The 144,179-nt window shown below is 44.1% G+C and overlaps 2 protein-coding genes across 2 annotated transcripts; both read right to left on the bottom strand.

The window, feature by feature from the left end:
- Nucleotides 1-42,310: 42,310 nt before the first annotated feature.
- On the bottom strand, nucleotides 42,311-44,676 carry FOXL3 (forkhead box L3). Its single transcript, XM_055806588.1, has 3 exons — nucleotides 44,525-44,676; nucleotides 43,581-43,749; nucleotides 42,311-43,228 (listed from the first exon to the last, which is right to left on the bottom strand). The coding sequence occupies exons 1-3, from the start codon at nucleotides 44,629-44,631 to the stop codon at nucleotides 42,749-42,751; spliced, it is 756 nt and encodes a 251-aa protein (XP_055662563.1). The 5' UTR covers nucleotides 44,632-44,676; the 3' UTR covers nucleotides 42,311-42,748.
- A 32,152-nt stretch (nucleotides 44,677-76,828) lies between these two features.
- FAM20C (FAM20C golgi associated secretory pathway kinase) lies at nucleotides 76,829-137,602 on the bottom strand. Its single transcript, XM_055805386.1, has 10 exons — nucleotides 135,765-137,602; nucleotides 133,870-134,042; nucleotides 124,398-124,476; nucleotides 91,477-91,569; nucleotides 89,594-89,709; nucleotides 81,364-81,544; nucleotides 80,628-80,737; nucleotides 78,964-79,045; nucleotides 78,811-78,870; nucleotides 76,829-77,990 (listed from the first exon to the last, which is right to left on the bottom strand). The coding sequence occupies exons 1-10, from the start codon at nucleotides 136,268-136,270 to the stop codon at nucleotides 77,738-77,740; spliced, it is 1,653 nt and encodes a 550-aa protein (XP_055661361.1). The 5' UTR covers nucleotides 136,271-137,602; the 3' UTR covers nucleotides 76,829-77,737.
- Nucleotides 137,603-144,179: the final 6,577 nt, after the last annotated feature.

The raw sequence follows: 144,179 nt of genomic DNA, 5'->3' as shown, positions 1-144,179 counted from the left end.
CGGCAAGTGCACACTAAGAGGTTTGGTAACCCAATATGAATTCTAAAATGTACAAACACAACTGTGTCAATCCCTAATGAGAATGTGCCTCTGAAGCACTCCAAGAAGACACCTGCAACCTGTATGACTGTTTTATATCACTTTTAGATAATCACATACTGCCTTGTAATAGCTGCCTTGCTGTTTAAGTTGATGTATTTGCAGCTTATAGAGTACAAAAATGAATACTGGTGATATTACTGCTATAAATCCCGATGGCAAAACACATTTCCCTTAAAAAATGAATGTCGCAAGTGGTGGATGAAATCTAGTCGAGTGACGCACTTCCATACACGTTAGCACATACTTAGCCCAAAATAGAACTACATTTCTAAGAAAAACTCTGCAAGGCAAGGGAAGGAAAGACCCTCCTTCCTTTTTGGTGCATTAAGAAGGCTTGAGATTTCCCCACTCTCCCACTTGTTTCTAGAAATTCAGCTCCTTTAATGTCACAGGCAGCACTGAATGTCCATTTCCAGACCTCCTGTATAAAGGGAGATTTCTGTTCAGTGCCCCATTAGATCCCAACAACAAAAGATGACTAAAAAAATAAATGCATTTAATAGCACACAGAGCCCAGAGAACATTTGATGAAGCAGGTCAGCTCTTTTGCTGTTGCTTATTCACCACAGATGTCCCCAGCAAGAGTGTCCAGAGCTACCAGAGAACCCTGTAAAGCAGCTGAGGCCAATTGCCAATATTTAGGCATAACTCAGGTCAAGTCATGCTAAAAAAGAGCCCAGGGTAAACTGCACCAAGTGCTACCTCTCTTCCCTTTGCCCAGCCTCTGCTGGAGCCCCACAACATCGTGCCACTGGAACATGCTCTGTATCACCTCTCCAGGAGATGCTGTGATGCTCCAGAGCTCCTTCTCATCAGCTTCACAGATAGTCCTAGACTCCATTTAATAGATCAAAATAAATAGTCATGATAGAAAATTAATAACTGACTAATTGAGGTTTAGAAAGACCAGCAAAATCATCACAGAGCTAAGAAGATTTCCATAGCTTAGGTTTGAACAAAAGTTCACACGTGAACAATATTTAGCTTCTAATCCTCCTCTACCACCTGCTCAGCCTCAGTGAGAGCAGCAGACCTTTATATCTCTCTTCTCTTTTGTATGTTGCAGTTCTCCTCATTAATCTTGTATTTTTCCTCAGGTGAGTCCAGCTCTGCTCCCATCCAGCCTCAGGGCTGGGCCCTGGAAAATACCTTCTGAATCTTCAGCTGGTATTTGTCTCCCTTGTCACAGTTGTTATTCCTCTCTTCCCTTAGGAAACATAATTCATTAAAGATCAAGAAGAGTTTAATTCAAATATAGGTTTTATTTATAGCATTTCCCTTCCCTTCTATACTGCATTTTTCTCAGTATATTTTATGTTCACTAGTTGGACTGTCCTCTCAAAAACAACTTTCTGCCTGTGGTTCCATCAATGTTAACCGAGTTATCCTACATTCGTAGGGAGAATAAAGTTCCCAGTTTTATACCTTTTTATCACTGAACCAGGAAAAGCTGCAGTTTACAGGTTCTGCTATCCTTCAAGCTTTCCTTAATAAGGAGTACTTATGCTTGTCACAAAAATGTAACTTTAGGACTATACAAGAATAAAACTTCCTTTTGTCTTTTCTTCCAGGTGTCCATATGTCTGCAACAGGGAATCTGGCCAGCTTACAGAAACTGTCTCCTCTCCAAGAACTGCATACTGAGGCAAATTCCCAGCTTATTAAAAAATAGTTCTGTTATTTTGCCATCTTGTTTGTTCTGCAATTCCACCGTGTTTTTTCCCCTCTCCTCTTTTAATTTTGCCTCTGGCTTTTTTGGGGAAAATAAAGGAAATGGAAAATAAAAAAAAAACAAACACAAAACCAAACCACCCAAGAAATTCTTAAATATATATTTATTTGGGGCTTTATGTCACTTCCAAACTTCTGTAGGAATTGATAGGAACATCCTAGTTGATAGGAATACTCAAATGTTATTTGTCTGGTGAAGAGCAGTTTACATGAGGAAGCTCACAGGAGCTTCCAAAAAACCTAGAGACCTTAAGGTACATTATAAATCTTCTCTTCAGCTTATGACAGAAGTGCCTTAACTTCACTGTTGCTTAACTCTTTTCCAAAGTAAATTAAATCAGAGCTGGAATGGCTAACACTTCAGTAACGCTGTCCCAGAGTTTAATGTGGTCCAAACACTCAATTTCAAAATATAAGTTAGTTGTTTTAGTTTTTCTGAGAGGTTCCTGAGACAACTTCTCAATTCAGTGGTGAATTTTTTGTTTTGTTTGCCTCAACTTGTAACTTCCAGGATGTTCTTCTAGATTTTGAAGGTAAAACCCAGTTATGTTGAGATCTGGGAAACTGGTCCTTCAAAATAAATGCAGGTGTTATGGTCTGTGGCTTAGTTCATGAAGAGACTGAGCTGGCCGTGGCAACTTATTACATATTTTTAATTATACTCCATCCTTCCTTATTTGTTTCAAGGCAATGATTAACACAGAGAGAGCAGAATGCTTTATATCCTTTCTTCTTCAAATGTTATAAAATAATGGTAGAATTTATTTTTTTTTCCTAATATAAACTTGTGAAAAAATTGACAAGGCGGTGTAATATTTGATAATGAATCATCAAAATGGCACCCGGACTCCCAGCTCCAACACAACAGACAGTTGCACAGCTGTTTGCAACTTCAGCTAAATGAATCCGGCAATGTAGGTTCACAACGCCACTTTCTATTGCTTCGTCTCTAAGAAGCCAGTTGATTACTCTTTAAAAACCCCAGTTCAGCTTCTGAGAGGCGGCTTTCAGCTCTGCCTGCTCCTGGCTTTTCATAATCTTTCACTGTGCTACCTCTCCTCCCTGCCCCAGGCAAAGATATCTGCACAGCTCATCCAGGGATGTTGTTTGAGTAAGGGAGTTGCACCTCCCAGCCATAACACATTCTTCTCCCTTTACATCATGCAGCAAACCAACAGCCCGATTCAGTCATCGACAGCCTTTGGTGTCTCTTCATTGCGCAATCATTAGGGTTTTGATACAGACTCCGCTTTTTTCCTGCTGTGCCGCAGCAGAGCCACAAAAGCTCCTGTCCTCCAGCGGTAAAACATGCTGTTTTGTTAACTTTTCAACCCTCCCGACATGCCGTAGAGCTGAAGGGTGGGAAGAGCTCGCTACACCTGAACAGCCCGAGTGGATCCGGCGTAGGGCTGGGACTAGGGCTGGTTATGGAAGGAAGCAAAGCAAAAGAAGGGTTTTACGGGGAGGTATGATGTCACCCAGATCACAGCCTATTTCTGGAGCTAAGCTGTGAAACCCATGATACATTTTGACACATAACTGTTGCCAAGTAAAACTGATAATATAATTGTTAATAGGGTCACAGCCAACTGTTTTTCAGATAAGGAGTTAAACTCTTCTATGCAATATAGTATTTGTGGAACGTAGCACCTAGTCGGTTCCATGCTTTCATTGGCTCTGGGATTACTTACTATCATATTTAAATAAAAAGACTAGATTATTATGTACCATAAGAACAATGGATTGCTTATGCTCTTGCAGCATTTATCTTAAGCCAATACAAAAGTTTTGAGCTCCTAAGCCTATGTCAAGGGCAGTGAAACAAGTGCTGCATTCAGTGAACTAGTCATTTGTTTATTTTTTAATGCACGTTTAAGTATCTTATTTTGGGACTCAGATATACTTAGAAGATTCAGTTAAATACAGATTAATTTTCAAAAAAATGTGTCTGTCTGAGGAACAAAATCTGATTGAAAATATTAAAGGTTATTATGTGCAATTTCTTCTAGATAAGAGTAATGATCAAAAAACTTCCTCGTCTCTGCCATAGCGCAAATTCCCCTCTGTTAGAAGTCCATTTTGTATAGCATCCTTCATACAAGCTTTGTTCCTAAAAGCTTGACAGGGCTCCACAATATAATTAGAGTTATTAGGAGTAAGTAATACCAGAAAAGAAGAGATACTCTAGAAGTGTAGATATGGAAGGGAAAGGATAGGTTCAGATATGAGAGAGAGAGAGACTATAGCCCAGAGACACATGAAAACTGCTCAAAGGGGCTCAGGAGACAGAGGCAAGGAATGACATCCAGGACTCAGGGGTGCAGGGAAGAAGTGGAGGGCTGAAGGGTGAAGCCTGGGCTGGAAGAGCAAGCCGAGCATCTCTGCCACCTGCGAAAATGCAGGCAGGCCAGAGTTTAAAAGATATTTAGGTGACCACTTAAGAGTTTCAGAGAACCAGAATTCTCCCTGGGTCTTAGTCTCCTATATGCTTGTCAAAAGCTCATAATGTCCTTTTTTTCTATTTTTACAGACAGACACTTCAAAGTATACAGTTATAAAATCTTAGTGTTGACTTTCTTAAATCAATGGCTTCTACCCCGTAAATTCTGAAATTTCTGATTACAATGAAACAAAATGAGATCTTTGTCCTGGTCTTAAGTGAATTGCTGCAGGACATTTGCAGCTATGGCAAATTTATTCCATTACAGAAAGAAAATTATGTCACTGGTTGAGTGTTTCCTTCAAACTCTATATCTCTTTACAGCTGACCCTTCCCTCTCCAATGGTAAGAATGGAAATAATGATTCTGGCTGTGATCACACTGTGCTTCTGACTTTGGTGGTGTCTGAAGGTCCATGAACAATTCAGCTGGGAGTGATTTGTGTTGGTGTTATTGCCATTTCCTCAGAAACGTTTTCCTGTGGTGTTACGAAGGCAGTGGCACAGTGGTGATGCTGACCACCACTGGGGCGGGGAGCAGGCGCTGTTGGAGGTGGGGCTTTGTGGCTGGACCCACGCAGGAGAAGGATGGAGCTATGGGTGCGTTTTGCCAGCTGCTTGCTTGGCTTCCCGCACCAGCCTGCCGTGTTCGGGTGTCTTTAACACACAGTCTCCCTGCAGTGGAGAGCCATCTGATGGCATGACTGGTGAGATCCATTGGACCACGTTGCATGTAGTTAAGGAAAGGACATGTAAGAGAACCACTTCTACCTCCTTGACGTTCTTTCCCCCAGCCTGTCTCTTCACCTTGCCCAGCAACGCCTGCAGAAAAGCTTGTCTTTCTCCTTTCCCCTGCTTAATATACAATATCACAACAATTTACTAATTTAGCAGATAAGCTTTGACTCTGCTGTCCTTGATTCCCTCCCTGCCTTCAGCCAGAGCTTTGGGTTATGTTTTTACTGTACGCTGATTTATCTTTTGCTTTCTCAAGTAGCAGTTTCCCAAATAACGGGTCAGGGGCTGAATGGGAGCATGGAAGGGGGCTGCCAGAAGACATTTGTATATATTGTTCTTCCTTAAGGCAGAACATGAATTCCAGAGGGTTCAGTATTGCTGCCAACTCAGCATCAGCTCAGGCTGAACCTTCAGTGCGCGTTGAGCAGCCGTTTACCGGCAGGCAGCAGCCCCGGGGCGCAGCCTTGCCTGCCGGCGCTTGGGTTTCTGTGTGACCGGTTCCCATGTTACTGAACTTACAAGGTCAAATTACATCCCCTCGCCTTGGCAAGGCACCTTTCCGTCGGCAGGGTGTCGAGCTGACAGCCATGCCTCTCCCGTTCCGTAAGACCTGGAGGACCAAGCTCATCCACCTGTGATCCTGGGCCTCCCGTCTCCTGCTGGCTGGAGACCTTCAAGCCTAGAAGACTGGCTGCAGGTCTTCAAGTGCTGATCCCATAGGAAATGCTCATTGCAAAGGCCCGGGCAGACGTTAAGCCAGATGAAGGCAGACCTTATTACAGGGAGCAGGTGGTGGTCATTTGGAAAGCTTTATTTGTTGGTTAAGGAGGTTTGTTTGGGGACAACCCAGCTAATGTTGCAAGGCAGAGATGGAAATTTTGCGTTTATACCCTGAATATCAACTGTTTGTGCCAGTTGTGGGAATCGTAACACGTGTGGAAACAGGTGCTTGTTCTCTCCAGCGTTCACTGAATGTCTCTTTTCCCTACAAGAACCTCAGTTTGCAATGAAAAGGCTATTTGTACATAAATAACTGCTACGCATGTTTCAGATTCCTAATGTCTATGAAGTTTCAATTACTCAGTAAAGGAGGGGAAAAAAAAGAAAAAAAAAAGAGTATCATGTGACCGATTCATTTAAGAAATTATATGGCCCCTCAGCACTTGGGGATCTGTGTGTAGCTGGCCCTGCTACGCTTGTTTTCCTCTCATTATTAACCTCTTTGTACAGATGGGGACCTGAGAAGTGAGAAGACGAAATGCCATCTGACAGCCAAGTAGGGAAACTGTGGCCGAGTCGCAGAGACAACTCACATTTCCCGAGGAATAAGCACTCAAACCCATTCCTAGGTGACAGAGGAACTGGGCAGGGAAAACCCTAGCAGACCGCAGAAAGTCAGAGATAAGAGAAACATCTGAAGGACTGGTGTAAAGGTAACATGAACCGTTCTGGTTGTGCGATTGAACGATTCCCATCAGCGGCAGTGTCACAAACAAAAAGCATGTGGGCATTTCTGCCATTCCTCAGCCCTTGGCAGCCGGCTCTCTTCGGTACTTCTCAAGAGTCCCACCTCTTTCTGAGGCACTTGCAAAGTTCACAAAAATCAGCAGGAATTAAGGTTGGTCACGTTTGCCTGGTGAGCACAACAGGTAATAGATGTTGGGGGGAGGGGGGAATAATCAGGAAGGAAATGGTAAGGAAAAAGCAATCCCAAATGTCAGTCCTGCCTCTACCCTTGCTGCCCCATCTCCTGAGAAGCCCCATGACCAGCATGGCAGTCAGCACCATGGTCTCAGCATTCACCACCGCCAGAAGAGTGGGAACTGCTGTTGGCAGCAGAAGCTTTCAGGGTGGGATTTCTCTTTGACGGAGAAAGCATGTGTCTTAGCAGTGGCTGAGCTATATGGCATGGCTCTTCCCCAGCCCCACATTTCTATCCTGCTGCTGTACCACACACCAATTCCACCACTTGTGTGTCCATAGCCTAAAAAAGCAGGTGAAGGCCACAAGCACAGAGAAGATAAGAAGATAGATAAGACTGGTGGGAGATAGGATAGCATCAGGGTGGTTTTAGTGGGATAGAGTTAATTTTCTTCATAGTAGCTAGTGTGGGGCTGTGTTCTGGATTTGTGCTGGAAACAGTGTTGGTCACAGAAGGATGTTTTATTGTTGTCGAACAGTGCTTACACAGAACCAGGGCCTGCTCACCTTCTCACACCACCCCACCAGTGAGTAGGCTGGGGGGACACAAGGAGCTGGGAGGGGACACAGCTGGGACAGCTGACCCCAGCTGACCCAAGGGATATCCCAGACAATATGGCGTCGTGCTCAGCATATAAAGCTGGGGGAAGAAGAAGGAAGGGGAAGACAGTTGAAGTGATGGCGTTTGCCTTCCCAATTCACCCTTATGTGTGATAGAGCCCAGCTTTCCTGGGGATGTCTGAACACCCGTCTGCCCGTGGGAAGTGGTGAACGAATTCCTCGGTTTGCTTGTGTGTGTGCTTAGTTTTTGCTTTACCTGTTAAACTGTTTATCTCAACCCACGAGTTCTCTCACTTTTAACCTTCCAGTTCTCTCCCCCATCCCACTGGGGGGCAGTGAGCGAGCGGCTGTGCAGGTCTGAGTTGCCAGCTGGGGTTAAACCACGACAACTGGTGACCTAAGTAGTGGGGCTAAACTCTTTAGCAATAATAAACTAATTGTCTTTGCCCAAACCATTAGCAAACCAGTTACTGCTGCAGAGCCCCAAAAGGAGGGGGCGACTTCTTTGGGACAGCGTGGCCAGGCCACGTGCTGGCAGGGGACATTGCTGAACTGGGGCCACTTCCCAGGTGTCACCCACAACCTGGGTGCAAATCTCTTCCTCCGGGTGTCAGGGCAGGCTCCAGTGCTCCTGTTCAAAGGCAATGTCAGCCGAGTGCAGGTTTCTATTCCGCAGGACTGTGGTGATCGTACTGCTTTCTTGTGGCTACGGATGGTGAAGGAGAGAATAATTCGATAAGTCTGCAGAATGTTTTTATTGTCATGTCAACAAAATATTTTCTGCCTCCACAGACTGTGGAATTACTTAGCATGCAGCATCCATCCAGTTTTGGAAAACACTTGAAAACCACCGACAGAATCTCACTATTCCTTTTTTTAGCTACATAATGAAAAAGCAAACAAGAAATATGCTGATTCCCAAAACGAACTAATTTTTTTTTTCTGTAGCAATTTAATTTCTTAGCTTTGATCTGATACCAGAACCCAAAGGACTTACTTGCTATTTCTAAATAATGAGTCTAATGTTTATGCTCTGAGCCTGAACTTTTCTGGTTTTGGAAAAAATGTGACTTTACATAAAAGTCCTTTGATTAAGAGATCTGCAGTCAGAGGAGTTTTCGATACAATAATGAAAAGGCCTTTCAGATCGCTAACTCGAACACTGCTCAGCACGATATTACTCAAGAAGGGGAGAAGCCGGCAGAACAATCACACTATTAGTCTTTGCTTTGCCAAGTGTTGTGTTAGTCATATTCCTGTTAAAATCTCCCAGAAGTGGCTAAGAGAAGCCTTACACTGCATGGAGTGATGCATGCCTGATAAAGACACCCTGACCTGGGTGGTCTGTCATGCTGGCTCTCTCCCTTTATTGTTTTTTAACCCTGTTTCACTGAGGCTTTAGGAGGTGTTTGCTGTACAGAGGGAAAATGCTTGGAGGAGAAGCAGAGGCTATTTCCTCTTGCTGTGGTCTAAATTCCCCTGCAGCAGAGATGGTACCTACAGCAGGCTTCAGCAGGCTTTTCCTCCCAACAAGATCACAGCGCTTTCTTACTTGCACAGTGAGGATGCCATTCCCTGCCCCACCAGAGCACGCAGGTGTTGGGCAAAAGGGCTGCTGTGCAGGCACCTCCCCGGGCACCGGGAGCACCCAGCCCCCGAGCTCATCCCAGCTCTCACCAGGCTCATCCCAGCTCTCACCAGGCTCATCCCAGCTCTCACCACCGGGCTGCGAAGGTCACCCAGTCCGTCCCTGCTTTCCTAGACCATGAGATGGAAAGAGTGACTTTCACCCCAGCTAAGTAGGTTGAAGTTTTGAAGCTGAATGCCTGTGTTATTTATGCAGAACTGACACGTCTCTTTGTCCTGAGCCATGTGGCCCAGATTCCAGCCCTTGTATCTACAAAACATTACTCATGTGCGTGCTCCTCTTTCAAGTCCTTGATTCCAATGGGATTACTCACATGTGCATGCATACCGCGACTGTGCGCCTGATCACAGCTCACATCTCTGCAAAGCAGGGGTAAATCCTGCTGCTTTCAGCTGATTTACACCAGTATGCCGGAGATAAAAATCTGAAACAGGAGCAGCTGGGCTTGCTGGGAAAAGAAAGATCAACCTGATACCTATTCCTCTTCCTCTTCCATATTCTCCTTCCACACACCCATCTCCACTGCCACTGGGGCAGCCTGCAGGAAGGTCTGTGCCATCAGGGCACTGATGCATACTAGGGGTTAAAACCAGAAGGTACTTTGGTTCTGGAGATTTATTGCTTTCCTCCTGCTATATTTGTAAAGCTCATCATTACAGTCAGCCATCCCTACCCCTGCAGCTGTCTGTACATTTTTTTTTTCCTCTGGTTCTAGAGTTGTACTTTACCGAAGAAATTATAATTATTAAAACACACAAGGTCACGCTCTAGATGAACTTGGAAACAGTTCAAATATGTTTCAGGTTTGAAACTATTTAGCAACTATGGCCAAGTGGTGAGTTCATAACAAAAGAATGGTTAATTTCACACTTCAGATAACATTTCCCCTGGAAAGCGGTAAAGCGTGTTGGTACAGAAATTATTAAAGGTTGAAAAGACTGGAGACAAATAATCAGTCATTAGTCCTGATAATTAGATATTAAAGGCAGGCTCAGGGAGGGGGCCCTGGTTCTCTCTGAATGAGCCAGTGTCTGCCCCTTACCTTTAAATCACTCTTTTAAACTTTTTCATGTTCAGAAAGGCACGATGACTTTGTGGACTTCTAACGTGGGACATCTCGAGAGGTACCTCACACGTGGCTCTTGCCTCCCTGCCGCAGATGACACAGGTCTGGTCGCACATCACTGGACAACACCATCAGGCCATTGCTAGAATTAAAATTTGCAAACCATACACTGAAATACAGCAAAGAAAACACCATGATATCCCTCTCTCTGAGTTACCCTCCCCTGTGCCTTGGGATGGTGGGAGGAAAGCAGTGGCAGATGTTTGTGGCCTCCCCAGCAATCTGCATCAAAAATAATCACTGCTTTTCCTTTGCAAACGGCAAAAGGGATTTTGACAAAGCAAGTTCTGAAAGATCAAACCTGCTTTGTGCAGGCAGCAGCCTGAAACAGTCCTCTGTGAGCCTGTGTGAGATTTGTGGCTAAAACAGGTTGATCTTTATTGGTTTTCTTCCAAAACTCAGACTCCCCCCTGCAGACCTCCCCTCCTCCATTAACCTGGATTTCAGCGTTGAGGTTTATCAGCAGCCTTTCAAAAAATCACTTAAAGGAATTTTTCTCTTAAATAAAACAAAACAAATCAAAACAAATCAAATTCCCCAAACTACCTCTGCCTCCCTGGGCACTGACATCCAAAAAATGAATGCTAGATGTTACAAAATCTTCCTCAGCAGCTTTCCCCTGGAAACAGCAACAGCCCAGGCAGCCTCAGCCATGCCCCCAGCCCCGAGTCTCATCCTGCACCAGAGGAAAACACACAGTCCATTTGGCTTTTGCAGCCAGGGTTGTGAAAAATCTCAACAGAAAATCAGGAGGTGGCTGACTTCATGAGCACATCTCAGAGGCATGTGCTACCGCCACCTGCATATCCCACTGCTGTGACTGAGGGGTGACATTGGACTCCGGTCTGCGGCTTTGGGGAAATCAGTGACACCACTGGCTGCTGGGGGGGAGGGGAAAGGTGATGCTTTAGCTGGGTTGTTGCCCTAGATGAGGGTCTTTTTATTTTCTCAGCTGTGCACACCTATGGACGTGCCCACAGACTGTCTCTGAATCATGTCCTGGTGCTGGCAACTCAGCTGCACAGCAAAGAGGTCACGAGGCTGAGCCTCACCTCTGAATTTTCCTTCTTTCCTAGGTATCATATTTTATTTATAATTTAGAGAGATCTTGCTCACGTCTTTGTGAAAAAAAAAAAGAAAATAAAAAAAGGGAATGGCAGTGAGCACTCAACGCCAGCTTCATTTTTCATCACCATTATCAAGGTTTGGATTTTAACTTTGGAATGTCCTTATCTAAAATGAAATCAAATAAGAACTTTGTGGCAGGGGGTCCTACACTCCCTCCTTACCTAAGGGAGCTTGTGCAATGTTTAGCGTTTGCCCCGCCGCTGCACGCTTGGATCAGTTCGCTGAAGTTGACACACGTACACATCTACCTACATGTAGTGCCACATGGGTGTACGGCTGCTAACACACGGTATTCGTGCTCGTCAGTTTACACCAGAGCGGTCTTCCTGACCTCCGGGTACAGGTAAGGATGGCTGGGGGGGCAGTTAGGCTCATGTACACATACACAAGCAAAGTGAAATGCGTGTAAAACTCAAAGCATGTGTTTAATGACCCTGGTGTGGCACATGGCAGGACACAAGCAGGACCCCCTCCTCCTGATTGACACAAAGGCAAGCTCTGCGGAACAGCAAACTTGGCTCTCACAACTCTGAGGACCTGTGAGGACCTGGGAAGGGGTTTTGATTCATCCAGCCTCATGACCCATGTGCTTCTACAGCACGTTACCAAATTTAGCTTCTCTCAAAAGCCCGCCACAGGAAGAAAAGGGTGCAATGGCCTGAAGATGGACTGAACCCACCACGTGAGCAGACCTTCCAGATGAGCTGTGTGTTTGGGTGCCCATGGTGTGGATGGCTGTCAAGTTGGAACTGGAAAGCAGCCCTGGGCCTGGCTTAGTCACAAATAGGGATGCAGACACCTAGTTTTCTCCTGACCCCTTCCATATTGTGAAAGCTTGCAAACAAAAGCAAGCTGATTCCTGCCTCTGCTTCTAGCACTTGGGGGATGGACAGAATGAGCCCAAGTGTTATGTCATCTGCTTTCCATGGGGTGGGGAGAGCTCAGCTGAGTCCCACGCTCAGATTTGGGAGGGCTGGCAGCCCTCTGGTTTCTCAGCAGCTTCCAGGCTTTCTTTTCATCCTGAACCTAATGGGTGAATGGCAGCAAGAGTTCATGAGGATTTTCAAATGAGCTCAGAGGAGCTTGTTCATGAGAATTTGAATCCTTGGCAAACAGCCCACAATAGCTGATATTTTTCCACTTTATGGGGGAGAGTGTTTTCCAGCTATGCCTATTTTTTTAACTCCCATAACCAACACATTATTTTAATGCTAATTCCTCTGCATACCCCTTGGAACCATGTGCATTCTTTGGAAGGACACATGGCCCTGTCTGATAGATTTCGCATGGGTGTCCTCTCACTCACTCCCACGTATGAAGTGTGGCTCCTGGGTAACCTAACTGGGTTGCAGGGGAAGCAGAGCTGCCACTAGTTGGCAAAATGGAAGGGTGAAACCTCTAAGACATGGGTTAATGACACATTGCAATTAATAGTTGAAGGACCTGACATACCAAACGCACAAAAATAAGAAAAGAAGTGAGAGGAGGCAGAGGAAGAAAAAGACAGGTCTTTATCAGGCATGTGATGACGTTGCTCTCCTGACCAGCTGGCTGTGGAGTGCAGTGAACCTACCACCCATCTGCCTCCACACCTCAGTGTCGCCCGGGCTGCATGGTGTTGTCTGAATAAATCCTGCTTATTTTGTCTTTTATAAACATCAGGGCTATTATCTACCATGTTCTACCCTCATGTCATTGAAGAAGAATGTTCTGAAAATGAACCACTGAAGACTATAGGCTTTATAAATACCAAGAGCCAAGAGTCAGCTCTTGTGTAAATCTATTGCCTTGGATAGGGTTACTGCAAGGGTGATGCTGCACCCCCCCCACCCCCACCCCCCTTAATCAGTACCATTTCACTCTAATTTCTGTAATAGTTTGGAAGTAGCTCTGGGAAAAGCTTTAGCTGCTTTTTTTTCCCCTCTTTTTTTTTTTTTCTTTTTTTTTGGCAAAACGGTGAATTCAGCAACATGAAAAACGTTTTGTGTATTCGCCTCATTTCTGCTGAATTGTTCCTGCTGAGGCAAACAAACAAACATTCAGAAAAAGCACCCTTCAAAACAGAATGTTTTGATTTTCCACTCAGAACAAATATCTTAACACTTGCCACCATCCTTAATGCTAATTAAAAAAATAAAATTTTAATAAAATTTCTCAAACTTGAAGGGATACGTGATATTTTATCCCAGACAAGCTATTCTGTTGGCCTCAGAGTTAACTGTAAAAATTATTTGCTTTTTCAGCTTGCTAAAATATGTAAATCTTTGTTTTCTGGGTTGATCCGTTAATTTCAATATTGTTTTATAACATTGTCAGAGGCACAAACCAAGAAATAATAATAAGCAAACAAACAGTGATCTCATCTGGCTTAACAAGGAAGGCTATAAGGAAAGAGCACGAACAAGTAAGCTGTGTCGAGGTGTTGACTTACACCGCTACAGACTGCACAAATGAGATGGGAAGATGAGACCATGTGGTCCAAAGACCTTCAGCAACAGGCTGCCTTCAGGATGCTGCTTCAGCTTTCAGAATTTTCCGCATGTGACAGGGATCAGAATTCACCTGTGCTATTTCAATATATTGATTTTATATCTTCTCAGTTCGTGAAAGTTGCATCCAATCTGCTGTGTCGTTTTTTTCAGCATAAGCCACAAACAGAGATTGGTCGGTACAGTGTTTCAGCAAGCCTTGGTCTCATCTCACTTTTACCAGCCTGAATGGTAAGCTAATTGCTGTAGTCGGGGTAGCTACATAAAATAACCCTGGGGCAGTCATCTCTCTTCCAAAATCAAGGCTGGAAATTCAGCAGCAATACCCTGATTTGGGAAAGGCTGCTTTTTTCTTGGATTTCCTTGCATGCCAGGAACCGAGTTGAAAGCCAAGACCTCACCCTGCCTCACACACAGGTTACTTTGTTAAACAACGTAAAAGTTTCACTCTATTGCTTCTTCTTCCGGAAGCAATGAACCGACTACTTGAGGATGAAAAGTTGTACAAACTTGTACCAACAACACAATTTACGGCACAATGTACAATGCTTTTGTTCAAAACCAAGGATTTCCCCTCTGCCTTGCACCAGGGCTCCTCTAGCATGTCTCCTTTGCGCCATATCCTTGGCCATTCCCACCAGTATACCTCGACGGTGATTTTCAGCTGGTGGATCACAAGACTTTTCTTTTTTTTCTTTTTTTTTTTTTTTTCTTCATATCTGCATATCTTTTGACATCTCATGTTCACAAACTGCTCTGTTGCAAATGTCAACTTGTGTTACATGGTCACCTTCGGTGGATTATTTCAGGAGACTCCGAACACCAAGAAAAGGGGAAAAGTGGAAAGATCTGGAGAGAAGCACGGTACAGATCTGAAGGGGAACACTGGCTCACTGCCAGACATCAAACCTGCCATCACTGCATGTCCTTTATGCAGCTCTGCCCTCTTCAAAAAATATCCCAGCCCCTTTCCAGCATAAATTAACAAGTGTACCTTGACCTGCAAAAATTATGTGGACACAAATCTGATCATGTTTACATGTTTACATTGCTGAGAGGCAAGACCCTCCATCCATTGAAATTAAACCATTATAAAAATAGTGTAGATGAAAAGGCACCCTAGCCCTATGTATTTTGGGTTGAAAATGAAAGTACAAGGGCTGAAAATACCATTAGTCTGTAAAATGATGGGCTGCCATCTGCTTTTAGAAGAACACCTGGGTTTCCAGTTGGGCAGGTAAAATATCAGTCAAGTTGGAAGGACAACACACTCCCATGGCAGCTTCTTCTGGGGTTTCCTAGTTTCACATTCACTAGAAGACCATGGCAAAGAGAAAGCATCTTTGGAGTCCATAGTCCAATGTAAGTTGATGTAGCTCTACCATTTCTCTATGGTCAGTTTTGCATCAGAACAAAATGAGTCAGTTTAATTCATTGGAAAGCTGCTTATTTATGTGTGGGACTAATGCAGAAGCCAAGGGAGGGAGCTACTTGCTTGCTGTGAGAAAATAAAACTCCATCCAAGTTAATGGAGTTACGCTAATTCACTTCCATGGGGATTTGCTCCTGTTCTCAGAAGCAGCAGCTCACAGTAGTTAATGGGCGCTTTGGCATGGGCTTAGGCAAGTCAGAGTATTGTCCCTGTTAGTAGGTGGTGATATTAAAAATAAAACCAGATAACATTGAACAGGTAAGCCATGATTTTAGTATTATTCAAGACATGTAATATGCTAGATAATTAGTTTATTAAAAACATATTAGAACTGGGTATTCCAGGTACAGTCTGTGTTATGTCAGCCTGATGACATCTGAGTAGGTTACGCACTTCATGACTTGACAATCCATAGTTATTCTGTTGTTATAAAGCTCTAAAATTGATCCAGTTAACTTTATCATTATTTAAAGCGAGCACTTGAGTGGCTGAACAAAGTGCTCTGAACTCCATGGCTCCATCCATCATCTTGTCCTAAGGACCTTGCTGTCTTGCTTTCTTGGAACTGGCTCCTGTTCAGAAAGAGATTAAGAAGCAGGTCTTCAGAGGCAAGATAAAAAGCAGAACTATGGGCTGTGCTTGGCTTGGTTCAGCAGCTTCTACCTCCCTTTGGAGCAAGGAGGGTCAGCTGGAGAAGCCAGGCTCTGCAGCTGAGCAAGGCATGGGGTAGAAGGAATCGCAGCGCTGGAGGGAACAGTACGCGCTGGCACACACTCAGCTACAGCGGTGTGAACAAGCGGATGTTGTTCAGGGGAAACACTGCAGTCAGGTTTATCTGCACGCTATCCCTGTTTAGGTTTCACAGCCATGTTCCTTGTCCCTGCAGGAACTGGCTGAGACACCAGCTACTAACAATGGGAGTAACTGGGCACCGTGTGCTCCTGGTGCAGCCTGACACACCGTCACTCTTTTATCACTGCGTTAACCAAACATATTTACTGTAAGGAAGTTCTAATACATCTAAACATTTCCTGCTGCCTGAAATACTTTCTGGCAAACACAGCTGGTCCGAGAGCAAAACCTAGAGAAATGCCCAAAGGAATGAGGGATTCCTAATGCCCTATGTGATGGCCAGGCAGAGGAGGTGTTTGTTAAGGTCTTGCATGCTGGAAGGGATGTAACACTGAAGACTGGACAACACTGATGTATGACAAGGGAAATCTTTTGGAAAGGACCACTTCTGCCTACCGAAAGACCATCAGTAACATTTTTAAAGTAGGCTAACAGCACAGCTAATGATATACATACACGAACAAATCATATGATGGGCCTGATTTAAATAACACTCAACAGTGCTGCTTAGGACAGCCCAGATGTGGGCAGCATGAAGTTGTGTGACCCCCATTGTCTTTCTGTCAGGACGCAGAAACTGGGTGCACATTGCTGACTCACAGCACTGGTGGGTGCTGGAAGGACTGTAAAGGCAAATATTCCAGACATATAAAGGCACTGCCACTCCTACAAGCATCCATTTGAGACATAATATACTTCAATGCATTAAAAAGAAAAAAAAAAAAAAAAAAAAGGTAAGCACAGCAGCTGAACCCTTGCTTCCTCCTTGCTATCCAGTTTTTGGGAGCTGAATTTTATCTAACCCTCCCTGGGAAAGGGTGAGGCAGCTCCTACCTTGTCCATGTCTGCCTAGTAAGCTACTCCTTATGTGGTTTGGGTTGCGACTGTTGACTAGTTTTCTCCTTGATGGATGTATATAGGCTCCTACAGTAATGATTAAGGTGTTTAAGGAGGAAATGATGATGAGGTCTATGACATCTTTGGATGTGTTGTTCAGTTAGCTAAATGGCAAAGGCACCTGTTAAAATGTGATCTAAAGCAGTAGCCCACTAAATTGCCTTACCAATTTCTTCTGCTATTTGAACATCATCCATAGCCTATCCAGGATATTCACAGCCCATGAAGAAAGAAAGGGTTCATTTAAAAGCACAAATACTAGACCAAGGGCACACAGAAAAGATGTGCCTGAGGGATTTGTTGTGCCCTGAGCAAGGAGGAAAGATTCCAAAACGCTGAAACAAAGGATGTCTCCAGGGATGCCCAAGCCCAGTAGGATCCTGCCTCTCCTTATTCAAAAAGCAACTATAAAATCCTGAAGTCGTACCCCAGAGTTACAGTTCTTACATATTATTTTCATGTGTGATAACTGTTAACCTGGTTAGATGAAAGAGTTTCAGTAAGAGATTCCAGCACTGTTTCTTTCTGGTCCTTCCTGAGTGATTTATATTAATTGCTCAGGAAAACCAATATAAAAATACTGGTCCCTTGAGGCTGCAGGCTTTGTGGCAGTCTCAAGCAGAGTACAAATGACTAGTTGTATAGGGCTTAGCAGTGGGCATGCACTCTTATGCAATTCAAGTGGCCAGGAGTGGAGTATTTTACTTCTTCAGTTTAGGGCATCTGTCCAGGAATTACATGTTAAAGGGTTGAGAAATGAAATCCACTGGAGTAACTGATGTGCTGTTGTTGTTGGACTCACAGGGAAAGATTTCAGCCAAGATTCCTCCTCAGACAGAGAGATCAATTTTACTGATGGCTTCTTTCTTGGAATCATGTTGCATCAAACATCTGAATTGCAAACAATTTTGTTTCTATAACAGATCCACGGCATGGCCTGAGCAGCAGACACAGGCACAGCTACTGCAAGGAAGGCTCTGCCTTGTGCATGACACAGCTGCGGATGCTCGGACTAAGTGCTCAGTCGAGGTAGACTGGCACAGTCCTACTCGCTTCAGTCATATTATCACAGTTTTCAGTGGCTGTTTGATACCTTCAGGGCTGCCAGGATAAGGAAGAGCAATCACACGGTTGGGGACAGAAGTGGTGGATGGTCAGGGTGATGTGCTCTGTTGCCCCAGATGGTGCAGTCCGGACTGGTGGTTCCTGTGTTTGCCTCTAACATAGGCAGCACTGTGTTAGCACTGATAGACCGTCTTGCACTGGTGCCAGTTTTTATTCAAGGGCCACTTTTAAAAGCCTGGCTCAGGTGACATCTCATTACACCCAAGCGTCTCGGTTACCCCCTGAAGGTGATGGCCATAAGAGGTGTGACAACAATATTATGCCAGCCAGGATGCAAGTGGCCACCACCAAATCAGTGGCAAAAGAGACTGGGCAGCTGCCAGGTGGTCCTGAGTGACACGGTGGAGTGTGTGACCCTCCCTGTTAACATGAATGTGTGCCAGCAGGGTTAAAGTACTTTACTGGGGGTTTTCCTGCTAAAACTGCACCTGCCTACTTGCACATATCTACACAGTAGATTGAGTGCCTGGGACATATAAAAAACCTGCTTCCTGGCAGGTCATTCGAGATGGTGTAGGATGGTATGTTTTTATATCATTTCTTCCAGTCCTGGAGATATGAGCTGATCTAATCACTGAAGATAAGCAACATCAGGTCTGGTCAGTAGGGAGATGAGAGACCTCCAAGAAAAACACAGGTGCTCCAGGAAACGCCACCGCAGACAACACTGCATGGGGCTTCTGGAGCATGGCTGCAACAGCAGCAAATCCCCTGGGAAAGCCATAAATGCCTGGCACTTCTCATGGGAATGGGGTGTTAACTCCTGTGTGTGCTCTGTCTTGTTGTAATTCCTGCATGAGAGAGCTCCTGCTCTGTGCTTCTTCTCATGCAACAAATGACATGCCAGTGCAGCTGCGACCAGCACTCCAGAAGCCCTTCATCATGGTTGTAGGGTGGTTTTAAGGGGCACAAGTTTCCCAGGTGAACCAAAATATGCATAATTGTTTGACTACCTAAAATACGACAGGCACCCTGTTGTTCTTCATGGCTTGTTTCTCCTCCTGCAAAAGGTGCACATGGTGCCTGGGGCAAACCAGCTCCCCTGCTCCACCCTGGAAGCAGGTGAACGTCAGCACTGAATTTGTATTTCTGCAGAATGAAAGATGATAGGAGTTTATTATTACCTCTAGAAATGATGTTGCAACATTGGTCAGTCACCACTAGCAACTGACTTGGATTTATTCTTCTTTCTTCTTTTGGGAGGAATGGATGGCAAAGCAGCACTAGAGATGAAGTCATACTTCATCTTGGCAGTGCTGGTTTCTTCATACTGTTTGGTCATTGGGTTTGGGGTTTGGTTTTGTTTTGTTGGGGTTTTTTTGTTTGGTTTGTGTTGTGTTTTTCTGGGTCGTTTGGTTTTGGTTTTGGGTTTTTTTTTTTCTTCTTTTTTCTTTTTCTTCTGCTGGCAATTAAACTGTTAGACAAATATCTGATCTTACTGGAAGATTTAGGCAACTTCTGTGTTTTGAAGTCTCCCTCATTTGCTAAAGAAAACTTTAATGTTGCAATTTTCCCAATTCTGAGAATACAACCTTCTGTGAATTAACATTTCACAGAAGCTGCAATTATGTGTTTTGGAGGAGGAACAGGTGGGAGGGAAAAAAAGAAGTGAAGAAGATATTCAAAGAAATCTCGGAATTGTCTGTAGTCCTCACCAGACGTGTGAGAATGAGAAGTGTACACAATTTCTAATAAGGGAGCTGTGACAGTTGATTGCTCCACATGGAAAAATAGAGCTATATTATGCAAAAGGTAGACTGATCAGCAGCTCAGTTTATAGTTTAAATGACTTGGGAGCTTCCAGAAAAATCTTTTGCAGCAAACCTTTACTACTATTGCCACCATGTGGTGAAATCCGACAGAAAGCTCCTTTAGCTGCCACAAAATTTATTTGCTCATTATGATTTGTCCCATATCAACTGTATTCAAGAGAGATTTAGAGACCACTATTTTTTTCACTAATGACAGGAATTGCAATCTTTATTTTGCCCTCTCAGGGAAAGCCTTGCACTGGATGCAGCAAGCTGTGCTGTGTTTTAATTCACAGCATCTGTAGTAAAATGCCCCAAAAGGAGTTGGCATTTTCAGCCGGACCTGAGCTCTGGGGATATATATCTGGGGACAAGGGACCCTCCAGCTTTCCTGCAACATTCCCAGCCTCTTCCTCAGTTCTCAGGCTGTCAGCAATCCCCCTCTAACCAGCAATGTCATGGGTACTGCAAGAAAAGGATGCATTTCCATGCGGGAGAACTCCCCTAACCTCTTGCCCTGAAGACACAGATGGACGCAGTTCCCCTGCAAGCCCCTCGCACCCTGTGGGGATTGTAACCAGCCTGGAGAGTTTCAGTTGATGCAAAAACCCCATCACAAGCAATGCCGTGTTGTGCTGCTTGGATGAAAAGATACTGGATGAAAGGTAACCTGATGGGACTGAAACCACAGGGCAATTGTGGGAGCTGTCTGCGGAGCTCTACTGCACTTCCCCTTAAAATATGTCTAACAGATTTTTCAGACAGCCAGATGCCTTCCTACTAATGCAAAACTACAGGCCCTTTTTTTTTTTTTTTTTCCTAAGGTCACAAAGCCTGTATTTTGGTTATTTCAGCAGTTTGCCTAATTTTTTTGCCAGTGGGTTAGGGAATCCTCCTACAATATGTCCCAGTTGGACTATCATGCCCATTTCCCCTCAGATCTTGCTCCTCCTCTGCTATTAAGTACATTTTAGCAGATAAAGCAGCTACCAAGCATTTGTTCCATACCTATCCCCATGCCATTTTCCTTCCAGTTAATCCTGGCCTCTCTCCTGGCTTTTTTTCCCCCATAGTCATTTAAACCAGACTGGTTTCCAACATTAAAACTGGGGTCCAGGTTTTGCCTTTCTCCCTTTGTGGGGCTGAGGGCTTGTCCTGAGAGCAAGGGGGAGAGCTGGACTTGTGGCCAGTGTCAGTATTTTCCTGTGCTCTGGGTTAGGTCTGAGAATAAAACAGTCACCTAACATGTCTGATGCCCCTGCCCCTCCAAGTGGTCTCTACTTTTGTCCCAGTCGCAAGGGACTAGTGACAAGGGAAAAGGGACAAAAAAACCCAGGCAGATTTATTGAAGCCTGCTTCTGATTCAGGCTCTGTTCAATGGTTCCTTAGGGTTGTGTTTTGTTGTTGGGGTTTTTTTTTTGGTTTTGTTTTTTTTTGTGGAGCTGAGTTCATCCGTTTAATGCCTACTGTTAGTCACCCTATGTCTCCTGTCACGGTCTACTTATGGCACCGTTGAGAAAGCTGCATCAACAGACACAAGTCATGGTTAGACAGCAATGAGTATCTGGATTACATCTTGGTGGCAGCAAAGAAAACCCAAAGGGCAATCTTGTATGTAGGCACCATACAGATGCAGGTATCATTCCCTATTTGTCTACCTGCATGCAGCACACTGCAATGAGCCCCATCTTCAGCCAGCCTTCTGCTCCCCTCCTTTGCAAGGGATGTCAGTGGAAATCTTGGCTGCTTCAATTTTGGCTTAACTCAGACCAGACCATGCTGAAGCTGCCTGTCCCTCTCCTGAACAAAGAGCTCCTCCAGGCATCAGCCAAGGATGGCTCCTGGGCTGCCACGTTCCTGCCCACCGTGGGAACAGCCTGTCCCCCTCGTTGCCAGACAGCTTCAGTGGCTGCCCTCCTCCCTCTTCAAAAGTCCCACATGTGGGAGAAGAGTCCCACATTGACAGACGTGGGGCATGAAGGACCTGTGGTGGTTCTGAGGCCAAACTGGGAAAAAAACCCAGCAAAGCTAGGGGAGAAGTTGGTTGAAGTGAAAGAGGCTTGTGGAAATTTTTGAATGAAACGAAGCAGAATACCCTCCACCCCACCCCAATTTTTCATTTTAGTTAGCCAGGCATGGTTTTCTTTGACTGAAAACACAGTGTTGTCTTTAATTTTCAGGCTGTTTATCCTTCTCAAAGCTTGTGAAGTGATTTTTATGAAAAGAAAACCACCGCTTGCAAAACAAGAAGTCAAAGAGTTTAGCTTGGGGAAGCATCAAAATACAAACTGCAAAAGTTTTCAGAATAAAACTTTTCATATAAGAAACATTAAAACAATCTGTTTTGAAATTCATCAGAATTATTCCCTTGCCTCTATTACTACTTTTTTTTTTTATTGAAAAAACTTCAGAACAGTTTTTGTCCCATAATTTATGTTTTACTTGTTGAAAAAATAGTAAATGACTTGTTTGAAAAATGACCAGATGGGGTTTGTCTAAACCCTCCCATCTCTCAAGCAGGCAGATGTCTGTGTTATAGCCAGTTATAGGTGCAGATGAGCAAAAGGATAGGTTGGGAAAATAAAACCTCTCTACCAACCTGTGTTTACCTGTCTACAGATGTGTGCTGTCGTCCATGCATCATTGCCGCCCTAACAACCTTGTGCTGTGCTGGCTTGTTCCTCCGTGTCAGAGCTGCTGGTCAGTGCTTAGCCAAAGCAGGTGGCCACCCACACCCGAAGGCACAGCCATTCGGCCAAAACCATGTGTTACTGCCCTCACCTTCCTCTTGCCTGATGACTCCAGTGGTGTCTTTTTTTTATGACACATGTTACTGCTTCTGCCAACCAGCAGCTGCGCTTCTGCCTGAATCAGCTCCCCACCCCCAAAGCTTGGGGTGGAAGCTGAATGTTTTTCCTTTTATTTTATCGTATGTATCCATGGAACCCTCTGAGTACTTATAACAACCACAAAACCCCATCAATTTACTAAGAAAGGCTGCCACAAGTCTTGTCAAACGATAATAGGGCTTTAATCACAGCAAGACTCACCCTTTTGAACTGTGCTCTTCAGCAAAAAAGTATGAGGCAAACACAGTCCTTGGCACATCTACATGGAAAAACTTCACAGTGCTCCACGGCTTGGCCTCCTAAGCGCGAGCCTGAGCTCTTCCTCTGTCAGTCTGATGAGATTTTTACTACAAGTTGGTTTTATTATTTATTTTTGGTTGCCAGATACCAAACTGTGCATGAGCTTAGCGAGCAGTCAATTAATAAACGTATTTCCCTTTCTATACATGGTAACAAGAGGAGCTGTTGCTTTCTCTGGGCATCACTCTTCTTCAGGCTAGATGTCAGGTAGGTTGCAATGACAGTCCTTGATGTTCATGATAGAAACTCTGGTCCGGATTTTCAGTTGGAAAAAAGTTTCTTGCAATTAATGACAGCGTTATCCCAGGATCTCAGAAGCGTCAACCAGGCTAACATTACTGTTCTCAGCAAAGAAAGCTGCTAGTAGTGAATTTAGCAGCTAATCCAGCTGAAATAACATTAGGATCTGCTTTTTCCTCTTTATGAGCTGAACTTCAGCAGTGTGATTCCAGCATCTTCCCTTCCAGCGTAATTTGCCATGTTTTTTCTGTAAATATCTGTACATATTAATATTAGAGACAAAAAGTATGTTAAACCAACATTAGGAGTTCAATGCCAGTAACAAAACAAAACAAAACAGAAAAAAAAAAAAAAGAAAAAAGAAAAAAAAAGGCATTGAAACAATTACTTGACTTTAAACTCCGCTTGTTTCTGGCAGGGTGCCAAAGCATATGATTACCAAGGTCACGCACTTTGAAGTTCCCTGGCACAGTGGGAGAGTTAAAATAATGTATCGTAGTTCCTTTTGCTGTGGGGTAATATGACAAACTCTGCTTATTTGGTATCTCTCCTGCCTCCAGCCATCCCCACTTCATATAGGAAGGAATCAGCTCACATGAGGTAAACAGGGTCAAAGCTGGTGAGGTGTTGGGATGTGAACTGGGTGCATGTTTGTGGCCAAATATTTTATTAGCAAGAAAGAAAAAAATATGGATGTGAGCCCCTCTGACAGGCTTGTAAATTAAACCAAATGTCTCAGGTGCTTCAGCCAAGAGAAGATCATAGCTCACAGTAATTCAAAATAATAATTCATAATGCTCTAGTCTTTGCTTTGCAACATTCTCAAGATGAAATTTTGCTTTGCTTTGATTCCAACATTTTGGTTGGAACTTTCATGTAGAGATGGAACTAAGCATGCTTGTGCTTCAAGGAGCAAGGAATAATGGAAATTAAATATTTCATGGTCGATTTTAACCTGGATATTTTGTTTGAGTGAAATGTAAGGGGTTTTTTTCAGCTCCTGATTACATATGTTAAAAAATCGGGTGGAATAACAGGTTGCAAGACTGGTCAAACCCTGATGTCCCTTCCTATAGCTTTGTATGGCAGCCATACTGCCCAGATGGAATAGTCCTGGAGGTCTGGTGGGTGGACGCTTTCTCTTAATGATGTTGAGTCACTGCTTTGGGAAGTCACTGCTTGATACCTGCTGTTCAAAGCTAAAAATGAGGTGTTCTTCACTTGTAGATGTTCATCCCCTGGTACTCTTTGAGATAGCATGGTTGCTAACCAAGGAGCAGTGCATGGGGCTTCATGATATATGTCCAGTATCCCACTTGGTTGTGGCAACCTCAGACCTTCCAGCTCTTGGATCTCAATGCCAATCTCATTGTATTTGATGTATAAAAACACCCCAGCTCCAGCAGGTGAGTCATCATGTGACAGTTTCAGCTTTTCATTATAAGAACATCATCTTCAACCCTCTGGATTTATGGGGGACAAAACGTGTTAACACACATCCCGAGCCACACCTCATTCTCAAAAGCCAGATGTCAAATGAAGAAAACCCGAAATGCAGAGAAGCTGTCGACCTGGGCAAGCTCAAGGGTTTGAACAAAATTGCAGGTGTTGTAACTAGTTTTTGGGTTTGATTCCTGAAGTGTTGGATACTGTAAGGCAGGCAACGCTCCATCCTTCCCCTGGCTGTTCCCTGAATGTTGCTCACTACACTTAACGAGGGGCTGGTTGCTTGCCTTTCAGCAAGTGCCTTTCAGCAGCCTTTCCTGGTTTTCTAGTTCGTTGAAAGGTGCTAGGATGTACCTGAGTGCAGTTAATTTATAATTGTTGCTGTCTGTCATGGTAACTTTATTTATAGCTGGTTAAAGCTCTTGGTTAGGGAGGCTGAATTCATGCAAGCAGCCCTTGGCTGCTCTACATTAAAGCGAGGCCAATATTTATGGAAAACAGAATATGGCAGAAAACTTGGGGTTTTGCCGTTACTACGGAATGTCCCCATTGTTTTCTTTTCTGGTGTGCTTCCCCCACCCCTTGCCTTCAATGGCCAGGTTTGCTTTTGTTTCTTGACAGAATGGCTTGCCAAAACCATTGTTTTCTGATTAATACCACAGTCTGACAGTGCTTTGGATGGATAGATGGAGATCTTGTCTCTGCTTCTTAAAAAGAATACTGCCCTGAAACCCCCACGCTGATTCCTTTCAGGTGAACGGGGCTGCACAGCAGCCGCTTTGCACCCAGTCAAAATCGAACCCAAAAGCCTGGGAGGAGTAAAGAGTTTTCAGCCTCTCCAAGGGAAAAAGATAACACCCTCAAACCTAAATTTTTCCTGTCTGGAGTGTTGCCTTTGCTTTTTGCTTTGCAGAGCTGTGGAGGAGCTGGAAATGGTGTCCCAGATCCAGGAGGATTGTGGAGGAGATGGGTGCCCGTGATGCATCCCTGGCTCTGTGGGGGCTTCAGGTGGGGCATGTGGCTTTTGCCACTTCTCCACGTGTGAGTAAAGGACCTAGTGGATGTCCCAAGTGGCCCTCTCTGGAGACAGGCTCCTTTGAGGACTGTGATGGGGTTTGTCCGGTTTCTGTTCATTCAAGTTTGGGATTTACCACAGGCTCATGAGAGCAGTTGGCTGTGCTCATCCATCACACAGAGCACGCTAACAGCGGTGTCCCCTTCCTCCAGCCTGCTCCCACCAGTTGCCCCCTGCTCTGGCACCCCATTCTGCCCCACACCCCCCACCAGTCTGGCTCAAACCCCAAACCCAGCAGATGCAAACCATGTGGAGTGACCCTGAGAGCCCAAACTGGGAGCCCTGCTTTTAATCCGAGAACTAGTCTGAAGGAGGAGGACAGATCCTTGCAGCTCTCCTAATTTTAACCATAGTTAGAGCCTAATTAATTAAACATTTAATTTGTATGGGACATGGGCTTGTGGGGGGGAGAGATACCCCAAGCCAATCAGCACTGATGCATTCTGTTTCTCTTGCACTGAGGCAGAGCATTTCTAAGTGATGTGTGTGTGATTGCTTCCAGATTTACGATTACTTCCATCTTTTTAATGCTGGATTAAAAAAAACACCAAAAAAACAACAACCCAATACTCCAGAGAAGTTGGTTTGGCATAATCTAATTTTCTCATGTGAAACAGTTTGTAGACCAGATGACCCCAAACAATGGGAGAGTTTGTCTCAGCCTGGCTGTTCTTGCTGCAGGCAACTCCTCTCTGCTGCCCTCCTGTAACCACATGTGACAACTGTCCCTTATTTATATGTGTCAGTTCTGCTCAGGGATTGCAGCACTGCTGCCTTAACCAGGTTGCGGTGCTGGCGAGTGATGAGCACATTACAACAGATGAGACTGGATATGTCTCCTGCCAAGGAGACGACCAAGATCAAACTGAGTCAGAATTTTTTCCCCACTAAGCAGATGATTTTGGAAGTTCTCTGTGAGGCTAGCCAGGGGTTAAGGGACATGACCTTGGATGGGTTAAGATACAGATGAACTTTAAAACTCATTTAATTGAATTGTATCTTAAATATCTCAGTTCAGATAGCTTCCCTTAGCTGGAAAACAGCATTTCACCCAAGGAGTGAAGACAGGCTTCTATGAGGACTTCTTGGCTGGCAAGAAAAGAAAGGTCTTCAGTGCTTTAGGCTTGCATATGGGAAAAGAGTGAACCTGAGGTGTGGGAAGGCTCCAGTAAGCTCTGCTCACAGCAAAGACAAGCACCTCTGCCAGGATGTGACCCTATCTATTAGTATATGGGAATTAGTTTAAAATGAAAACTAAAACATCTATAAGGCTAAAGGACTGAGTACCTGCTCAGCCCCTCCCTTGAAGTCATTCCACATATTTATTGAGTATTCCTTGGGCTTCATGTGGTAGCTGTGACATATGAAAGCGGGAAGGGACCCTGCTCCCTGCATGGAATTTGGACATGGAGAAAGGGGCTGGACCTCAGCATTTTGGTGCCCTCTCACACCTGGTCTGGCTTTGGCCTTTGGTGCTGCAGATGGCATCAGTAGTGGACAGGAAACAATAGCTCAGAGAAAAGAATTAGCAAACAGAAAAAAAAAAAAAAAGATCCAAGTTGTTTTTAACTCCTAATAATTACTTAGATCCAGTTCAACCCTTCTGTAATCAGGGTATAAAAAAGAAATGAGAAATCAGTGGTCCTCCCGCTCCTAGCTTCTGTATCTGTGTGTTCTGTTCTCTTTCCTGTGTGGGGTTTTTGTGGCTTTTTTTCTTTGCTCATTTATTTATTTAATACAGAAAATAATTCAGCTAGACAGAGGAATGCATGGTTTGCTCTAAAGGGAAGATGTTCTGGATATTTGTATTCAAGCATCCCAAGATGACAGCAGTAGGGCAAAAGCCAGTGCTTTATCTTCACACACCGCTGATGCTGATTTTGCCACACCACATAAAACTTCGGATGGGGAGCTCTGCACAAAATTAAACGAGGTCACAGCAGACCAGGTTCAGCAAACTAGACGGTATCACTCTTGGTGTCTGGCGTGAGATTGATAGCAGGACTAGTTCATGGATGACTGTGTAGTCTGTGGTACAGTTCCTTTTTGAGTGGCCAAATGTAAGCAATGTATAGGGTGTGTATATATATATAAATATATATATATACACGCACATAGATATATCTCCTTACAGAAGGAATCTACTTTCTACTAGTCCTGAGCTAGAAAATCCAACTTTGAATCAGTGACAGAGAAATCAAGGAAACAGTTTCCCCAAAACAAAAAAAAAGAAAACAAAGAAAAGAAAACAAAGAAAAGAAAACACCCAGTGGCATTTAACTTGGAAAGCCTCAGCAAAACATTGTAGTGATCAAAATGCTTCACCTGCGGTAATCCAGGCCTGAAGATCAAGAGGGACAGAATTTTTCATTATCTTGAACTGACTGCTATGAAAGTCTGATAACACCTGCCTGTGGCCTGTCAAACCCATGGTGATGGGGTAGGGATGCAGCGCAGTTCCCATGGGGTGCTCTGCTTCCCACCTATAAAGGGACTTCAGCTTCTGCAGACCTCCTTGCCCTGTTCATGTTATTCTTGCCACTTGCACTGGCCCACAAAACAAGAACATGGCTGTAATAACTAGTGAGAATGCTGACCACTGCATTTCATCTGTGTGGCAGTTGGATTGTAGGAAGATTTCTCAGAAGTTGGTGTTTTCAGAGGTCCTTCTCCACCCAACACTTTAATATTCATGTCTTTGAGATTTCCCCTAGCCACATGTCTTTCTGTGTTTGTCTTTGTAGTTTATTTTGCAATTTCCCCAATTAGCACAGGAGTGAATGACATTGTGAATATTAATATGATTTTCATTTATTTCCAGAGACAATAGCCATGTGAATCAGCAGGGCTCCACTAATCTACACAGAAGATTTCAGAGTTGTCGACGCTAGTTTAAAAGGCATGGGAACATAGTGGCTGTGGAGTAGCTCATTATACACTCATTACGATTCCATCCTTGAAGGTGAGGAGCATTGAACATTTGATTAGAGTGCTGCATATAAATAGGACAAATGTAGCTGAAAATTCTGCAAATTGTAACTTTACATTAAGTGAAAAAGCCAGTAATAAAAGAAAGCTCCAGACAGAGCGTGGACAGAGAGACGGATTTATGTTAGCGTAGAGATTTGCTCTTCCCAGCAAAACGCAGGGCAATGTTTATCAGAATTCCTGCACCGGGATCTGTGGTGCCTGTTTGGCTGCATCGCTTCACATTACAAAGACATTTGCTGCTTCCTTCTGAGGACCAAACGCAGAGCCATGGGAGTTGGTTGGAGGTCAGGGTGGTCTTAATCTCCTTCCGCATCTTTCCTTCTCTGCCCTCTCCTGAGGACCCGATGTAGACAGGCGCAGCAGGCTGTCCCCAGGGCTGAGCAGCCTGCAGATCTCCCACCCGCCTGCAGAGCCCCAGCACGATGTCGGAGCACACCACCCTTCATCCCCATGCTTTCTGCTGTTCCCCCAGCTCTTTCAGCCTCCACAGGAAGCTGCCATGGAAGGGCAGAAGCAGAAGATGCAGCCAGCGGAGCGTGAGGATTTCGCCTTTATTTGCTGCCCTTTAACCCAGGCGTCTGATCCGTGCCCATCACAGCCTATGCACCGCTGCAAAGGGCAGCGGGAGTTGCAAAGGGGGATTCACATGTGTCCTGGAATTTCCCACCTAAAATTTTATATATAGGTCAAGATCTGCTGGAAGTAAGGGAAATTTTAGTGAACATCTCATTACATTCATGAAGGATTTGAAAGCAAATACGAAAACTAGGTAAGGAAGGAACGTGTTTTCTCTCATTGTCACTTGTGTGCACAGAGGGAGACAGACCAGATCTCCTTTTTAATGTTGACCAGGCAGTGGCTCGGAGCTCAAAGCTGTATGAAGGTACCTGGTGCATCCACGTGGGAAGGTGCTGCCCAGCCCACCCCCACTGCTGAAGCACTCGGCTGCCACTGCCGGGCTCCACAGCACCCTGTTACTGCAGAATGAGGAACTTTTGGGGCATTTTTAAATTGACCGACTCTTGTGTCCTTACACATCTTAATCTCACTGGCAGTGATCTGGGTACCTGTTTGGATCGATGCCCTTCAGGAATTTGGGAGAAAACATTCCCACTGTTGGCTCTGCTGAATTAATCAGAAGAAAATGACTGTGATCTTCTACCTGACTGCCTTTAAAGTGCTGCTCCCACGGACTTCTTGCAGTGATTACCCTGTTAAACTGTACCATTTCTGATTCTCTCTAAGAAGAAGCAGGATGGGAGACTTGGCGGTTTTGGGAAGCGCAGAGAGCTCCCAGCTCTGGCTCCCTTCAGCACACCGCCCGCCCCAGCAGCAGCTAGGGAAAAAGCTCAGCAGCTTCTATTTGTGGCTAACAGCCACCCGGGAGTGATGCTTCTGTCCTTGAGGACTTTCTTTTGCAATTTCCTTGGATAGATAAAGCTAGAAAGGTATTTTACATTCTGAAGTCTGGTGACCTGATTCTCATTTGTGCCGAGTGAAGAATCCCCTGGCCTCACGGTTTTTTCATGTAGAATAGTGGAAAAAAGCATTTCTATGAATGACAGTACTGTTCTTTTCCTTGCTGCTTTAGCGTCAGTTACTGTATTCCGTTCTGATCTAATTTGTGGCATTTCTTCCTCATATTTGTTGTTTTGTATTTTATATTCAAATATGATGTACCCATAATATAGAAAATATGTTCTATACTTCAGAGTACATTTATACAAAGGCTAATTCTTACGCTGTAATTTGAAAAACATGAATCAAAACCAAAAATTAAAAGGAACAACTGCCTTAAATACACTTAAGGTAATGGTACAGTTTCAGCAAAAGGATCAGTGTATTCAATTTCACAGCAAGTCAAATGTACCCTGGAAGAAGATCTGGATATTAATATTCACTTGTTTTAAAATTGGTGATATATCATAACCTAAACAGAATGAGGTAATCAATCTTTATATGGTTATATAAATAAAACAACCTACTTAATTTGTTTAAGTTTCAAAGACCTGGACTCCTAACAGGAATTGAGTGCATTTGTGAATTTATGTAACAAACATATCACTACCAACACCAAATTACATCTCAATCAATGTTAAAAGGCATCTGACATTTCCCTTTGATTTATGGATTAACCTTTACAGTTAATACAGTCTAGCATTTATTGTTTTCATCAGGTCGTGGTTTGGTAGCAACCCCAGAGCTCATTGCAGGGAACTGACTAAATTAATAGCTTTTCCCACCATGATCAAACAACTAATGAAAAAGGTCTGTTTTGCACAGCTGTGGATGCTAATATTTAAACAAACAAAACAAACCTTTATGAAGGACAAATGAGTCTTGGGTCCTGATTCTGCTCAGTAAAGTTATTTATCTCAGGAAACCAAGGTGCAGCTATTGACTGATGTTAAACCTAGCTAAAATGTAATGTATTAAAACCAAAGTGACATAAAAGCAGTATCAAAGTGGCAGCCAGAGGAATGCATTTTATTTCAGGATCAATTTGCAGGCAAAAAAAGAAGAAAGTTTGCATATCTCATTGTCTGAGATGTTCTCTCTTTGGCATGGAAAAGATTGGGGGAGGGGGTTGTGGGAAATTACAGGTAGTTTTGCCAAGTTCTATTCCCATTAATACTGTTCAGATGCCGAGGGATTATCTATTAGAATGACAAAGCATTAAGCAATTATCTGCATCACTTTTTGGAAGTATTACAAACACAAAAGAGCCTTCTTGAATAAAGCATAACACTGATTTAAAATAACCCAGCTAGTCCTCCAAATTAACCTGACTGAGGACTAATTATTTTAACAAGAAAAACATTATGCAACTTAAAACTGATTTTAGTGATGAAAAGTCAGTTAACTGGGGAGTTTTCATTTCAAGCATCATTTTACACATATTTAATCAACATGAAATTCCCATTAACTTTTGTATTGCAAGCAAAAGGGGATTAGCACCTGGCTGACTATAACACAGTCTGGCTCCACGTAAGCCACGGAGAAGGTATGACAGCCCTGCTGGATTGCCTGATACACTTGCCTTCCACTTTGTCATGATCAAAGACAGACTGAGATGGAAATCTTTGAGAAAACTGACAGATTTGGTTACATTTGTTCAACTTTTCTGAATGTCTCTTATTTTTGCCCTAGAAACCTCATGGTAGCAGTGGAATTTCCACTCTGTCCCACTTGGAGGAAGGAAAAGTTAACTAAGAAACATCACTGTCATCCTATTTTGTCATGCTTGCTTCCTCACTCTCTTAAATATTCATTTTTTTTAAGGTTCACAGAAGGTTTCCAAGCCTTAAAAGTCAGCGTTCATTATAGCAAAGCTTTTGTTTGAATTGCAAACATCTGGCATTGCAGAGACCCAGTCCTGTGCTGCAGCCTTATCACGGCTTATGGTAGCCCCAACAGATGCTACCTTACACCTTCAGCAGCGCTTGCAGGTGGAAGATCTCTGTAATTACAGTTCAGTTTTATCTGTTTTATTCACACTCACAGCCAGTTTTTGGTGCGGCTTAGTCATACATGCAAAGCCCTGGGGACTTCTGAAGGACAGAGGAGGGCAGAGCTCATTAATAAAAGCTCTTTTCTCACAAGTCACACAGGCAAGTTAAAAAAAAAAACAACAAACACACCCAAACAACTTTTCCACTTCTGCTGAACTTCTCTTCTGAAAAGGTTGGCCTGTCGAGAAACCACGATCCATGACAATCCACTCTTTCTCAGCCTCTGCATAACGGACGGCCATGGATCATTACTTCAGGATGGCACCAAGACTAGGTTTGTAGCAAATGCTAAATAATGAGCTGGTTTCAGCCTGGGAAATTTCTCTGAAGGCAAAATCAAAGCGTTCTTCTTGTTGAGCCTGTATAATTAGGATATGGTATACTACCCTCACTGCCCTGAAAAGGTTCGGAATATCACAAAAAGAGACAAGCTGGGTTCTCCAGGAGATTTTGCATCCAGGGTGGATCCACCGTGTCAAAATCATTTTAAGCTCCTGCATGGACTCCTTGGATTTGAATGAATATCCTGCCATTATAGAGATCCTTTGAAGAGAGTGGTTCAACAACCCTTTGCAATATCATCATCACTGATGCTAGAGATTCCTCTTGAAGTTACAGGGGTTCTCTTCTTGTTTTTATTGCCAGCAGAAGTGGGGTTTTGGGGAAGGTTTTTGAAAAGAACTGGCTGTAAAATGCTTCTGCTTGCTATAGTGGCACACGTTTGCTAATGCAAGTGGCAGCATGAGTTAGTATGTGGTGCAAGACGGAAAGTTTCTGGTATGTAGCTGGAGACAAGGGTATGCTTCGCCTCATCTTGAAAATGAGGAACAAGAAGATTATTTTAAAAAGGTAACAAAATTTCCAACTCTTGTAACCTGATCCCAGTTCTCTTTGTATTTTTTTGTTTTTCTTAAAATTCCCACTTCTGGAGTCATGTGAAAGTGGGAGAGATGGTAGTTTTTATACATTTATGCACGACTCGGTCCTCTGCAAAAGTGATCTGTGGCAACTGGTCAGTGTCAGGATGGATGAAATGTTCAAGCACTAGAGAACATTAAACCAGAGACAGGAAAGGTGACAGCAAATGAAGAGAATGTAGAAGGTCAATAACATAAACTTGCTGATATAGCGTGTTTCTGACACAATGCTTTGCAAAGGTGAACTCTCTGCACTGCCTTGCAAATGGGGCTGTGGAGACACAGAGACATAAATTTACTTGCCCCAAGGCATTGCCAATGCTGGAGACAAAATAAACCTGAATCTCTAGAACCAGGAGGTTTTTCTTCTTAGGCTGTTCCAGAGAAAATGCTGAAATACAGAAGCAAACAAAAATGTTTTCCTGGCTGTAGTTTAAAAAAGAAATATAGAATTTCCTGCTATCTCGAACGAGTGCATTATAAGCGCAGTATGGTTAAATCTAATATAGAAGTCCATGTGCCACCACCAGCAATACTCCTTTTGTAATTGCCTCCAGCTATTGCTACTAGTATTTCAGATTGCAATTTCCTTGTACTGAGTGTCAATATTACTGGATCACAAGCAAGGAAACAGGAAGCCTGATAATCAATTTTGATAGCTATACAGTCATTTAGCTTGTGAGTTTGGCAGTTGGAAAAATTTTAAACTTCAGCTCCAGTAATTGCAACCCAGAATTAAGACAGAGATATCAATTTCATATGTGCTGTACACATGCCCACGTGCCTGTAGAGCCCAGTACACAGAAAACTCACTTGCTAATAGGAGTATTCCTTACAGGAATAAATTGCAGTTGGGTTTGCAGCTTAAGTATAGTCTTTGCTCTCCAAATTCAGCTTATGCTGTTGTCATGGTATAAATGGTACAGATTCAGTCAGGCTTAGGGGTAAAGAAAAAAGTTCCTATACATCAAGGTATATTCATTTCTTCTTTCTGAAATGGATGTCTGGTGTTAAGTAGCAAGCTACAGCTTTATGATGCTGTAGTACAGACCTGCCATGGTTATTCATTTTGCCTTACAAAACATCCTCTAAAAGAACTAAGCCTCCTCTCAAACACGCATCCATCAAACAAGGAGTGTTTCAGGTGAGAGTGCTTTGCTACAGAACCTCCTCTGCCAGTGTCGGTGGACATCCTGGTGGTACCCACATCCAGCACTACTGCCTGTCCCCATCACGGGTGGCGATGGTGTGTGGACTGCACAGCACGTGGGCAGCAAATGTCTCCCGAGGAGAAGATCCTGTGCTGTTTTCAACCATGCAAAATGTGTTGCTATTTTTCCCCGAGGCACTCAGAACCAGGCATGAATTAGGCAGTGTTCTCCAGAGATGGAGTGGTCTGCTCCTCACATGGCTTCCCCAGCAGCCCTGCGTCCCTTCTGCTGTCACCTGATGGGAGGGGACATTGGAGAAAGCAGGCTGCTGGTGGTGGGGATTGCCTAGGGCTTGTTTCATGTTTTCATCATGTTTTCATTCAGGGGGCTTGTTCCCTCCATCCACTACTGGGAGAGAAGTCAGGTGAGACTGGGCTAAGGGATGGTCTTCAGGGTATACGTGCCTTGGGTGGCGAAGTTTGTCCTAAGTGTCCTTCTGAAACAAGACAGGAGACCATGCCTGTCGAAAATGTATGTTTCCCACCCCAGATATAAGGTTGCCTTAAAGGCAAGGGGGATCTTTTCTAGAAAATAGCTCCACCTCTGCCATGTCAAGATAAGTGTGCATCGGCAGAGGATAGAGGTACTTTGACATCTGTCCTTCAAGTAGCTGAAGCTGGAAATCAGGCAGGTTCCCCAAGCAATCTGCTGCCCTGGGGGGCATCTCAGCTCTACCCCAGCTGATCACCCAAGCTTGGGTGAGGACCAGCAGTGAGGAAGCTCTGGAAGGACTGAACTGGGCCCCCTCCTCTCTTCGCCTGACCCACCCATCCTGGTCCGGCACGGGAGCAGGCTGCTACTGCCTTTGGGTCAGTTCTTCTCTGGCTGACAAGAAACCTGTCTTCTCTTCTCCCACCTCAGCAAACCTGCTTGGAAGTCCATGCCTGGCTGTGTGCTTTCCACCCGGTCTAGGTTTGTTTGGTTTCATGCATTGGGAAGCAGAAAGAGCCAAGCTGCCTCTTGACTTCAGGATCAGAACCTAAACTGGATTAAAATTTTGCTGCTTGAATTTTAAAATGTTGTTTTCCATGACATGATTATGTGACCCACCTTTGTTTATTATAAATCTAATACCACAAGTTACAGTTCAATGAATTCACATTTTATTTGAAATTTTTTGTCTGAGGTAGCCTAAAGCTCTTCAAGAAACAATTGCACAAAACCATATGAGAGCTGCTAATTTATAATCTGCAGCATCACAGCACCACCAGCTTTTCATTTGGTTAAAAGGAAATGGTTACTTAGAACAACAAAGCAAACCATGTGTCCATAGTTTATATTAAATGCCCTTGGTATTTATTAGGGATACACAATGTATCATCTTGAAAATATTTATTTTCCTGTAATTTCAACAACAGCAAAACAAAATAGGAAGTAATGCAGTGTCATCCCTTTGCCAAACTGCAGCAGATCTCGGGACTGATTCCTGTTGAAAGAAAATTTGAGATCCCAAGTCTGGGTATTCACTTAGTGTAACTTGTTTATCCGAGTGTGTACACCAGCCCCAGAACAGAGGTGCTCTCAAAGAACATACAGACATCTTTGCACCAGGAATCTCACCCCAGATGCCAACATCTGGTTCTGCTGTGTACAGCCCTTGGGCTTCGGGGAACTTCTTCCCTATTTGGACATGTTTCCCACTGAATTCAGGAAGTATTTTGTCTGGCTGAAAGACAGAGCCAAAGAAACCTGTGGAAACAAGCTGCTATTTTGTCTTGAGGATACAGCAAGTAACTGCTAGAAGGTATTTAATTTTCTCTGCAGTCCACATGTCCTTTAATCTGATTAAGCTCTGGTCCTGGCAACAGAAGATGAAGTTTTGGTCCCTTGAACCCAATGGCAAAATTTCCATTCATTTCATGAGAGTCAGGATTCAACCCATGGAGCCAGTTATGGGCTGATTAGTACTGAAATGCCTCCCAGTGCCTGGTAATTGCTCGTATAGCCCTCAGCCTCAGAAAAACTCGAGACAGATTAATCAGAAAACACATCTCATTGCACCTGTTATTTTCCACATTCACTTTTAGGGGAAGTGCTGCTTCTTTTTCCCAGTCTTGGAGAGGCTGTGCTGGAAGGAGAGGATGGCAGCAGAGGATGCTGCTTGCAGTCAATACTAGTACAGTGTAGCGCCTCAAGGCAGAGTGGGGAAGACAGGGAGCAATTTTGTTGTAGGAATAAATATCTGTGGCATGAAACTGCAAAAAGGATTTTCAGCTAGAGCAGATCTTGCTTGGGACAGATGGCTAATGGTCAGCAGAGCCTTTGGGCTCAAAGGGAAAGTTGATTCCATCCTAATTTTTTTCCTGGACAAAGGAAAACATGGCAGTGTTTCACAGTTAGCAGCTATGGAAACTGCAGTTTCAGGGGGGCAATTAGACCTGCATATACGGGGCTGTAAGGCCAAGTGCTACTACTAATGAAAGGTTTTAATCACTGAGGGTAAGAGTAGCATTCTTGTAGCTGTGGAAATTTCAGGAAGCCTAATTTTTTTTAATTAGAACCACTGATATCACTATGAAAATTGAGCAAGCTTCCAAGCCTATTGAGTCTTTACCATGTCTTCAACAAAGACCGAAGAGGCAGCAGCTTCGGTGCAGAACAGTTTTTAGTTTGTGGAGCTGCAGCAACAAGGAATCTGCACCGAGCTGCACCGTCCAGGCTGACAAGTCAAAGAGCATTTCAGTGTCTCATTTCCAACCTGCTCAGAGCAAGACAAGACAGTATGTGCCTAATGTAAATGCTGATGGTGGAGATCAGGAGGTCAGTTCTGAAGCACAAAAACTTCTTTCTGAAATACCCCAGCAGAACAACAGCCCCTGAAAGATGAAAGGTTGCTCCTGCTGCTGACCACTGCCGAGCCCTGCTATGATGAACACACAGAGAAACACTCATGACAAAAGGAAAGTTGGCTGGGCTTACTGCAACTTTTAGTTTTCTTCTCTGACAGTACTCTGCAAGTGCTATTTTCAGTTTCATAGTTATGGTGAGAAACATGGTCTATTTTGATTCCTAATTTAGCCTGTTTATCCTGAGAGATTCCAGGATCTTCATGTGAAAGATAAATGCAAACCTTGTTTTTCCTTTGCAGCCCACATTCCGTAACAAAAACATTGCATGCCATACTTCGGTACAGGGCTTGGAAGACCTTCACGACCATAAATTTAGGAACTTGTGGAACACAATGGACTTCAGGATGGAAACAAGCCAGTTGGCCTATCTGGTCAGGTCCATCCCTTCTGTTTGAATTAACAGCTGGATTTCACAGTGGGAGAAATCCGGCAGTTCTTTCTCAGGCAAAATTCTCACAGTTGGATTTGCCTCCAACCATTGCAGCTAGGGTGGGAGGGAGCACAATTTACTTTGTTATTTTATGTTAGCTCTCTGGGTAAAAAAATTCCAGTGCAAGTTCCATAGGACTTGGACCTACCCTGTTCTTTAATTTAATGACCCTAAGTGCAATAAGCAAGACATTCCCAGAGACAGACAGAGGGTATGTACTAGGTTCTTTGTGCATTGCAGTGCATATGGTGCCCATGTTCTGGAGAAAGGAATTACAAGCTGGATGCCAAGGCACAAAAAAGAGGCAGGACAATCTGTTGCTCTGAGAATGCTATCTAGGAGATGAGCTGCTGGCACAGTTTGGTAGAATATGTGAGTAGAGGCATTGGGTATAATATGCAAAGTTCAGTTTCACACGTGGTATTTCATTTCCAAAAGTAATTGTACCAAAGTTAATGGATTTGCAAGGATTTACACCCTCACAGTAGGAAGGAGAACATGCCCCAGAGGAGACGGAGAGGGGAGAGGCCAGCTGGAATGAACAGCACAGCATTGCCATGTCTGGGGTTTGGGGTCTGAAATGCTGATCATGGACAGGGATTTCTGTTACGCTGCCAGAGGTGAAGATCAAAGCCCTGTTTGCTTAGGGGCATGTGGGCTAGGTTCCCTCTTTTGCCTGAGCGTGGTGGGATGATGGGAAGATGCCGCCTTCAATTTAGAGTACACAGACCTGACACACAACCCCAGGGGCCCTTGCACTGTACCATTCACACAGTCCCAGCCAGCTCTCTACTACTGGAAGCCGCAGAGATTGTCCCCCAAGGCTTGTCCCTCCAGCCCCCTTGGAAGAGACACACAAGATTTGGACTTGAACAGGCAATTGCTACCCAAAAGGACCCCCCCCTGTGACCAGAAAATGGTGCAAAAATCTTGATTTAGCTTCAAGGGAGCATGCAGATCACTCTGCAAGGTAGCTGAGGAGCAACCTGCTGTGTGGCTGAGGAAGGCTGTTGCAGTCCAAACAAGATGGAGCACAAAAGGCAAAGGCACGGGGAGAGTCAGCTCCCCAGCATGGTGTGACCTTCAAATGCTCCTTGAACACAGCTTCTGTTTATAAGGGGAGTTAATGGGTCTCACCTAATAAGATCTATCTGATTGGCAGAAAAATAGGGGAACTTGGCTTTCCTGACAAAGAAAAGGTTGTTTTCAGCTCTCCTGATTTGCATGAACACTCCCATGATGAGGAGGAGGTTCAGCTGAGGGAGAGCTTCCCATAGGTGAGGTCAGCCACTGGCCTGTGTTGGATGTTATCTGACCTCTCTTTGCTGGTGGTGGGGAAAAAATTTGCTGCATTGTAGCCCAAGTACTTTGAATTTCATTCTAAGGCAGAGTATCACCTTGCTGTGCGAAAAAACACTTCCATGACACCAACGACAAAAGCCTAAGAAAATAAATCATTAGAAGTCAAATCACTGCAGAATAACCTGGCGTAGCTCCATCAAAATCTTTGTTTCATCATAGGAAGCCTTCCTTTAAAGGGTAAATAAACAAAACACCCCAGGATCCCTTAGTGAGGCCGAGCCTAGCTTCTCCCCAGAAAGGAACCTTTCATCTTTCCTTTGCAAAGGTATTTATGATCCTGAACGGGAGAGGACAAAAGGCTTGTTCTCCCCCTGCCTTGTCCACCAGCCTGGCAGGGAGGAGCTGCTCCCGGCGCCTGCCTCACCCCAGGCTTGGGACAGGCAGTGTCAGCCCCCCGGGGGAAGCACCTCTTTTGGGGTTAGGAACTCCATGGCTCATTCTGGGTCTCTCTTTGAAGTCAGAAAGACCCCTCGAGAGGAGGGACTGAGCCAAACACCAAGACTTTTTCTCACTTTGGCTGCTGCGCACTGCCTAACCAGCCCGGTGATGGCCGTGGTGGCACGCAGACCCCTGCCCTGCCCGGCTCAGCCCTGGCTTCAGCTCAGCTTTTAACCCATGTACCAAACCAGCTACGTCTGGAGAATATTCACCTGCTTCAACACAGGGCAAGGAGGGACGTTCCTGTGAGATTTTCTTTTTTCTTTCATTATGGCTTTATGTAAGTGGCTGACAGGCTGTGATGGAGCTGAAGAAATAGCTCTAGACTCAGAGTGCAGGGATAAAAAGAGAAAAAAAACCCTAGATTTTTCTCCCCCTTCCCTGAGAAAAGGTAATTTACGTAAATTTATCCACGACCAGCATACGGCAATAGCTCACAACTTCTTTAATGGAAACCTGGTGATCCATAACGCTTGTGTGGGAGACATTTGCTCGGGGGTAATACAATATTAATGTTAATATCAATGATCGATCAGAGGATTTGCAAGAAAGGCATAAAGTATTTAATTATAATTACATTGGGAATGGCTTTGTAATGGCTACGACATTTGAATAAGGTCACGTCTAGCCCTCACCCCTGTTATGTTGTTCTATATTAAATGCCATTCACTTTAACTGCTGGAAACCTTTCTGGAGTCGTCAGAATATAATATACTGGGTAAATTGAAATATGTCCCTTCATTTTTTGAAATATGATTGATATCCTTTGCAAAACAAATGTTAACACCTATTTGTACACAAATTTCTTTGATTATATGTTAGGGAAACTCAAGTATGACAGTCTCTCCTAGCAGGCACTTTACTGTGAGCAAAGGACATGGCTATTTGTGAATATTAATTCATCTTGCTGCAAATGGTTTTGAATCTCTGCTGTAAATCCACCTGGGTGTATTTCTGCCTTTACTAATGCATTAATCCTATATTGCTTAGTAGCCACAACTGTATCTCCAGTGGTCTCAGCAGCCCACTGTGTTCACCTGGGTGAGGTGTTGCTTAGTAGGAACTTTGGCTGTCACTGAGTTACCGTTTGCTAACACCATTAACAAAGAACACATAGTAATAATGATGTTCATGCATTTCACAGCAAAAAATATATATTTCAAATATACTGCAGATGTGTACTATAACTATCGGGCTAACAGCAGCATTGCCATGTTTAAAACAATCAAGAAAAAAATCTGCATATAAGGCATGAATATATAAATGCAGGTAGGATCCTAGAGGTGCACACATACCAACCCACATGTGAGTGCATGCATACATTGAAGCACTAAATGAGGACATGCTCTTCCCATACCTATTTACTACCGAGCATAAATACTAAAGGAGCAAATTCTCGTCTCTCTTCAAATGAGAATCCATCTGTCCAGTGACCCCAGGGCTTTTCTTCTTTTTCTAACGTCAATGTAAACAGCAGATCAATCAGGTTTAATAAGTCAAATTTTGCTTTCAGATAATCACCGAGAATAACCATCGATTCACAGAGAATTGAACGCTCCCATTTGAAGGCAGAATTTGGTCACAAGAAATCATCTCTTCAAAGTCTGGAAGACATGCGGTGATATAACTGACATAATTTTCCATTTTGTCTCTTCTGAAGAAGAAGCAAAGACTTTTGCATGCTGTGGAAATGCCTGAAGATAGAAAGTTTTATAGTTTTCCAAAAAATGGGCATTTATTACCAATCAGTGTGAAATACCACTGATGGTAAATTTTAAGTATATGGCAGGAGTTTCAGCATCATGACAACATACATCACGCATTTTTACAACATATAAGTGCAGTGATATTGCTCCCTTTCTCAATAACAATATATAAGAATATATAGTATAAATGTACAGTATATATTAGACACAATGTAAAATAACTTAGTGAAATGTCAAAGCTTCTGCATAAAAATTCAAGTCATGCCTGAGCATACCTCTAGCACAATTTTGCTTAATCTTATCTCATATACCTTCATTTACCTTTAGTTCATGTTGCAAAGATAATTTTATCTCTCTGTATATAATTGCTTAAAACCACCAGAATCCCTGTCTTTTTTATCTGCAGTAGGTGAAGACTGTAGTAGCCAAGCCAAAACCAAGATTTTGTGGAGTCTTTACTAATGCTGCCGTTAGGTACTGGGAAGCAATTCATTGGGAACAGGCTGCATAAAAGCAAGTTCTTAAATGCTCGTTACAGTTCATCATTGTCCATCAGGTTTTGTTCTGAAATATCCCACCGCATGTAAATGGTAGTGAAATGGCTTGCTTTAGAAATGGAGCTGATGTTCTAACATTGCTATCTGGAAATTATAAATCTCACCAGCTTTGCTGAAATTGTATCAAGTACCACTTTGGTAATTGCTTGCAAGAGGGATCAATAAAAATCTATTTAATTGGATTATGCAACTTGTCTCAAAGCAGGTAGGTGGAATTCCAGCTTTGGTCAACACTGGATACAGCTTCTTGCAAAGCTGGGTCTCCCTCCATGCTTGTTAAATGAAATATGTTCAAGGACTTTCCTGCAGCATCTCAGGAAGCTTTCTGATAGTACAAGGGGAGAAGTTGTTAATTTTTTTAAAAAACCAAGGCATTAAGTGGCCCTGTGCCTCTGTCACACTACCCGTCAAAGTCTACCAGACTTTAACAGCCCTGCAATTAGCTTGCTTAAAATTATTCTGGACACAACTTTACTTCAACAGTTTAAACAACTCTGCCCTGAATATCAATAAAAAATATACTTTTAACACTTACTGATAACTGCATTTTCTAATTAATGATGAATTAAAGCTGCAAAACAGTTTGAAACATGATGTTAAAAAAAAAAGGGAAGACAGAGTGATTTTCTTTGATTACTTTTAAGCAAACAAAGCCCACCCCCCCCCACCCCACCCCCCTGCCCCTTACATTCTCAGCCAGTGTAAATTGACAGAATTACACTGTTTTAGATCAGCTTAACTCCTGACCTATATACTTCAGTGGAATTAATCCCAATTTCCACCAATGAAAGTGGAATCAAATTCACTTTGTCTTTAATAAAGCCAAGGGTGATAAGCAAGTCTCTTCTGTCGGATTCTGCTTGAGAAAGGAAATTCTTTGTGATGTTCAATGATGTCCACGACAGTTTAGAAAACAAAGCTAGAATTTCATGAATTTCAGCACAGTGAAAACTGGTATTGGTAACTCATTCGTGCTTTAACCTCAGCAAAGTTCTTTGGGCACAGAGAGAGTATCAGCTGTTGAACCGGTAACCCTTTCTGAGTGCTGCTCGGGAAGAAAACGAGGAGGCAGGTGGCTGATTTTCAGTGACACAAGGCTACTGGATACGCTGCAACTCAGACTTTGTCACCACGAATAAGTAACATCACATTGTCCAGAACTGTAGATTAATTTGCTGGGCCTCCAGTAGATGATACTTGTTTTCATGCATGTTATACTGAGATCTCAGGACAGGCAAAGGGTCGGGGGCTGAAAGGATGTAATCAATGCTGAACTTAATTTCAGAATCCGATTTTGCTAAGGTGGAATTGCTTAGGCTCTGCCTGTTGGTCACGCTGTTTGGAGCAAACCCACGAGGCTCCAGTAGCCTTGGGCCCGATTCAATTCTTTCGTGTTTACTTTCAGAAGAGGAAATGTTTAAAGCAGAGTCCGTAGAAGGCATATTGGGGGATGAAGGACTTTTCCCTCTGCTTGACCTCTGCTCCTTATGTTCCCTCTTCACGTTCCTCCTCCTTCGCCTTCGCCTGTAATTCCCATTTTCAAAGAGATCCAGCATGGATTCGCATCCCGTTGCAAAGCTCCAATAGTTTCCTTTCCCCTTCTCATTCCCTTCTGTTCTGGGAACCTGTATTTATTTAAAGGCAGTTCAGTATTTGTATGTGTTACAGATGCTGCTGCTTAACATCTGCATTCGTTTACATTCAAGATGGTGTAAACACATATGACAAGACTTTTAAGCCTATTCTTTTTCATTACATGAATTGGATGTAAACTCCATCCTCTTCAATTTGTTATCTATTAGCATGCATCAGACACAGATATACTCTTCATCTCTATAATTGACAACTCAGAGAGATTTTAAGTGATTCGCAGCTCAGCTGTTTGTTTCTCTTCTTTTCTAGTGATGAGATTATTTCTGCACATATTTTTTTTAGCCATGCACAGTGCGTATGTAAATACACAGTAACTGATCTTACCTTTACAAAACAACTGTTAAGTGATAAGTTATGTCGGATGGAGTTCTGCCAGGCTCTTTGATTTGATCTGTAGTAAGGAAATTTCTTCATTATAAAGTCATAAATGCCAGAGAGGGTGACTTTATTTGAAGGACTTTGCTGGATGGCCATTGCAATTAAGGCAATGTAGCTGAAAAAAGGAAAATTTGCTGTTACACCGTCGCCTTACATACTCAGTTTTTAGGATCACATGGATACATGTGTGCTTATATCTTGCTTCCATAAGTTCTCCCAGTGGATCTGCACCCTGGCCAGAGATGTCGCAGAGGTAAGCCCCACATGGGGCCACTGCCCCAACGCCCCCAGCCCCCGGGACAAATGCAGGCGTTACTTCCAGGCAATTGAGTCCCGGCGGGGATGTCTGCCCTGGCACTCCGTGCAAAGTGCTTGGATACAGGAGGGTTACAGCAAGATTACCCACCTCTCCAATCCCATCAGAAAAGTTTCCCTGAGCTGGCAGGCTGCAGTGAGACAGCCCAGGCTCAGCGCCAGTGCCAGTGGAGACCTTGCCTGCTTGTGGGAAGGAGCTCAAGTGCCCTGTGAGCACCTACACTGCGCGTCCTCCCACCGCACCGGGGACCATCTGCACCCCATTCGCCCATGGGCACACCGCACATCTAATTCCCCTTCTCCCAGAGCTCCTGGGGGTCAGAGGAGACCACCTGAGATCTGGTGGCTCAGCGGCATGCCAGAGTTGCTGTGACCTCGCATGGGAAGAAATAAATCATGAGCACCTCAAACACGGAGAGGGGGGAAAATCTGCAGGCTGGGGTGCCTGCACCAGGGCCAGACCCACCGTGTACACCTGGGGAGAGGTCCCAGGCTCTCCCAGGAGCTGTGATCCCACTGTCCCAGAGCTCAGAAACCTCCCCAGAGACGGGGGACTTGGAAAAACTTCATCTTACCTGTATGCTGGTCTGGTGAATTTTTTCTCTTCGTCAGAACTACAGGTAGGATAATCATCCCCGTCATAATTAAAGCAGTTATAGGGGTACTGCGTGTTGTCAAACATCGTCCTGCTCCTTGCTCAGCTCCTGTGTAGTGAGAGAGATGGAGTGATGTTTCTCAGAGCTTGGACTCCCTCCTCCCTTCTTCCCTCCCCTCTGTCTGTCTCGTTCCCTCTCTCCCCCCTCCTCACGCTCCCTCTCCTCTGTGCTCACATACTCTCCGTGATGGGGTGGGGATTGTTTTTGCAATTCTTGCATCCCAAGCAGCCCGTCCGTTATGATTTTTTTTTTTTTTGGAGGGGGGGGTGGTGTTATTGTTGTTATTGCTGTTGCCTCCAATGGGGTGGTGGAGCCAGGCGGCTGGTGACTGATGGAGCTGGTGAATTGGGGGTGAACCTTTGAACCGGGGTGTGCAGTGCCGGTAGCTGCGCTCAACTCGCTGGGTGGTCCAGGCTGGAGAGGGGCCAGCGCTCCCCCCACCGCATCCACAACGTGACAAAAGCAAACAGCATGATGTTAATAAATCATGCTTCAAGGTCTCTACTTGGAAATTAAACTTTGAGAATGGAGTGTAGTTCCCCCCAGCCCCCGAGTCCTCCCCCTTCGTATTTTTCTCTCCCCATCGAAGCAGGGTGGCTTTCTTATTTATTTATTTTTAGAAACCCGACGTACAATAAACAGACGTTCCAGGCAGTAATGCATGCTTGTCCTGATCTGCAATCTATAATACAGTATAATAGACATAAATTATATTTCCATGACTAAAGGAAAATGTGTATGTTCAAAGAAAGTAGAACAGAGGGATATGAGGGACTACTGTCAAGCAGGAAAGTAAAAGGAAAATAGCTGTAGGCAGGAGAGCTGCCTGTGTGGGCTTTGATCTGAAGGATGAATTAGACTAATAGCCCTGTGTGTTGGCATCCAATACTGTAACAATTTAATAGTTTTTCAATGCTTTGGAGTGTTTTCCAACAAGTGATGTAAACCAAAGGCATCACACACCATTTCATGGGGGGGACTAAAAAGGTGTGTGCCACATGATAATTAAATTATTTGAAGACAGCTCTGTCCCAGGAACTAGCCCCAGGAGAAAATGAGTATTGGAAAAGAGAAAGCAAATTGGTGTGCAGAGAGTTAGCATCTTTCATACAAAGTATGTCCCCAAACCCCTCTTGGAGTTAAAGGATACAATTAAGGGAAAATGCATCCGAGTGATAAAGAGCCCTTTAAAGTGATGCTTAAGTGGCTCTGGAGTTTTAACAAAGATGGACAGAAGAGAGATTTTTCTGTGGAATATAACAGTACATTATAGTAAGGAGTAGGGGAAATATACGTCATGAAGAGATAGATATAAGAGGTGTTTTCTTGAAAATATGAAGCCAAAGCCAGTACCCAAAATAAAAATTATCTCCACTCTAAAATACATCAATAGACATATGTATGAGGAATCCACTGCAGAGGAGGTCTTAATACAAAGGGTCAGCTACTGCTGCCTAAGGCATTAGCAGGGCTTTAATACTGGGTAAGATAGAGCAGATTCAGTGGTGGAGAATGAAATATGTAATGTCTGATCTTCATACTCTGTCCAGCTGGACTAGAAGGTTGAAAGCAAAGGAGAAGCTGGGCTGCAGACTTGGGAAGATTTTCCCTCGCTAAACCCACGATCCTTGAGGCACAACTAAATGTCCACTTCGGCTTTTAGCAGTGGTCCTTCCCTTTGGAGGTGTTTGACCTCACTGAAATTCCAATAGTTCAAACAGTCTCGCTTCTGCTTTATAACAAATTTTAAAAAGCAGAACTGCTTTAGTTGACTCTGATTTTACACCACCTGTTGGTGCCCTTTTTTCAGTTTTTCATATTCTATTTATGAAAATTGCCCTGCTGAGGAAGTCAGACGATACACTTTCACCAAAATCCTCACATATTTACTGACAGTACATGATAGGTAAAGTTTTCTGTAACGGGAATTAGAAAAAATGATTGTAAATGTAAAATACCATTTAGCAATGTTATTTACCTCAATTCCTGTATTTTCTTGCTGTGGTGAGTGCAATCAGCTCACCCATGTCCAGCATATCTGTGACATGCATTACCACTGGTGGCTGGGTCTACTATCGGTGCAAGAGCTCATGGTCACTGTTCTCCTCACCCATGTCATTGGAAAATAACGCTGAGATTAAATTTCTGCCTCAGTGGCTAGTTTGTGAGACTAAATTCAGCAAAGGGAGGTAGGTCGTAATACCCAGTGCTGGTGTCCTTGAGCAGCATCTCAGGAGTGAGTGGGACCATAGGTGGGTGCTGGGGCAGCTTGGCATGACACGTAGCAAACCCCTGCCGCCCCTGTTTGTGTAACACATAATCTGTGGATAAATATTATTTCCTCATAGCCAGCAGTGGGCTGGAGGATTTGGTTTCTGGCTTTGTAAATATCAATAAATTCACCTCCGGCAAATTCATATAAACTATAATAAGAACACAGACCATTTCTGAGTCCTGCAAGATCAGAAACACATTACGTATTACCTCTCATAAACTTGCTTCTGAAATCCAGGTATGCAAAACTGGATGAGTATTGCTCAAGGTATTTTTTAAAGCCTGAATACCCATATTTTATCCCCAGGTGAATGTTTATGGTCCGATTATATTCTTTGAGGATAATATTCATAGAGAAATGTTATCGTGCTGTATATGTACCATGGTGGAGCTAGCAGGTGCCATGCTTATGGTAGCAAACCATGTTGTACAATAGCTTTTTCCTAGCATCTGTGCAGCCATTATAGTTTAACTAGAGTAACTATAACTCATCCCTGTCATTATCATAAAAGCATAATTTTGCCAGGCTAGTGTTTTCTTATGCTGTATATTTTCAGAACACAAAGTTGTAAACCATTTGATTTGAGATTGTAAATAGGCAATAAAAATGCTGTGAAGGATCTGCCTATCTTTTTTAACATTGATATTAAAAACTTATTTGCGATTTTTGTAATTATGACACAGATTATGAAAATTGTACATGAAATTCAGACTGGTCATAAATCCAAACAGGGCTGAATTACTGATCATTATAGCTCCTTGGAATAACAGTGAATATTGCTGTCTGGGACTGCATGCTGACACCCCAGTCCATCTTACTGGTGCAGACAGGTGTCTCAGCAGCATGGCTTCTCCTGCTCTCCACTGACTGGGAGCCAGAGCTGGTTGTGGTTTAGGACTTTATCCCAAACCTTGAAAATTTATCATAGAATCATAGAATTATTTGAGTTGGAGGGGACCTCTTAAAGATCATGTAGTCCAAGCCCCTGCCACAGACAGGGACATGTTTCACTAGATCAGGCTGCTCACAGCCGCATCCAACCTGGCCTTGAACATTTCCAGTGACCGGGCATCCAGAGCTTCTGGGCAGCCTGTCCCAGTACCTCACCACCTTCACGGTAAAAAATTCCTTCCTTATATTCAATCTAAATCTACCCTCTTCTGGCTTAAATCAGTGGAAACAAGTGGTGGCCTTCAGCAGGCATTGGATCACTCAGCAGTAGTCTATACCACCAGTAAACTGCTTGTTTTGTAGTACAAGGTCTGTAGCTCTGGCAGACAAAGGAGTGGGGAAATGGAGGTGGTGGTACTTACTTTCCTAGTTGCTTTGCTATGGGATAAGAAGGAGAGTTCCCCAGACTTGGATGGGTACGTGGCAGTGGTGGCACCTGAGACCCTGTGTCACGGATCTTCTGACATTCAACTCAGTGACCCTCAGATGAGTCTCTGCATCACCCATGTCCATCGGTTGACTTGCTTTCCCTTTTGCTTCTTTTTTTTTTGTGTTTATATGTAGAACTTCATAGAAACACAATTTGTACCACAATTTGTGGTTTTCTGCTGGAGCTTAGTGAGCATTGTTTATATTTCCTAGGTAGGGGGTAATTTGGAGAGGCTTTCCTCATCTGCATGCCTTCTAGCTGTAGCAGTGTAAAACTCATGCATAAAACACAGCATGGGTTTCTACAAAGCAGGAACATGGATAAGAAAACTTCAATAACAGTTCATCACATTAGAGGTGGTAAATAATAAAGCAACTATATAAACTAGCTCCAACATATTCTCCCTTCCCCTAGCTAGATACGTAGAGTCACAAGGCATATGTGACAATCCATTTCTGGAGGTGTTCAGTGTGCTTTGTTAGTGAAAAACAGGAAAAAGGGTTTTCAGGGTTAAAAGCCATTTCTCCTACCTACTCTTGGGTTGTGACTATCGGTCAAAGGAAACTTTTTTCAGAAATTCCAGCAGGCCAAGCTGAGGGTTTTCCACAGTCTTGTAAAGCCCTGTGACCACACTGTCACCAGGATGGACTGTATTGCCCTTTGGGCCAGGGAGTTTAGATGGCACTTTCTTACCTGCTTGGTGTGCACACCTGGTACCCCACTCCATCACTCCTCAATGTAATGGACTGTTCTTTTTCTAACATTATCTACCTTTCCAAGAGAAAAGCAAATCCTTTTCTAGTGAGAAGCTCTCAAACAAGTGAAGTGACAACCACTGAGTGGGCAAGAAGCTAAAAGCCGTGGAGAGATCTTGCAGGTCTGTAGGACCAGCTCTGGGCAGTGCTGGGTTTGCTGGTGGAAATGTTCAAGCTGGTTTCAGGTTTGACTGTGAGTAATATCACCCAAATTATCACTCTGATACATTATATCTCCTTTGTTCCCGTGAGGTCATGGCTTCAAAGGCAGTGGAAGGAGAACATGGATAGATCTCTAGCTTTTAGCCATTTATTAAGTGAAATTTTTGAATTTGTTTTTACTCTTTTGCTATAAAATCAAAAGTGATGGAAAGAGATTTTGGAAGCTTTACAAAGAATTAAGAAAAAAAAAATCAGTTCAGGTTGGACAAAATGGCTTGGGTTCACCTAAAAGCATTTTCAAATTTTCACATTGTGTCTCTGGTTTGCACAGAACCTTTCTACCAGAAGGATACTGGTGGTTGGAAGGACACGTCCCTGTTTCGTTATTTAATATGGATGCATGAGGCAGAGGTTCAGAGTTTGCCTTATTGTGGTTTGGTATTCTTTGTCTTCTCAGTGGCACAAAATTAAATCCTCCTCTTGGACATCGCAGATAGATGGGATAAAACACAGCAGGGATGTGCAAGGTTGCACAGGAGACCTGTCCTTTATGTTGGTGAGATTGTTCCTCCCCCAGCTGTGAAAGTCACCAGAACCACTGATCTGTGAGGCTTTTGGAGACAAGTGGGAAGGGTTGGAGGATTTGAAGAGAGGGTAAATCAAGAGGTGATGCCTATTCCTTGCCACGTAGTGCACCTCTTGGACCAACACAACAATCATGCCTTGACTCAGTCTACACTTGTTTACCAAAAATGGACATTATCTTGGCGCAGCTGCCATGCCTCATCCATCTTTGGTCATTTCTCATTTCAGCTATGTAAAAAATCATTTGGCTATAGGCCTCACTTCATACATTGTCTGAATTCTGCACCAGACAGCTAATAACTCCAGCCAGAAAACTTGTTCCAGATGTTAATTAACTCCCTCTGCATTAACTGGAATCACACAATTAAGGCCTGATTATTTATAAAACCATTTTGTCAAGAGAATTAGGAGAATGAACACAAACATCCTGGCTCACACTTTCACACAAATGTCCGTGTGCTGTTAAATTGTGGAAACTGGCACAAGTCATCCCACACATTTATTTTCAGCTGTCATTATTATTCCAGAGGAGGAAGGACAACAGTCAGCCCGGCATGGAGGAGCAAGGCTGAAGCAAAGAAGCTAATTCCCAGCCAGGCTAAGTCCTACTGTTGTGGCACCAGCAGGCCTCAGAGATGCCTATCAAATATCCCATAGGCAATGTGGCTCCTCCACTGCCATAGAGCTAATGACAGAGCAGCCTCATGTCACCCAGTCACAAATTGTGATGTTTAAGGAGTTTGGTAGGTACTCAGGGGCTGGAGGGCCTGGCCAGTGCCTGTGGTGCTTTGTCTGCTCTCTACCACGCGTTCCTTGGTTTAAGAGATATTTTTGGGGGGAGGGTGGTGGTGCGGGGGGAGGGGGTCACACAAGCACTTGACAGATCCACAATGCAGCAGATGTGAACTAATCCAAACCTGTCTCTCCCATCTGCCTTGCACACAGCTCAACGCTAGTGAATCAAGGGACATTTTATAATCTAATATTGCAAAATGGACCAACACAAGGCAAGCAGATACAAGGTGCAAGCGAGCTTTCCCCAAGGTGACTGAAGGCACGTGGTCGAGTAAGTGCAAAGGTAAGTGCCCCATGGTGATGCAGGTCACCAGCTGCTTGATGGATGGGGAGGATTCTGAGCTGTGGGAGCACGTGCATGGCTTGTCTGTGTTTCCAGCTGCTAGAGGTGGTCACTGTGAAAAGCTGTGACCATCCAGGGACTGTTGGAATCAAGTCTGAATCCAGGGGCCATTTGAATCAAGAATCCCAACTGCTGATGCTTCCCTTGGACAAGGCTGGGACGATTGGTGGGGTGTTTTGAGCCGGGACCCTCAGCTGTAGGGCACAGGCAGGCTGAGCAGCTCATGGTCATTTACTGCCTCTTTCTGCACCATTGGCACCTTTAGCATTACAAATCCTGCACGCTGGGGAACAGAAGGGATAGGGAGAGGCAACGCTGTTATGTTTTGCTGATTTTATTTTCATTTGAAAGTAGTAATTCATTCCAGTTCACTTACTCATAACTCTCACCCACACAGAAGATTTCTGAAAGCCGCCTGAACAATTCCAGACCAACGCAGATGAATCCGGCAGGACAGAGGGGACTGGAAGCTGGCCCCTACGCCAGGGCTGTTACTGAAGAAGGTGATGGTAGCAGGGACTCCAACCTCATTTGTAACTGAGCTGCAAGATTACCTCTCTCTGGGTTTTCTATCTACCAGTTTCCCTTCAGACATAATACCTTCTAATTTATCAGTAAGGTGCAACTTGTGGCTGCATAAACCTCCTAAGATATTCCAGTTTTCCACAATACCCATTTTTAAATAGGATCACACTCTGTAAAATTTTTCTCGCCTCTTAGTTACCAAGTGGTAATAATATTTCCCCATTACCATTATGGTTTCTTTTTTATATAACCCACCTCTCCTGACTCATAGGTCTGATCTGATGAATTTCTCCCCATAACTAAGTTCAATTGTCAAGGCTTTTCTTGATTCTGAAAAAAAATATTCATGTTTTGATAATACCAGTTAAACTACCTGACTTCATCCCAGGATAAACACTTGATGGTTAAAGCGCCAGGGACATCTGATTACATTTTCCTCAATGCCAGACATAAGCCTTCTTCTCTTCTTCTGAATTAGAATAATCATTCACAATTCATTATTTATCATCCTTCAAGTATTTGGCTATCTATCACATGAAAGCAACTCTCAGCAGACAACTTGTCAGCTAACATTGTGTTTTGAGGTTTCTGCTGATAGCTCCTTAAAGAGGTGTAAGCTCCCTTCTTGCTTTTCCTTCCTTTTCATCTTATGAGAGGCTTTTCAGCGCACACAGCTGAGTCTAAAGTGAAATCAGCTTTGATCTCTGCCACCTGAAGTGCATTCTCACCATTAGTAGTTTCAGGTGAAAGTATTTGTAGCATAATGTTAGTCCTCGGTTCTGCTGTCTTCACGAAGGCTGGGAGCTTTGCTGCATGTCTCTGTGAAGTCACACTTTATGTTTGAACTGGGTAAGTGTGATAAAAAGAATATATATGTAAATACGAACCAGCTTTGTTTCTGCTTCTTCTCATTAAGTTTTGACCTTAGATTACTTTTCTTTGTTAGCATTTCAGTTTGATCAGTTTGAAATATCTTTGGGATTTAGAAGTATCTGAAACCAACTTGTAGTGCTAAAAGTTTTTCACTTTCCTTATGCTCAGCATGTAGCTGCCTGCCTTTAGACAGCTGAATTTAATAAAATGAAACGTTTCAGAAGCTGAGTATTCTAATGGAAGCTCCGCTTCTTTCCATTCATCTGGTATGCGGTGCTTTCAGGTATATAGAGGTAAGTTCTCAGTAAACAATGTTTCTTGATTAAGAATTGAAGATTCCCTTGTTTGAGAATCAAATTCTGTGTATTTTTCAGCTAAATGATTTTTGCAGTGGCTTGTTAGACTGGGTGTGTAAGCCAAGGGGTGGATATTTACAAGCATACATCTCAGTTAATGAGCATTTCTGAGAGTAGTTTATTTTCTATGTATCTTCCTCAGTTTCCAAGCTGGTCATCAAGTCCTGCAAATAATTTTCAGGACTTCAGAATTTAGTAATATTGGTTCTAATTCTTGAGCTCTGGATAGAACACTTTTAGGGAAATACTAGAAGATACCTTACGTGTATTTAACTACTGGTGTGACTTCCTAGGCAAACAGTAATTTATGAAACTTCAAGGATTCAGGGACTCTGTATTTGCTCAAAAGCTAACAAATAGGATCTTGAAAATCACAGGGGAGCAAAGGCAGTGCTTTAACTGTGCATAGGCTATTTCTAAATCCAACTGTCTATGTACTCATCTGCTCTAAAACTGGTGAAGAGTCCCTAAAGCGAACAAAGCACATCTCTCCTTAGAGCTGCAACCGAGCCGTACAGTGAAAATGGTATTGTACAAGGTATTGTGCAGCTTGAAGCTTCCCAAGCAACAGAGCTAGGCTTGAGCTCTGTTTGCTGCCCACACAACAGTCTGCAACTCCAAGGGCGCCCAAATAACCCAGCATTGTACTTGTGAAACAGAGCCACAAGCAAAGGACTTGGATCAATTGACACCACAGCAGCTGCTCGGGGTGAATGGGAGCAGAGAAGGAGTTATGTGGGTGGTGACAAAGGTAGTGACATGACCCAGGAAACAACAAGGAATGTGTCTATATTTAATTGCAGATCCCGTCGTTAATGATAGCCTTAAGTAGGAACTTCAGTGTTATTGTTTGTAGACTGATCCATCAAGGGGTGATTGGTGGGTGGAGGTGACATGCAGGGATGACTTTGGCCATTCTGTCTTTATAGCTGCCTGGGAGTCTTGACAAATGGCTTTTCTTTTTTTCTTTTATTTTTTCTTCAACACCAGTCAATTTGGAAAAAAAGATAGGCATAATCACAAAAAGGAAGTTTAAATGTTCTGAGACTAATGAGGAATGAGCTGACCCTTCAAAACACGTCCTGCCACTGCCCAGCACACAGCATTGGTCTGTAAGGAAGCAATGATACAAGACAATCTTGGATGTTTTGCTTCATGTCTCTAGTTTTATCCCAACCAAACAGCACTGTGATGGTGCTAAAATAAGCAGCAATGATCTGTGGTAGAAGTCACCCCTCTATGTGAGCTGCCTTTCGGTGTCTGACAGCAGGAGAGTAAGTGTGGCTCTTTGCTGACTTAGCTGGGCTCGGTGGAGCTCGGTGTTAGTTATTCAGCACATTTGGGAAGGACTTGAAGCAACCTCTTACCTGATGTGGGGCTGTGGGCTGCTAAAGGTCATTTATACTTGCAGAAGCAGCTTATGCACAAACAATGGTGCAAATTGCTCAGATGTGGAGAGATGCATTGGTATTGACAAAGGACATTGGGGCAGAATTAGGATTTCTAGGAAACCAGATGCAAAGCAGCCAAATTATTGCTTAAAATAATCAGAGAATCCTATTCTGGCACATACTGCAGAGCTATCTGCTGGCAATGCATCACTGTGCACTGGCGGTTGAGAAAACTGGAGCAGGCAAGTTTTACAGGTCATGCAACGCACTTTTGAGCTACCCTGCAAGAACTAAACTTGGGAGAGAACGCTTTTGTTCATTATTTTTGCTAAGTAAAAATCAGACACCAGGATGAGAAGGTCGTAGAAAGACTGTCTGAATCATGAGCTGTTATTTGCATTTTGAAATAGAACTAAATAGAAATCACGGATGCCAGTAACTCCAAATTTGGAGCTCGCACAATTCATCTCAGTCTTTTAGTGGTTAATGGCCTATATATCTCTTGCTAGCTTTTGTGGGGAAAACTTCTAAAAAAAGGCATCAGAAGTATTTATGTTTGTTTGTTTGGTATGGGGTTGAACAGCATCAAGCAGAGAGCCAGAGATGTATTTAGATTCATACCCCTGGCATATGGGTGGGGATGGACATGTTCTTCATTAAAACTTGGAGTTTAGAAGATTGTTTCCCAAGGTTATTTTTGGTTGCTGGAGCCTGGATCTGAAGCTTGTTGCCTGGCCCCAACCCCAATGCATTCATATCTGATCTGGGCAATTTCGAACTTAATCTTTATTTGGAAGCAATGAAGAGCAACTGTTCACAGATTTCAAGGGATGTCCCTAGTTTTCCTTAGGACAGCATAAAGCTGTTGGAGCAACGTGAGTCTTAGGAAAGCATCCATCTCGCAGCTTGTCAGTGTATGTTGTTACCAGGCGAGGGGCAGATTGAGAAACCTCTGAATGCCCTTGGGGTGTCTAAGGAAAGGATGCCTTTGTATAAGGGCACTTGGCTTAAAAGTTTTCTCATCCCATTGCCCCACCCTGGCATTGGCTCCCTCGGGCAATGGTGGGCAACAGCATCAGCTGTGCTATGGTGGGAGAAGTGATGGAGGGGGAAATGGTGACCTGTTGGAATAGGAACCAGGGATCGTGGGGACAGATCCAGCAGCTCCACATCAAGAAGCTCCTGCTCCCCTCCATCTGCAATGGGAAGGGCAATCCACAGATCCCACAGAAAGCAAAATGTGACATGTCTGAGTGATTATCCTTTCAGGGGTTATTAGACATGATTCAAAGGGGCTGAACTGCTGAAAATGCTCAATATTCAGGATAAATAACTAACATCCATTCTGAGAAACTAATTAAGTGAAATAGATCATAGTGAAATCATTGTAGGACCTGCATTACATAGGTTGTCAACAGCAGTTTGGCTTCAAGTTGTCAAAGTGCATTCAGAAACTGGCAGTATGGTGATGCTGGAGCAGATTGTCACCACAAAAACGTCCCCAGAAAATGTTCAGCAGTGCCCTGGCCCATGGCATCAGGATGCTCTCAGTGGAGCAGCAGGATCTGGCAGGATGTGGGGACCCAACAAGGGAGCACAGAGCCTGCTGCCCCCCATGCAGGGCAGGGCTGCCCACCAGCTTGGACGCTCGGTGCCTATCTGGGTGACCCAACCAGGCTTCTGTGGGTTTGACTAAGGGTAGAGCACAGGGTAGTCCAGGCTGAGCAAGAGCGGAGGCTCCCTCGCTGTATATTTCTTCAGGGTCAGCTGCTGTTCACTGCTCAGGATCAAATCCCCCTTAATCCGTTGGAGGGAAAGACCCCAGATGCTGCCTGCTTGGTTTCATTACACAGGGTCAGAGCTGAAACCATTAGAGAGACCATGTCCAAACACAGCTGCCTAAAAAACTTCATGGTGCGTTTTCACGCCTTTTCCCCCCCAGACAGGCGAGCAGCAAGGACTTTTTGTGCAAAACCCGTGTAAAGATTTAACTCGGCTTTTGTGCTGTGCTCCCTGAGGAGAGGAGGAAGGTCAAGGTCCTGCAGAAATGAGGGTGAGGCTAAAAATTGTTAAAGTGCAAAACGAGGGTGACCACCACTGTCCTGGCCATTTAGTTTGTACATTTTTTTCCTATTCCACCAAACTCTCGCTGTTAGGCTGGTTGCATTGGAAATAAGAATTATGTGAAGGTATTGTCTATGTACAGGTATTTGTGGATCAGGTGGTTTCTTGCGTCAGTCTCTAGGTCTATTTCAAACAGCTCTTCTAGTAGTTCAGAAATTTTTTTAGTTAATTTTATTAATGATTTATTTATCATCTGGTGGGGAAGCTGGGCCTGGAGACATCTCTTGCTGGATGCCTGAGACGTCATGTGGACTTGCACTCTGGAGGCAGAAACTGGTGGCTCCACCAAGCTTTGCTGCTCCCTGAATCATCCCTGCCATTTGTAGCAGCGTTCCAATCCTCCCCTGGCTGTGTAGCACCTCAAGGCCATTGACTGATAATGCAACAAGCAATAAGAAAAATATTTTCCTTCTGCACCACTAGATGCCCACCTTTCTAGCTAAGTGGTCCAGGTACTGGAAACAGGTTTTTCCTCTTTCAAAGACAGATATTCTCTAGCTGTCAAGAGTGGGTTTTTTGCTTCACAGATGACCTCGGTTCTAGCTAAGATTCCATGTATGGCTATGTAACCTGGCAAAAACATTCACCCTCCTCTGAACAGTGTCACATCTACAGTTCTTTTAAATACCTCCAGGGACTGTGACTCCACCACCTCCCCGGGCAGCCCGCTCCAGTACTTGACAGCTCCTTTGGGGAAGAAGTTTTTCCCAATTTCCAACCTAAACCTCCCCTCGCGCAGCCCGAGGCCGTTTGCTCTTGCCCCATCGCTTGTTCCCTGGGCACAGAGACCGACCCCCCCCTGCCCACAGCCCCTGTCAGGCAGCTGGAGGGAGCGATCAGGTCCCCCCCGAGCCCCCTGCTCTCCAGGCTGACCCCCCCCAGCTCCCCCAGCCGCTCCCCACAGGGCTTGTGCCCCAGCCCCTTCCCCAGCCCCTGCCCGGCTCTGGACACGCTCCAGCCCCTCCACGTCCCCCTGGCAGTGAGGGGCCACAGCTGAGCCCAGGGTTCGAGGGGCGGCCGCACCAGTGCCCCCAGTGCAGGGGGACGGGCACTGCCCTGGCCCTGCTGGCCACGCTGGTTCGGGTACCAGCCAGGATGCTGCTGGCCACCTTGGCCACCCGGGCACACGGCCGGCTCCTGCCCAGTGGCTGTTGGCCAGCCCCCCCCAGGCCCTTTCCCTCTGGGCAGTTCCCAGCCCCCTGCCCCAGCCCGCAGCGCAGCGGGGGCTGCTGTGACCCACGGGCAGGAGCTGGTACTTGGCTGTAGTAGTATGTGCTAATAACCTAATAATCAGCTGATTAATGGTAATACTTCTCTTGCCAAAGAAGAGGTGACTATCAAGCTTAGTGTGATTTTAATAAGAGCACACATACAGCTGGTGGCTCTGGGTGGTGGCCTTTGTCTGCAGGGCATGCTCGAGCACACCGGACTTTCGAGCTGAGATGGTGATGATGGGTATTTAAAAGATGTAAGGAGAAGAAGTGAAAGCGGTCTGTGTACACACATTGTATAAAGGCTTCTTACTGGTTAGAGGCTGACCATAAGCAGAAAGGGTCAAAGGAAGAGCCTGATGGTGGAGAGGTGGGCCAGGGTCAGGTACACGCAGCCCCCTGACTTCGCACATCTTGACAGCAATTCCCACAGAGTCAGGAAAATCTTTTCAATAGCATCCGTTCCTGCAGAGCTGCACCGACCGTGGCAAGGAGGCCGTGGGGATACAGAAGTATTTTCTGTACAGGGGGGTAGAGCAATACCTTTGCAGCCCTGGTGCCCCCCCAGGTCCGAGCTGGAGCCGAGTGATGCTGCTGCCGCCGCCCTCTAGATGGTGCAGTCTGATAAAAAATTTGAGAAAAGACTAATTTGCTTTGGTTGGGGTCTCTCTTTTTCTGGGCAGAGATTTTTTTAATTGCATTTACAGGAGGGCATACTGCCAATGACTGGGAACTGGAACGCTGCACCGCTGGTAACTCCCTTAAGTGTTGAGATGAGAGCTAGATCCATATGGTATATGCGTATCGCCTAAAACCTGCTGGTGCTGGATTGTATCGATATATTTTGCACATTATGTTTCTACCTGAACATTCTTTTTTATTTGTTATTATTTTTCTTTTAATCGGGGAGTCTGTGTCATGAAATACAGGGTTTCAGATGTCAGACTGGGAAATACAGAGCTAGAGTAAGGGACCTGGTTTAATGGTTTTAGGTATTTATAGCTCAGAACCACAGGTTGCTGACTGCAAATTTTTAGTGAACAAATCCAGTAGTGTATATGCCGTGCTGCAAAGGGGGTATTTCACAAAGCTGATCACTGTCAAGTGGAACTGATTGAAAAAGAAAGAAGGAAAGAAAATGGGAATAAAACAGAGTAAATTCTTCAAATGAAAAAACTCATGCAAAAAATCCACTTGAGACAGGAGACAGCAATTTGAGGTGAAGGCCCGCTTTCAATTCGCTGATGAAATAAATGCACCAGCTAGAGTGAAAAAAGCAGCATACACCATATGAGAAAGAGTGTGTGTATGAATGGGCAGCAGCCCAGACAAACCGGAGATCATCTGGTCCAGACAATGAATGCGAAGGGGAGACAGACATCCAAAAATTCAGACCAGGAAAGGTTAAGGAAAATAAAAGAGAGGTTTGTTTTTCAGCAAAAGCATATCTTAGCAACATCACAGTCCTAATATTAGGTGGAGGTACTGAAGCTGACACAGCCATGGGAAAGGGTGAGGTATCCAACGGATACCTTCTGTATTTGGAAAGCAGCTCTCTTCCCACATGATCTTGGCTGGTACTTCCTGGTCCATCCAGCTAGGAAAATGTTAGGCATCATCTACTAGTGAAAAAATCAGACTTTATTATTCTTGCTACTAAGCTTAGAGGAATTGGCCGAGGAAGTCTCTGCCACATGAGAATTCATTTTTGGGTAGCTTGAATGCAGTAACGTCCGGGACAAGAAGGATGTTACTGCTACATCAGTACTTGAACGGAGCCAGTCATTCCCACTGGTAGGGCATCTTGTCATCCAAGAGGTTGATAGTGAATCCCATGACGATAAAATCCATGGACAGGACTATAATCAATGCTAAACAAAGAGAAAACAGATTTTTCTAGATAAGGCATAAGTTCACAAAGTTGGTAATTGCCTAGATGTGGTCTGATTGCTGGACTGGAGAGTAGGTAGATAGGTAGGGGTCATTTTGCTTCTGACCAAGCACCTGTGAAAACAGTGATGGGACTGTTCAAGTGTTGAAGGGTTTGGGGAGTGCTAATAGGAGCTCAGAAGAGACTGGCACTGTCAAATTAAAAGCTTAGCTGAAAGGAAGGTTGCAAGGGAACGTGACTGCTGGATATATATAATGGAAAAAGCACATAGCAAAAAGGTGACACACTCAGACTGGAGAGAAGGCACCTATGTTGAACGGAGGGTGTCAGAAGCTGCCAAGGGAAGCAAGTCCCTTTGCTGTTCCCTTGTGGCTTCAAAACAGCTGTAGTTGCCTTTCAGGTAACTGCTTTGGTCGGATAATTCTGGGCTTGGTCTGGGGATACCTGGTGAAATGCTGATGTAAGGAAGATCAGGTTTAGATCAGGTCTGAGGTCTCCTTCTGGCCTCTAACTCCACAGTAATGAAAACTGTCTCTGAAGAAAGATGGATAGAGACAATGTGTGAGAAGAGGGGATAAGCTTGGGATTTTGTTCTCCCTGCCTTGCTCGTGTAACTTGAATTTAGTTGCTGCTTCTCTCAAGCCTGGTAGGTGTCTCACTCTGCAGAAGAAAATAACGTTGGCAAAGGAGAGCCTTGAGAGGGTTTTAAGGACACTCAGCACCTATGAGTGTTTGAGGACACCCAGCGTGGCTCTGCCCCAGCTGCCATGCGGGTGGATACAGCTGTGCTGGCACAGCCTTACACCTGAGCTCAGTGGCCATGCTGGAGGGCTGGTTCACACATGTTTTAGCAACTCATTGTGTCCTCCAAGGTAACACGTCCCCTGCAACACCTAGCAGGTCAGTGTGCTGCTGCTGGGGATGGAGCCGTCAGATCTGCGTCTGTGCCCAGATCTGGAGAGCTGGAGAAACCGACTGCCTGTGGATGTCCCATAGTGGGGCTGGGACACCTCCACACCAGCGACCATCCTGCCCAGCAGAACATCAAAACAAGAGCTCTTCTGCTGGGAATTTGTCTGAGTGAATTGTTCTGGGGTTTTATTATTTTATTCTTTAATTTTTACTTTTTTTTTTTTTTTTGCATTCTTCCTCTCCTGCCCTTTGAAGTGACCTTTGCTCAGACCTGCTGGCCTCTTCTCCAGGTTGCAAGGCAGACAGTAGGACTGGAGCAGCTGGGACTTCTTCAGGTCAGGGAACGTGGTGGCAAAGAATATGGCTGGTTTTTGCAACAGACTGTAAGCTCTAGTCCAGTGGGTTTTTAAAAGTATTGTCAGAAGTGAAAGGCTACATTTAAAAATGTATAAGCAGGGACTTTCAGCACTGTATGCCTTCATTCATAATTCACCAGCGCTCATTTCTAAAGAAGATTTGATATTTTTACAAGGTAAATGTACTTTAAAACCTTTCTTTTCTTTGCAGTGAATGTGTGATTAAGTGAACTTACTGAAAAGGAGGAGAGGGAAGCAAGGTTTAGAATAGGGTTGCCCACATTGCCTTGAATTGATTGTAATATTCGTGTAATTCAGCTGTGATTGGGAAATGTTGTTGCATTCCTGTTCATAGCACAGCCATGGGTTTGGTGCTGGTAGAGCAACTTTTCTGAAAGGTTCTCCAGATTCTTGGCTGGTGACTATTATCTTCTGCACCTTTATGCCTGAAGCAAAGAAGCTGCTTGGTAGAGAGGACCTCATTCTCATCTCTCCCTGACGTGCCAGAGTCATTGCTGAAACCAGTTCAGCAGACTGGTTCTGGCCTGGAAGTTGCATCAGCATGTCCTAATACCTAAACCAACCCTAAAGACCTCTTGATATGTAGGTACAACAGACAGCTCTGTAGATGTTAAACTAGACTTGGCATGGAGCAAATTGTCCACTGAACAGAAGACAATTTTCTCAGCAGACCAAACAAAAAGGTGACTGCAGGTCCCTGCCTCCTGCCCACAACCACCAGGTCTCACTTTGCTCAGCCCTGGTGGTGTGGCTGAGCCTGAGCTTGCTGATTCTTGCAGGCTACGAGAGGTTCACTTGAGTCACTCGTGTTCCTCCCATGGAGCAAGGATGCAGGCTGAAGTTGTTCAAGATTTCAATGATCTTCCAATACATTCCCTTGGAAGGAGAGACAAGGTCCTCCTATTACTCCCTGGGGAAGAGTTATAGCACATTGCAGGTAAGCCAGAAGCTCAGGGGACAACCTTTTGAGAAGTCGGGGCAGACATCAAGGTGCAGCAGTTTAGGTCCAGTTGTGCAACAGTTGTGCTGTTCACACTCAGCTAAGCTACCCCAAGACACAGGTATGTACATACTTGATTTAGCTGTTGCAAAGGCACTATAAATTAATTTGTCCAAAGTCACTGTCTGTGGCAGAAAAGAGAATGGGGCTACAGTTCAGCCACAAGCTGGGTCTGATGTGTTACTATGTTGTAAGTGCTGATGCCTAAGCACCCACACATAGCAGCTCTGTCTCTGGGAAGGTTTGTGGTGGCATGACAGGTCAAAGCTGTTGTACCTTGAGGATCAGCTCCAGAAGAGCTGGACTCTGGTCCATGAAGGCAGAAAGACTGGTGCAGGGCGTGAAGTCCCTTGAAGTAGGGATGCTTAGTGCTGATAGAAGCACATAACTTTACTCAAGTCCAGCATGCTCAGGCTCCTGCTGGCAGCAGCCAACTGGTACGTGCTCTGCTCCCACCTGGATGCAGTCTGCTCGCCCAGGCCCAGTGCTGGCACTTGCATAGATGTGAGCTGGAGGAAGGATGGAGAAGATGTTTACTCTAACAAGAGATACCCAGTGTTTCAGTCTCCACAATAATTAGGAGCAAAGCACTTTTAAAGCACCTTCTCTGCACCTATTATATAGGCACAGTGTGAGGTGTAGCCATTAATCAGACAAGCTGCTGGAGATAACTGCTAATTGAGACTAGTCTGACTCCCTGAAGCTTCCCTCCCTCTTTCTACTCATGCTGAAATATATAATTTGTTCTGTACGCTGGTGTTCAAGAGCAGGTTGTGGCAGGTTGTGGTTTTACTCTTCTGCTGTGCTGGGGACTGGAGGAAGGGATAAGCTGTGTTTATACAGCAATAAAGTGTGTGTGTGCTGCATGCCTCTGTCCGCATCTCGGCAATCGTGGGGATGCTGTGAGTTCATATTCCAGTTCTGCGGGAATAGGTAAGAGTGGGTGGCTGGTAGGAAGCAACTGGAGAATTTCCATGGACATCTGATTTTGAATGTCCAAATCACTGGCCACCAGCTCACCAAAGCAGCACCAGTATGTAGAGTGTTTCCAGCTGGTGTTGGAAAATTCAGCATGCTCATTCTCTTAATGCAAGATTGTGTTGCAATATCCAGTACTTCAACATAAGGAAGACTTTCCTTGCAGTAGTAATCCTCTTAAAGCCAGAAAGCCACTTGTGGGTGAAAGTGCCACCCACCAGCAGAGCTCCAGAGCAGGACTAGCTGTGAAATGAAGGACTAGAGAAATTAAGAAAAAAATGTTATCTCATGTATGGCTGGATAAATCAGGTGGTAAATTAATGGAAAATACTGGAGTTGCAGGACAGTGAAACCAGCATAAAAAGAATCAGTGAGGCTCCATATCCCAGATGTGCTACACCACACTCAGCAACCTCCGGACAAGGTTGCTGCTACCTTGAACACTGCAAATCAGCACCTGCTGCTTTATTTTCTAGCCAAAATCAGCATTTTCATCCTCACTTTAATTTTCTGCCAATAGATGCTTTTTTTCCCATCATGATGATGCGCAACGGGTGCTATTAAAAAGTGCACTAAATTGCAATTAACTGTGAGAGACTTCTGACATGGCATAGCCACCTTAGGTGCTCCTGTCCTTCCTTCCTCTCTGCTGTGGGCTCAGGTGGGTGAAGAGAGGCAGCAGCAGTTGGGGCTCCCTTGGTCAAAGGTGGAGGGACAGTGGCAGTCCCCCACGATGTGTCTCGGTGGGGGTGGGGAATCGTTGCTGGTTGGACCCAAGACAAGTCTTTGTGTGGGCTGTTCCTGCTTGGCTCTGTTCCCAGCACAGTTTATCCAAAGGGAAGTCTTGCTGGGGAAAAAGTAAGCAAAAAAGCCTCCCTCTGTCTCTGCCTAAGCTTATTCCCATGTAATCCTCAACTGGATCTGGCTTTTTTTCCCTTTGCTGCTCAGTTCTTCGTCCTTTAGGAGCTGCCTAGGACTTAGCGAAGAAAGCCTGCCTCATTCCCTCAAAGGATCAAATCCATTTGGCCTGTTTTCCAGCCTGATTGATGTTTATATGTATTAATTGTTCCCCCTCTTGTTTTCTGATTTCCTACTGATATCATGGAAAGCCCTGAGGAAAACAATGTTTGATGGAGAATAACATGTTTCAGAAGACAACTTCCCATCTCCAGTGTTTGTGGATAATTAGAACATAGAATATAAATGGCTTGCAAAGCTGTTTATTAATTTTTTTCCTTCCATTACCTAAAATAGTTAATTTCTCTGTGTATTTTAAACATCCCAGGCTGTTTTCCATGCAAAAGACAGAGGTGACCACCTCTATGCCTGTTGTCCTTGTCCTGCCAACTCTGATTTAAGCAATATCAAATTTTTAGCATCTACTGCAATGATGACTCCTGGTGTTTACGTACTGCTTGATCATCCACATGCATTGGCAAGTGAGAGCAGATTAACCCACACGCTTCCCAAGGCAGGTCCTGCAAATTTCCATAGATGGACAAACTGAGGCAAAAAAAAAAAAAAAAATAAATGCAGGGATGTCATGAGATCACAGGAGGAATAGAGATTAATTCTGGAACTGGAGATTCTCCTACCCGGTAACTTTTGGCTTCAGATGACGGTACACATTAATCACAGGATGTGACCTTATCTGGGTCAGGTTAAGGGTTTTGACTTTTAACAAAGCCCGAGCTAGGAATTCAGTGGAAAAAGACTTTTAAGTCACAATGTATGTCAAACTCATATTCAGGACAGATGGTATTTTCTAAAAGTAGGTGTTTACTCCTAGAATTACCCTTCTTCCTTCCTGTAGCCTTTCTTCCTCATTCTGTGGTGCTTCTGCCCACAAACATCTCTTTTCCAGCATATTTCTGGCGGCAATTTTAACAATTAAAAAAAAACCCCAAAAAACAACAACCAGCTATAAAAACCCTCTCTCCCTGTCTTTGTCTCCTTACCTTCATGTTCCTCTTTGGCAATATTCTGGCCTAATTATGGATAAATGTACAACATTTAGTTTTGGAAAATGTCTTTTGTCTTCATATAGGAGGTGTAATTAGGGGTTTAGTTCATCTTGCTTTTTGTTCAGCTAAATGTCACACACTCTGTTTGTGGTGTTGCCTTTTTTTTCCATCCAAGTAGGGAAACCAAGAATAGATTGCAGAAATAAATGTATCTTATTTCATTTTCTTTTAGAAAACTGCTTTCAGAGCCACTCTCCTCTCCTCCTTTCACCTTGTGCAAAGGACGGCAGACTGCTTCAGATGTCTGCCACCATAGCCTCTCCCTTCTGACAAATCCCACCTGGGTTTATGCCAGTGTGCAAATCGAGGGGGATCAGGATTTGGCCCAGCAGACCCAACAGGAACCGTACAGAGGGCTTGACTCAAATCATTAGGCACCTTATGGGGCAGAACCAGACCCAATTAAAAACCTTGAAGGTGCCATTCTGGGTCAGCCTCGTAGTCCTGTGACAAGACTCGGCTCTTGCATTCCTCAGTCACAATCGTGAAGATCAGATTTTCTGTTATTTAAGCCATATTTTCTTTCAGTTTGGATGACAGCAACTTTCCACTGGCACCATATTCATTAAACTGCCTCTAAGTCCACAGCCATATTCAAAAGTGCTGCTCATTAAATCTTGGAAAGCAGACAACCTTTCCTCTTGTATGTTGGAGAGGATAAAGGCACTTGCAAAAGTCGTCTTTATAGGAATAAAAATAGTCCCAGAAGACAGTGAGTTTTTCTTTCCAATTTCACACAAGTTACTCTGCTAACAATTGCCACTAATATTGTCTTATGTTATTTCTGGATATATTTACGATAAACCCAGAATAATTTCACAGAGATTCTTCTCTTCGTATAATTAACTGCCATGCCTGCTGCAGTGACTTATTGGTACCCATCACCCTGGTTTTAACACTCATTTCAGAAATAAAATTAGAGAGACAGATGCTGATTTTTGCATTATTCACAATGCTAAATTTTGTTTTGTCTGCTTTTATCATTTACCTTTACACTTCTTATAAAAGTAAAGACATTTTAACTCTCAAATTATGGAGTTGCACTTATCTTAGGGATAATGGAACAGAAAATGTAGTTATGAAATTGTTTGCTTGAAAGAGAGGAAAAAAGTAAAAAAATTATTATTAGTACTGCAGAAGAAATATGGAAAAAGTGCTGGCTTCAGGTTTACGTGTAATGTGTGATTGAAAAAAACAGAGCCAAGTGGGAACCTGCAGTGCCAAACTGCAATTAGTCCCAGCTCACCAAAGCTTGAAAAGCAGATTTGCAGCTGATATATATTACATAGCACTCTGGAACAGGCAGGCAGCGGCTCCAATCCTCTGGCACAATGGCTGTAAGAGAAGAATTGGCCAGAGCTGGAGCGTTCGAGGTGATGCACCATGCTCCTGCAGGAGGCAGGTGCTGGAGAAACGCAGCCGCTGGCTGCTTGGATCCTGAAGTGGAACTGCTTTGCCTTCACCTGTGGAATCAGAGTAACAGGATCAGTTAGAAGAGGGGAAAAATAATCCCCAGACAAAATACGCAGTTTGCCATGTGTGTGCTGCGTCGGCTGAGCCAAGCCGCCCGTGCAAGTGTCAGCCATGCAGGGCAGTGCTGCGGAGTGCCCAGGTCCCCTACCAGTGGTAGTAGTATCACTACTACAGCCTCACTGCTGAGCAGGAATACACAAGAACTGATGAATAACGGTCTTTGGTTAAAATGTTGCAAGGCCGCTTTTTAGGAAATAATTGTGTTTATGAATATTTTTGTTATTTTCTTCTTGTTAATTTTTCCCCTGTGAAAGAAAACTCTTTTCCTTACTATTCATTTGACTTTTGGTCTTTGGAGTGCTGTTTCTCATAACTACTTTGTTTAATTTTTCAAAAAATGGTTGCGCTTTCCCAGATGGTGCAGGGAATGGGATTTTGGGAGAACACAAATCCTACTCTTCCTGTTAATTTAAAAAAAAAAAATAGTTTTGAATATATTGTAGGATACTGTTGCTGCTGAATTTCCAGTGCAAGACTTTGTCCACCTTCTTTGCCCGGGTGGGACCATTCTCCAGGTCTCTTCCCAATGTCCCTGTCCTTGTTTGGGTTTAGTCTTCTATCTCCACCTCTATCTTATGTGCTGAAGTGAAAGCGTATAAATCCTCTATTGAAGTAGTTTCCTGAGACCTAGTCAGGTTTTCACCATCACAGCCTTTTAATAAACCTGGCATGCAGAGCTCCAACACTCTTTAGTGTTACTCTAAGGGTAGGAAAGAGCAGCTTCTTTCATTCACAAGCACCAAGCATATTACTGCAGTCAGGCACCGACCGATGGTCTCATGCGCAACAATTATTTCCACTATTGCTCATGCCAAAGATTAATTTCTTTGCCCACTGCAGACTTCTTGTCTGCTTTATTTCTGCATGTGGAGGGTACTCTACCCGGGGCTCTGGCTCTGTGCAGTTGTTGCAAGGACATCCAATTACCAGTTCAGCATTTTAGTTTGATTAAATGATAGTTATAATGGACAGCCCCACTTGCATTGTGGCCTCTGCACTTTTGTGTTGCTATTAACACAGGCTATGCAAGAAACCAGCCCTTGCCTGAATGCAAAGCCAGCTGGACTCAAAAAAGACCTTTTTAATGACTTCAGGGGACCTTGGATCCAGTCTCTGACACAAAGTATCATAGGCTGGTAGTCATAATAATTTGCTTTTTCAATCACAGGAAACTCCATGATTCTAGATACAACCAGCTCGAACAAATACATATTAAAATGAGAGTGCACCATAGGTGGGAAGATAAATATAATTGCACCCAATTTTGCACTTGCACTTGTCCTCTAGGAGCTAAAATGAGATTTTTAATATACTTATTATGAATATGTGCATCTGCTCTGCCATTTTTGCATAATGAGCACATTCCTGATACTTAAAGAATTAGTTTCCTCTCTCTCTAAGAGATAGGCAAAATGAGGCATGCTGTTATTCATGTATTTATTTATTCATTCATTATTTTTTTGCCTGAAGCATACTGGGCAATCCATCTTGTTCCCAGGAAAACCCCGGGGGATATGGAGAAGGCTCAGCATTCATCTCTGAACTCAATTATAACAAATTTCATTCTATAAATTAGAACATGTTGCAGAGAAAGAAGAAAATGCAGCTCCCCGTTGTACATTCCCTGAAAGAGAGAGAGAAAAAAATGCTTTTGGACAGTTGCCTTGAGAAATGCAGCGAAGGGAGATTTTCCAGCCTCCCCCAGATCCATGCTGCAGGAGGAAAGGGGCTGCTAGCTGTACTTCCAAATACGTTTTGCCACATCATGGTTTCATACACTGAGCAAAGTCCAAAGCAGCAGCAATAAACGTGGACAACACGCATCAGCCTTGACTCAAGTATCTGGAACTCAGACATGATCCTTCTGTGAAAGGAAAGCAACTTCTCTTGCTTGAGCGAACCAAATCATGGGCTTTTATTTTCCCCCTCAATGACTCAGAGGATAGTTTTAAAAATAAATATTATCTAAAATAATACATTATTTTCCAAAGTAATTCACATGCCAGAAAGCCATCAGGAGAGCATCTATAGGGTGTATCCCTGCAGAATGACTTAGATCTGTTGTAAGTGACATGCATCACTTCCACAGGCTGCCAAAACTGGCTCCAAAACTGCACGATGTGCACCAACATCCCTGAACACTGCAATGAAGACTCCCCAGTTGCTAACAGATTGATATAGCCAGTATTTTCATACAATGATTTAGGCTGGAAAAGACCCTTAAGATCACCAAGTCCAACCGTTAAACTGACACTGCCAAACCCACCACTAAACCATGTCCCTAAGCACCACATCTACATGTTTTTCAAACACCTCCAGGTATGACAACTCTACCACTGCCCTGGGAAGCCTCTTCCAATGCTTGACAACCCTTTCAGTGAAGAAATGTTTCCTAATACCCAGTCTAAACCTCCCTGGCACAACTTGAGGCTATTCCTTCTTGTCCTGTCATTCGTCTGGGAGAAGAGACCGACCCCCCTGCCTACAGCCCCCTGTCAGGTAGGTGCAGGGAGCAGCAAGATCCCCGCTGGGCGTCCTCTTCTTCCCATCCTTCAAGTGATGTTTGTAAGCAAATGTGATTCATAACCAGAGTGATTGTTGTAGTCCTCTTAATGACTTCATTTGCAGCAAAAACCAGATACCCACGTGCACCTGGTAGCAATGGACCAGGGTGTGCAGGTTGTGCCCATGCAGCACAAGAGCTGTGGAAGTAGCTGTTCTTGAAAACTAACTGGAATTGGTGCATTGCTGACCTCTTAACGCCTTTACTGTGTTTAAATAGTGGTCCTATTTAGCCATGTTTCCTTGTTTTAGATATCTTTTTAAATCTACTTGGGTTCTGACTCAATCTGGACAACTGCAGTGGTTTCTGTTGCAGTGAGAAAATGCTGCTACTGGTATCTCTGCAGCTTTGCACCGAAGGCTGAAAACTGAGCAATGAGTTGTCAGAGCAAAGAAACCAAAGAGCACGGACAACCCACAACCCTGTGTTGCGCTGGTTCAGGTGAATCGCTACAAAGGGGTTTGAAGGCTGACGAATGAAGCAGCAGCTTGATGCCTGGCCAAAGCAGTGCCTAAGCAGCCAGTTCACCACAATTCCCAGCGACACAAGGGAATGCAGGAGGCATGGGCTCTCAGGCTGCTGTGGGATGCTCTTAGACAGGCAACATACCTGCAAGCCACTGGCACTCAACACCTGAATCTGAGTCTCAGGTGCAAAGTGTGGGGACTGGGTAAGTAAGTGTCTGAAACTGTCAACATGCTAATCAAGCACGGCAGGCTTGAGGTAGGATGCTCTAATAAAGGTGAGGATGTGTGAGATGTTCTCATAAATATGCAGCAGTCTGCCAGCTGGTTTGTCCCCTCTTTGCAGACTGCACAGGACCGTATAGTTTATATCTATTTCTTCTGATTTCTTAGCCTGCCCCCTTGGTAGGTAACATTAACTTTCATCTGTTGCAAAACTGAGTCCCATGTAAGCAGCTAAGGGGTTACTCTTTAACCAGGAACCTCGTACACCACCGCCAGGTCAAATAAAACACTGGCAAAACCATTAAGCTCTTTTAATTTTTAACATCCTTATTTCCAGGGTGCCTCTCAGAAGCTCAGGCAGGCAGCTCTGTACCGCTGGCCCTCTGCAGCAGCTTGGGCTGCATCCAAAGGAACGTGAAACCACTGGGAAGGTTTCCATTAACTTCGCTAGGTTAGATCCTCTGGCAGGAAAATACTTGTTATTTCAGGCTCCGTGGGATGGCCCTACCGCTGCCTATTTCAAAGGTTAAAAAAAATCAGCTGTGAGGAGCACACATCCTGAACATGACAAACTCCATTTTTCTGCTGGAGTTATCATTCCAATGTGAGTCATGACACAGGTTTTCTTACCTTACCTGGGCTTCTTTAGGGAAGAGCTTCGTTCTACTTCCCCCACCAAACCTGAAGATAGCCACTGTGGTCCTTTTGCTTACCTGGCTCTTAACAGCTGTTAAGAGCCTTTAGGGCAGCAAGGAACTGGGGGGAGTCAGACAGCTGAACTTCTAATTATTTTGTTGTTGTTTTTTTTTTTTTTTTTACTTCATTTGCTGCCAACACACAGAGGAAAAAGAGCATAAGAGCTAACGTGGCAGAACCACCCCCTCCAAACACTTCAGTGTTAGAGCAATGCTGAAGGACCAAAACACCAGTTCCAGTGCAGCTTTAGGGTAACAGCTGGAGCCAGGAGGATCTGTAGGTACTGAATCAATAATTGGTTTTTTCTTACATCAGACAAGTGGGTTGCTTGAGCCAACACCACTTGCAGTCCCTCCTGATGAAGAAAAGAAGGGGTTTGCTGTACTGAACTTCAGGAGCAAAGTTCAGCCAGGCTTTTCTACACCTACAGAGGCAGGGTCTTCATCTGCACAGGTACAGATAGTGCAGAAGATGTCCTCAAAGATAGCCCTCAGATGGACAATGAGGGTAAAGCACTTGGTCAGGCTCTTATGAATGGGGTCTGGAGGAATAAAGAATTTCACAGGAATGATCACACAAGCTCCTATAGAAGCCTACTGGATGTATCACAAAGAGAGGGCTCTGTAGGCAAGACCAACGTAAGGAACCCTACTGCAAACTGTTGAGTCTGAAGACCACTGCCAGCATTAAAATGAAGCTCCAATTACAATGCAAAGACTTGGCTATAGATGCTGCTATTTATAAATAATGAATTTTGGAGTTTATTCAGGCTAAAAAAGCATCCATTAAAAATGGAAATCCAGTGCAAATCGGTGAAGCAGACAGCTAGAAATATAAAAAAAAAGATAATAATAATAAATTATTTAAGCTTATCGCTAAGAAAGCCATGAGAAAGTCAGAGAGACTATTCATCTGTAAATGGAGCAGCGGAAGAAGATAACGGGCCTAAATTCTGCTGCTGCAAAGCTCTCACTGACTTCACTGATTAAGAAGGAGTTGCTTAAAAATCAGGAGAAAGGGTTCTGATTTCATCTGGAAAACAATGTGAACTTCGCTCAATGGACTAACCAGAAAAGCCTTTTATCGTCACTATTTATAAAGTGCTGCCTGTGGCAAAGATTCCTGGTGCTGCTCTAAGAGGTTGCACAAATTCTTATGGTGAAGGACTAAGGAGGATATGCTAGAAGGAAAGCTGCTTGCAATTTTGGACAGCCTGATTTGCTTAGTTTACAAGTCGGAAGAGGATTTGTCCTCCATTTCCAAAGCTCAGCCTGAGAGCAGAGCAGTAAGTGTTGCTCCTTGCTTATGTATCAGTGTCTGCAAGAAAGTATTTGACTGTCAACTTGCCTTTGTCATTTGGGGTTTGTCACCCCGTCGTCCGTTCGTGTCCTGTCCCCCCCTCCCTGGGCTTCCTCCGCTGCATTGCTTACATTTTGCTGACAGCTTTAACTTTCATTTGTCATTTAGCTGTGCATGAGGATTCAGAAGATGCATGCAGATTGTACTCCTCACTTGATTTATGGCACCTTCTGCAGGCATCCAGGTGCTCCAGTGAGCAACGCGGACGTACAGGGATCACTATATTTCAGCAGACTCCAACAACCACCTCTGGAGTGACACATGGCTGGCACAAGAACAGCAGCAGGAGGGATGAGATTTTAAATTGTCTGTCTTCTGGGTAGGATCTATCTTAAGTCGCCCTGGGATGTATTTTGAAGTTATGACACGGTCAACTAAAGCACGTAGGTAGCTTTGTACATATGTCTATCAATCGGTCAGCACCTTTCTAGAAGAAGTGGCAAGGCATTTAGGGAGGCACATTGGGTCTGGCTGAGCCCCGTGGCAGCCCTCACGGTGCTGTGCTCTGTACCCGCAGCCAGAGAGGTGCTGAATACACACCGGTGCTCCGGCTCCTGCTGAGCAGGGCTGGCACAGCACCAGGGCTGGCACAGCACCAGGGCTGGCACAGCACCAGGGCTGGCTCTGCCACATTCCCCCTCACCAGCACGCTGGGGGTGGGCAGGATCTTGGGAGGGGGCACAGCCAGGACAGCTGACCCACACTGACCAAAGGGATATTCCATGGCATATGTCTCAGATATAAAAACTAAGAGAAAGGAGGAGGGAGGGGTGTTCGTTATTTATGACATTTGCCTTCTGAAGCAACTGCTACGCACACTGAAGCCCAGCTGTCCGGGAAATGGCCGAACATCGCCTGCTGATGGGAAGTAGGGAATAACATCCTTCCACACATCCAACTTTTACTTTTGCTTCATTAAACTGCCTTTATCTTGACCTCCAAGTTTTTTCATCTTATTCCCCCCACCCCCCACCTTGCTGAGAAGGGGAGTGACAGAGCAGCTTGGTGGGCACCTGGCATCCAGCCAACCTCAACCCACCACAGCAGGGATCCCAACGCCATTCATTACTGTGGCCAAGGCACGATGTGACCCAGATTCCCATATTCATAGAAGTGGAGAGTACTCTGGTCTGACACCTCCAACTCTGAGATAGTCTGCTTTAGTTCAAGCTGCCAATTCCATCTGCAAGCTGCTGGGTTTGGCCTGTATCTGAGCAAGATTCAAGGCATAACACATGCTACCTGTGACAGGGGAAAGGGGCTGATGGTGTATGAAGGTCATTTGAAAGAGAGGAGCTGATCTCCCAGCAAATAAGTAAGTCTTTATATAGTGGCAGTCCTCCTATCCTGCTCAAAATCCCCTTGTTTCATGTTAACTACATCAAAGTTGCATAAATGGAAAACCTCAGAAAGTGTTTAATATCTCTAAAAATATAGAGCAGCAGACAGCACGTATTCCAGCAGCCCTGGAAGACGATCTCTAGACACACACTTTTGCTCTGACCTTGCATTAGAGGCAGAGGTACTGGTACTGCCAAATCAATAGCCTCCTTCTTGCTTATGCTTCATTTTTACCCATGACCAAAGCTGGTATGACCTCAGTTCTCAGGTCTTTTGCCCCACCAAATTGAATTGCTTTCGATCTTTTTCCTAGACAGCCCCCAAAAGCATTGGATTAGTACTTTACTGATGCAAATGTAGAAGCTAGCAGATAATTCAGTTTGATCTGGTCACAGACTGAGTTATGGCTCGAGGCTACCTATGAATCACTTTTAACATAAAAAAATGTATTCTTAAGAAATCCAGCAGCTTCTAACTGGTAATAACTTGAAATTCCATGTGAAAACTTGTCCCAGGCAACTCAGTATTTCCCTTAAACACTCCATTTACAAAGAAACTTCCTTGTGCATGCTGATTTTTGTATGTTGAGCCCAAATACTTTAATAAACAACTACTGGCAAGAAAGACCATAGAAACAACCAATATCTGGAATAATTTCCGGAAAATTAATTTTGCGGTCATACATTCAGTACTAGAAGAAAGTTTGTTCCATCAGGGTACCAATTATCAAGGCTTTCCTATATGCCCAGCTCCAAGCACTTGTAGGCTGGGGCCACTAAAGCCTTGGGGCAGGGGCAGCCGTCAGGTGGGCTTTGGATGTGTTAACGGGACAGTGCTGTCGCTGCAATGGAATCGAGCAGGAATTCCCCCTTGGACAGGTACCACACACAGACCCACTCTCAGGAACTAGAATGCTCTTTGGACACTCCTCCCTTTCTCGCCCACATAGGACAAGTTCATTTTCAGTTCAGCACCCACAGGCAACAGTCAGGCTGAAATTCCAGGTTCCCTCCTCCTACATAACGCTCCTTGCTGTGGCTTACATTGCCTTCTCCTTCAGGCTTCCAGCCTGCCTATACCTCACGGGCTCTGCCTGGTACTGCTGATCACAACAGTGGTATCTTATTCAAATAATGAGAGCTTTTTTCTTTAGTTTGTGTGAATTTCCTTTGATGCTGAAATAACAGAAAAACAGCAAAACAAAACGAGGCTTTCATCGAATTACTCAGGAGAATACAGTAAGCTATTCTAGGCTGTCAGATACAGTTGTAATTAGGTGCATTTAGAAGTACATTATCTATTTTTAGCTGTTATTTATTGTGCATACTATATTTACTGAGCGCTTCTTGGTACATTATTGTTTAAGTGCTGTTGCTACGCCAGTTTTTGAGATCTGGAGACAAATAAATGTCAGAATCCAATTGGTTTGTTTTCTCGGAGTGAATCTTTTTTTCTGGTAAATATGTAGGACTCCTAAAGAGACATTACACCACGTCAGGCTAATCCTGCTTAGTTCATGGATTACTGACCTAATGCACAATGACAGCCCTTTCAGAGCCACCATCTTGCACCGCAGTAATCTGCTGTCACACGTGCGTGCTGAAGTGCACAACCCCTGCGCACCAAAACCACTGACCCCTCCCCATGGGAACCCCCAAGAACGAGCTGTCCCTGTGCAAAGGTACCTCAGATTGTACCCACTGCTGAGAGAGCTGGGAGAGCTCTCACCACCCGTAGAGGGATGCGTTTCACCTCAGGACAGGAGAGCAAATCCCTTTGCTTAAAGGCTCTCAAAACCCCAGGAGGCTTTCAGGAGAAGAAATTCAGGCCAGCTGCTAGCTCTGCCTTGGGGCAGTGGAGATGCACCCCAAAAGAGTGGTTTGCCCCTCCCTGGGCTGTACGGAGCTATTCTCCAGCCTGCATTAGCCCCAAGAGCTGAGAGCTCAAAGGCAGAGCCACAAGGTCACTCCTCGGTTCCAGTTTCCCGTCTCTCATGCCCACTCACCCCTGCCCACGCAGGAAAGAAATAACAGAACAAGGCAGTAATTCTTTTCCCTTCCCAAATACCTGAAGAATTAATATGAGTCAAAACTCTCGTTACCTGGCAGCATGAATGCAAACACTCCAGAGCTTCCTGGTAGATACTGAGAAGCAACTCCACAGCTTGTTTTAATTAATCAGCCCTTCTACTTCTGGCAATATCCTCCAGATCAGTCCCATGTGCTCAGCTCCCTGGCCACACAAAGGGCCTGAACTCAGCTCTTGCTACTCACTGCCTGAGCACCCTGCAGTGTATTTAGGCTTGCACGGCTCAGGTGTGGTTAATTCACCCCAATTTCCCATTGGAGGCACAGAGGAAAGGAAAACTCTGTCTGTACCTTAGTTATTTATCTCCCTTCTTCCAAGATGCTTACACGTGTCATGCCAAAGAAAAGCCTCCCCTTCAGCTTTTCTGTATGTCTAATTTAGGACTGGAAACAAGAAGAACCTTTAGAGGACTAGAAAGCTTTAGCACAGAGCTTGCAAGGGGAAGCGTCAAAGTGCAGGAAAGGAAAGAAACTGGAGGCTCTACAGAGCCGGTTACAATACAGCAAGGATGAGTGACCTTTAGTTAACTATTCTACAGAAACATTACTAATTCTGCTTATAGAAATTCAGAACCAGGTTCATAACAGTACATTTATATCCCTGACAGCACCAGGCAGTCTTCTGCAAAGACCTTCAGCTTGAACCACCCAGCCAGGAGCACCTGACCTACAACCCAGCTTCTAAAGAACAAAGACCTTTGATACATCTGCTCTTCTCTGAGCTAAGAGGCTGCCAAGTACTGCTTCCCAAAAGAAGACGAGGTCTGCAGACCCAGAGCCCTTGGCTGACCTGACCCTAGAAGCAGAAAGCAGGGCTGGAATGGGAAGGCGATTTTACATCCCCGTCTGCTGTCCTGGCACAATCTCACAGTGATAAAAAGCTGCACCTGCATGAAAACCACAGCCAGGCATTGAGGATAAAGGAAGGATAATATCCCTTGTTTTGTCTTTTTGATAAACCTATGTTCGGGGTCTTTTTGGCTAACAGGGACAGTGAGATTGTAGTGCAAGTGCTATGCTACAGAGAACATCTTTGCTACTGTAGGTGGGTTTTGGAAAGTGGAGAAAAAAAAAAAGCTATGGAGTAAGAGAAATTTTCTAAGTTTGTAGACAGTTGTATAATCTGAGATGTTCTGTTCTCTTTGTATGCTATGTATGTGAGGGTCATGAGAATTTGAAATGGACAGTAATATAGTAAAATACTTTTTTTTTTTTTTCTTACTGATAATATACCAATCTAAGAAGTGAATGAGACTATATGGTAGCTCTTTCTTGCATTCATAATTTTAATATGCTGAAGTGCCTACATTTTTGTGTATCTGGCTACAACCTTTTAAAGTACATGCTTACAAATCCCTGAGAAGAAAGACATAAAATAAATGACAGCTTTGAATTATAGTTGCGATGAACATTGTCATAATAAATTCTTTCCTCATCCAAAAGAGCAATGAGGGATTCCTTCTGTACCACACCATGTTTTCACAAGTCAAATACAGCCACTTGTTCAATTAATAGCTTCCTTTTGGGCTGAAAGTCTGCACACCTATTACGTAAACTCGGCTGAATGTGATTCAAAACCATTTGGTTAAGAAAACCATGCTTCTAGGTAATTTAGGGTGAGATTTTGGGGGTTGTGCAAGGGCTTTTGCTACCTACATCAGAGGCACGGCTGTACCTAAATCCTCTGAGCAGCGTGTCAAGCCATAATCTTTTAGAGGTGTTGCTCTACAGCTTGTTTCTACAGCTGTAACTGCAAGAGGAAGGGATGCTGAAATACTAGTCAATGCTTCCATATAAAGATTAGCCATTTTCAACACCATGGTCCTTATCGAGTTGTAATGTATATTAGTCATCAGTTCCCTACTTAAACTTAATTTGCAGTTGCTACAATAGGGATGACAACTAAAACACCTACTTCTGGAATACTCAGCTGCTGTGTACAGCTCTGCACTGAACGAGACTTCCAGTGAAAAACGAATCCATTTAGACACGATGGCTACACATTTTGCCATATCTTTATTGCACTTTTACCACGTTGCAAACAATTCCACAAAAATGCTGCAAAAGTAAGCCTAGAGCTGCTGAAAGCAGCTTTTTACCCATATATGTATATATTTACACAAAACTATCAAAAGCGAAGTTGAAAAGTAGCAGCTCAGCTATGATAGTCTAGAAAGATAAGAGCTGCCACCTCCTTATGGACAAATAGTACAACTTGTCATTTTACATCACTTTGTAAAACCAACATTCAAGTATTCCTGTCAATGCACAATTAGTGAAATTCCCTTCTGGTAACCACTGTATTTATTATTATTATTATAATTATTATTTTTGCCTTTAAAAGTTCATAATGCCTTAACCCTTTAAATGCTGAGTAGCCAGGGGAAAAAAAGCATTCAATTTAAATAAGATACAGTGGATTAGAGCACTTAAAGGGTTAACACAATACTAAGTGGACTGTCACCACAAATAAAGTGTGAGTCACAAAACTATGTCGCCCCTCTTAGTTAAATTTGGTAGGTAGGTCTGGGGTTTCATAGATATACCATATATAAATACAAAATATTAAGTAAAGGCCTCCTTTCTATACAAAAAGGACAGGAGGTGTTTTGCTATCAGACTGTTGTCTGTCAATGATCTGAGTATTTTCTGAATCTTTTCATAATCTCTCTTTAGGAACTAATGAAAAGCATCACATTAGGCTTATTTTTCTTAATTCTTAATGAACTAATCCTTTGCAGAGTCTACACTTTACCTACTTTGGGAACAATTATATCTCATTTCTGAATTCACTGAATTCACAAAGTGGCATACACAGTCTTTTGCAAGACTTTTTTTTTTTTTTTTTCTTTTTCCTCTTTGAATCTTCTTTACTTGGCTGGTAAAAACGTAGTCTTGCGATTTCACTACCTCTCGGTCGTAACAGTGTTAACATCAGTGTTAAAGTCATTTTCAACCACATTGTCATAACCATCCTTTTCTATACAGTCACTAACAGCCTTGAGGACAATCCGCAGCCGCCTGTCCATTGCCTCCAAGTGAGGCTGGTAAAGAATGGGAGCTATTTTATCTTTTAGTAAAGATTCCTTCATCAAGAGACTGAGTTTGTATTCCTCCTTGGCTAACAGCTGTAATCGCAGATAGGTAGACTTCCTTATTCTAAAAGAAAAAGGAGAAAAAAAAATGCAAATCAGTGTTTTCATCACTATTGATCCTGAGAGGGCTAAAAGGCTTATAGTCAGCATAGCAATAATAGTGTCAAAACCTGATGTGATGTGAAACGATGAGAACCAGGCAGTGCCACAGTCCTAACGAGCCACTGGCATGGTCCCCTGGCCAGCGATCTCTGGGAGCCCTTAGACATGGAGAGGTTTTGGAGCACAGCTCTGCAGTCAAGTGCAGACAGCCTTCGTGCTCCTCGGCTGGGTAAGGCACCAGCTGGATCTGGTGCAGCATTCCTAGGGCCACGTCCATCTTGGCAATGACAAGCGTGACGCACGTGGCACTGAGCTGGGCATGGGCAATGGCAGTGGGGGCTCCTGGCAGCTCACCCTGCAGGGACACCCAGCACTGCCACAGACACACAGCTCACCCTGCGTCCCAGCCATGCGAAGCTGAAACTCTAAATGTCACCTGCCCTCTCTGACAATCCTGGCCACGGGCGCCAAGGAAAGCCGTTGAGAAGCTCTTTAACAAGCTGGGCTATGTTTTGCCACTTGAGTTCCATGGGACATGTATTTTGTCTTAATAAAGCCTCCCACAACAGCTCGCAGCCACGCGCCTGCAAGGTCCTGATCTCAACAAAGCACTTAACGCGTTCGTGCCAACGCGCAGGGCTAGCTCGGGACAGGCTCCCTCGGCGGGATCATAACATCTCCTCCCCTCTGCGGTATGCAATAAAAGATTCACTTGAACATTTCAGTCCTGTTAGTGGAAACAACTGTATAAAATGGGAAACAACTCCAGAAGTGAAACGTACCTGCAGCACTGGTTTAAAGGCACCAATATGGAAAGTTCATCATGGGAATATTTTCCAAACCTATTTAAAGATAGAGCAACAACATCACAAAGGCTGTTTTAAGGACTAACTTTTTTCTTTTTTTTCCCTAGAAAGATTATTAAAGGTATTTACCCTCTTCCATTATCTAAGTGGATAATAAATGTTTCATTTCCGAACTTCTCAAAGGTCTCGTAGTGATGTCGATCCATGTTACCTACAGGATAAGGAAGAAAAAAAGACTGTTCTCGCTCTGGCTGCTGCTGAGCCTGCAGGTCAGGGCAGTACAAAATCCATGGTTCAGTGAGAAGCCCAGTGCTCCCCAAACACGACAGCTGTGTAGGGCAGAGAAACCAGTGGGCCTACTGAACTCATTTGCTTCTACTGCTGGAGACCCCAGCGTGCCATACTGGAAAATGGACTGTTATGCCTCAGGGCAGTTTTCAAGCTCTGTGTAACTTTTATACTTAAGCTCTAGCAGACTCAGCAGGAGACAAAGCCAACCTTCCCACCCTCCAGCAACCCCTCCTGGGGTACACCAAGGAAATACCTCTCAAGTATGATGACATCTCAGCTGTTTGGGGAGCCTTGTCACCTGTGAGGTAGCTATGTCTTAAGCCAGCAGAGCTCCATCAATGAAAATGAGCCTGGCTGCTCTACCCTGGGTCACTACCGTACGTAAAGCAGCCATGGGCACATGTGCCAGGTGTGAGGCTTAGTTAAGGGAGGGGAAAATGCATTCGTCAAGCAGGGAAGTTAATCCATCTGACTTTGCTAATATTGTATTAAACTTTGTGAACCATGACCAAACATCTTGGTTTTCCTCTAATAAGAACTTTGTCTAAATTTCTAGATGCCTGGAAACAAAAACAATATTATGGCTCTAACATATAGAGCAGGATGCTCCCGCAGTGGTACAGCTGAGCAGATCTCTTTGGGCACCCATGGCAGGCAGAGGCATGTTCTGCTTTTTAAGGTCAAGGTGCAGAGTACCGGTGCCAAGCTATGAATTTTGTCTTCATGGCAGGGGTCTTGAGCCACTTATAGATGCCACATATGGCTCCAGAGCTGTGATTTGGCCTCTCCTGCTGCAGCCCATTGCAGAAATCTCAGCAGTGGCAATGGCAGAGGATATTTCCATGCTGGCTTGTGTCCAAGGACCAAGCATGTATGTTGGCACCTTACAGGTACATTAGCTGCAGCAGAACAGGTTTGACATGAGAATGTCTCAGTGTTAACCACTGAGTACGCTTGGAATAGGTTGCTGTTACCTGCTTGTTAATAACTGTTTTATTCCAATAAGGTTACATGAACAGAAAAAAACCCCTTCCGGATACATATCACAGTTGCCTTTGTGACAAAGCAACGTTTCTTTTTTTTTTTTTTCCCCCTCTCTGGCAGTTTATAGAGCAAGCAGCAGTGAATACTACTGCAGGCTGAAAACAATGTGCCAATAATGAACCGTCTTTGCATGTGCATCCAGGAGCCGTATGTTACAATGCTAAAGCACTCACTAAAGCAAACTGTGAAGCCCTTAACTGTTGTGAAGGAGACTAGCCTGACCTGTGTTCATCTTCACTCTGCATTTTTGAACATCTTTGTTCCTTTAATCTGCACTGATGGGAATATACAACCATGTAAATCTGCATTTTCTCATCATCATCTAGCACTGCACATACAGTAAATGCAACTTCAACCATGCTTTAGCAAACTGCTGAGCTATGCATAGCAGTGTAGAAAGAAATGGTTCTTATTCTAATTAAGTGTTGCATTTAATTTTTGAAAAAGATGAAACATACCCATTAGGAAATCAAAAACTGTCATATCCATTACATCCAGAATTCTGGTCCCACTGTCATATGGGGGTGTTTGTTTAACCTCTTCACAATAATCTGGATCAACTTCCCATCTGGAAAAGCCAACATTTTGATATTTTATGTGACATGCAAAACTTACTAAGTATTGCAAAAAAAAAAAAAAAAAAAAAAGTGATTTTGCAAATATCTCTAGTTGCATCATGTTCAACTGAGGGCAGGGTCAGGCAGAGGCAGCAAATTCTTCAGGCTGCTTCCAGTAATGCAGGCAACTGATAAAGATTGTGAATGAGGAAAAAGGAAGAAGACCACAAGACTGAAAACTATCTGGTTAATAACTTCACGATTTAGGAGACCAGCTGCACCATCAGTCATATGATGAAAACATCTGAGACTTGTTCAGGGCTGCTGATAGCAGTGAATCTTTCTCCCTCTGACAGGACTTAAGACAGGTCCTGTTGCAGCCTGTCAAAGCCACTGGAGGTATCTGTCCCACAAGGGAATTACGCCATTGAAGGTCCTTTCAGGTTCAGGACCATAAGCTGGAGCTCCTTGCAAGTGTAAGAACTCTGTCCCTTCCCAGGAGCTGGACCCACTGAAGAAATGCAGGTGTTCTCCTAAGCCTTAATGCTTTAGATCAGTCGAGGGCAGTAATTGCAGTACCGTTTTATTTTCCTATTGCCCTTGGCAGCTGGCAAACCCTTTGCTCACCACTACTCACTCTGCTTTCTTTCGCTTGTGGTAGGAACGTCTCCAAGGGTTTCTCCAGGTTTTCCTTTTCGCTAAAGACAAATCTGGTAGGAAAGCAGCCAGAGAACCTTCAATCTGATCTGGTTTTCCACACAGGGCGTGCTCTGTTGAGCAGTAGTAGGAGCATTCCCCATAGAAGCAGATGTTGTTGGCTGGCAAATAAAGGAAAAGAGTTTTAAAACCTACCCTTCAATTAGCGTTCAAGAATTCATAAAAGCACTGATGCATGTATGAGTGGAAATAAATCTCAGACCCAAAACCCCGTTACCACACAGTTTTCTTCTACTGAAACCACCAGAAAGACATTCATTTCAGTGACTGGGATCACGCCCTATGCTGAGCTCTCTGTGAATACTTCCAGTCTATTTATATTAAAAAAATAAAATAAATATATTTTAATCCTTTCCCTTCTCCTTTCATTTTCGCAGACTGATACATCCTTTGGGATATATTTGTTACCCCAGGCTGGAACCTGAAATCCCAGAGCTGAACAAGTGGCACATGTTCAAAATTAAGTCACCTTTCAAAATCTTGGCTCGTTTAAGAACAGACGTCACTGTCTCATTCATTTACTTGCTGGTAGGAGAAGAACTGGCAGTTTTACTAAGGAGAATTATTTACCATGAAGACTCACGTGGGGGTGTGTATGGAAGGTGGAGATAGCACAGATGTAACTGTGCCAGCACACATCCCAAACGCAAATGTCTTCCTCCACACATCATGTTACTCCAACAACCACAGAAAAAGAACCTGCAGCAGCTTTTGGAGCATGTGTTATCTTAAAACGTCCCCGAAGCTGCCACCACATATTTCTGTACAACAGGAACACCCACCTGTTTACAAAAACTCCCTTCCCACGTGAACTCACTGGAGGTGGGAGAGAGCTGCTCACCCCCAAACTGCACCAACGTCGGACTATGAACAGAACACTGCTGATCTTGTCGGTGTGCTACAACTCTTCTGACGATGCCTTATGCACATAAAATGACATTAGAGGAAGACTGTGCCCTTTCCTTATGGTAATGCATGAAGCTGAGAAGTCACATTGCTTCCTAATTCCCCACAAGGTCTCTAAATTCAAATATGACTTCTGAGCTACTCTCCCTTTGGCCAAGCTCGGTATAAAGGCAGCAGGAAGAGCTGGTCAATAGAGGGAGGTGGTTTTCTGCTTGCCACAGAAGACCCCGTGGCTCGGAAAGGTAAGCTGGTGGGGTTTCATCGCAGCGATGCCCTGCAGCACACCGTCTCACACATCATCGTGATGTCCCCCTGGTCCAGACATAACCCATGGCCGGCAAAGAGCCTGGCAGAGACGGTACACCACCGGTGGGCAGTGCCAGGGAGACAATGAGCCAAGCAGACAGGCAGCAATACTGACCCCACTGCTATGGAGAGAGGAGGAGGGACAAACAGAGCAAGGAGCTGCAGTTGGGGAAGAATCAGTAGGAGAACAGGGAAGAACAATAAGGTCTCGTGATGTTTTCCATTGTATTAATTAGCTGCATTACCTGGGACTGACTGCTAACCACGGAATGACACCAAATAATTGGATGATAAGGCTGATGTGTTACTATTTGACAGTGTCTCAGCTCTTCATTTCCAGGTCTCTGTGCATGGCCATCAGATTTGTCTGTTAAGTTGTAAGTGTTTTACTCTGGAGACAGCCTTTTCGCATCCCTCTGTTGTGACTGATGCCTAAGGACCACTCATCTACCTGTGCTCAGGAACAACTCCAACCCAAACCTGTGTATTTACTTTCACAGGGTTGGCTCATACCAGTTAAATATATCCTGACTGAGTCCAGAAATATTTACCCTGTGGTCAAAAACCTTGCTGACAATTACTAAAAGAGAAGTACTTCAGGGAAAGGAAAATGAAGAACAGAAATTAAAAAAGGAAGCAAGGGAGCACTCAACACGTCTATACTTTGAATTTAGTAATTTAAAGTGTTTTACCATGTAGAATATCCTTTCTTAAAAATTATTCTAAGAATTTTTCCTTACGCGTAAGTCATACTTAGTCCCTTAACATCTTAGTTAAAGGAACAGTAGTTTGGGACTTCCAATGGGCTATGAAGTGCCCGTGTCCCTGGCCAACAGGCCACTCTGCTACTTGCTATAAACCACAGCACAAGTCTCGGTGCTGCCCATCACACAATACGCCTATTTTTCCTTGTAAGCAAGTCACTATCATAACTCCTATCTCTGAGAGTGAAGTTTTGAAAACCTTTTTACAAAATGTATGGGAAAAGAGCGGTCGCAGTTAGGGAAACTTGGGTTGGAACGGACACCAGAGGCCTCTGGGCCAAGCTACAGCTTTGGGCCAGCTTCTCCAGGTTAAAACCCTCCGAAACCCTCAGCTTCTCCTTGTACACCAGATGCACCAGCTCCAGGACCATCTCAGTGGTCTCCAGGACCATCTCCTTCAGACTCACTCTCTTCATTAGTCTAAATTAAGTGTAAAGTCAACATCTAGCCAAGCCCAACCGAACGCAGCCCGGGGCGTGCTGCCCTGCAGTCTCTAACCTCTCATAGGTTTCCTTCTCAAAAATGCTGTGGCATCATGGACTTGGCGTAGCTTTCGCACGGTTGACGCAGGTGCCTCAACTTTGCCTTTGATCATCCTGGCAAAACCAGGAGGGCTTCATGCCTCCCTGCGAACCTCGTCCATAATTCAGGATGGAAGTCAACAGTTGTCCAAGCACCTGTGGGCAGCACTGCCAGCTGCAGATGGCCTGCAAACGGCAGGATCATGCTGGGCCCTTAGGAAGGGTGGGATATGCTCAGCCAAGAAAAACCAGGGAAAAACATCTGTGATTTATACCCTTAAAAGAAATTATTGCAGACAAAACATTTCAAGGGGTTCCAGGCCGCCACAAGGGATGATTTGCAAGAAATCACAGACAGATGCTGCTCTCTGCAGGCCAGCACAGAAGAGCTAGGAGATAGAAAGAGATCCCTCATTCCTGGGCACCTGCTGCCTCGGTGGGATGGTGGCTCTCGGCTGCGCTGCAGCAAAGGTTTACGCTTGTACCGATCTGAAGCTGCAGCAGGGCTTGTGCTTCAGTTCAGCTGTGTCAGCATCACCTGCTTGTCTATGGAGGGAGGGATCCCATGCAGATTTATCTTGATTGCCTGAGACAATTTACCTTCCAGGGTTTCTATGACCTGACTTCCACCTGGAAGCGGGAAGCCGATGCTCGGTTATCTGCTGCCATAACTGTTTTGTAAAGAGCAAAAGGCCCAGCAATGCCCCTCCCGTGCTATCGCAGCCTCTGCTGCTCACTATGTAAATCTGACCTTTCAAAGAAGGAATTATATTAAACACAGCATTTTGCACAGTGGGAAGATAAATGCTGTGTTTAATAGTTTGCTTCTGACTTTAACTTTGGGAACAATGAAACCCTGCTCCGTATTGTCAACGAAAGCAACCGGGACTAATCATTTGACAGTAATCACACATTCGTATCCAGATAAATCTTCAGGAAAGCTTGGGGGCTACGGCAGCAATGGCATTCACTGCTGCAGAGTGACACAGCTAGCACGTGTGCTGCCTGTGCTGTGCTGGTCTGCCCATCCCCACACTGGCTGGGCTCCTTCAGCTATTGATCTTCCCACAGACCCCCACCACCTGCAACGGGAGTCCAGTCCTCCCAGCAAAGGATGTGTCCGGTCATTAAGACAGCAAACTCGCAGTAAAACTACATAAGTACTTCTTGGTGAGATGTTACTTTCGATGGCAAAGCTTTTTTTTTGCCAGCTGTTACTCTCCCTGTTGGCTCAGACCAGTGGTACTTACTCTCCACAGCTCCTGTCTGATTTCTGGGGGTAGTGGAGGTGAAAAGATGCTGTATCTCAAGTTACTATTAATGAAATTAAGTGCTTTGATTGATACAGAATGGACATCTTGGAATGTCTACCCAAGTTCTTATATACAAGCGGTGAGATGAAGCAGCCTGAATTATCTAGGGAAACATTAATTTTTAAGGTTTCTTAAAAATGTAGGGAAGAAAAGAGGTACCAAATATAGAAAAGCACAGTTCTCATTTAAGACTTCAAGGTGCAGTAGCAAGCCTCTTTGAAACCTAAGTAGGTGACCCACATTCTGCACAGCAGGCTGAGGGTGAAATTCCAGCTAGAGACACAAGCCCAGTGTTCACCAGCAATCCCATGCTAAGAGCAGGGTTTGGCCTTTCGAAGGCAAAACTAAGAGGGAAGGGGAGATGAGGTCTATTGGATTGCAGTCCTCCTCCCATTAAACTCGCCCAGCCCATACGTTCCTCAGTCATTCCATACAGGTGTTTCTGTACAGACCCCTGTCATAGGTAAAAAACCACCAGGAATTTATGCTCCTGCAGAGTGGGTAGAAATGGCAACAGCAGCAGCACTGGCAAACCAGAAAGGAAGGGATGCTTATACATGCTGAAATGTTAAAATGCTAAGAATTTGCTACATGCAAACTCCTTTGTTAAAAAACCAAAATTGTTTCCCCAAAGCACTAGAGAGGCAAAAGAATCTCAAGCAGTGCCACAAATGTCTGACTTTCATTATCTGAGGAGGAACGGATACAATACATAATGAAATCCACGCACAAATAATTGTCTGGTGACCGAAACTCCAGCTAATTATAACAATTAAGAACCGGAGTGTCTGTGTACTCATCTGCATACTTCCTGTGTGTCATCCTGATAGCCGGACAATGATTTTTCTCAGGAAGAAAAGGAACAAGTGGAGATACCTTGAAGCAAATTGTTTGGCAGAGCAATTCTTTTATTGAGATTTGCACGAGCATTAATAGAGGACATTTAGCAAGCCTGTACAATTGGAGTACTGGAAAGAATTCTGAATATTTACTAAAGCAATGCATGAAAAGATCTTTCTTTCACCTGCTCAAAATAATAAGTAATTCAGAATTTCTATTGTTTGCTGAGAGGGAGAAAAAAAATCCATAATCCCTTGGAATTGGTTAATATGAACAAAACCATAGTGCTTACTAGCTGTGTAACATTGATTTCTTTAAGCTGCTGCCTCAATTACTTCCAAAATGAAGGCTGACATCATTAATATGCCTCTTTTTTCCTAGCAAATTACCATTCATTTGTAAGACTAGCAGGCTACTGCAGTCTGCCCTACTGCAAAGGATGTAAAATTAATTTAAATAATTACTGACCTAATTCCATTTCTCATGTTTAGTCCAAACTGCCTGGAAGTGCACTTTTCCGCAATCTGCTTTCTCTCTGAATGCAGCCTAATGCATCGACTGACCTGTCTGCTCGCAGCCATTTCCACTTTCTGATGGAAGAAGGGATGCTGCTCCGCAGCGCGCTCCAAAACTACAACTGCCTGCAGCTTCCTGGCCCTGATTTCCATGCCTGAGGGGACAAGTGAGATGGCCCAGGCGTGGAAATGCAGTGAGGTTTCTTCCAACACATCTCTGCACTGGTCCAGGGAATAACACAGTATACTGATGAGTATCATCAATATTTACCCTCTGAGTGTTTCCACTGCAAACAGTGGTCTCCTAGCCAGAGGGGAAGACCTTTCCATAAAATCAATTACATTTAGCACTCATTTCAAGAGATGTATGTGGGTGCATGGAGAGGGATACATTGCCAGCAGATAGCACATGTCCCCATGACCATTAATTATCTCTGAGCACCCGTGGGGATGGAGATGCAGAGACACAGCCACCTGAAATGCTGTCCCAGAGGGGCCTCAATAGCTCAGGGTGGCTGCACAGGCTGCTTCTTGCAAGTATCTATGTGTAATGCCTCAATTTCTTGGGTTTGTGACCAGTTCTCCCTCAAAACAAACCAACTTTGCCACACCTCATCTGCCAGAGTGGCCAAGTCAGCCTCTTCCAGCCTTCCCCAGGCTTCCCATTCCCTCTCCATCCTCACCTCCCCAGGCCACGGGGTTCATCTCAGCACCCTTCTCTTTTCCCTTCTCTGCCCTCAATCTGCTGCTTGAGCTGCCTGCTAGGTTTCTGAATTTGTTTCTAAATGCTTAATTTAGGACATTTATTACTTTTTCATTAAGCATTAATTAATGCCTACCTTTTAAGGTCAGTATGAAATACAAGACGGAGGTTGGGAATATGTTAATGAGAATCTGACTAATTAAACTGGGGACTTGTAGGGAAGAACTCTGACAAGTAACCAACATGATTTAAGCAAAGTATATTGATTTATGAAATGTAAAATTGAAAGAAAAATTAATTGCTTAAGCGTTTTATTCTCCAGAAAAGCCTGATTCATAGTTAATCAAATATTTTAATTGAATTTATCAGTGGCCTCTAAATAAATTTGAATAAAGGATTATGTTTGGATCATCCCTTGGATGTCTAGAATTTCATAACGACAAGATAAAGATCTTCATCCAAACCGGCAGCTTTAACTCTGCATTGCTGTGCTGTGGCTGCTGTAAGCTGCTCGGTACTTGAGTACAGTTTGGTAATTCTCAGAAATCACTCAAGTTCACCCCTAAGCCTTGATACATAAACTGGGAAGCTAAAAAGCAAGCAAACCTACTAATCCGTGTCTTACTTGCTAAAACGGGAATAGAATGGTTTATATTTCAAATGAGCCAAAGAACCTTGTGCACATAAACAGTCACAAGATTTTTTTGCCGTCTTTTGTGATTGTTTGCCCACATAAACTCAAGCAAAAAAAAAAAAAAAGAAAAGTAGACCAAGAAAGACAGACAAGGAAGGGGGAGAGAAAGTGACTGAGGCACAAGTGCCTAGCTGGAGCATACAGAAGTGTCTGCACATCAGGTTTGGTGAACACTGTGGCCATGTACTGTCACCATGCACTGTCACCACTGTCACTGTGATTGTACATGTAGAATTGGAGCACTCATAACACAGGGTAGGATGAAACCTTTTGTAATTATGTAATGTATTTTACAAGTGAAGTTACTGGAATAAATAAGTGTCTGCTCAACTGTGTCCTGCAGAGCTGAACATAAATATGAAGCTCAAAGTAACAGCTGTAACAATGACTTCATTGGTGATCATGAAAGTGTGATAAACATTTTAAGACAGAAAGCTTGGCAATGACAGGGTTCTGTTTTTTAGCTAACAGCAACAAATTACAGTTCCAGCAGGAGAAACTGTAATTAAGTCTTTGGATCTTGGCTTTGGGGATCTGGGATACACAGCTTCTGGCCAATCACACACTGAGCAAGAGAGAGATCTCTGCAGATTTCTGCTCCAGATTGCCTGTTACACAAGTCACAGCCTGAGTTGAGCAAAGCGCATTTGCATGCAGCTGAAATAATACGAGTTAAGCTCACTGGAACGTAGCTACATGTTTTGGATTGAACGTTTCCCTATATATTATTTCTCTAAGAACGTGGTTATGCAGTTATTTTTGTGCCTTAAATCAGAGCCTTAATTTCTCCATCTCAGCATCCCAGATACTAAACATAGATGATACCACTTTCTTCCACCCTTTGCCCATCTTTACCTATCCCAGCTATACATTCTGGTGAGCAGGGCATGGCTTTACCCTGTGTTTGTAAAATTCCCACCCTGTGGAACTCAATCTTTGGCTGAGGCCACCAGATGTGAAAGAGTGAAGAGTAATAGAGAGTGGTATCTGTTCCTAGGGTCAGCCCTCAAAGCAAGAACGAGGACTGGGAACAATTCAGGTCACTTCTACTCTGGCCTCTGCCTAGCGGAGAATTTGAGCTGGAAGCAGGATACGTTACATCTATTTGCTTGATTTTTTTCAAACTCCTGTTGTAATAAAAACTGAAGTACATGACTCTGAGAAAATTAGGTTTTGGTCCTCCAGTCAAAACCGAGAAATAAATGGAGAGACCAACAGAAGTGACGGATCCCATTGCAGTAGAAAAAAAAAGTCTAAATAACTAATGGGCTAAGTAATAAGGTTTTGGGTAAACTGAGAGCAACAGAAGAAATTGCTTTCGAAATTGCTCTACATAAAGCATTTGTTGAATACATTGCTTTTGTTAACATAAAAGCCTGTCTCTGCAGATAATTTGTCAAGGGGAAAAGGCACTCAATTCAAAACAATAAAGTCTTCTTTGTAGGCTGTGTCTCCACATTTATTTTTATTCAAAGGTCTAGAAGACAGTTCTATTGGAAATATCTGAGCAATTAAGCAATCTACACATTGTTCCCTTAAGTAAGTGTTTGGCGGGACAGAAAGAGTATAGTGTTATTTCCAAGACTACCTGGTGAGATGAAAAACGTTCTCCACAGCTTTTTGTCACGAGTAACATCTCGTATTTCTCTTGTCATGTTAACCAGTCTACCTGCAACCGGTGGCACACGACGGAAATCCAGGATCCTGGAAGAGAATGACAACAGATAGTTTATGTAAAGGATTAAAATATAATGATAGTGATAGGTTTTAGGAAGGTTCATCCTGCTCTGAAGGCACATCTATCTGTGGTCTTTAAGGAGTAAAAAGACCAGAAACTTTTAACTGGATAGTCCTTCATGTCCATCACAAAGTATGTCCCGAATATGATCAGCTCTGTCTTGCCTACATCGTATGAAGCAGATATAAAATACAGAAGAGTATGGGGATAAATTGTTCCAAGAAAAAATTAAGATATGTAGAATTCAAGAAATAAGAAACAGTAGAAACCACTTTTTTACTTTGTGCTACTTCAGGATTGTTAAAACATGCATGTAGCTCACAAGTTTTTTAAGAAGTGACTTGAGGAATGGGATTTCAGCCTCTTTCTTCCATAAACACCATCTAATAGTAATTTTTTTTCTGACAGCCTAAGTACTTGTTTGATTTATTTGCTTCTGCTCCTCTCTGCTTTGATACCCTTATACCAACCTAAGCAATCTCCCTGAGACTAAAAATTTTCCCATGGGCAACAGCTGGGTGAAGAGCCTGTCTCTACCTAGAACTCCCCCACTTTACTAGATCATTAAAAATTCCATACAAAGTATGGCTATTAGATGCAGTAAAAGAGCGAAGTCCCCATACAAAGCCTCCCCATAGGTGGGATTTTTATGTCCACTGTCTGCTGGTGAGATTGACTACACTGGGTAGTAATTGCTTTTTCTGCTTAGTGTGTGATATGTAACATACCTCCCTGTAGGAACTCCATTCATTTTTTTTCCTACAGCATCATCTGCTTAAAACGGCAATATAAAATATAAAGCAGAAGGGACCAACACCTAGGTCAACAACAATAAAATACAGGAGATCCTTGAAGGATCTGAGCAAGATGGCTCTTCATGGCAAATCCACCCTGTACCATTCGCTGATCGGTTCCCTTCTCCTAACCATCGGACCAGGAGGCAGCAATACTACATGTATCCCCAGAAAATGTGCGGTCCCAAAGCTTCAGGCTTTTGGAAGGATGTTTCCTGGCACTTTGGGGTGCAAAAGATGCTTCAGTTCTAACAGCCTGTGAAATGTCATGGTTTCTAACCATACTGTTAATAATTTGTCACTGATTATTAATTCCCACTCCTCATCTGGGCAGGCTGAGAGGGCTGCAGTCCCTTGCCAGTCTTAGGTATCCACAGTACCCTGCACTTACTCTGCCCGGGGGGACGTTTTCAGCTAACCGGCGCACAGCAGGACCACCACTGCCTTCTCCCTCCCACCAACTTGGGGCCTAAATACGCTCCTGATGTGGGAGCGCCCCAGATTTTTGCTGAGAAACCAGAACTCCCTGCCCATCTCCACTGTTCCACTCTGCATCCTCGCACTGCTGCCCACGTGCCCTGGAGCTTGCTGGGGTGAGCCAGGCTCCTGTCACACTTACACAACATATTCCCCAGGAGATGGGTCCTCTCCACCTGCACTTCAAGATCACAGGGGAAATTCATTTCTCAGCATCTCTTCAATATAATGCCTCTTTCTTTTTGAGAATTACTTATTGCCAAGTTTCTCGTTCCCAGAGCAGGTTGTATTTCCTAATTATTAATCTACCCTTTCATCACCTGCCATTTCATTTATTCATGGGGTTTGCCCACCTTTGTTCCGTTTCCCTCTTTTAAAAAAGTAATTCAGTTACGGAGCTGGCCAAGTGAAGAAACCTATCACAATATTTCCACTTTTTTAATGTAAATCCATTTTACTTGCCTGTCCAAATGAAATGCTGCTATTTCTGCATTATGTCTTTCATAGTCTGAGAAATAAAAAAAATCAGGTGGGGTTTCTTGTTCTCTGGTTTGCCTGCAAAGAAAAACAAGGAGAATGTTTTAATGAAGGGTTAATATTTCTAAGGAGCAGTAATCAGCCATCAGCACCTTATTCAGGAGTTCAGTATTGTTTGCTTAATGGAAGGCCTTTAGACACTTTACATGTGCATTATTTGCCATGTAGCCTTCATTTTCTCTTCTTTTTTAAACTACTGTAACAAAAAATAGGAATTCAAGACTTGTGCATGCAGGCTGCTGTCAGAAAGCTATTCCACTCAAGACTCTTGTTCTATTTAACAAGATCTGTTTTATCACTCTCAAACATTTCATTAGTGATAGCAGTGAAGACAATGTCATTTCATTAAATTATCATTAACTATAATTATGAAATTTCCAAAAGTAATAACATTTTTCTTTCATCTTTGGCAGCCATGCAGCTCCTATCTAAAATATGACTCTCCCTTTGTATTACTTAGAGCCAAAAGTGACATGTTTTTCTCACTTCAGAAGAAATGGGATCATTGCAGTTTGACGGCCACGACACATGTCACGTTTCAAAGAACATTAACAAGACCGTGCTCCTGAGAGGATGCAGAATTTGTTTTCTCTTCGGTTTAAGAACCAATAAAAAATGTCATTCTGATGGAAATAGAAAGGCTAAAGCTTCAACACTGAACTCCACGGAAAATACAAAGCTCAATATAACACAGGAGCAAATCTCTGTCTGGCTTTAGGCCATTTCCAGTCCCGATGGCTTTTGAGTGGAGCACAACTCAAGCAGTTGAACAGTGCGATGTCTGGGCCCCACCTCAACCTGCATCATGTCCTATTTTGAAGTCTTAAATGAGAGATAAGCACTACAAAGCTGTTGTTCTTCAGAGCATCTGCAAGGGAGGACACTTCCCCAGAAGAGGAAAACAAAGCTTTTCCTCATTCCCTGCTGTCACAGGTGGCCAGCTGACAGCTCGTGCGTCACCCATGCTACACACTGGCAATTAAAGTACAGCTTCTGCACCAGCACCTTGTCACATGAAAGGCTTTGGGTGGTGCTGGTGCAGAGCTCAAACCTCCAGAGAATTTGCGGTAAGTCCTAATTAGCGGGCTTGCTGGGAGCCTGAAGCTGTGTCCACCCACCACCATGACTACTGGGACCGGTATCTGCCCACAAGCCCTCCTGTATCTCCATTGCTGGAGAAACCAGCTGAGTCTCATGGGTTTGGGCTATACGAAGACTTTGCTATGCAACCAGCAGGGTTTGAAAAGCTGATATCCTTTCTCCAACATTCTTGTTTATATGAATATGTTGGTAAGGTACTCTATCTTGCCCTACATGACGAACAATTGCCATCATAGAGACAGCATCACGATATTTGACTTGTGTCCAATATAACTCAAGGTCAGAGGGGCCTCCAACACCCCAGTGATGCTCTGGCCAAAACAGCACTGACCACTGTCACAGTGGTGGTCACAAAGGCAGCCAACACTTTGCAGGAGTCCTGCTAGGGTGCTGCTGTGGTTGCAAAGGGTTCACATGGAGACAAGCTAAAAGTGAGCCTGGCATAAAATAAAATTAATAGTTTGTTTTGTCTCCATAATCAATGCGCAAAAGGGGAGGGAGCATGCCCACAAAGAGGAACACAGGACAGCCAGAACCTATGGCATGTCACCCAATACACCATGCTATCCAGGCAAGGATCAGGAGAGCTGCAACCCTGCTGTGCACGTTCCCCTCAAAAATGAGGAAATGAGCCCTGAATATAAATTAAAAGATTAACATATTTCTGTTGGGCAGAAAATTACACATTTGTATATAACTTTCCCTCCCCTCCAGACTTTAAAATAGTCAATTTCTTCAACAAATCAAAGAGAGGAAGATTCATCCCAAGCTTTTGCAAACTTTACACATATCAGCACAGCTGATAAGTTGCAAAAAATGTTACTAATTAGCTAATCAATGCCATCTGCTTTTTATCTCCCAAAGACTTTAAACAAATCACGGCTGTTCCTTTACAAGAAAATCTTGCTCCAGAAAATCAGAGTTAAACAAGAGCTAGATCACAATCTTGCAAGCACAGCACTACCCCTGGCCCTGCTCCCTTGCACTGCCTGCCTGACATGCCGGGCAGTCAGTCTGTCACCGCCGGGACAGTCTGGTCTCTCTAATTTCACTTGTCTAGTTGCTCCCTGCCACCCCCGGCAACGGCTGGGGATATTATTCATTTGGGAGTAAGTACAGCTGTCCTGCAGGCTTAAGCTTGTTTCGTACATATTTCTCTCCTGTCATAATGTATTATTAAGTGGTAGCACACCCTCCTAGAAAATCATGAACTTGATTGTCCTAAAACCTTCAGACACCATATCTACAGTGCAATCCAGACAATGGAAATACCGATATTTCTTGAACCTGACTATACGTCATGAAACAAACTCCCAAGTTCCTTTGGTGCTTCAGGTGCTTCGTACTTATCCACAGACAACCACTCTCCAGCCACAGTCCCCATGTCAAACAAGCGTTTGGTGCCCACTTTTCTGTCTCTTGGAGATATTGGGTTCTTTTGAATGTAGACCAGAAGGAGTATTCATCAAACTCCCAAGCTGCTTTACAGTTCTTATGTTCCTTTGCAAAGTTCTGCAGAACCAAGGTGTAGCAGATTCAAATGTGAAACCCTCTCCCAACATGACCTTGAAAAATCCTTCCTGCTGACTTATTCCGATATCCCATAGATAGAACAGGAATCTGGTTCCTCAGACCTGACTTCAGTTGGCAAGATTTTATTCAAACATACATTTATTGTTAATTTGATGTCTGCAGCAGCACCTGAAGAGATTTGCTGGCAATTTCTCTGACACAGTAAGCTGCTGTACCACCAGCAAATGCTAATATGTGTGATGATCATAGCCTAAGGTACGCAACAATTTAAAAAGCCACATGAGCCGAACACAGGTTTGAATCAATGGAATCAATGGGCTGTTATGAGAATGGCTTTAACATTGTTAAAAGGACTCCTGCATCATAATCTATATTTTCTACTTTACTCAAACGTGTTTATACACATTTTATTTTATCCATGTTAAAAAAGTTGCTATTTTTTCAGTGCGCACAATCTAATCAATGCATTTCTGGGTTTGGTGCTAATTCCTCTGATGATCTATTCTGATGTACATGTATAAAGAGGCGGAAGGCGAAACTCTGCTCTCAGCAACGTGGATGCACAGTCAGCAGTTACTCCAGCTTCAGATCGTGGTAACTGGCCCTCCACCTCCAAGTGATGGGCTGGGAAAGGGGCATGCACTCTGAGTCACCTCCAGGTCAAGTCAAGTATCTTATAAATCGACACTGGAACCTATCCATCCCACAGCATGTTTTAAATCAGAATTGCATTTTAAAGGGGAAAAAAAACCCCAACCCACAAGTTATTTTGGTTTTATTACCTGCTGGCTATTGAAGGTTATTTTCTAATAACACGACACACGCAATGAGATATTTGAGCAAACAGAGCAATATGCTGAAACCCCTGCAGAAGTGTACACTTCCGAGGGGCAATAAATTAAAGCAGTGGTTGGAGCTCCTCAGTGCCGCTTGCCAGCAGCACCATCTCACAACGTGCAGGACACAGGTTCTGCACAGGTTGCAGATGATGGAAGAGGACTTCTGGTGGCAGCTCTTATTTTGCAAACAGTTGGAATCTAGTGATCCTCTCTTTGAAGAAGGATTTGGCAGATATTTATAACAGCAGGCTGGGAAGCTCTGGAGGAGAGACAGATGGAGGTCTGTTGATACTGCACACAGTTAAAAATTACACGGTGGCACCAGACCAATTACAGCATGAGAAAAAGCCAAATCAGCATGGTAACACTAGTAGAGGAGAAATAAGAACTAAAGGAAGTCAAAGCCCATGAAAATTTCCCCACCATGGCGTAACTCAGAGAAAACATGGGCTGTAAAGAATGATTTTAAACAGGACAGGGACTTGTTTGTGTTGACACAAGACGAGATGCAACTGTCATCTGATCTTGTGGCTAGAAAGTGAGCCATGCCTACAAATAGAAGCAATAAAGCTACTCTAATAAATGAACAGTCATGAATAAATCTGGTGAGTCAGCTCCATTCTAGCTACGGTTGGGACCTGTTTTGGTGTTCAGTGGTATTTGGATAAACCAACATACTGATTTGTGCGCAGAAATAATTGCAAAGCCTCAAGCTTTTCTTAAATGTTTCTGTAAATATTTTTGGCCAATTACTTGATGCCCCAAACCCAACATTTGTAATCTCTTGGGGTTTTTTTCCTGTCGTTCATGAACATCACCACCACAGTGAGACTGCAGGCTCTGCAGACTCTCTGGCATTTCAGAAAACACCGTTAGAGAAACTAAAACTTTAACATAGAAATGTGTATTTAGTTTCCAGGATCACTCACATTCACCTGCCTCAATTACCAGGATTAATACCCACCAGGGCTGTGTATTACTCGAAAGAATCCTGCCTCGGTGCCAGACTTCCTCTGCTCTGGAGGGGTCCTATTATCTGTACCGCAGCCAAAAAGCTAGAAAATGGGGCAAACAGCCCAATCTGAGTCAAGTGTTATCCTGACAGACACATGCTGTCTTCCTATGCTGCAGTCCAGAGACATTTCAGAGACACCTTTTGTGTCAAACCCACGTACCTTAACTAATGAAAGGACGTGGCACTGATTTGAAAAGAGCTTTTAAATAGGTTGCACTGCTGTTCTGACACATAATCAGGAGAATCAGCCACAGGGATCAGGGATGATTACAGATCACAACGAGCTTTGCCGCAGCAGGGAGCGGGTTTGCTTAGGTTAGACCATTCTGCAGACAAAGACCCTGACCCTCTCCGGCCAGGGAAATTTGGCAGCAGCAAAATCACAAAGACATGTAACAGGCCAACGAGGCATGGTAATTGCATTGGCAGGGACATGACAAACATTGCTAAGAGCATAATTTGGCTATTGGAACAGATAACTGGAGATTATCTGGGTCTACCCAATGCTATAGGTCACCATTCTCCTTTGGAAAGCAGCTTTCCTCTCTTCCTGTGGAGTATTTAAGGTGTTTAATACCTGTCCTGGAGCCCACTTGCAGGCTCAATAGTTAATACACAGTGTTACCAAAATGACAAAATATAGTTGATACAAGACTAAAAGGCTGCCACTTAGTAGTTTGGTGCTGTTTCAATTACTCTGTAGCCTGGGAGGGACTTGGGGACTTCTTGCATTTGGAAGCACCATGGCAGGGCTTTGCAGGCAGCCCCTTGCTCCAGCATGCAACCGAAACACAGATGCTCCATCAGGTCTGGAGAGCCTTTCTTCCAACAGAGCCAGGCATGAAATCTCCCCAACCCTTGCCTGTGATCTTCTTCTTTGTACTAGTGGAAAACTCAGACTGAAAGTCCGGTGCCTGCTTGCAAGATTTCCCCCACCACCACCCCTGCAACACTTATGTCAAATTGGATTGTGCAGCAGGGGGATCTAGAGTGCCCTGAGATAATCTAAAGCTTATTATTCTAAGTGAAGGAGGCAGCCCGTGGAAAAAAAATGATGTCTCTGAGGCAGCTGCAGTCCTTCAGAGGGTACTTAGATTTTGCATACCAAGTCATATCATCTGAGAGGGCTTTCTGTGTATTTGGCACCAGTTCGAACAGGTGGAAAAAATGTCACTTAATTTTATAATACATTTTAGTGGTTTAGGAAGTCCTTAGGAAGACAAATGATATTGCTAATGCAGCTACACCTACAGTAGCGAAGATATCTGGTGCTTATTTCTGACTCCTTATGGAGTCTTGGCAGCTGATGGCTTTGGCTTTATTGAAGCATTCTGCTACAAAAAGCACTCCCAGGAATGATACGAGCTGTTTACAAGAGCAGAATACTGTCCAGAAAATGAGCAGCCAATCCAGGAATGCAAAGACATGCAATTTAAGTGGTACAGAAAGGATGTTTGGCCCATTTCATCACTATCATCCAAATAACAATATGGGCCTCTGCAGGATATTCAGGCTTCTCCCGTTTAAGTAGCAGTTCTGCAGCTAGAAAAAATGAGAGAATATTTACTGTGGCAGAAAGACAGAAATTCGCACAGGGGTGTGATAGAAATAGGAATAATTAGCAAACTGCCAAAAGGATAAATACCGAGATCATGCTATTGCATGCCAGCCCCGGAGTGCTTTTCTCCCGAGCAGATGAAGAGAGCTTGACAACAGCACATGCTCAAGGACCAGCTAGCTTAATATAAATCATAAACTTCTGATGCAGAGAATCACAATAAGCTTCCCAAAGAGCATTTGTATATATAAATATCTTGATACCTGGCACAGAAGGATGGTGGTGGGAAGAGGGGGAGAAAATCCACAGGGCAACAGTATATTAAAAGTGGGTTTTCTTTCCATTTCCAGTTGCAGAGTCAAAGAAAAAAAGGCTCAGGAGGTCACCTAAGCCATCCCCTGGCCCCAGGGCGAGATCAGCTAGACCTAAACCATTCTTGACAGACGTCGCTATAACGTGATCTTCAAAACGTCCTTTCACAATCCCATGGCTACAGCCTGCTCCTCCTTGTCCTTTCTCTTCTGCTAATTTCCAGTCTTGCTTTTCCCCCTTGCTCCATGATCAAGGCAAAACCATCACAGTACAACTTGCTGCAGCTAACCTGAGTGCCTTGCTAAGGAAGGAATACGTGTGTTAGATGTGCCAGAACAACTGGCTCCCATTCCTGAAAAGAGCATTCCCAAGGCAAGACCTGGGAATTAAGCCTTAACGCCTTTAGATTGCAGATCCCTCAGCGCAGAGGCCCCTTCTTTACCAAGCACAATTAATTGATTTTTATTTCATTAAAAACCCAACACACCCAAAGCCTTGAAAGCCTACTTTAGGCCTTCCCATTAAAACTAGCACTGTTTCTAGAAGACAATGAAGCAACCTCTGATTCCTCTACGTAGATCAGCGTGTTTGTGAAAAACTTGTGCAAAACGGAGTGCCCTGCTCCCCAGCACCAGTGCTGTTCCATGTACGAGATATAGATCGATAGATAGATAGACAGACATATAGACAGATACATACATACATAGATAAAGCAGATTTTCACCTGAGCAAAACAGGAGTTACCCCTCCTGACTACACAAGCAGATGTGATATGAAGGGATGAATAATCAGGGTTAAGTAATATGACCCGAGAATATGAAAGACTCACTTCATTTTCCACTAAAATATAAAAATAATAATTAACCAGACATTTTCCTCTTCTTTGGGGCTTTTCTGTTCCTTCTAGTAATCTGGATTTGGTATCTATCTCAAAATGTACCCTCCCTGTACTGTTGCCTTCACTGACATTGTGCTGACAGTAAAGTCAAGGCATAATCTCACCAATCATCATTTCATTGTCTACCAGCAAATAAGAATATCTTTTTTTTTTTTCATTCATTCTTTTGTGCTTTCAGATACATAAGAGAAGAAGAGAATCTTTGATCAGCACAGAACACAAACGAGTTTGATCAACTGGGAAAATTTCCTTCAGCAATTCAGAATATTACTTCCAGCTCTGCCCAGTAAGTAGCTGCCTGTCACCATGGGAAAAGCAAGTGGAAAAAAAATATCAGCGTAAGCACATTTGTCAGGATGCTTTGCCCACTTGCACTTTTTGGGTGACAGGCAGCGGTCCTCTTCCTGCTCGCAGGGAACGTGGCTAAAGAGAGAGGGTCCCTGTGCTGGGGGCTGCACTCCCAGCCTGGTCAGATCTCAGATTCACAGGTTGTTTTTTATTATTGTTATTATTGTTACTGTTGTTTTTATTATTATCATTGCTGTTATTGTTATTATTATTGTTACGTTGTTGTTGTTATTGTTTAGAAGATGGCTGAAAAGAAAGCAAAACGCAATGCTGTTCCAAAGCAGGTAAGCTATACAAAACCAGAGGGGTGAGCTCCAGAGCTACCCAACTCTGGATGGCTGTACACAGCTGCACCTGATGTATAATCCAACACACACAACATCTAACGCTGCCTGCTGTGGTACTGAACATGTTATGACCAGACAAGTACGATCATTCTTTAAATATATGCCTGTATTTCCCCTGCACCCCGCAAACATCTCAAATTTAAGAGGCAGGCACAGCGTTAGAAAGCATGCAAGTTTAAAATACTTGAGGTAAGATGAGGTTTTCCAACATTATGGAATAGTGGCAGATCTCAGTTGTTACTGAAGAGCAGCACCACTGAATGCTGGGGCAAGTGAAATAAATATGCTTTTCACGACCGCTTTTGTGAGCTGTGTACAGGGCTGCTTCTGTTGTAATGACACGCATGGCTGCTTTTTGGCCAGTAGCGGGGATTGAAGTGTGTATTCCCAAAATTAGAAGCTCAGGTCTTCATACCTTGATTGAAAGAAGCCTACCCTCTGCACAGGCTGCTCAGTGGGAGCTATATAACCCATACTGCTGTGGTGATTGCACAAGAGGTGGCACACGCATGCAGAAATTGCAAGTGTGCAGAGGTGTGGGTCTTCCTGCAAATTAATCTTCATCTCCCTCTTTTGGGATGCTGGTGGGATGTTGGACAGAGAATAGATGAGCACTGATGCTGTGGTGGCTAAATGGCAGTGCCTGTTGGCTAGCTATGTTTTTCTATCATCCAGAAAAAAGCAGGGCTTGTACAGAAAAACAAATGAGTCACAGTATGAAGAGAAAGGCAAACTCTGGGAAGCTCCTGTCACTAATTTACTTGGCAGATAAAAAAATTCTTAACTCAGAAATAAGGTTTGGTTCATCTCTGAGATAGAAACCTGACCTGACATACAGGAATTGAAAGATTAAGTACTTGACAGCACAACAAAAAAGTTCCCAGTGCCAATGTTAACATGGTCAATGCCGTGCCACAGCAGGGAGAAAAAAGCCTCACAGCAATTAAATAAGCAGGAGACAACATTAATGAGGTGCTACAATGATATTTTGTGCCTTTCTTTAAGGTATCTTCATTAAGAAATTGTATCACTATCAATATTTTCTGCCCCTGTGTATTGCTTGGATTCCTTTGTGCTCTTAAATGGTGTAAGCATTTTTGCCATGCCAAGCCCGTGATATCTGTCATCTTTCCCCTTGATTTATCCCTTTGAGGCTCTGTTGTACATTGTCTGCTAGCCATAAATTGCAAACATGAAAAATGATACAGCTGCAAACACTATTTTTGAAAAACAGGCAGTGCAAACAGAGCTCCATGTGAGCCCAGGTACCTTCAGCCCTTCTTTGGGAAAAAGGCTGCAGAGTATTTTCTACAGCGGTTTTTCAATATATAGAGCTCTGAGAGCATGAGAGGAAAAGTATGTGTAAAATTAGAAGTCTGAAGCATTTCTTCAGCCCTGAGAATGTTATTTAATATGTCTGGGGTCATTAAGGGTAGGGATTTAACGGAACAATAACATTAAACATATTAGAAGCCTAGCAGGGCTCAAATTTCTTCCAGCTTGTTGGATTTTTTCTTTTCACTGTACGTGATGTATGTGCTATTGAAATTCTAGGGTTCACAATAGGCTCCGGTTCAAAATAGGTTGGAAACAGTAATTACTGTGAATCTGATATATTGATACATCACTTCTTCCTTTTTATTCATGAGTTTCCTTGCCATCATTACAAGAACCATGCACACTAGTAAGCCTGTCCTCAAAAATCTCCCAGGAAGCAGGAAAATATTAGCCCCGTTTTTCAGCAAAAGCTGCAAAACATGGAGCTATTAAGGGTTCAGCTCTGCCCTAAGCGAAGCACTCTAGCCTCATTAAGCACATGCTTAACTTTGGGCACACATATAGCCAGTGAACTATGTGTGTCCTTGACAGTCAAGCAGAGACTTAATACTTCCTTGGAGCTCTTTTGTGCTCAGCACTTGGCAAGAACAAGCCAGTGATAAGCACCAGATCCCCACAGCAGCTCTGGCCACTCACCCCGTCCACTTCCAGACTTGCAGTTGTTTTTTTTTTCTTCTTCCACCCTCGACAGCAACCACTTTGGGCAAAAATGTGTAATTCTGCCAAAAGTACAAGTCAGTTTGCCCATGGGCTTTGGTGTCACCAAACCCAGATGTCACCTTTCAGGTTGACTCTGAGGTTTGCACCTCCTAGATGTGCTCAGGACTCCTTGTACCCCAATAACTGCACCACGCAAAGCACTGCAGCTCTAAACAAAAAAAAAATATTTACATTTCTTACTTATATTGCCAGGCTAACCAGAAATAAGACTCAAATATTGGCTTTCAATGTGTCTCCTGCCCTGCACAAATGGATTTAGAAAAGCTCAGACAACTTCTATGAGCTCTCGTGTTCAGCAAAGTTTGAGCTGTGCAAGCACAGGAACGGGCTGGAAGGCCACAGACACTATGTATGAGCAATGCAGGCCCAATGTTTTCCTCTCCAGCCCAAGTGGCACAAGTCGCTTCAACTGAATATTGACACAACTAGAAGAACCACGGTGTTTGCACTCTGCCTTCAGCCCATTTGGTAACAGGCTCCTTCTCTCAGTTTGTAGTTCAGGGTTTGAATTTCTCCTCTCTCTTGCTCTCAGATAACACGTTTGCAGATCTTAAGTTTGTATAATAGGGATAAAACCTAATGCAATCACACCTCTCTATTGCCCATACAATGAGATTGTCATTTTATTGTGGCTTATGCTCAGGATCCAGCTAAAAAAGTGAAAAATCCTTTGAAATTTCACTGGTTTGTGTCACATGGGTGACCCATACATCTTCATTTGTATAGGGGAGCTCCACTTTCCCAAGGACCCCAAAGGAGTAACAACGCAAACTTATGGCTTGCTTCCTTCTCCCTTCCCACCTAACCATGCAGAAGTCAAACACTTTTGGCTTTCTATTTACAGTTCACTATTCAAGAGCTACTGGATACTGAATTGCACTGAGTTAAGTGCCCAAGATTTTGCAGATAGATAATTACTGTCAAAAGCATTAATGGCACAGAGCCTACATGGTGTGCATGTGCAGACCAATACATAAAAAAAGAGCATGAAATTCTCATTTGTGCAGTAAGCTGTTTTTACCAGTTACGGATCTCTAAGTCTGGATACCGTACCCACATCCAGTATAAAATAAGAAACAGGGGACCAGAACAGCAAAGCATCTTGTGCCATTTCCTCCAGCAAACCCTAGATCCACCGAGTGCCAGCGGAGCTCAGCTCAAGCCAGTACACATCAGTCCTCCCAGGGAGTGCCCTGCATAAGGGTACAGAGGATGTGCTGGTGCCCAGTCCTGCTGCTCACGGGAGGGCATTCACCAGGAGAACTGCAAGTTTGGCTTTTCAAGCTTGTTTCGATCCCAAATCCTGAGACTCTTCCATAATTATGCCACTGAGGACAGCAGGCATGTGGTTACTGCGAGATAATCGCTCCCCAGGGCCGAGTGTTTCTAATTCCTCCGAGGTGTGATTTCCCAGCAAAGCGCACGCACCCCTGAACTCGCCTTACCGCTGCTATTAACATTCCTTAATGTGTGGCAAAGGGTTACGCGCCTCTCTGAGCTGGAAAGAAGGTGTAATTGCCTGTTTCAGACTACTTTGTGGTTACAAAAGAAATGGGGATTGCTTTGATATGCTGTGGTATTTCATGGCTCTAATAAAGTGAACTATGCAGCTTCACTCTTTTTTAATTTATTTTATTTTTACTCCTATCTTGTTACTACTCCTCCTGTCAGCAAACACGATCTCCCTGAATGTGTCTAACTTACTCTTTGCCCTAAGCTGGTTCTGGAGTTTGTCGGTAAACTTCCTTTTTTTAATGTGTTTACTTCCCAATCAGAATTTTGCCTAAGCAAGGAACACCAAACAGCATTTGTTCTTGCCATTCCCCAGCTGTGCACAGGCACTGGCCCCATCCCACTGCAAAAACCAGCAGCTGATCAACACACCACAGAGGCTGATCTCCCCTGACAGACACGTGTCCCACCTGGGTTATTTGCTACCTGTTTGGGAACATGCTGACATCACCACTTTGCCACTGTGAGCATTTCTGAGGTAGTCACTTTCTGACCTGTGGCTGCCAAGATGATCTACAAGCACAAATACTCCAGGGTGCTCCTAAACCTCGTGAGTGCTCAGGAACAGCATTTCTCAGCCTTGGTCAGAGGATGCCCCAACTTTTCAGGAAAAAAGAATCCACGGACCATCTTAGTATTAACCCACATGTTTCACTCCTTGGCTCAGTTTGAATTAACTCGCTGTATCTTTCTCAACAGTTTTTATCTATTTATCCATTTTCTTTCTTTTTCATTTATTGCATGAGTAACAGTGCACTGGGTTGGGAGCCCTTTTCTGTAGCCATTTCACGGATTAATTGTGCGGCTTTACAATGCTATAAAAAACTTTACTTTCTCTCTAAACTTCTCCTCTTCCAGACTGGAAACCCCCACTGATAATCTGCGCTTTATATTAAGGGCACCACATGAGTCACAAATTACATTGGGAATTACACATCAGGGTCCTTTTAGCTTGCAGTCGGCTGGATAAAGGGTGGGTTAACACTCCGCAGCCCACAGGGAGTCACTGCGGTTACTCCCAGGAGAAAATCAAGCCGTATTAGCATCTCCTTCTGCATCTCCACCGAGAGGAGGATTCTAACCTTGCAGCCTCCATGTGAGCCCTGCTGCTGGGGCTGCAAGCGCAGTCCCCACTCTCCACACAGCATTATCCCTCTCTGCCTTTAATCCTCGTCAGAGACACAGCATTTTAGGAAGAAAACTGAGCTGGAGGCTTTGAGGAGCGTCACTTAAAAGAACAGTAGAGAAGGGCTCAGCATTAGCCTAACCCACTCCATCTTAAGTAAAAAAAGACCTACTGAAATCTCTGAAATATGCCCCAAATGAAAAACCAAAGAGCAGAAGGGTGTTAGGGGAGCTGCTCCACAGCACTACAAGGGAAGAAACTCTCGCTGGCATGGCTGCTCAGGGCAATTACTGTTTTACAGAGACATCTCCCATCAAGAGCAATGCGTTCAGTGAACTCCCATGCTCAAGGTGCAGAGAAATATTCACGCTTGGTGGATCATAAAAGTGCATCCACTCAAATGTGTGGGGGAGAGAAAAAGGGTGTGTGTATGTGTGTGTTTTTGCATGTGTGTGTGCATTTAGTCAAACAGAGGGGAATGCTTTCCACCAGCAAGATTCAGCTGAGTTAGTGTTCAATGTGAAACAGTGGGCTCCTCTTCACAAAACAGGAATTAGTTTTGGCTAATTTAAACTTAAAAGCCTGCCTATGTTGAGGTTGCTTGGTAAGATAAGGGGAGATTACAACAAAGCGTGAGAGGGCTGATAATAAAAGCAGAGCTTCAAAAAAACAGCACAAGAAAAAAAAGAGACGAGGGTAGAGGACAAAAGAAGAGAGGAAAAATGTGCAAAAGATGTGCAGTAAAACCTTTAGTGAAATGACATTGTTGCCAAATTATTTTTTTTATGGAGCTGATTTATGACATGCAGCTGCTTTTCTCTAACAGTGCATGTCTGGTTACCTCTCCTTGAAATTTTAACTGCATTTAAATGTCTACAAAATATGAAGCTTATCTACCGTACAGCACAATAGATACATGTGTGCTTAGCCCACGGGAGTTTTGTGAGAGTCTGGTTTCAAAGAAAGGCCTATGTTTTTCCTAAAGCCAAGGATGCTTGTGTTTCAGTTTTCCTACCTTTTAATATGAACTGTGAGGATAAGTATAAGCAAAGCGATTGCATGGTTTAATCATTCGACTTCACCATCTCATTCCTTTAGCATTTACTGTTTGTTTCTGGGTCTCATCCAACTTTCCTTTGACTCAGTGAAAGGTCTCCCACTGCGTTCAAGGTGAACTGGATCAGGAAGGGCAGAACCAGTTCACAGACTGGGACCCAATGTGCCCACACTTGAATGTGAAGGCCAGCAAAGTCATGGGAAAAGCCTCCCAGTGACTTCAGTGGAGCGCGGAGCAGATGCTGATTAACATGAATAACTAGACAAGCCGTCTGTGCCAGCAAACACCCCGTTCTTGTCCACACCTGTATGTGGGGGACAGGAGACATGACCTCTGTTTTTAGTGTTTAGTTTGAATATGCCCATGACATCTTCCACAGATCTTGCTAGTATCAAGAGTAGAAGAGTCGTAAATTAACATTGGAATTCCAGCTCTGTCCAAGCACATTGTCTGCCTCACACTTTCAGAACTAAGATGTTGGATGAAAAAGAACACACAAGACATCTTGTGTTTTATTACTGGTCCTTCGAGTTCCCTCCTTAGCAATCACCAGTAGGCTGCTATGATCAAATGTCTGAGTAAAGTCCAACAAAGCTGAGCGAAGATCTTCATTTTATCACAAATATTGATAAGATGAAACCTGTTTTGTTTGTTGGTTGCTTTCTGCATCCCCTCCCTCCTCCCCCCCCCCCCCCAGCCCCTTCCCCCATCCACTGTTTTCCATGCAGCTCACAGGCAATGATTGTATTGACACAAGTGCTCAACAGCAATATGAACGTCAAGAAAGTATTACAGGCTTAGTTACAGACAGGCAGACTACTTTCTGACTCAGTCAGCTTATTGGTTGGAACAGGTAGAAGAGGAAAACAAATGAAACAAAATAGTGGGTTCATTGCTTGCCTGCAGGAATACCTGCAAAATGACCCAAAGATGCTAAGCAGGATTAAATTTGCCATTCTATTTTCTACACATATATAGATCTTTTTAGTCACACCTTTTAAAATACCAGCTTCACCTTTTGATTTCCAGCATTGCATACACTGCTGCAACGCCATCACATCAATCGCATTCCTTAAATTAGGGATCTCACCTACATAACTACTGCACAGTCCGAGAGCGTGAGGTGGTGATGCCTCAGGGACCTGGGGGTATCGCCACCTCCCGCTTCCGCCTCCCAGCTCTGTTCCAGCTCTGCTAACAGGGAGCAGAGGACAGAGCAGTGTAAACATCAAAACCCAAACAAAACCCCCTTCCGTAAAGTCCTGTAAAAATTAAACACTCAATCATTCTTAATCTTTTGTACCCAGAGGAGAAAAAAAGAGGAAAAGAGAACAAGCCACACCTGGCAGGTAAGCCTCCTGGCTCAGTGTTATTGGAAGGCACTGGAAAAACCTGTACAGAGTAGACCTGGCTAAAGCTGTCTCAGGCAGGGCTGGAAAAAGCTCTGCACTAGTACAAGTTGCTTCATAGCTTGCTGGAAAGGATGGGGGAGCGATGGAGCGAGTCAGTCTCTAAGAAAGTGCATTCAGTACAGCATTCATCCTCGCTAAAAACCCAGTTCATCCCCACTAAAGACTCTTTATTTGATACCGCCTGTGAAGTCAAGTCTTTTAGGAAGTATTTCCAGATACATCTTTTCCTCCGCCAACATACAATAAGTCTTTAAACGACATCCTAAATCAGATTGCCCTTGTAGCTGGCCAGTAAGCACTGTTGCCAAATAGCAGATCTATTTTTGATATGACCTTAATAGTTAAATCCTGCCATTAGGTACATGCACACAGCTCCTGGGGACATAGCAAGACTTCCCTTGCATCTTGCAGTCTGGTTTTGCTAATGATTAATATTCAGTTTTCTAAGTTTAATGAAGACATTGTTTCCACTTATCTACAGGTCAGATGGCAATTGCAAAACAACTTACTTGTTAGATGGCTGCAGATTCCCTGCTGATACATCTGATTATTTATGCACGATGTGCATTTCCAGATAGACGACCATATTAAATCATATGCTTTTGCCTTATTATTTCATGAGTTTTAATAGTTTTCCATTACTTTTTTATTAGAAAGAAGGAATAGTCACTCATGCTAATGATGTGCTGTAGCTATGTTTTACATCTGCACCTTTAAAGTTACTGGAACTTCTTTCCAAAGGCATACCAAAGAGCAAATGCCAGAAATTGTTGACTTCTATCATGAAAATAAAGACAAGAAATTGGATTGAGGCTTTTTCTTCAAAGACTGTGAGATTTTTTGGCTTTTTGAACTATTCTGAGAGATCCAGCAAAAACTTTTCACACACGAGCCTCATGCTCAGCTGAATTCGGTCCTGCACAAAGTCCCTTTGTACCCGTTACACCTAACTCTAACTCTGAAAACTAATCTCTTCCAAGCTTACCAGGCAAACACATGCGCTCCACGTGGGTACCGCCTTTGAGGGATGGGAAACCCTAACCTGGGTTGCCAAAGAGCAGACATGGTCCACTTCCAAACCAGAGCAGGTGGCTCCAAGTTGGCAAAACCCACTCGAGTGCTCTGCATGCAGCTGGGAGGCTGGAAGGAAAGGCACAAAGACACACAAAGCTGCTTTGGGGGAGTTGCAAGTCTCTCTGAACTGCAACTCTGCAAGAAAGGCAAAGACCCAGCAAGAAAGGTCTGTGAACTGCAGGAGAATTTTCTTGCTTTTTTATAAACATAACTACTACTGTAATGGTAATCAACTAAAAATAACCAAGTGAGTTCTAGCTCAAAATGTGATCAGCCCATAAATAGTTAGAAAAACTCCTTCCACGCACATCATGTACTTAATTTTCATTTGCAACACGTACTAAAGCTCTGCTTGTGCATAAGTAATGCCTACGAATAGTAAATGGTAAATTTTCCATCTTAAACATACAGAACAGTCTTACCTTACTGAGCAAAGGGACACGACTGTGAGTTCAGACACCGGATAATTTTTTGCTGTCTGAACACCGCAAAAGTGATTGCTGTTTTTGCAGAGGAGATATTTTAACATCTGAATCGCAGATTTCAAATAGCAAAATGTGCTCACATACAAAAGCAAGTCTGTGGGAAGTTACAGGGACCTTTTACTTCCAAAACTGCTCACACGAAGTTTCATTTTTGTTACACTTATCGACTGCGAATTTGGGGTGGCAGGGGATTCTCCGGAGCTCTTCATTTCACTTCACTTTATTTGGCACCACCAAATCCTAACTGTGGGTTACAAATTCAGAGCCCACTTTGATGGATCATAGTTTGACTGCCATGATGTTAAACAACAGTCTTATTCCACACTGTAATTACTGCAAACAATTTCATCATCTGAGGTGTGCTTTGCAGGGTTACGTATTATCTGATGCTGCTTCTTGTCACCATTCATCACATGAATATTCTCTTTACCTGCTGTGTTTCTGTGTGCCTGATAGAACCGTGGCATTTTTAATGGCATAATTTCCTGGGATGAACTGAAAAGCAGCACAGCATGGCCTGCATTATTTATATGCTGAATCCTACAAATGGCAAGGAAAATACTGTAGATTTCCTGGAAATAAATATATTCATTATACTGAAGCCTTCTGCAGAGTAGACTGTATGTCACCAAAAGAATTTAATTACTACCTCAAAAGTATCTTTATTTTGCTAGATTTGTAACAAAAAAAGACTGTCTAGACACATTTTAATTCAAAGACAAAAGACTCCTTTCCAACCCAAAAATACCCTGTTGATAGATCTAGAAATGTGCCCTACTGTTGCTGCTAATCAGTAAAAAATTCTTAGCATTTTTACAGCATGAAATAAATTGTAGATTGAGCCAATTGGGAATACTAATGACAGAAGCCATAAAATATTTTGTAACATCAATTACAACTAAAGGAAGAGGACTTGCACCATAGATGAGCACAATATTTTGCAGCCCTGCTTCATTTAAGACTATGATTCCTGAACATGATTTGGAAGTTGATTTGCCAAGAAGGATGTTCAGGAATATGTAATTGGCACCTATGCAACTGTGGTGCTCCTGCAATTCAGCTGCAGCTGCAGAATTAGCTTAGATGGGAGGATGTGATTCTATTGAACCTACCTGACAAATCTCCAGACTCAGGCTGAGTTTTCCAAATCGTATTGTTATCAATAATAAACCCCCCTTGATTTTGGTTAAAGCCTTAAAATGGTGTGTTAGGTTCAATCCAGAACGAAAAAGCGATCTGAAAACTAACAGAATCCTCTTAGTAAAGCTCAGATTTGTTTTCACGTGTTCCTTACTGTTATGCACAGACTACCTCCCTGACCACACTCAACAGCTGGACTCCAGGGAAACAACTATTTCTGCCTTCTGACATGCAGGATTTATCAGAGGCAGCCGCTATTTTCTGCTTTACACACGATCACATGCAGTAAAATTTATTTTAAGTCATCATTGTAATGTCACCAGCTTGTTTTTAAAAAACTGTTTATAAGGGTCTTTCCATCCTGATGGAATTGCCATTTAAAAAACAGAGATGGTAACCAGAGGAAGAAATTGAAACTGGGACTGCGACAAGGAGAAAAGTTACACAGAAAAAAAGCAAAAACCAGGCTTGTTTTTCCCTCCTTTCCCTCTTCCCCATCATAGGAAAATTATCTCCTTGCCCCAAAATAAATGAATCAGTAGATTCTGAAGCAACATATTTGAAAGAGCCTGTTTTCAACCTGATGCAGAATACATTTCCACTAGCTATGCACCACAGGAAAATAACGTCCTACCCAGATACAGCTCCTATTCCTCACACTAGACCCGCTGCGGCTCCACACTCGAGACAGGCAATATTTGGTCACAAGGTGGTTAAATTAAATCTCTCCTAACACAGAGGAGTTACCCATGTTCAGCCTACAATGTTCCAGCCAAATAATGCTTTGATAATGATGTCTGCAGTTAGATGACAAATCAGGCTATTTAAATTGCTTCAGCACATACATCCTTTACAGGCAGGGTATCCAGGTAACCATTCTAGCATGGATTCGAGGTGGGAGGGAGAAAGCAATAGCTAATTTCTTCAGCTAGGTGGAAAATTAATCCTGAAGAGATTTGTCCAGTATGTTATGGTCAATTTGAAGAAAAACCATCTAAAGTTAATTATTTTAAAGTATATTTTTAAATGTGTAGCTATGCAAGAAAGGATAAAATAATTGTCCTTCAAAAATACAATGGCTAGGCTTATTTCTGGAAATAATTAAAAATATTTTAAAGCCTTCAATAGGAAGGGTTTCTCTACTTTAATACATGTTAGTATCAACATGCTTGAAATGAGAGGAAAAATACCAGTGGAGAATTTCAGATGCTGCAACCAGCCATCTTTTTGCAAGTTTAATGCTAACTGAAATATAAAATTCTATATTGCCTTTTTTTTTCCTCCCTAAAACAAGCTCAACAATAATTTTAATACCTGGTTAAATAAACGTTGTTACTGACCAGTATTAAATGCTATTATGGCTCCACTTGAGAGATGCCTGGTAATGTCCTTGAGAGCCTTGGAAAGGTTTAGCCACATCAGTAATGTTGGTTTGGGTAGAGATGGGGGATACGGGGACTTTTTCATGCCCTGGCCTGAGGTTTTTTCAGGTTTCAGAAAGGTTTTGTCCATCGAGGAGCCACGTGGAGAGGCAGAAGATGGGACAGGCTCCCCATCTCCACTGTGGTCTCCAGTTTAGGAGCCCTGAATATCTTTTCTGTGATTCCTGCCTTGGGCATCCTCAATATTTTAGGTCCAGCTGATTCACAAACAGAAATGCTGAGGTAAGATGAGAGGTGAGATCTGGTTCCCCCTGAAACCAAGGAGAGTCCTTCCACTGCACCCGCAGAGATCTGACAGCCCCAGACCCCCAAAGGTCAATGTGATCCCTCTTACAGTCCACCCAGGGGGTGAACAACTGGGGGAAAGCTTTCTGCTCTGCCTGCAAACCTGCAAGGGCAGGGGACATGCTGCTCTCTACCACCCTTCACACCAGGAGGATGCTGACTCCATCCCCACATCAGCCCAAGGCAGAGCCAAGTGACCCCCCCACAACAGAGGGCTGGGACAGGGAAGGGACCTGGGCAGGCTCAGCCACGTACTCTTCCTTGGCTCGTGCCAGCCGTAAAGGCATTTGCCAAGATGATAGAAATATTCACATTCTGGTAGCGCTTCTCTTGTGATGCTGATCATTTGTAAGTATTCACCAGATCTATTAAACAGGAAAATACAAACAACTTCTGATATTCCTTTCCTTGAAAACTATTTTGGAAAATATGACTCGTTTACTTCTCTTCTAAACAGGAGAAGTAATATTTTCCAGCACTCCCTGAGGATGCATTTAACCAGAAGCTAAGCCAGATGTAGAAACGTCTGCAGAGGTTTTTGTTCCTTTCATAAAAAGGGAGAGGAAAGAAGAAAAAAAAAAAAAGACAAGAAAACTGTAAAGCAAGAGTCAAGGTACTACTGGGTTTTCAAGCAATGTTGGTCATTTGATTACCCTTAAAATCAGATCTGATCACAGAGAAAACACAGCATATGACCAGCTAGAGAAGGTCACATTGCAGAAGAAAGCAGGTGGTCTCATTTTTTAACAGCTAACGCAACAGAAGCACAAATCTTCCAGTCACCAAAGAGCCTCTCCTGGTTTGGCAATTGCCACGTATAATATCTGATGAACTCTGATGTCTCACTGCTCAAGGATAAAATCCCAGCAGGCAGGGGCTGAAGGAACAGCTACACAGTCAGTGGGAAAAAATCTTGTATTATTACAGCAGCCACTTATTTTATTCGCCAGAATTAAAACCTCTTCACAGATAAAAGTGGGGATTTTTTTTTTCATCCCACAAAGCAATTTTAGATTTCTATAGAATCATTCAAAAGCAATTAAAATCCTGCTACTGTTGATGGATTTGTATTCCTTGCTCGCAGTGATGTCAGGCTTTGAAATTCAGGGCTGCTGAGTGTAATTCTTTGGGGCTTCAGTGTCATTGCGGAGTGCCAGAAAATACCTTCCCTATGTTCACAGATATTAAATGCCTTTGGTAACACCAAAATAGTTTCAAGGCCTGTTGCTATTAAAATCCAGAAGATACTGCAATAAAGAATAAGTGCAATATCAGGCAATTCAATACACTGCAATTTCACCCTTTTAGTGTGAATTTTTAGGGGAAGGGAGAAAAGAGAGAATCCAATAATCTAATACTGGTACAGTTAGGTAAGAGGGACCAGAAAGCTTTTCCAAATTGTCCTACTGCATCAGAAGTCATAGACTTACGTTGCGGGGGGGGGGGGCGGGAAGGAACAAAATCCTTCACAAGCGAGCAAGTAAAAAATCCAAAACCAGTATCTACACAAAAATGATTCATAGTCCTCATCCATTTAAAGGTCTGTGTTAATTAAGCCAGAAAGTGAGCCTCCAATACCAGTGTTTGTTTTGGCTTCATTTTATATAACAAAGGAAATTGTTGTTAAAAATGTAATTCAGATGTCAGCAATGTGAGGCCGTTCCCAGTTGCAGAGATGCAAAATGGCAGGATTAACACTGTTGCGCCTGAAATTGCATGGGAGGGATGAACCCTGATACGCAGCCCTGAATAAAAGGGACAAGCTGTGCCAAACAAAGAGCTTTAGGCACCTCCTGCAATATAGGTACCATTCTAATCCCCAAGAAGGTCCTTCTCCTGCCAAAGGATGCAGCACATAATAGAAAAAGCACAGGGTCAACAACACTGGATGCAAAACCTTGCCAAAACATCAGCAAAACACTGATCAGTGATTATGACTATTGGCTTCTCGGCACCGCGGATGTCTTATTGAGATTGGCATCACCCCAAGAAACTGTTGTTTGTGGATAAACAGGACAATTTCTTTTCTTAGGCCACATTTAGTCTACAGAATTGCTGCATTGTTGCTCCTTGAAAGGCAAATGTAGACAAAGTAAGTTAAATAAAGCTATAATCATGCTGCTGTCTGACATACAAGATCATTAGAGGCCACCAGGCAGAACTGGCAGAAGATATGGGCTGGCTCAAAACAATTGGAGCAAAATTAAGTCTTCAAGGACACCAGCGAAGCCCAGCTGAAGTCAGCATGGGAAGAATTTGTCCCTTCTGCTGCTGCTCTGGGTGCAGCCGGGCACTTCAGCACAGCTCGGGCTATGGAGTGCAACAGAGAGGTCATCACGCCAGGGCCAAAATGGAGAAGCAAGAAGGGTTTTCTGTCTTAACTTGGGGCTTTCATAGCACAGCCAGCCTAAAAGAAGCTATGTGACCATCCACACGCAGAGCTAGTGTTATATTACAGACGAATCCTGCATCCTTTACAGCATCATATCCTACACAGCAGGGAACAAGGGGAGCTTGAAAGGCAAACAACCGATATTTTTTTTTTTTCCACATTTCTCTTCCTTTAAACTCAGAGTAACAGATACAAATAGCCTTGCTCCTGCAAATCATGTTTGAACTGCGGCTGGCAGGAAATGAAGGTGGTTGAAGGGGGGGGCTATAAAAGGTTGTTCATTAGTCCTGCCTTCTTTATGAGCTTCTTCAGTCCCAAAGACAGATGGGTTTGGGAGTACAGCAGAACAGGGGACTTGCACATTCAAAGAAATGACAGGATCCAGGCCTGCAAGGAATTCCTCCTCCCATCCCTTCAGATTATGGGGTTAATTAATAACAGTTAATTAATGATGTGTCAATCATCATGAAATGCATGCCTGTGTGAGAAAAGCTGCCCCTCAGGGCAGTAAGCATTAAGGCCCCGCAGTTATGTTTTAAAGAAAGCCCCCACGACAATTTCTGTGAAGCCTTGAAAAGGACTTTTTAATCCTTTTATCTCAGGATTCACTCCTGGCAAGAGCCAGCCTCCCACAGGAAACCACCTAGCAGAGGTAGTTAAAAATTGCTGTGCTGTTGCCTTCAAGGTGAGGCTCTGGAGGTGGCAGGACAGTGCCAGGTGCTGGCTGTCCCCAGCTGAACTCAGGCTGAAAGCACCTCAGAAACCACCTTGTCCTGGGCAATGGAGCAGCAGGAACCAGGGAGAAGAATGTGGGGGTATCACCTCTGTTGTGAAACACCCCATGCCCAAACCAGACACCCCATCACTGTGCCCACCCTTCCCATGGTAACTTCAGGAGGGACGGGCATTTGGGCATGAGCACGGAGGAGCTCTGCTCTCGCTCCCCTCTGCCAGATGAGCATCCCAGGCTCTTGGCTGCCAGGACATTCATGCCCATCTGCTCACATGGCACAATGCCCGCTCACAAGTTGTCAGACAATTTCACAGGTGCCAAAAGAGCCTGGATTTGAATAGGTGGCCTGGATATGCTGCAAACCCCATCTCTTCCGCACGGCCTCGCCGGCTGCTAACAGAGCAGGACCCGGCTGTGCCTCACACCGCCCAGAGCCACCGACTCACTGAGGACTGGCACTGCCCCACGGTACCACAGCACGAAAGCAGAGGCTTCACTGCTGCTTCAGGCAAAGCATTAGTGCCCCGAGTGCTACAAAAGCACATGAAAAGCAGCTTCTGTACCAAAATATCCAGCGCACGCCGAGATAACTTCAAGGCACCGTGATACAATCGGCAGCACAAAAGCCCAACTCTCCAAAGCAAAGGCACAAGAGGAGCAGAAACCCCCGCGGCTCCCCACGGGCAGCAACAAACTAGGTCAGGCAGAGAAAAAAAAGGGCATGTTTTGGGCTAAATTCCCAGCTACCCGGCTCTTGTACCTAGGGTCAAAAGGCTGGAAAAAAAAATAATGGTTTAACTCTGAGCTGGCTCTGGGAATAGGAAAATGAGGCAGGCAATGAGGAAAGCAGCCTGTGCCCTCCTTGGGCACCCTGTTTTGCTGGTGTCAGAGCCCTGAGATGTCAGGTTGGCTGCTGCTGTGACTGGGGGGAGACACGGAGGCTCGCAGTGGCACTAGGTCCATGCCAAAGGGGACAGCTGCCATCCCCACACTGCCCAGGGCTGGCATGAACCCTCCTCACTGCACCCCATCCTTCTGCTGTCAACAACCCCCAGCCCCACATCTCAATCTTATGGAGAAAAACAGGATTTTGCTTTAAGTTGTCGCTGCCATCATCAGCCCCAGGAGGCAGAGCTGGCATTCGCAGCACAGCATCCCTCTCCCCTCCTCCTCGCTGAGGCTCACTCAGAGCCCTGACACAAAACCTGGGCTTGCAACATGAAAGGCTGAAAAACCTCTGGGTTTTATGCCCCAGGAATCAGATTTTCTGCTTAATAAACCCCTAAAGAATCAGATGCAAAAGGTTTGTTTGAAACTTTTGGCCAGATTATCTTGTTTCAGTGATTCAAACAAGCACAAAATACAGGGAAGCACAAATACGCTGGGTCAAGATTCTCTTCTTGTATACCATGAGATAGAATCAAACAACATCAATCAGTCCTACTAAAAATTAAAGAAAATAATAGCAATCTTTGCTAGATTTCCCCTTAAGTCTACAGAATCTTCTTTTTTTTTTTTTCTGCTTTATGCCAGCTAACCAAAGCTGTTTAAAAATCCATATGCTGACTGTGTGTATCTGAAGTCTGCGTGTGCAGGTCTCCACGCACAGCTATGGCGTTATTTGTCCTCTGGCTGGGTGACCACCCCTGCCTAAAGAATTTGGACCACTGATTAGCAAGGTTTACAAAAGGGGCTTGAAGTGCTAACAGGATCAGTTGGATGCTGCTGCTGAGAACAGTATCTGGTTTACATGCTGGCTTGGGGTATTTTATTATCCGTAGCACATAATCCAGCACTTTAAACTGCTTCTATTTACAACAGTTTTCCTGTCCCCCCCCCTACTCTCCAGCTCCCACACATTTGCAGATGCTACTTACTCTGGGTTTCTGCTACTTCTTCACATGCAAATGAGTCTTCCAGGATTTCTCACTTATTTACACACATGCAGAATGTTACAGCAGGGTGGAAATTGTAAGTTAACAAGAAAAGTACTAACACTGATGAACCAGACACTGAAAATGAAAAAACAAAAAAGTTAGAAGTGTCCAGCGTGTTTGTTTACAGCTGTGAGTCACCAACTGCACCACACCAAGGGCGTAATTTGGACATGCGTTGTGCACTCTAAGCCTCTCAGCTTTGCCCAAACTTTCCTGTCTCGACCTGCAAGACACTTACTTCGGTTGTGGGTCTCTCCCAAATGCCACCCAGTTTTTTCATCACCACTGAGCGCAGGACTGTCTTGCCTAAACCGGTGACCTCCGGCAAAGTTGGATGCGGGTCCTCAGCTACCAGCCACGCTGTTTCACCATATGCATTTCACTGCTGCTTATCTCCTGCCCCTTCTGACAGCCAGCAGCCCAAACTCAAGAGCCCTACAGAAATGTTGGCGACTTTAATGAGATGGTTGTTAGAAAAGCAAACAAGTTTGAAACAAATCTCGGTGCAAGTGGCCAAATGCCCATCTGCATCCTTCAAAGTGGTGGGGATCCCCAAAGCTATCTATCCCTGTGTGAGATAAGGGCCAGCGGCAGAAGAGGAGGAATTTAGCTCCATAAAAATCCAAAAATAACTCCTCTCAAAGGGGGAGATGAGCACAGTGCAACTCATCTCCAGGATAAAGCATACACACTGCTCCAGACAGAAAACAGCTTCAGCCTCTGGTTTACACCACAAGTCTTGCACAAATCATTTTCCTTCCCTGAATTTCAGTCTCTTGAGCCTAGTTTAAGGGTTATAAATTGTAAAGAAATGGAGACAAATTCCCATGAAATATTTCAGGGTAGTGATATCTGCATATCCCACTGAAAACATTTTGGACACATTTTTTTGCTTAGATTTACTAAGGACATCTTACCTCACTGCTACACTGACGAGTCCCCTGCGTACCAAGCCCTGTTACTTAGCAGTAAATTACAGGTTATGCATTCCACACCAGCTCCTCCCTCAGTAACATTTGCTGCTTTTCTACACAGCTGATACAGGGTAAAAAGGTGTGCAATAAGAAACTGAGGAACTGAAAGCAGGTCTCCTATTAAAAGGCAAAGCCACAGGACTGCATTTCTTGGGATGTAGAAAATTAAAATGAAGTAGCAGCTTGATTAAGATCAGTCACTGAAGATGCTTCTTTCCTAATACACTATGGTAAAAAAAAAAGCTGCTGCAGTGGCTGGCTTTTAAAGAAAAAATAAACACCAGTGTATCTTTGTTCCTAAAGACTAATTAGCAAGATTCTAGAAGCACTTAGATAGATGGCAGCTAATCAGGCAGAGACACTTCACTACTGTAAAACAGGACTGCCCACTCAGCACTCCCTTAAAACCACAATAAGGTGCAGGTACAGTCAGTACCTGCGGCCATTTGTGTCTGCGTAAGACAAGAACACAAATAGATGTTAAGCACCGTGGAGAAACCCCAACAAATGAGTCAACTAAATGAACTAAAATGCAAGGCTTGAACTATTTGTGCAAAAAGCCCCAGTCACAGAGACCATGGGGCTGACGTTTCTGTGAGCTGCAGAGTGAAGTCTTCTCCTGTCAGGAGCTGAAGATGCCATGGGGCAGTCAGGGGAGAGGGATTTTGGGGAGAAGCCACCAGCAGTGGTGGATGGCAGTGCCCAGTGCCAGGAAGTGGGATAGAGCTGAACCCCATGGACACAATGATGTCCAGCAAAACAGCCCTGGTCTGTGGGAGGAGGGTCTGCTCCCCCCCACCATTGGGACTCACATTGTCCCATCCTGGCTCAGAGCAGCTCCTGCCTGGCTCCAGGAGGGGATTACCCAGGGCAGCTTTGGCTTGGGACAGCACAACAGAGCTGGTGCCGAAAGTGAAACGCTGCTGTCTCAGATCCCTACAGATCCTAACCTGAACAGACAACCTTTGAGCTACCTGGACGTTGACTCTGGGGTCATTTCATAAACATGTTTGCAGAATTTGAGAACAAATTGCTCCTGGTCTGGATGGGATTGATCAATCTTTCAGCCAGCCGTTGCTGAGCTCTAGCAAGAGGAAATGCAGTGCACAGTGACAGACAGAAGGCTGGATTTCATTGCTGTCCAGGGCCATCAGTCAGCCTCAATCCTGGTCCAGCTCCCCTTGAGGTTACCGCAGATTTTCCAATCTGCATAAATGAGATTTGGACCAGAGGCACTGCTGAGTGCTGGAACACAATTTGCATTGAAATACAGAAGAAGTCTGATCTGATGAACAGGATTAGTTATAAAAGAGAAAACAGGTCACACATAATATACCAAAAGATAAAGAACTAAAATACTGCACAGCAACCATTACTGTCCTTATTGAGGACCACATTCAGATCTTGTGTACTTTAAATATCAAGTGATCTAATTCATCCATTTACTCCAGGTTTATTCCTGATGTAAATCTGCCTGTCAGTCTCACTCAAGTAAACATTTCAGCAGGGATTTGGTAGGTAAAGATTTGAATGCCCTTAAAAAGCCCAAAGTCTCATGGATGAGGTCCACAGAATATCTGATTACTGTTTATTACTGCCAGCAGCAAAGAAAAAATTTCTTCTTCATGATGTAATGAGACACAATTTTGAAATACACCTAAATAAACTGAATCCTGGGATAACCAGCTTCAAGCTTTCCGACCAGTTTATTCAACCTTAGGTCTCCACTAACAAACCTTGCGCAACACCAGCATTCTGCAGTGACTGGAACAGTAATATGGCTTCAGTTGAGGGACGAAACACAGCGGCTGGGTTTGTACTTTGACCAGCGACTGCTCAGTCAGGTTTCACACAGCACATTCCAGTGTGCTGAAGTGTTAATCCTGGAAGGCTTCTAGCATAGCAGCTACTGGATGCGTATCTCACTTCTCTAGCTGCTCAGAGAAAACATTGCAATTTGATTTAATTGCTATGTTGACTTATAACAGTATGTTTATACTGGATGCCTGCCAGCTGAAATGCAACAGGTTTGCAAAATGTATTTCCTCAAACCAGCATGATATGCAATGTAATAAGGAAAGCAACCTTTCAGTGGCCCCGATTCTGAAGTTCATTTCAACTCCTCTGACTTGGAAGCAATGCTACCAATTTGGAAGAATTACACCAGCCTAATTGATATGATAATCAGGCCTGGAGGCTGCATTTCACAGGTACAACAGTCATGCTGCAGCTTCGGAAAGGGAATATAACTGTAGGAAATGAAAGCGATTACTAGTTGTTTGTATTACGGGGATTGTTTGGCCTATTTAATATCCCTATCAAAAGATGCATTATTTGCTGAGCAATCCTAAAAGGAAATCAAAGAGAATCTTAAAGAACGTTGCTAATCCTTTGTCCCTATGACATCTAAAAGCCAGTATAAAGCTGTGCTTTGCCAATTGAAACAAAAATATTATCTTCCCCATGACCTTTGCTGCTAGATTTCAGCCCAGCTAACAGTGCCTACATCTTTGAGCCAAAAGATATGCTAGAGGAACATTACAGAAGCTGAAAGGTGAGTGCACTTGGTTTATTTCTGTAGAGCACTAGCTTTGCACTAGACAGTGGCTACCAGCTTATTCTGTGGCTGGCACTAGGATGGAGCACGACTGAAGGTTGCAGGAACCAGTGGGTGGCATTATTTCTACAGTGGCGAGTTTCAGGAGGGATAGTGAGGGCAAGAGTTACAAACAACATGGTTAACAGTGTTTGGTCGGTTAGTGAATGGGACTTCATGAGATGAACACCTATGATTCAAGGAGACCGGTTTCACAACCCCAAAAGTCTCTTCTGGCCTGATACCACTCTGATGCTAATTGATTCTACTGTACTAAAGACTTTAACTGCAAGCTTCAGCTACTGAGAGAAACAGGCACGTGGCTCTTACCAATCCTGCACTGATGTGTAAAAACAGAAGAAAAAGGATGTTAAAAATATCAAGCAAAATCTGAAGTTGGAACAGAACTGTTTTTTACCTGTTTCAGTCAAAAGAGAGTTCACTAGATACAGTAGTATTTCTTTGAATGGAACAAACAAACCACAAAGATTTTATAATGAATACCCTTTCTACACATTTCTACAAAGCAGTCTATAAAACTGGGAGTGAGAGATGTCATTCTTAAACACATACCACAGGACACTTTTCTCACAACTCCAATAATAAGGTATCATTTTCTATTCATTCCTACTTGGCTTTTCCATAAGGAACTGTGAAAATCTCTCTCAAGATCCCGGCACCAGTGTATGCAACAGGAATCCTAACACTGACTCCACTGGAGGAGAATCTCCCACTTCCAGAATAAAGCCTTGGGAGAAAAAAAATAAAACAGTGTGTTGGTTTTGCTGCTGAGCCAGTTATTTAACTCCACCAGCTAGCAGAAACAAAGGGAAACCAAATAAAACTATGAAGTACATGTTCCTTTTGGACAAATAAGCCAAAATCCTTTGAAATTTATGGCTCTACACCACCCCTACCTGATAAGTCATACAGAAGGCTGCAGCTGCAGAGATCAGTGATCATGTAAATAAATATGATGCTGTACAATACTAGTAAAGTTAGACACACTAATCATGGGAGAAGGGGAGGCTGCTATTTCTTTCCTGTCCCATATGGTAATAATTTTGTATGATTGAACTGTTAGGAGCTTAATAAAACTACACATTAACTGTAAGATACATTGCAAATACATTAAATCTTCCCTGGAGTTTTAGCAAATACTTGCTTTTTCTATGATGCATTTGGAATTAGCAAAGGAATCTACACTGGGCCATAGGATTTATAAATAGATTTGGCTTCCTCTGCAATACTTTATGAGCAATTATTTCAGAAATAAAGACGCAGAGCCACAAATAAATAAAATAATTGCAGATGATCAGGCTTTATTTACCACTATCACATTTCCCTGACTGTTAAGCTTCCCTCCTCTCATTTGCTCCACTAGCTTGAATCAACAACCAAACGAAAAGTTGTCAGTTAATGTCAAACACTGCACACAAAAGGTGGCAAAGGCAGATTCTGTTTTCCCCATTTCTAAATCCTGCCTGGGCCTTTCTGGAGCTGGCTTGCTCCCTGGATAAATTCATCATGGAACTCGGAGGCTGGGAAAGGGCACAGCAAGTCAGATGTGTTCTGCAGGGTTTCAAGCAATCTGCCAGGAGTGCATTTTACTATGACTCCCCTGCAGAAGTCACTGCCAAAGGTTTGGAGACCTCTCCTTTGGCTAACAGATGCCCAGCCGTGTCTGGGAAGGGTTTGTATGCTCTCCCGTCTGCTGCAATCCTGCTCAGACAGGTATCAATTCAATGTGGAAGGTACTGATACAGCTATGTATAGCAAAACCAGCTTTCCAGGTACTTCAAATGAATCAAATCCAGGTAGAGACTGGCCTCATGTGTACATATTACCCTATATGTGCCTCACACCATTCAGCTTTCAGTACTTCAGATCCCAGACAGGGCAGGACACTCAGTATTATCAATTTTCCTTGGGATCAGGCCTGAAATCCTACTGATGTAAACTCTTCTATAAAAAACAGTGGCTCAGTTCAGTTTAACATAGACATGCAACTCATATTGCCCCCTCCAGCGTTAAGCGATAAACTGAGGCCCCAGTTTTCATTTGCAGCTGGACACTCGGTACTATTTAATGGTTGGGTTACCTGGAGTTCATGAAGAAGGTTGCTTGTATGAAGACACTTACCAGCTTGGGAGAAAAGAAAGCCTAATTTCTGCTGCTCTGAAAAGCTGTGGAGCCAGTAACACAGTAACTACTGAAACTCATGGGATGCACCATGTGGAGATGGCCTGACTAGCCACCAAGGGCTTCCTTCCAAGGAGCTGATCTAAGAAGCAGCCACCAGGACAATATCTTGCAGCTCTCTGATGAAACCATTTAGAAAAAAACATCCTTTACATTGCCAGTTCTGATCACCACAGATGTCTGGCCCTGATCTATAGCCCTCTGTCCTGGGAAGGCAAAGCCAGCTTTGTGAAGCCTGGATCAGAAGGGCACCCTGCAGAAAAGAAAGAGCACCAGAAACAGCCTGGAAAGCATCTAGGGCCTGAAGAGAGTCCTACAAGAAGGAGTCTCATAGCTTCAAAGCCTGATTTTCATTTTTATTTTTTGTTGTTCTAGGCTGCTTATTTCTGGATAAAAAATGATGCTGCAAACCTCTCCAAGAACTTCATCAACAACAGTCCATAAGCTGGTGAAAGAGGCCAATGGGACCAGATGCCAAAGGAGCTAGCAAGATTTACGCTAGCTGAGCATCTAGCTCCCTGTTCACTGTTATCAGAATGAAGACAAATGCTTGCAAACAACCTTATTCAAAATCACTAACGCGTTCAGTGATGCTCAGCACAAACACAGCAGCATTGCTGCTGTAAGGTGTGGTGCCTGGGAACACAGCTGCTGAATGCTCTAATGCTGCTTTTTCCAGTGGTGTATGTAATGCAAAGAGCAGTGAGAAAACAGGGTGTTGCTGCCCTTCAAATCAAGCAAACTGAATGATTAAGATATAATTTTCTGTTATTGTTCTAGTGTATGGTAGTAATTGCTTCTACACAGGAACGTGGCTGTACCTCTATTGTCATCCATCATCTTGCTGAGGCTGCATACAGTACAGTAGAAACTGTAAACTTTCAATTTGATCTCATTAGCATTCCCAGAATTACAATGTCATACAATGATAAAGACTGAGATTATCTACATCTGAGCAAATGGAGAAGAAACAGATCACACACTACATAAAAAGCCAACAGCACAACCACAGTTCCGCCAAATACTTACAGGCTGCTCAAAGCTTGATTTGGACAAGACACAATTAAGAATTGTGCCTATATGCATCAAACTTGCACATATAGGGGACAGACCCATGCATTGCTGATCTGATGATCCCAGCATTCAGGGAGAGGAAGGGAAGATGTTGCAGTAGATGCTCTCTGACACTCTGCCTTTCCTCTAACTTGGCAGTATTACCTGTGCTTCCTCTGACCTCTCCCAGGCAACCACTGATCCACCAGAAACATGGAGAAATTTGTGTGCAATTTGGGTAGTGACACAGAGGCATTTGGCCTTCTCAAATGCCTTGTGCTGCCTGGAAGTTCACAGGATTTCCTTGTAATTCCCAGGATGAACGCACATAAGGAGGGTTCCTATTCAAACTTGGGTTGAAGGAAAGTGGGGCCAATTATTTGGCCCTTCTGGCAGACAAATAAGATCAAGCCAAATCTGTACCTGTCTGAGGTCAATCTACAGCAAAATCTATACCAAAACAGGGAATTTGTCAGTCTCCAGCTCAGTCTTTGTGCCCTGAGCTGTGCTCCCCGCTACAGCTGTAACACAACGCCAACACACACTCCAAGACACTCGTTCTTGGTACTTTAGTCTTTTATGGACCGTCTTAGAGGAAATTAACTGAACTTCCCTACAGTGGGAACAAAAGAAGAAAATGGATTTATTATTGCAGTGGTACCTTTGACACAGATACTGAGTGGCTTCATTACACATGTTGCAGCACCAAGTGTCTTGGCTAAACCCTCTACAATAAGCCCAGAGTCATTTTCCTTATTACAATACAAACACACAGGTCAGGATTCAGAACTCATCTACATCTGCTTTGCATCTGAACAACTTCCCTCATCTCAATGGGATCTGGGCAGGCACAAATCAAGGCTGCATCATCCTACTCCTTCCTTTTCTGTCTAGATTCATTACCTTGCAGCACCACTCTCAAATTTTCACAGAGTCAGCATAGCCATAGCTAAATGACTAATAGAACTCTTTAATACAAACAACAGTAAATCAGTGGATTAAATTATAATCTATCAGACAAACACTATTTAGCTCTTCCCAAAGCTGTTCTGAACCAGCTCCCTTGTCTGGCCATATTCCAGAGGAGCACTGACACTAGATAGAGCTCAGACCTATGGAGTAAGTTTACACAGGAAGGAGATGCTGCAAACATGCTGTATTTATGATGGGATATTTCACAGAGATCAGAGTGAATAGCATTCCCAAGAAGACTGTAATGTATCTGAAGCCTCCTCACTATCTCTTCCAAAGACCAGTATAGCAGGGCAAGGTTTCAACAGACCTGAAGCTCTACAGTCAGCAGCAAGCTTAGGAAACCAGACACATTAACCTCGAGAGACACTACAGCAAATTTTTAAAGGCTTAGAAAATAGCAACGGGCTATTCAACCACAATTTCACAGACTTTTTTTACTTACTTCATTGGTTTGAACAATGCTTGTCCATAGTTCTGGAACGTCATGATAAGCTTCAGCTGGGTGCCTCCTGATTTCATCGCTGCGGGGAAAAAACCAAAACCACTTTAAAACACTACATATGGATCTACTTACATTCAGCTTCCTTGAAACAAAATCATATCTCTTTTGCTCTGTACTAGGTTCAGCACTGCAGTATCTGAGCACCAAGCAGGGTAATCCTAACTGGACAACAGATTATTCAGCAGTTGCAGAGTACAGGGAAGGGCTTTGAGCTGCTGACTGGGACTAAAAATGGGTTGTACTCCCTGACACGCCTTTGTCTTCTCCAAATGGTCAATATGGGCTCCATAAGCACCCTAACTGAATGGCATGTATAGGAACAGACCATTGGAGTCTTGTTTTCTCCATCTTCAATTGCTTTTGGAGCTCCTTTTAGCAAGGAACACACTCTGGGAAAGGAGATGGGGTGCTTTCAAAGACAGCTGCCACTAGGATGTACAGTCCAATGCACAGCAGACATCTCCTTAATTAAAAGTATGAGCAGATATTATAGCAATCTCTGATCTCTGCTGCGATTTTAATAATTGTTGCTGAGCAGTACAGATATGCAAATTAATCTTCTCTATGCACAATGGATATGTATCCAAGCCCATCCATTAACTTCAAGGGATCCCAAGACAGCTCATACACGAGAGCAAAGCTGCACAGAGCGGGTCGCTGGCTCTGCGGGGAGGGTAGGAGAGGGCACACAGAGCAGCCAAGGCTGCGGTCCACACTGCACACCGAGGGCCATCTTTGCTCAAACATGAAATGGACTCGCTTTCCAACTGAGAGCTAATGGGAATTGAAGATTGACATTTAGTCACACCAGTCTGAACAATTTGGACGATATCACATTAACAGCCAGATTATAGTGTTTCTAGAGTCAGAACAGTATTTTTTTAATTTATGAATTCATAAAAATGCATTTTACTTGATGATAATGCTACTTAAAAAAGATAAATACATACTTTGGCAAACCAGCTGTTTTTTCACCATCTCAATCAAAACTGCTCTGAATAAATGAAATGACCTATACTCTGATTCTTTAATTCACTCCTCTGTTTGGAGAGGCAGGCCATGGCAGTCCTATTTGTGTGGATGAGTCAGTTATTTAAAAATGATTGCTACGAATGATCAGATAATCAATCCCTTTCTTTACAGTTTTGACAAAACCCATGTCAACTGTAGAACTACATAAATGTCAAGTTACCTTGCTCTGTAAATTTTGGCTTAGAGCTGCCCTTGTTCCACCTGTACAGCTTGTACATTTCTTTTTTTCTCTAATCAATGCCATTAGCTACACATCTTTTTAATTACTCATCTGTGCCTTATTACCGATAGGTCATCGGCTCTCTTTCAGCACTTGTAATCTGTATTTTTGCAACAAAATGCTATGCAAACCTGGTCAGTGTAATTATACTTCTCCTCAAATAAAATCCCTCCTGCCTTGCTGTTTTGCTGATCCCAGCCTTCTCTCACATTTCCAGTTTATCCCAAAGGAATAAATAAATAATTAGAAATTAAAGGGCATTAAAGAATTTGCACTGAACAAGGAAAGCAGCAGGTCAGTTGAGCCACACCTGAGGGGAGAAGGAGCAGCAGGCCTTTTCATACCCAGCCTGGAGCCTGAAGGCAGTGAGAAGGCAGCAGCCCTCCAGCCAAACACCTACATGTGCTGCCCTAGGACCACCACAGCCCAGCCATACACTCTGGAAACACTCCCAGTTAGTCTGGACAGCTAGAGCTGCCCTTGGCTCCTGCCACAGGGACACCCCGGATCAGCCCCCACCACCATCCCTGCCCAGCTGTTGCTGAGAGCATGGGGGTTGCCCCACTTTTTAAGGGGCAACCTGTACTTGCACCCCTCTGTGTGGGCTGTCTTCATACCGGTCAGCACCAAAGGGCAGAAGCACATCCTGCCTGCCCAACAACTCTCCCCAGCCCGTCTCAACACGGCTGCCTGCAGACTGCTCCCACCAACCTAAAACCAGGTGGTTTTTTCTCTGAAATTGATGTAATTTATGCTTTTTCATTCAGTTCTGAGGAGCTCTGGGCTTACAGATTGGCTCCCTCTCCTCTGTGAGACAGGTATGTCCAAAACATACCAGAGATCCTGTAAGCCCATCACAGCAAAGGGAAGGGTAGAGCCTGTTCTGGGGTACCGCTGGGAAGCCAAGTGTTTGGGAGATCACAGCAACGCCAAGAAGAAATAAAAAGGATGCTCCAGCATGCCCTCTTGTAAGCACAAAGTCTCAGATGCACCAAGATGACTGGTTTCTCAGCAAATTGAAGCCACTTGACAGATAATGATTTTGTTAGCAGCCGAGCTCAACAACAGGCGTGTCATCACCAAGCAAGGAAACGCATGAAGAAGATTAACAATTCAGAATAATTCTTCCACGAGACACAGAGGCCTGGTTTCCTGTCAGAAAGAATTGAGCTGAAGTAAGACAAAAGAACCTCCCTGGTCTTTTTAGATCCATCTCACTGTATAGCCTTAATCGGCTGCCACAGTAGCCTAGAGTGAACACAAGTTTTTCAGGCATGTGCTGCTCAGAGGAAAATTTGGACCTCCCCAAAACAGAGGGTGACACTGGTGGGAACAGTGTCCTATCATGCCTTGTGGCAGGGCATGTGGACAATCACCCACACCGAGCTCCGTGTTGGCTTCTCCCCACATCACCCTGACTTGCACGCAGATGCTTAAACTTCTGCCGCTCATTCAGGCTGGAGGTGATCCAAAGCCAGCTTCCAAGTCCAGACTAGTTATAGTCTAACATTGTAAACCCTGCAGAAAGGGAAACATCTGAGCTTAGACTGTCCTTTTGACCTCAAAAAGACTCTTCATGCACTCTAAGCAGACTTGGAGGCATTCCAGGGTGCCCAAATCCTGGGGGTGGCAATGCCAGAAAAGAGCAGATCTCATTGGAAATGATTCAGTCAGATCTCTAGGTAAGATTACTGTCGCAGCACTATCTAAACTAGGCTGCTGCAACAAGGCTTTTACAATCACACACCAAGTTAACTTCAAGAAGTAGCTCCTGCACCTTGCGTCAGCATAGCCACCAATCCCCCATGAGGTTTCAAAAGTTCATCTATTGTCTGGGCTGTTTCTTCATCCTCTTCAGGACAGTCCACCCTGCTTCTTGCCTCTGCTGCACCCAGAGTCTTCCTTCTTCAGGCTCCTCTTCCAGCCAGCCTCTCCTCAGCCAGGCCCCTGCTTCTTCCTGGGCCTCTCCTTATCTCCTCTACATCTGGGGTACTTTCTCTCCTCCCCCTACTTCTTCCAGGTCTCTCTTCATCCAGGATTCCTCTTCATATCGTCCTTAAAGCTATTTAACTACTTAGCAGGACCCAGCCACAGCTGTGCATTATCCACATCAACCAATCCACCTCCCCTGAAGACAGCCCACAGCTGTATATTATCAATGTTAATTAACCTGCCTTCATTCCTCTACAATTCCTCTACAGATTACTTTCCTTGTCCTAACCTAGCATTACATCTGCGTACTGGCTTTCCCCTCATTTTCTGAGCAGTATTCCTGCAGGAAGCCCCCCTCCTGCTCATCCCTCCATTAAACGTGTCCCTCTGGCCATTATGGCCCAACAGCGGGAGCCCTGTCACCTTCCAGGAGCTTACCCCAAACAAACACCCCTTGCTTATCTGGAGATGCCCTTGTGCCTTCTCCTACTGCCCACGGGAACGTTTGCAAAGAATTTACAATACCCAGAAGCAGCACATACAATTTTCCAAGAAACCGGAGGATGCAATACCATTGCAAGCTGTCATGTCTACGATCAGCAGGCCTAGTATTGTTAGGGCGGCCTAGCGACATCAGGCTGTACTGACTGCGAGGGAAACACTAGCCACACTCTTGAATTCACCTTTTCTTTTTTAAGGTTTCTGAACATACCCTAACATCACAGGTCATGAACAGCTCTGTAAGACTTTATAAACCTGCTAGCTCCCAGCAGCTACCTTCAATCAAGTCTCATACAGCTCCTGGACGTATTGGCACAGTGTTAAAAACAAATCCCAATACCATCATTACTTTTTGTCTTCAGGCGACTCCAAGCCTCTCTTTTTCCCCCAAAGTAGCAGGAAATGGAAAGCAGCATTAACCTCTCCTGTTAACCCAGTGCAAGGGCTTCAGGTGTGATCAGAAATCTTCCCAACTTTAGAGGGCTTTGCTTGAGTGCCTGTAGGACTAGAGTCTTGTCCAAAAACTAGTGAAACTGGTGGGATTCCTTCTGTTTTCTCTGATAGAACTTGAATCAAGCCTCCAAAAGTCCTCACCCCATTTACATCTATGAGCCTGTTGTCACAGCCACATGCCACGTCTGCTACTTCCCCATCTTGTCCCCTCACCAACACAAAACCTGAATTCCCTTTCTGCTCCACAGACACCATCCAACACAAAAGATGCACTATCTATCATCTCTCAATCATCTTTTTGTAGCCGCACGCTACAGGGTTTCTGGCTAGCATCTGGTACTAACTCTTAGTAGAGGCACAATGCCACCCAAAAGGATCTGACCCAAAAGGATTTGGAATTGGAACTGGTCTGACTTTCCAAATCCTCTGTTTTGCTGCATGTCAGCCCTCATCCTACTGGCCTGTCTAGACCATATGGTCATCCGACCGAAAGCGAGAGTCCCAACAGGACCTCTGAACCTGCCTTTTGGTCAGAATCCAACAAACATTTTAAAATGTATTCAATATGCAACGCTAATGTCTGAGAAGTGAGATCCAGTTAAAGCCTGGGAAGCAGTTAACATCTGAAACAGAGGACATTCAGATCCATTTTGGATTCCTATTAATAGATCAAGCTTAAATCTAACATAAACATGTTGATTGGTTTTAACAAGTAATACTCTGCCCCAGGCTAGAGACATGGCCCTGTAAAAGCTGTAAAGAACATATTTCAAAACAAATTCAAGCCCTCATCATCTCTTAATTTGTTCTTGTTCAGCCAATTCTGCTAACTTGTTTTTAAAGGCCTTTCTTGGTTTAATCAAGAGGGTAAAAGACTTCTGGAGGGGAAAAGATCTGTAAAATCATTCAGAGGCTTTGTTGTACATTTTAAGTCCCCTCCTTTCATCTGGAATTGTACATTAAATCAATCTGTTGACTCTTGGCAGATTCATTGTTTTCTTATACACTAAACCAATGGTGCTACATTTCATTATGTTTTTCACATATTCTCAACAGCATTTTTTCCCTTCCTTTGGATGAGAGTTTTATAATTTCCTTTAGCACCAGAATTTATATTCAATATTTAGCGTCTTGTCTTTTTCTTTTTTTTTTCCCCCTGACTTGAAGCAGAGTCCACCTTAGTTAATTGCAGCATCTATTCACTGCGTGAGTAATCTTGCATGCTTGCTTTCTAATTACTGCCTGTACAAACTGAAGGCATTGCACGTTCAGAAATGAACTCGATCAGGTAATGTTTCCAAACCTTTCCAACGAGAGAATTTAAAGAATCAAAAAATAAAACCCAAGTAAACACAGGAAATACAAAAAAGCCTGTTCTGCTCACAGGATCCCACAGCACGGCTCCTCCAGACAGCAGTACGAGCAAGATCAAGGCCACACTGCCTCTACAATGCACCAAGCCATATTTGTTGTTAAACTGCTGACAGTGCTGCCACAATTATGCACAGACATCTTGTAAATATGCAAGAAAATAGCTAACTATGGTTATTTATGCATGCAATAAACAGTTTTGAAAGGCAAAGGAAATGTGCAATTGCCTGTGCATGTGCTGCTTCTGAAAACTGGGTTTCAGTGCTCAGTGGAAAAACAATTCTCTCTAGGCTCCTATTTATGGCAAGAGGAAATTTTCAGTGAATTAAATCAAATTAAGAGCTATCCCTTCATGCTGAACAAAACGAATAGGAAAGAGATGTACTGATGCAGGGCACAGAATAGTTGCTCAGCTTGAAAGCTGCGGGTAACCCTGTCCTTTCCGAGGCCAGCTGTAGGTGTCACTGTGGGAGTGAATGTGCTGCTCCTTCCCATCCACGGATTTGTTCCATTTAAACTTTAACATCAAGAAAATGTCACCTTGGTGCTCCCTGCTCTTGGGAATTGCTTCTGTCACCGTTTTCATTTTAAAATAACACCGCACATTACAGAGTCGTGTGAGCGGTTCTGATAGATGGTGGGGGATCAATCTGGTCACCACTCGCCTCCATAAATAATGCAAGCTGAGCAGAGAAATTACAGTGTGGCTAAGAAAGCTGCAATTTGGATCTAATTACTGTAGGTATCAAGAACTCGCACAGCAAATCACCTAATTCTATTAGAGCCAAAGCAAATCTGAACACTGGGAAGAAACTGGATAAAGCAATATCCCATTTCATCTAATGCATGTAAGTCTGTATATTTAATTGTCCTGCTTGCAAAAAGAAGCCTGGAGATTGTGCATTATGAAGGTTTCCATTTATTTTATACTTCTAACCTGGCATCTTTGCAGCTTCCTTAAAAAAAAAAAAAAGAAAACAAAAAGCAAACCAACAAAAACTGACCATAAGGAAAAAAACCCAGGCAAATTAGAAGTTATGCTGGAATATGCAAAAGAATATAGCCGCCCTATAAATGTCCTTTGGTCAAATATATTACTCTTTATTAATCAGCTTACATGCTTCTGAATCCCTGCTGCTGCTCTGCAGTAAAGCACAAAGCTGGCAGGTATTATTTTAAAACATACATTTTAAAGCTCCCAAAGAATTTGCAACATAAAGTAAGAGATGCTGCACTGTGTAATAAGAAAAAAAAAGCAAGCATATTAACAATATGCTCTTTCTTTCTTTGCAACCTGACAAAGCTCCTGAATCCCCACAGAGGCAGGCAGTGGATGCTACCAGCAAAATTCAGATCCTGGCATCCCTACATTGGCAAAGGCCCCTTCCATTTCCATATGCTTGGTTTTAGACTGGGATTTATGCGTAGGACTCATTCCCTGTCAGTTCCCACAGCCGCCGATACAAATACCAAATGTAGTTCATGTTTTAGTTTACAGAAATGATACTGAATCATTGACAGAAACTATGGCTCTGTGTTTTCGTTAGGGGCATGAGGCCCTACCGTGCCCTCAAGAACCTTGTTCAAACATTAACAGAGAGACAATCCCATAGGAAATCGCTAATAACTACCATAAATCTTCCTCTGTGGTCCCGTGGCCCTTTCCCCCCCGCTGATCTGAAAGCTCTATCAAGAGCATAATTAATGGAAAACCTCACAACACATCTATATGACACATTAGGTGAAATCATGGCCCCAGGGAAGTAAATGGCAAAACTTCCACTTACGTCACCAAGATCAGGATTTCACTCCTATTTTTTACGATAACCATTTTGCTGCTAGGGTAACTGAAGCATAGAGAGGTTAAGCAACATGCCCAGAAGATCAAGTGAAGAGCGGGTACTAAACTATTACTTCTCCTTCCTACATTCCTTTTTCTCCCAGCAGGTTGTACATCCCTACATCAACCTTAACCACCCCACTGCTCTGCAGAAGTGACAGGCTCCAAGGCTTGAATGCTGCTGAGTTTGCTGCAGACACTGCTCTCCTCCTGCACAGGCAACACGGCTGAGCTCTGAAGTGTTGAAGAGGTAAATAGTGATTGATACACTCAGCAGCCATGCAGCACAAAACACTGCTACAGCCAATGCATTTTGTGTAAACCTCAAGAGACAAGCCAGGAGATGGTTTGGGCAGCTGGGCAGGATGGGGGGCACTGCTGCTCTCGGTCGGGGACAGGGCAGAGCACAGCCTGTGCCTTGTCCTCCTTGGTGGATGTGCTCAAAGAACAACGTTAACACGTGTTATAAAGTAATGGCTCAACCCCCATTCGTACGTGCCACTAATATTCCAGAAATCAGTTGGTACGGAGGAGAGAGGTCAGGGAAGGCAACAGCTGTGTCAAGGAGAAAAAACACCCAGGCCATGTCCATGCCGTGCCCTTGCCCCCCTCCAGCACAGACCAGAGAGGCATGGGCAGGGTCGGCTGCTGCTGCCTGCAGGGTCACATCTGAGCTAGAGAAGGGAAAATACATGGCTTAATTGTCAAACCTGAGCTCCTTGATGAATCATGCCAAGCCAGAGTTTTGGGGACAGAAAATCCATCACAGGTTAATAAATGAGCCTGTGTTTGTCACCTTTCATGAGCTAGGTGTCCACTGGACCCCTGAATTCAACATGTGGGACGGCAGCTGGATACCCCAAACTGCTTTATTCAAAACCCTGCCCCAGCAGAGCTCAAAGCAGAGCTGGGTGCTGGGTACAGCCACCACACACCTCGACTCATGGGGGCGAAGCTCTCCTGTGGCTTCCTGCATTGTACACCTACTCCATCTGGATCAGCTAAATAAGCTCACTCTTGATGACCAAGGACCTCCCTTCTTGCTGCTCAGCAGCCACTGTGATTCACACAATGGAAAATGTAAACCCTAGGGCTGCTGTGCTGTGCTTGCCCCGGCCATTTCCTGCTGAAGCCAGGGGAATTTTTGCCTTGCAGAGTTAAGGACCTGCTGACCTCATCCCGGGTGCCAGCACACCATCAGCACTTTTACAGAGCTCCTGCTATTTCATCCCTCTGAAATGGACTTGGCAACTTTGTCGTCAGTGCAAGTAACTTCATTTTCTGCACGGCCGACGGAAACTGCGGGCTGTGCTGCACCTACCTCTGGAAACCAAGGGGTGTGCATTTGTTTAGTATCCCTGGGCTTTCATTTGGGGTTGTGGCTTTTTTCCCCTGTGCAGCTATGCAGCTAAATTCAAGGAAACACACGTTGTCATTAAACAGCCCTGGAGAAAAGCCCTGAACTGTGTCACCTTGTTTAACCAGAGCAAAAGGTTGACATAGGCACATCCCCATTGTAGATTTACAAGCCAAATAAAAAGAGCTGAACTCTGCTCAGTGTGAGGCTGGCTCGCCTGGAGCTCCCTGTGCAATGCCCAGGGAAGCTGCAGCTCTGCCGAGCCCCACGGCGCTGGATGCTCCCACAGCCGCGGCTGCAGGGAAGCAGGGCAGCCACCTCTCTCCTTCCTTGGGAAGATGCACTGCCAGACACAGCCTTTAAATAATAATCAGCTTATAATACAAATCTAGCTCATGCAAGATGCTATCTGCTTTTTGCCATCATATTTATTTTAAATAACCAAATAGGGCACTTTCAGCCTGATCACGACTAAAAGATCTCTGAAATGAATGAGGTTCGCCTTGCTGGCAGACTTTGCAATTATTTGGGTAATACAGAGCTGGCAATATCTCTTTACGTTTAACAGGGAAAATGAGCACAGAAGTCGGGAAGCAATGTTGTAGGCACACCAGAGGAAGCCATGCAAAATATTAATAGTCAAACAGCAATGAGATCCTGAACAATGAGCAATAATGATAAAAAAATTATATATATCCAAACATACCAACACTGGTTATCTTTTGGGAGACCAGGTCTTGTAGTAAAGCCTCAATTGCAGGATTATGTCTGGAATACAACTCGTACCGATTAATGCCAATGTGGAATTTTAACCAGTTTGGGTAGGAGTCTATGGAGGTTTCTCCAGTTGGCAAAAATTCTTCATTATCTTCATTTTGCCTACCACCAAAAAAAAGAACAACACAACAAAAACCCAAAAATGAGGAGAAAGAAATGTTACAGTTTGTAACAGGCATCAAGAAACAGGGCTTTCAAAATGTGACAACTCGGAAAGGCAAAGCACGACAGAGGTGGGAGAAGCCCCCAGCTCACCCCTGCGCCGGCTGCACGCCAGGAGCCTGCTCCCACCTGGGGCCGAGGAGGAGATGGATTTTCCCCTCCACTCACCATGCCTGATTTAAAGCCCATGAAAGTCAGGAGTGAAACTCAGGGTGACATCACTGAGCGTTAGCAGAGGCCCTTACATAGCAGGAACAGAGAGCTGCAGGTTGTACATTGCGTTCAGGTGGTATGATGCTGCACACATCTTTTCCAAGTTTGACCCCAAGGACAGCACCGTCCTGTACCTTTACATAGCAGGGACCTGGGTCTGGGAATGAGAGTGCAGCAGTGACCTGACCTGTCGTACCAAACGCTCCCAACTCACAATTCTTCTCTTTTTTAAAAAGAGAGAATAAGAAGAAACTGGATCACTCTGAACTGGTTGCTGAAGAATAACTGGAAGATTTTGCCCCTTCCCTAGCAGGAGGAGACTACTACAGAAAAGAATTGTTAAACTTACTTTTAACTCCCCAATTTCTTGTTAGTCCTGCAAACTTTGGCTGCAGCCACTAAGGAAAATATGTACAACAGGCAGTTGCATTGTGGATGTCAGTGGTAATTTCACTCTTCACCTACCGAACATGCTATCACATATCTTTGAACCTGAAGTCTTTTGTGGATTTAGTCAGGTCCAGACGTTCACACATTTGTGATCTTCCCCCCACCCCCACCCTTCACCCCCTCCCAGAGTAACCAGAACTTTTCCAGGTTATTTCACTTCACAGTCAGTTTTGATTATTAGATGGAAGGGGCCTGGACAATCCACATGCTTGTGGGGCGGAAATCAGAAATATTTATCCTCTCTTTCTAAAGGTTTAGATCATGCTGGCTGCTCTGAGGCTTGACAGAGCTTTTGCACGGTACAATGCAGCTGTTTAAACATGACAATGTCAGTGTGTTTGGAAGAGGGTGCTGTTGTATTAGACAAGCCTTTTGATTTTTCAGTCATTGAAATTTCTCAGCATTTCCTACTAGCCAACAGGGCATACGATGCACGGAGGCAATGAACTGCTTTGAAGGCTGGAGAGCAGCGGAGGTGCTAGGGCACAAAGAATTAATTGAGGATGAAAACTGTCGCACAGATCAGATCCCGAAGGCAGCAATACCTGCTAAGATGAATGCCTTTGTGACACTAGACCTCGCTTTCTGGGAAAAGTTAGTGCATCGCTGCCTGGCCTCACTGCTTGGCCACCACGCCTGGGGGTGGGAGGCCAGGACCGCGTGGAGAGGGAGGCTGGCGGGCGCTCGCCCTCTCGCACCCTTCTCCCGGCTGGCTGCAGCTGGGGTGGGGGTCGGGGTGCCCCCTCGGCCTCGGCACCCCGGCCTCCTCGCGCTCCTGGCTGCATCCCCTATTCCGCGGCTTTTTCGGGCTTTTTGGAGGGAGCGCGGCCGGTCTTGCCCGCGGACGCCCTCCCCTTCCCCCGGTGACACGGCGCTGCCCGCCGCCTGCCCCAGCCCCGCCGGCCCGGCTGCTCCCCCGCGCCGCCTCCGCTCCGCGCCGGCACCGCGCCCCGCTCCGCGCCGGCCGCCGGCCCCCCGCGCCCCCCCGCCGGTACTCACCACTCGGGCTGCTCGGCCGCCCGCGGGTTGAACCTGATGTCGCTGTTGACATTGAAGAGGAGGTCGCCGTCGGCGAGCGGGGGCAGGGCGGCGCGGTAGAGCGGGTGCTGGAAGAGGGCGGCCAGCGGGGCGGCGGCGGCGGCGGCGGGGGGCGGCGGGCGCGGAGCCCCGGGGGCGATCAGCCGCCGCGTCCGCGCCGCCGCCGCTCCCCCGCCTCCCGCGCCGCCGCCCGCCGCCCGCTCCGCCGCTTCCCGCGACTGCGAGGAGAGGTTGGAGCCGGGCTCGGCGCTGAAGTCCTGCAGGATCCGCAGCGTGTGCTTGCTGGGCCAGCGCGGCGCGGCGCGGGGCGGCGCGGCGGCGGGCGGCGGGCAGGAGCAGCCGGGGCGGCCCTCGGTCCCCCGCCGCTCCAGCCGCGGCAGCAGGTCGATCATGATGTGCATGGTGCAGGCGACGAGGAACACCATGAGGATCAGCACCCGGAACTTGCGGACCAGGAGCATTTTCATGGCCGGGGCGGCTAATAAATTACCGGGGGAGGGGGAGGGAGGGGAGGCGGCGGGGTCGGTCGGGAGCGCTTTCGCGGAAAGAGCCCGGGCGGGCGCGGGTCTTCCAGCCCCCCCCCGGGGCTTTGGCTTTCTCCTTTCGGATCGGGAAGCGAGCGATCAAGTCAATAAAGTTATCTCCATAGGCGCCGAGAAATAAACAGGCTAAAAACAATAGGTCCTCATTTCTCAGTATCATCAAGAACTTAGGAGGGGGAGGGAAAAAAAAAAAAGGAAAAAAAATATATCGAAAGAAAAAAGCACCAGACCGAGCCTTTAAAATCAATAGGAAAACAATGCCAGCGGCATCGCGATATATAAAGCCATCTGTTCACGATTTCTCTCTTTTTTTATTACAGGGATCACAACAAATAGAACTGGTTCTTGGAGAGAAACCAGCATCAGACACTAGCTTTGGTTAAATAAAATTTTAAAACAAAGCAAAACAAAAGGATGGGAAGGAGGAAGGGGGAAAAATAATATTAAGAAAACCTGTACGGAAAGGCGACAGAAGAAAAAAAATCATCCATAATATTTGGCTGTGCTGGAAACGCTGACTCCCTTCCTTTGAATTTGACCAGTGATGCAGCAGAAGCGCTCTCCCACTCGCTCTCGCTCCCTCTCTTCTCTGAGACTGTTTAAGAACATTGGCTGGAAAATAATTTTCTTAGAGTGGTTCCAGTTTCTTCATCCATCGCGTCCAGTGCTTGGGAGAGATTAATACGTTCAACTGAGATCGAGTCTGGGTGGCTGCTGTATCCGAGCTGGGCTTTTGCTTTGGCTTTGCTTGGTTTTTTTTGGCTGCAAAACTGTCTGATGGCACAACTGCAACATAAAGGTTAAATATGGCACAGAGAAAAAAAAAGGGGGGGGGGGAGTATTAGAGGAAAGAAACTAATATAAATCGGCAGAGGTTCTTTTCAGTAAAGAGGTCCTGTCTTTGATCTCTGCTGGGTCTTACAGATCTGCCTTTTAGAGAGAGAGAGAAAGGAAGAGAGAAAGGGGGAGAGAAGGGAAGAGGGGGGAGAGATCTTTGGCAGGTGCAGAGTGAAAACCTCTTTCAGCTACACTGAATTCTGGAGACTGGTTGGACTAGTAGCTCTGCAGCTCCAGCTTTCGGTGGGTGTGTTAAATATTATGAGTGAGCCATGATTCCTGCCTTCCTCACGTCATAGTTAGGAGATTGGCTAAATAAACGCTACAGTGATAGTAACAGGAAAACCTCAACCAAAAGCGGGGGGGGGGATTTTTCCCTTCCTCTCCTCCCTCCTTCCCACCCCCCTTTTCATTCTACTGCAGCTCCAACTGGGGCAAGGAGAGGGCGTCTGTTACACAAAGGTTTGCAAAAAAAAAAAAAAAAAAAAAAAGAAATACAAACCAAAGAAAAAAATAGTGCTAGCAGAGAGAGGAATCTGCACTAACAGCATTGCCAAGTATAAGCGCGGTCTGTGTGCCCAGGCTGGGAGCAGCGATTCTGCTCTGTCATTGCCTGGGCTGGAGAGCAGCGGCCGCTCGGTCCCCCTTGCCCCCAGCCCCTCGCCGGAGCAAGGTCAACTCGGAAAGCTGCGTGCTCTGCTTCCTCTGGAGGAGGAACAGCCTTTATTTTTAATCCCTGATCCTGTGGGCTGAGATAATCCGTGAGCATGCTGCGGGGTAATCTGCCCTCTCCCCTGCTGCCCTTGGCTGCGCAATCAGCTCTGTAGCTGGGTGGCCTCGTGGCTAATGGAGCTGGTGGTCACAGGGCCAGGGCAGCCACCGGTGCCCAGGGAGCGCTGTCGATGGTTGTCTGAGGTTGAGGGCAGTCTGGAGGAGGGGAAAGCCACTGTGATGGTCTTCAGGTGGTCAGGCAGGGACGCTCTGGGCTGCTGATAAAATCAGCTTTTAAGTGGGAGGGTCCCCTGTGTGTTACAGTCCTCAGCAGGGCTCAGTTATCGAGCAGGGCTGCAGCAGGACTGAGCAAGGTAATGTGCTTCTGCCTGCCCACCACCACCTTTCCACAAAATCATCTCAACACTGATCTTGATGGCCCGTTTTTCCCTGCATTAAGCGACACTGAAGGTTTTTTTTTTCCAAAAAAACCTATATACTCCCCCCACATACACCCACTCCCAGGCCCCATCCAGCACTGTTCCCTCACTGGGTTAAAGCCTTGTGCTCTGCACTCCCCTGAAGCACACCCGTGCACCGTTCCAGTGTCACCATGTTTTGCCCAAGGGGAGTCACTGCTTTTCTCCAATGGGAAAAGAAGATTGGGGTAAAAAAAGAGCTGACATGGCCATGATCCTGTGGACTGCTCTGTACCTTTATGGAGGAACAAGACTTGCTGTTCTAGGGGGACCTCTTAGTACCAGGGTTCAGACATACAGCTCACTGTCGACACAAGCGCTTCGATTCCCATGGAAGCCATTATGTCACCCTGGCTCCTTCAAGTACCGGTGTACTTAATCATAGCAAAACATTTTGCTATGGAACCAGGAGCAAAGCCTTCCATCTTTTCCCACTGTTTCACCAAGATACCTCTGTCCAAGGGCATCTCATCAGTTGACTATGAGGACAGTAACACTGTCTCCCTGTGTGCCACTGCCTCCCACCACGCCTCAATAGCAAGTCTGTATGGTTCTGCTTGGGAAACCAAGTTTGATTCACAAGTTAACTATGACTCTATGGAGTGAGCTAAAGTTCAGCTTGTTTTAACCTAGTTTATCAAGTTGGTGGTTTTGGTCCCTCAGGAAGAGCTCTGCAGTTTTGGTTCGCTGGGGAAGCCTGCTGTTGCTGGAAAGGGGTACAATATGTGATGGGGGTACAGCATGAATGGCATGTGGAAGACTATCTGGTCGGGTTTGGTTTACTGGGTTTTTTTTCCTTTTGCCTGCCTGTGGCTGCAACCTTTACCCTGCTGAGCTTCTGGTGCTGTTGCTTAGGGATGTCAGGTGAACTGAATTATCAATCAAGCCCGAGGAGACAAAAGGAGGCAGGTGGGAGGTGGAGCTATGGAGGGCAGCAGTCAAAGCTGGTGCTCCAGGGGTGCAGGGTATGTAGTTCTCTGTGTATCACTTGTATTCCCTTTGCTGTGGCTTTTTAAGGAGTTCTGTGTGAGTTGCTTGTAGCATTTTGTGTAAGGATAGGTAAGAACACATTATCTGCTTTGGCATGGTATGGTAGGGTTTGTAGGTTACAGGTGTTAGCTGCATGGATTTTTTTTTTCCTTAGTATTTGGCCTACCAAAGCTTAAGGCTATGGTATTACATGGGGAGTGAGCCTTAACAGGTACGATGAAGAGAAAGCTGTAAATTGCTTAGATGAGTTGTGTAAATTAAAGTTGTTTGAATGCATCTATGACTTTGTGGTAACGGAACGTTGTGTCAAACATTGTAATTCCACATGCAAGATTTATATAATAAAAGTGAGATTAGCTTTGAAATGTAAGCAACTAAGTGTAATTAATTACATAGTTTTCAAAAGGTGAAATAACAGCACTGAACAAATAACTGATTCCTTGAAACTGCGTATTTGTTCCTATCAGTATGACCTCTGGGGCATATTGGCTATCTAGTTAAGTATGATTTCATCTAAATTGTGTCTGCCTGTGAACTGAATCTGCCTGTCTTCCATAAGCTTTTTGTTCCTTGAACCTCTCAAACATTTGAGTTTTTCATTAGAAGATGGGAGATTGGATGTACCCTATTCCCCTCTATAAGGTACCAGTGTGGACAAGTTTTGCCAGGACCAAAGTTCCCTAGAGTACTGCTAAAGGAGAGCTGTCTCATCTCTCTGCACTTTCTCTCACATTCCTCCTTTTTGTGGGATTCAGAAGAACTGAGTCTCACTTTTGAAAGATTTTATTTACTACTTCTGGGGGGAGCTTTTTTTATAGTGTAAGTAGCACCCACGTGCTACCAAAGTGAAAATGTTGAAACAGCAAGTGTTGCCAGGTGGAAAAATCTCCTGTGATGACGTACAATGGAGTTATGGCTCTAATGGCCTGCAGCTGATGGTTTTGACCTGCCCACCAATGGCCACCTCACACCTGTCCACTGGATAAGCAGTAACACCTGCTTTTAACAAGACTGATTAAAAAGGCCAACGGGGTCTTTCAATGCATTGTTCTCAGCTATCCCTCATCCTCTGGTGATTTAGGATGGAAAGTGCTGGTAACCAAGATGTGGGCAGCAAAGGAGGGCAGCTCCTGATGTGATCCTCCCTTGCACCTCCTGTGGTCACTTGGGCTGGTGCAACTCTTACGTGGACGAGGGGGTGGCTCTCAGCTCTTGTCCCAGCCTCCTCAAAGTCTTGGGAAATGTCTTACCAATTGGTTAACTTGGGCTGCCTTCAGTGTGAAGTTCTCTGCTCCTGTTGGCAGTCTGCAGGTATATTTTTTCCTTAAATTGCCCGATACCTTTCAGGCTTCAGTCTTTCCCAGCAGGGCTGAGCAGATGCTATTACCTGAATCAGATTTTTTTTGTTGTTGTTGTCTTCTTCAATGCCATAAAGCAAGCCTTAAAGGAAAATATCATCAGATAATTATTTGTTTCTCAACTTCAATATCTATAAACACCTTTACCTATCGATGTGGTCATATGTGAGCTAAGATGTACTGGCTAGTTGGCAAACGCTGGCAGGCAGTGAGCTTGTGGCTTTGCTTCAGAGTAAGGAGTAATGTGTAATTCTGTTTCCTGAGCTTTCCTTCCTCCATCCTGGAGATTGTCTGTTAATGATCAGCACCAGTAGTATGTTACAGCCCCTCTGTGTCTCCAAGCTGTGCTGATTGGTAAAGCAAGGGAATGAAGCCAAGACACATCTAGCTTTTCCCCCTCCTGTGTGGGCTCCATCTCTGGCACATCTCCACACAAGGAGGATACCAGCCTCCCTCCTTTCCCGTTGATCTTTCCCATGAAGAGGTGCAAGAATAAACCCTGTTCTTGTTTTGGAGACACTGTGCCTTCAGTGTGAGTGAAGGGGCTCCTCCCACCATCTGTTTAGGAACACAGAGTAAGTGACAATATCACGTTCCCATTCCTGTGGTGGCCCCGTGGGTCTGGCAGGGAGCCTGGTGTTTGGGCCAGGCTGGAGATGGGAACCTGAATGTCTGCTGGCTTGGGAGGGCTGAGGTGGCTTGTGGTCAGGAAGTGACACACTATAGATGCATGAAGCCACTGAGATAAGTCAGGAGCTGGGCTGCAAGTCAGGATAGCTTGGAAAGTGGGAAGCAGGTACGAGGTAAGGAGCAGGGAGGCTCGGGGACCAGGTCTGAGGACTACCAAGCTGGGTGCAGCTTTCCAGGACAGCCCCATGGCTGACTCTGGGCAAGTGTGATCTTGGTACAGGAGAGCTTTTGTGCTTGTGCTGGCATCTGGAGTGTGTGTGACCCACCCCCAGTATGGAATGGTTCCCTTTTCCTGCAGCTAGAGAAGAAATGGGGATTTGCATCCAGCCAGCTGGAGTTCAGCTCTACCTCCCTGTCCGTGTACCTTGATGATTTGGCCCCTTTTCTTCCAGCACAAGCGCAGCATTTGCATGCCAGTTAGCTTGCTCTGGTTTCAAACATTTGTCTTCAAGACTTGGAGTTGGTAGGGAAACCAAAACTCTTGGTAACTGCTGACTGTTGTTCAACCTTTTCTTCAAATAAACTTTTAACCACAGAACTTGTGTGCGTGGAGCCAGAGGGTCTGTGTAATAATGCCTGATTTCTGTAGTCTCAGATGTTAGTTGCTTGTTGTTTTACTTCCTAAGGCCTTGGGCTCAGTAAGCAAAATGTAAATATTTCTCCCTATCTAAACTTCTGTGTCTTCATATGGAATTCCAGTATATGAGAAAGGGTTTTCATTTCTGCTGTGCTATGTGTTGGACCAGCATTACCCCTATAATTGCTGGTATTATGTAAACAAGGAAATAATAAGTTGTTAATGGAATATTATGACATTAAGTTATTGCATAGAGCTCACTTCAGTAATTTCAATGAAATCAAGTCCCTTACATCAACTCTTTATTATTTTTTTTTTTTTTGGCCATTGAATATAAAATATCTTTCCTCTGTTTCCTTGGAAGTATTTGAATGTTAACTGAAACTTCATGTTGAATTACTGCAATCATAAGCCAAGATTGCTTTGGATCTAACAGGCTTTTTAATTTGGTATTACAAATTAACACAAAGTGCTTTTTTTGCATGTTCTACCTTTGCTTTTATTTAATAATACAATCTAGAATTCAGGAGTGGTTATTGTCGTATACCCTGGCATTTCTTCATTGTTCTGTGCATGAATTAATAGCTTATCTACTGGTGAAATCTGTATAGATGTTTATTTTCCCCATTTTTGTCTGCCTGCCTCACTGAGCAGCGACAATGGTCAGTGTACGTGTTAATGTACTCAGGTAAATAAATGAAGCATGGTTTTGGGTGAGTAAACATCCCCCGCTATTTTTCTGTGTAACGGTTTACAGCCTTCTGATGTAAAGCCTGAATGTAGCTGGGAAAACTGTAAGTCAGGCCTGATTGCACATTTTCAATCAACATAATATTTTTATTGTTACTTCTAGTGGAAAAATGGATTTTTCCTTTCTGGAAACCTCTGTCTATGATACTGGAAGTCCTGAGGGCATCGCATGCCTTGCCTGGCCCCTGTGGTGTTGCTGCCTAGGGTGCTCTTTCTGCTCTCCCTCTTTCCTCCCTCTGAAGATTCATGTGCTGACCCAATTTATTGGTGCTTTGCCTTATGAACTCAGATCTCACTGGCAGTCTAATGGGTACTGCATATTAACCTCCCACACTGTGAAAAACCCCTTTATTGCTAAGGGATATGCTTGATACTGAACAGAAGGAAATTCCATAAGCTTTACTTCAGAGTCAACTTCTTGTTGGTGGGTGAAGGATCAGTGATACCTGTTTGTGGTGATGTGCTAATATATTTTTTTGAACAAATAAAGCAAGGTGATGTTGTCTTGGTTGCCTGTCAGCCCAGGATTTTGTTAGCTATGTGAAAATTTTTTACTAAGTCTCCTCCAAATGAAACAGGCAGCGTGGCCAGCCATTCCTTCCTGTAATGGTTTTGCTGAGGTTGACTGGAGGGGCATTGAGCTACAAGCTTGATCTAAGTAGTGATGAAAGGAGGGACATGTAATTGGCTTTCCCCGTTACCAGCAGAGTGGGCTGGTACTGTCAAATCAACACAGCTGGGCAAAGGAGCAGCTTGTCCTGGAAATGTATCCCCAGCCTCAACTGATTTCAGAAAGCCAAAGCTTCCAGCTCCAGCCTCTTGCTTTGAGTATTCTCATTCTTTCACTTGGGATATGGTATTCTGGATGATCCCAAAATCCAGGGATTGCTTGATAAACCTGTTGAAAGCAGAGAACTCCTCATTATATTAAGGCAATGAAACAGAAGGCTTTTCCCTGCCTGTTTATTGCTCCTCAGCTGTTGCTGCTGCAGATCAAGGGTTAGTTCCTCAGCTGGTCTTGATTTCAATGAAATGCCATCTAATTATATCAGCTGAGGATCTGGTCTACAATGCTTAATTCTTCCATTGGCTGGAACAAAGAGCTGCCTGGCAATGCAAGGACAAAACCTGTTACTGTTGTTGCTAAAGCAATGTGATTGCCTGGGGAGGGATTGCATTTGCTCTAGTTGTTCAAGTGAGTAGTGATCTTGCATGTAGCTACATTAGAGGGGCTGGAAAATTAAGCGGTAGGGTGTCATGAAGAAAACTAGCTGTTAGGAGGCTGTGTTCTTATATAAAAGTGATTATTTAAACTAAGTCAAAACAAATTATCTTGATGTGCATGACATGCGAGCATGTACTACTTCAGTTATCGTAATTTCATCACCCTATAACAACTGATTCCTTCAAAAAGAACTGTGACCAAATAACCTGTATTCCTT

Source organism: Falco peregrinus, chromosome 5 (genome assembly GCF_023634155.1).
Source record: "Falco peregrinus isolate bFalPer1 chromosome 5, bFalPer1.pri, whole genome shotgun sequence".
Classification (NCBI taxonomy): Eukaryota; Metazoa; Chordata; class Aves; order Falconiformes; family Falconidae; genus Falco; species Falco peregrinus.
The sequence above is the reverse complement of the archived record's forward strand: the minus strand, read 5'-3'. Positions and strand labels throughout refer to the sequence as shown.

What these genes read in the sequence shown, in the direction of transcription:
- FOXL3 (XM_055806588.1), bottom strand. Translation starts at nt 44,631, where the DNA reads ATGTTTGACAACACGCAGTACCCCTATAACTGCTTTAATTATGACGGG. An exon ending in TTCACCAGACCAGCATACAG is followed by an intron (nt 43,750 to 44,524) that starts GTAAGATGAAGT and finishes TCCTTTTTTCAG; the next exon opens with CTACATTGCCTTAATTGCAA. An exon ending in TTAACAGTTGTTTTGTAAAG is followed by an intron (nt 43,229 to 43,580) that starts GTAAGATCAGTT and finishes AAATAAATACAG; the next exon opens with GTTCCCAGAACAGAAGGGAA.
- FAM20C (XM_055805386.1), bottom strand. Translation starts at nt 136,270, where the DNA reads ATGAAAATGCTCCTGGTCCGCAAGTTCCGGGTGCTGATCCTCATGGTG. An exon ending in GCATTGTTCAAACCAATGAA is followed by an intron (nt 91,570 to 124,397) that starts GTAAGTAAAAAA and finishes TTTTCTTTGCAG; the next exon opens with GCAAACCAGAGAACAAGAAA. An exon ending in CACAAGCGAAAGAAAGCAGA is followed by an intron (nt 80,738 to 81,363) that starts GTGAGTAGTGGT and finishes TGGCTTTTCCAG; the next exon opens with ATGGGAAGTTGATCCAGATT.